The sequence below is a fragment of the Eubalaena glacialis genome, chromosome 1 (genome assembly GCF_028564815.1).
Source record: "Eubalaena glacialis isolate mEubGla1 chromosome 1, mEubGla1.1.hap2.+ XY, whole genome shotgun sequence".
Classification (NCBI taxonomy): domain Eukaryota; kingdom Metazoa; phylum Chordata; class Mammalia; order Artiodactyla; family Balaenidae; genus Eubalaena; species Eubalaena glacialis.
Genome location: NC_083716.1, coordinates 34,933,268 through 35,072,605, shown reverse-complemented (window position 1 = coordinate 35,072,605; position 139,338 = coordinate 34,933,268). Strand labels below are relative to the sequence as shown.

At 39.4% G+C, this 139,338-nt stretch overlaps 1 protein-coding gene across 2 annotated transcripts; it reads right to left on the bottom strand.

The window, feature by feature from the left end:
• Positions 1 to 28,553: 28,553 nt before the first annotated feature.
• IDE (insulin degrading enzyme) lies at positions 28,554 to 135,527 on the bottom strand. Of its 2 annotated transcripts, none has more exons than XM_061195151.1 (25): positions 135,377 to 135,527; positions 92,451 to 92,635; positions 90,872 to 91,079; positions 87,611 to 87,780; positions 75,125 to 75,247; positions 70,510 to 70,622; positions 69,777 to 69,939; positions 68,973 to 69,065; positions 68,445 to 68,536; positions 67,538 to 67,618; positions 65,917 to 66,020; positions 57,300 to 57,402; positions 55,256 to 55,378; positions 52,954 to 53,036; positions 49,094 to 49,238; positions 47,127 to 47,237; positions 44,983 to 45,103; positions 42,065 to 42,156; positions 40,955 to 41,066; positions 38,588 to 38,755; positions 36,977 to 37,249; positions 35,829 to 35,890; positions 30,606 to 30,678; positions 29,831 to 29,898; positions 28,554 to 29,177 (listed from the first exon to the last, which is right to left on the bottom strand). In XM_061195151.1, exons 1-25 carry the CDS (start codon positions 135,472 to 135,474, stop codon positions 29,082 to 29,084), a joined length of 3,060 nt encoding a protein of 1,019 aa, XP_061051134.1. In that variant the 5' UTR covers positions 135,475 to 135,527; the 3' UTR covers positions 28,554 to 29,081. The 2 variants fall into 2 exon arrangements, with proteins under 2 accessions (XP_061051134.1, XP_061051126.1); XM_061195143.1 differs by lacking the exon at positions 49,094 to 49,238 and adding an exon at positions 49,725 to 49,869 and having other exon boundaries at positions 28,556 to 29,177.
• Between the last annotated feature and the right edge of the window lie 3,811 nt (positions 135,528 to 139,338).

The following is a 139,338-nucleotide window of genomic DNA, read 5'->3' as shown; positions in this document are numbered from 1 at the left end:
TACAAAGGGTAGAGTATGGGAGGTTCCCAAATGCAAAGCTTCGATTGTCCTCAGAACGTATGACCCTCCAGATGTTGATATTGACATATGGCAATAGGCAGGGAGTGTGGTCAACCTGGGAAGTTCACCCAAGCTTCAGTGTCTAGAGGTTTTATGGGGGCTTCATTCCATAAGCATGAGTGATTGATTTATTGTCCATAGGTTTGAACTTAGACTCCAGCCCCACTCTACCCCCTGGAGGTGAGGCTGATATCACCTGGCCTGAGCAGACCAAGAGTCACCTCATTAGCATAAACTATCAGGTGTGAGCTAAGGGGCCCAACATGAATAACAAAGACACTCCCATCACCTGGGAAATTCCAGGGGTTTAAAAGTTATCTCCCAGGAACCAGGGACAAAGGTCAGACCAATCTGGGCAGGGCCAAGTTCTTTACTACATACCTTCCATCTGCTTATGCCTTATAAAGGCAGTTACAAAGAAAAATAAAGATAGCTATACTGAGCATGTGCTAGATGTCAGACATTGTACACGTATTTTGTCTAATTCTCACAACAACCCTGGAAAATTGGTGTTATTTAGTCCTATTTTACTGATAAGAAAATTGAAGCTCAGAAAGTTACCTGAAGTTTTAGAGCTGGAAAATAAACAGATTTGACTATGTTGACATACTCCTTGGGCCATTAGATTCATGTTGCCAACTTCATTCTTTCATTCATTCAACAAACATTTATTCAAGCCTACTACATGCCAGTAACAGTTTTAGGTGATGAAGATACAGCAAAGAACAGACAAAAAACCCACTTGCTGGGCTTCCCTGGTGGCGCAGTGGTTGAGAGTCTGCCTGCCAATGCAGAGGACACGGGTTCGAGCCCTGGTCTGGGAAGATCCCACATGCCGCGGAGAAACTGGGCCCGTGAGCCACAATTACTGAGTCCGCACGTCTGGAGCTGGTGCTCCGCAGCAAGAGAGGCCGCGATAGTGAGAGGCCCGCGCACCGCGATGAAGAGTGGCCCCCACTTGCCGCAACTAGAGAAAGCCCTAGCACAGAAACGAAGACCCAACACAGCCATAAATATATAAATAAAAAAAATAAAAAAAATAAATTTTATAAAAAAAAAAAAAAAAAACCCACTTGCACAGAGTTGATATTCAAATGGGAGAGACAGACAACAGGCACTAAATATGCAAAATAAATAACATTTTGAATAATTTAAAGCATTGTGTATACTTTGTATGGACCTTGATCTGGATGCTGGTTAAGTACGTGAATTCAATTTGCAAGCAGCCACCAAGCAGCACACTGATGATCTGTGCCCTTTTCAGTATCTACAGTATAGTTAATGAAACATCTATAAAAAGTCATGCAGGGGTGTCTTGGTTCCCTCCTCTTAACTATCGGTGATGACACCCAGCCATCCCTACTCGCATCTCATGGTGAATAAGAGGGGAACAGAACACAGTGGATTGTTGGTTTAAAAAGAGTAGATGTCATGCTTTCTCAACTCACAACAGCAACCTCTACATTTAAAGCTGCTAAAACTGACACAGTGAGTTCTCTGGCTCGTGGAAGGGAGGAATCTACTAAGAACTGGGCGAAACTGTAAATAAAATCTGAGAACTGTCTTCCCATAATAGATGTTAATAATGTACCTTATTCTGTCTTATGCAACAGAACATTTTCACACAGTATCATGATGCCAGTTAAGCTGTGGCATCATTTTGAGAGCAATCAATTTGAGTTTAAAGAAAAAGGAATTGAATATTTTAAGTGTAGACATTATGAGCTCTTAAAAAGCCAAAATTACAGCTTTTCAAACTAGAAATGAAAAGGCACTGAAGCATCCTACAGGTTTTAATTTCTAACAAGATATTGATAGGCATAACCCATATAAACAAAAAGCCCTTTGGGGTCCTCAATTTTTTTTTTTTTTTTGGGCTGCTCTGCTCGCGGCATGTGGAACTTCCCTAACCAGGGATCGAACCTGTGCCCCATGCAGTGGAAGTGCAGAGTCTTAACCACTTGACCATCAGGGAAGTCCCTAATTTTTTTTAAAGAGTAATGGGTCTCACTTGAGATCAAAAAGTGAGAAAATCACTGTGGTTATCCCCAACTTTGTTGATAGGTCTGTTTCTTCCTATGACCTCATAAGGAGCTATTGTTTTAGAATTCCAAGAACCAAATAAGCTCCCGGTTAGGACTAGTTTATTAGTCCTTCTGGCTCAGTAAGCTGCTTTTCAGTGACCTGAGGGACTTTGACGAAAGTCAGCTTGTTTCCTCTTTGGCATTTTGGTCTATTTTAGTTGTTGGGGCTTATTTTTTTCCCCCTATATTATTTTTTCCTCACTTCTTTTCTTTATTCTTTAATTTTAATTTTATCATTTTTCTTTTCCCTCAATTTTTTCTTTTTAAATTTAGTTTGTTAGTATTTGCTTTTGTTTCTTTTTAGTTTTGTTTGGCATTGTGTTTTGATTCAGTCATAAAGACCAGTTCATGGGGTGAACTTTGAACTGATTTTCTTTTGATTTGGACCAAGCTTCTCACCAGCTCTTCCCAGATGTAAGCCGACCTTAGGACGCCTCGACTCCAAGCACAGCAGTGAGTCCAGCGTGCTGCGGGGCCTCTGAGCCGTCTCTGTTGAGGAGAGACCCAGATTCACAAGGCCTCCTCCAGACCCTCGAGACCGTCGGCAAGGGAGACTGGGCTACGGTGAAGCTGGCCGGCATATCCTGGCTGGGAAAGCGAGAGCCGTGAAGATCGTTGATGAGACTCAGCGGAACTCCTCCACCCTCCGGAGACTGTCCCGCAAAGCAGGAATCATGAAGGCTTGGATCATCCCAACATAGTGAAGCATTTGAAGTGGCGGAGGCTGAGGAAACTCTCTGCCTTGTTAGGAGGATGCTAGTGGAGGAGAGGTGTTTGAGTACCTCGTGGCTCATGGCAGTACGAAAGCAAAGCAGCTGAAAGCAGAGTCCACCAGGAGGGTACTGTCCACAAAGATTTAAAGGCAGAAAACCTGCTCTTGCATGTGAACATCACACTTTGGCTTCAGCAACAAATGCACCTTTTACAACAAGCTGGACACCTTCTGGGGTGGTCCCCCTCATGCTGCCCAGAACTCTTCCAGGGAAGAACCACAGGAAGTCATCCCGTCTACACTGGCCAATGGATTCCTGCCTTTTGAAGGATGGAAACTCAAGGAGCCGTGGGAGCGAGTTCTGAGCAGAATATATCACATTCCATTCTTGTCAATGGAATGTGAATATCTGCTAGAGAAATTTCTCATTCTCGATCCCAACAAGAGAGGCCCTTTAGAGCAAATTGTGAAGGATCCGTGGATTACTGTGGGTCATGGCTATGAGGAACTAAAGCTCTACATGGAGCCACTCTCTGACTACCAGGACCCCGGGCAGACTGAATTCATGGCGTCCATGGTTACACGTGGAGACAGAGATCCAGGACTCACTGAGAGGCCGGAAAGACAAGGTAGTGTTCCAATATCTGCTCCTGGGTTATAAGAGATCTGAGCCAGAGGGCTACCGAGTCACCCTGAAGCCTCAGCCTTCAGCGGATCTAACAGCAGCACTCCTTCCCCCGACCCCAGGAATGGCACAGGGTCCCCGCCAGCTGCAAGCAGCACATTCCCACCTCTAACTGCTGCTCTGAGAACACTCCGAGGAGGAACGCAGATGCGGAGGAGGATCAGGGCACAGGGCGGAGGGCCACAGCGCAGCCAGCGAGCCGGCAGGGGAAGAAGACCGCCGCTGCCGCCCACCCCCCAGCGCCCTCTCCACCCGCACAAATCAGAGCAGGAATCCCCCGCGCTGGGAGAGAGCCAGCCTCGGCCAGGCCTCAGTGCAGAACGGCCAAGGCAGCCTAACCGTGAGGGTCCGGGGCCCCCTTGGCTTCGGCTTCTGCCACAGTCTAACCCGGCCCCGCCTGCACCAGGAATCCAAGTGCAGCCCAAGCCGGCCTCCGGGCCCCGCCCCACGGAGAGTACCTGTGAGGAGCCCAAGCCCAGCACAGCCCCCAGCCTGTCCCCGAGTCCACCCGTCTACCTGCAAGGTCAGTAGGGAGTGGAGCCCCGGGTCCGTCCAAAGGGAACTCCGCCCACAGGGGCAGCCCGACAGGTGCCAGACCCAGACATTCTGCCCTGAGGTGAGACCCCAGCCTCTGCCAGTGGCAGAAGTCACAATCGGCTCCACTGGGAGCTTCTTCAGGAAGTTCAAGTCCAAATCGACAGGAAGAAATCGAGGTTTGCCAGAGGAACCTGAATGAACCTGAAAGCAAAGACAGAGGGAAGACACTCCTCCCTCACGTGGTGAGCAGCTGAGGCAGTGATAAAACAGTGAGCCGCGCTCACTACACTTGAGATGGACGATGGAGACCACGAGTTCCGTGGAGCGGGAGGAGATGATGCGGAGACAGGAGAGGATGCAGGGGCAGGAGAGGGTGCGGGGGCAGGAGAGGGTGCGGGGGCAGGCGGTGCTCCACGCGAGCAGCTGCCGGTGCAGCAGAAGCAGGACCAGCCGCTGTGCGGGCAGCCGGGACTCGCGAGCAGGGAGGGCGGCCTTCCGACCCGGGGGATCGAAACGCGGACCCTCGTCCCCACGGCTTCCAGAAGCATCGCCTCTAGAACCACCGCCCGGGGACCAGAGGAGGCGCCGCCCCGAGCTGAGGCCGAGCTCGCCCACCTGGTCCAAATCGCAACCAGGCCGGGCGCCTCCCTGGAACCCTGCTCCCGCCGCGGCCTCCTCCTCTTCTCTTCCACCCAGTGGGGAGGCGCGATGCCCTGTAAGATAAACACAGGCGACTCCAGTGAGAACACACAGCTGTTTACTCAGAGTCAGCGGAGTGGCCACCATCACTTGCGTCTGGCAGGGACCCCAGGCAGGCAGGGCAGTGGGAAGCTCCCAGGTGGAAAGGGGAGGCTCGGGGTGCGTTGATGGAAGTTGCTGGCCAGCGGCCCCCTCTCCTCCCCGCTCCACTGGGACACCGAGACTGGATCTCTGGAGTTCCCCGGGAGGGGCTCGGGCCCCTAGCAGGGCCCACTTCTACTCTACCCGCTCCGCCCCACTTTCCCCTCCAAGCAAACCACCAGCACAGCCTGCCCTGACCTCGGCCCCTGGGCTGCAGAGGTGGGGGGGGGGCCCTCTGGTCTCCTTCCACCGTGAGCCCTGAGCCCTCCCTCCTTCCCCAGAGCTGGCGTTTCTCCACAGGGCGCTGTGCAAGGGGTGGCTGTCCTCCTTGCCAGCTCTGTGCCATCCCTCCCCCACGCACTCTGGGGCTGGGAGTGTGGAGGGGCTGCAGGGACATTAGGCTCCCCCTGGGGCCCCTGGGTCGTTAGTCTCCCTGGTGACAGGGACACAGCAATCTCCGTTCTAGGAGAGCCTTTGTCTGAAAGCACCACTACACCACCACCCACCATCCTCTTCCCCATCGCTTCCCTGGATTGCACTGATCTGGGCCACATCTAGTTCCTCTGCAGTGAGCTCCTCCCACCGGACCCTGCTGCCTCATCTTTCTGTCTCCCAGCCATCCCTTCCTGACAATGTCACCTGTCCATGGGCTGGGGGACAGATTGGGCAGAGTGGCTCCCTGCCTGCTAACCTCCCAGCTGGTGTGGAGATGGATGGTTATGGGCGCTGGCCAGTGATGGCGCTGCATCCCTCACTTAGACCAAGGGCTCCCCTTCCCTCCACTCCCTATTCCTGCCCTGTGGAACAGCCTGGATGCTCTGAGGGGTCCAGGAAAACATGGCTTTGCTCCCAAATGGGGTGGGGGCCAGGGGGACCCCAGCAAGTGGCCCCTCCCCTCACAGCATCCCCTCCTGCACTTAGTTTCTCCTGGGATCAAATGCAGAGTAATGAGAATGTTTTGAGGGGAAAAACTTTAGTCCTCTATAAAAGACTTTTAATCTGAGAAGAATGGGGAGACATTGGGGAGTTTTCACAAAGAACTGACATTGGCTGATGCTATGTTTTCTCAGGATCCTTGTGTTTGATAAAGCATTTAGGGGGACAAGGGCAGAAGCAGATGGATGCCAGGAAACAGTGCCACATTCCAGACGAGTGGTGATGGCAGACTGGACTGGGTCATGGATGCAGAGGTGGGAAGAGGAGTGTGTCCCTGTGGCTGGCAGCTTGCACCTGCTGAATTAGCAATCAGATGGCCTGATTTCTGATGGCCTCCAGCAGGGCTTGCTCCACCTCCCAGACCCAGTATGGCCTCCCATCCTCTTCTCCTGATCTCTTCTCCAAGACCCCCTCTTCCAGCTAATATCCAAAGATTCAAGTAGCATAGGCCAGGGGAGTGCTATAAGATGTAAGTAGAGAGTAAAGGAATAAAGGAGAGATGACACAGAGAAAGACAAGGCTATCGGTTCATGGGTCTCAGCTGCAAGCAACGGAAACCAACTCAGGTTGAGTTTGACAAGAAAGGAATTTATAATGTTGGGTAGATCACAAAATTGCCAATATGGATGGGGAGCCAGGTTCTATGAAACACAGGATCAATGCCCACTACTACGTGGCACAACTCGTCAAGTGTGGACATCCCTACCACCACCAGCAAGCAAAAAGTCTACATCTTGCACCACCAACCCCTCTAGCACTGCACCCTGCATACCATTTGCTGCCACTGCTGCCCTAGGAACTCAATCCATGTGGAGGCACCCAGTCCCTACCCCTTTGAGTCACTGGTTCCTACTTCCAAGTCACTGTAAGTCACTGGACCATGCCCTAGCTGCAAGGGAGTCTAGGAAAGCAAGAGTTTGGCATTTTCATCTCCCATTGAGTGAGGCAACCTCTGCATCCCACTATGGCTAATAAGGGTGGGAAAAGACCAAACATCCAAGGGATTGCAGATGCAATACACAAGTGTCCACAAGAGAAAGTATATCAGCTGGGGACCAGTGAATGAACTATGATTATAAAATTACCAGACCAATTTCACTCTGTGGCTCTAATCCACACTACCTGAAGGAAAACCCAAGAGAAAAATTACTCTCCTGAGGAAACCACCTGAAATGAAACACTTGTTTGGATATTTGTTTAAATATTATTGTCAACAGCCTGATAAAATTTTTATGAAACAATGTTTCTGATAGATAGATAAATAGATAGACACACATTACACTCAAATCCGGACAATATCATTTGACACCCCTTCTGATCCAGCTGTAACTAGAGCTGAATAAACCCTTGGAACTCCCAGGTATTCAAACAAATAAATTACCTTTTCAACCAGTTAGTTTGAGATGAGTTTCTGTCACTTGCACCCAAGACAACTGAAATATTTGAATAAAATTGGCACTTAACATTTGTTGATGCTATTTGTTTGTACTACAGACATAAATGGACTTATATGAGAGTACTTTTAATTCATATCAGAAGGAAATGGAAAATAAAAACAGAAATGATTGTAGATTTATTTTTATAACCCTTCATCTGTGAGAGCTGTGATAAATTTTATTTTCTTTACAATTTTTTCTTAGTTTTTAATGTTTAGTTTTTCTTAATATTTGTAAGTGGGACAAAAGCATGTTTAACAAAAAGATGAGGTCCTACTGTATTTTGAAAAATTTATACATTTCAGGCAAGGCAGGTTCTACTTGTTCCTGGAAAGGAACAAATATTGACATAGATTTAAGGCCAATTTGTGAAAGAATAGATGTTAAAACTTAAGCTATTTATAAAATATGAGGGGAAAGGAACAAAGAAGATTACATTTGTGATTAAATATAGTAATAGTATAAAATTAGGGTCAATTAAACATTTGAGTCTAGCACTGATGCCCCCTTATCCTCAATATACACACACACACAGAGCAGTTACTTTGCTCTAAGGGTTCTAGGACACTAGATTAAACTTAAATAGCACATAAAACGTGTATAAGAATTTTATGAGATAGTTCCCACTAATCATCAAAAAATGAACAAGGGCATTTACCTCCCCGCCCCTCCTATAACTCCTAAAATGACAGTAGAGGGAATAATTTACAAGGTCAAACCACAAGGATAAGCAGAAGTGGCAGGAAGACAGTAGCAATGAAAGTTTGGAAGCAAGAATGCGTGTGTATAAGTAGTAACTTTTCTGCAAACATGAGGAAGCCAAACCCTAACCAGCAGTAACAGAGTGTGAGCAAGCTCTTCCCTGCTGCAGCTCCTGGGAAGCTCTGGACCGGAGGCGTCAGGGACCCTGTGGAGGATCAGGTGGGTGAAAACTCAGGGGAGTCAATGCGAGTCTGAACACAGTGGCTGGAAGCCCATATCCACTCCACTGGTTGAAGACTGGAGGTTTACTCCCTAGAGATGCTCATTCAACAAAGCTCTGGACTCTAGGGCCCCAGCCTACCCTGTAGGCAGTAAGGCTGTGCTGAAAACACGGGAACTAGTGAGAATTTACACACCAAACAGTGAGCCTCTTGTCCACTAGGGTCCCCGAATATTGGGGGTTAATTTAGGGTGCAGCTTTCAGGCTACCTTTACTCTCTTCTGTTTATATTTATATGTTTTGAATTCTTTACAATAATGTGTATCATTTATGTATGTAAACAAAATTCAGGAGGTAAATTACTTCCAACTTAGACATACCAGGCGCCAAAGAATGTGTTGCTTTGCTCCAACACAGAAATGACATCTTGAAGAGCAGCTAAGTTGGAGTGACCATCTGAGTAAGTTGATAATTCACTGTTATTCACCAAGATCCACCTGCCCTTTGCATAGACATAATTGAGCAATCCTTTAAAGAGAGAGAAATTGGGGTTAAGATTGCACAACTGATAAGTGACTGACCAGAATTCAAACCCATTTGTCGGGCTCCAAAGTCTAAGCGGACGTCCCACACCGTAAGACCTCAGAGGCTCTGTAATCACATCAAGCTGCCACCCACAAATCTGGACTTGCAGATGCATCACTAGGAATTAGTTAGTCTCACTTTTTGGTGAAGAATACATTTTTTAAAAAATCACCCTCTCCCAAACATTAAATAAATTGCAAGGTGGGTACCAAAGTAAGATCCAATCCTTCTCCCACGGTAATTGAATGATCTCTGATGGAAGTTTAAATCATGGCTGGCTTTCTAGATGGTCGTTTGGTAACGAATCAACATCCTTAACAGCCGCGATGGGCGCGAGCGGCGGGACTGCCGGGGGACCGAGTTGTCCGTCGCCCTCCAGCCTTGCGCCCGTGTCCCCGCTTGGAGCCCCAGCTCCTGGGACTCGGGACGCCGAGTCCGCCAGAGCTCCGGGAGGCGCTGAAGCGCGAGGCGAGGCTTTGACAACGACAAAGTCACTTGCAAGTTGCCCACCCAGGGTGAAAAGAGCTTCGACTCTGTGGCCAAACTGCACAACGTGAGGAGCTTGGAGGAAACGCGAACAGTTTCAGCCCATAGATCGTGCACCAAGGCGAAAAGCCACTGCGGGAGAGGATGTGGACCTGGCTAAGGCCCAGAACTCTGACAGTGATTCGCGACATTTTATGACCCGTTCCTGGCTGTTCCTCTGCAGATAACAGCAGGTCATCTAAAGCAACCTCACACAAACAGGAACTGCGCGTCCCCTTCACGAACGAGTCCGCAGCGACGAGCGCCGGCCTTCCAGCTGTAGAACCAAGACAAAGAAAATGATCAGGGATAAAGAGGGGCATTACATAATGATGGGTCGATTCCCCAAGAAGCGATAACAGTCTTTAATGTGGATGAACCTAACAACAGAGAGTCAAAATTCGTGAGGCAAAGATGGATAGAATTGAAAGGAGAAATAAACCAATCCTCTATCATTGTTGGCGACTCCAACACCCCTCTATCAGAAATGGACAGATCCAGCAGGCAGAAAATCAGTTAAGGATATAGTTGAACTGAACTGCACCATCAGCCAATTGGATCTGTTGACATCTATAGATTACTTCATCCAGCACTGCAGAGTATACATTTTTCTCAACCTCACATGGAACATTCACCAAGATAGACTACATTCTGGGGTGTAAAACGCACTTTAACAAATTCAAAACAGAAATAATACAGTGTACTCTCAGACCACAATGGAATTAAACTAGAAATCAAAAACAGAAAGATAGCTGCAAAACCCCCAAATAGCAGAAGATTAAATAACATACTTCTAAATAACACATAAGTCAAAAAACAAGTCTCAAGAGAAATTTAAAAAAATTTTTTGAACTAAATGAAAATACAACTTATAAAAATTTGTAGTATCCAACAAAAGTGATGCTAAAGGAAAATATATATAGCATTGAATGCATGTATTAGAAAAGAAGGAAGATCTAATATCTGTAAGCCTCCACCTTAGTAAACTAGAAAACAGCAAACTAAATCCAAAATAAATAGAAGAAAAAAAAAAAATTAGAGCAGAAATCAATGAAATTGAATATAGGAAATCAATAGAGAAAATCAAAGAAACCAAAAACTGGTTCTCTGAAAGATCAGTAAAATCGATAAGCCTCCAGTCAAGCTAACCAAGAAAGAGAAGACACAAATTGCTAATATCAGACATGAAAAAGAGGCCAGCACTACTGACCCCACAGACATTAAAACAATAATAGAGGAATGTTATGAACAACTCCATGTGCACAAATTCTGTTGATCTTTTTAAAGAACCAAATTTAGGTTTTGTTGATTTTCTCTATGGTTTTTTCTATTCTTTATTTCATTTATCATTTCTCTAATCTTTATTATTTCCTTTCTTCTGTGACATTTGGGTTTAGTTTTCTCCTCTTTTTCCAGTTATTTAATGTAAACAATTAGGTGATTGATTTGAGAAATTTCTTCTTCATTAATATATGTATTTACAGCTATAAATTTCCCTCCTAGCACTGCTTTGGCTGTATCTCATATCTTTTAGTATGTTGTATTTTTTTTTTAACATTTTTATTGGAGTATAATTGCTTTACAATGGTATGTTAGTTTCTGCTGTATAACAAAGCAAATCAGCTATACATATAGTATGTTGTATTTTTATTTTCATTTTTCTCATGCTATTCTCATTTCCCTTGTGATTTCTTCCTTGACCCATTGGTTCTTTAAGTGTATGTTGTTTAATTTCCACATATTTGTGAGTTTTCTATTTTTTTCCTTCTGTTATTGATTTCTAGTTTTATTCCATTGAAATAAGAAAGGTACTTTGTATGATACCAATCTTTTAAAATTTATTAAGTTTTGGTTGTGGATTAACATATAGTCTATCCTAGAGAATATTCTATTTGTGCTTGAGAACAATGTATTCTGCTGTTGTTCAGTGAAGTGTTCCGTATGTGTGTTTTAGGTCTAACTGGTTTATAGTGTTGTCAAAGTCCTCTGTTTCCTTATTGAGCTTCTGTCTGGCTGTTCTATCCATTATTGGAAGTGGGGTATTGAAATAGTCAACTGTTACTGTAGAATAGTCCACTTTTCCCTTCATTTCTGTCAATTTTTACTCCATATAACTTGGGGCTATGTTATTAGATAGGTATTTGTTTATAATTCTTATATATTCTTGATGAACTGAAACTTTTATCAATATATAATATCCTTTCTTATCTCATAACCTTTTTTGACAATCTATTTTGTCTGATAATAATATAACAAGGGCTTCCCTGGTGGCGCAGTGGTTGAGAGTCTGCCTGCCAATGCAGGGGACACGGGTTCGAGCCCTGGTCTGGGAAGATCCCACATGCCACGGAGCAACTGGGCCCATGAGCCACAATTACTGAGCCTGCGCATCTGGAGTCTGTGCTCCGCAACACGAGAGGCCGCGATGATGAGAGGCCCGCACACCGTGATGAAAAGTGGCCCCCACTTGCCGCAGCTGGAGAAAGCCCTCGCACAGAAACGAAGACCCAACACAGCCATAAATAAATAAATAAATAAATAAATAAATAAAATTTAAAATAATAATAATAATAATATAACAACCCCAGCTCTCTTTTGGTTACTATTTTCACGGACTATCTTTTCCATCCTTTTACTTTTAATCTCTTTGTGTCTTTGTATCCAAAATAAGTCTCCTTTAGACAACATGTGGTTGTATTATACATATACAATATATATATATTATCTGCATGAGGAAAACTACAAAATTCTGATGAAAGAAATCAATAAAATCTAAATAAATGGACAGATATTTCATATTCATGGACAGGAAGACTCATGTTAAGATATCAGTTCTTCCTAACTCGATCTATAGATTCAACACAATTCCAATCAAAATCCTACCAAGTTACTTTTCAAATACCAACAAACTGATTCTAAAGTTTATATCAAAGGCAAAAGACCCGGAATAGCCAAAACAATATTGAAGAACAAAGTTGGAGGACTGACACTACCGACTTCAAGACTTACTATAAAGCTACAGTAATGAAGATGGTGTGTATTAAAGAATAGACAAATAGATCAATGCAACAGAATACAGAGCCCAGAAATAGACCAATACAAATATAGCCAACCAATACTTGACAAAAAGGCAAAGGCAATTCAATGGAGAAAGGATAGTCTTTTCAACAAATGGTGCTGGAACAACTGGACATCCACATGCAAAAAAAAGAATCTAGACACAGACCTTATACTTTTCACAAAAATTAACTGAAAATGGATCTTATACCTAACAGTAAAATATAGAACTGTACTCCTAGATGATAATATAGGAGAAAACTGAGGTGACCTTGGGTTTGGCAATAGTTTTTATTTTTATTTATTTATTTTTGGCTGCACCATGTGGGATGTGGGATCTTAGTTCCCTGACCAGGGATCGAACCCATGTCATCTGCATTGGAAGCACGTAGTCTTAACCACTGGATTGCCAGGGAAGTCCCTTGGCAATAGTTTTTAGATACAACACCAAAAACACAACCCATGAAAGAAAAAATTGATAAGTTGGACTTCATTAAAATGAAAAATTTCTGCTCTGTGAAAGACAACTTTAAGAGAATAAAATGACAAGCCACAGACTGGGAGAAAATATTTGCAAAATACGAAAACAAACAACCCCATTAAAAAGTGAACCAAACATTTGAACAGACACCTTACCAAAGATGGCAAATAGCAGATGAAAAGATGCTATTTCAATATCAATTGTCATTAGGGAATTGCAAATTAAACAATGAGATACCACTATATAGCTACTAGGATGGCTAAAATCCCAAACACTGACAATGCCAAATACTGGCCTGGATGTGCAGCCACAGGAACTCTCATTTATTGCTGGTGGGAATGCAAAATAGTAGAGCCATTTTGGAAGATAGTTTGGTAGTTTCTTACAAAGGTAAACATAGTTTCACCATACAACCCAGCAGTCATGCTCCTTGGTATTTACCCAAATGAGTTGAAAACTATGTCCACTCAAAAACCTGCACACAGATGTTTATAGCAGTCTTATTCACAATTCTCCAAATGTAGATGCAATCAAGATGTCCTTCAATAGGTGAATGGATAAACTGTGGTACATCCATACAGTGGAATATTATTCAGCAATAAAAAGAAATGAGCTATCAAAAAAAAGAACTTGGGAGAAAATTAAATGCATATTGTTAAATAAAAGAAGCCATTCTGAAAAGGCTACATACTGTATTATTCCAACTATGAAATTCTGGAAAAGGCAAAACTATAGAGACAGTAAAATGGTTGGCGGAAGTTCTAAGAGGAGGGATAGATGAATAGGTGGAGTACAGGGGATTTTTAGGGCAGAGAAACTATTCTGTCTGTACTGTAATAATGGTTGACATGACATTATGTATTTGTCAAACCCTTTGTACATAGACTGTACAACACAAAGAGTGAACCCTAATGTAAACTATAGACTTTAGTTAACAATAATATATCAGTATTGATTTGTCAATTGTAACAAATGTACCACACTAAAGTAAAAAGTTAATAATAAGGGAAATTGTGTTGGGGTGGTAAAATGGGGGGAGAATGGAGTATTTTGCAATCTGTACCTTCTGCTCAATTTTTCTATAAACCTAAAACTGTTCCCCCCCCCCAGATAAAATCTATTAAGTTTTTAGGGGACTTCCCTGGTGGCGCAGTGGTTGGGAATCCGCCTGCCAATTCAAGGGACATGGGTTCAAGCCCTGGTCTGGGAAGATCCCACATGCCGCAGAGCAACTAAGCCCGTGAGCCACAACTACTGAGCCTGCGCTCTAGAGCCTGCGAGCCACAACTACTGAGCCCACGTGCCACAACTACTGAAGCCTGCCCGCCTAGAGCCCGTGCTCTGCAACAAGAGAAGCCACCGCAATGAGAAGCCCGCGCACTGCAAGGAAGAGTAGCCCCCGCTCCACGCAACTAGAGAAAGCCCGCGCGCAGCAACAGAGACCCAGTGCAGCCAAAAATAAATAAATAAAATAAATAAATTTATTTAAAAACAAATCAACTGACTTTAAAAAAATTAATAGATTTTAAATTATTTATTTATTTATTTATTTATTTTTGGCTGCACTGGGTCTCTGCTGCCGCACTCAGGCTTTCTCTAGTTGCATGGAGCGGAGGCTACTCTTCGTTGCAGTGCACGGGCTTCTCATTGTGGTGGCTTCTCTTGTTGCAGAGCACTGGCTCTAGGCACGCAGGCTTCAGTAGTTGTGGTACACGGGCTCCAGACAGCAGGCTCAGTAGTTGTGGCGCACGGGCTTAGCTGCTCCGCGGCATGTGGGATCTTCCTGCACCAGGGCTCGAACTCGTGTCCCCTGAATTGGCAGGCGGATTCGTAACCATTGCATCACCAGGAAGACCAGTCAGTTGATTTTTAACATAAAATGGGAAAGCACTAGAAAGACTTTAGTCAGGAAAGCGACCTGGTCAGATTAGGTGCAGGGTAAAGCTGTCTCAAGGCAGTGTGGAAAGGAATGGGGGTAGAGTGAAGACAAAGAGGGAAATATACAAAGCCTGGCTTCAAGGAGTCATGCCCGGTCCACATCGAAGATGGAGACAGTCTCAGCTAGGGTAATAAGGAAGGGAAAGAGGAGATGGGCTTGAGAAATATTTAGGAGGTCAAATAGGCAAGATGTGGTGGTTGGTTGTATGTAAATGGTAAGAGAGGGAAGGGAGAGGATGACGCCCTGGTGACCAGGTGGGTAATATTCTGCCTGATTAGACAGCAGTCCCCCTGTTGACTCTCAGATACCCTCTGGTGTCCATTCCTTTGTCATCACAGATTGAAATATGTACTCATTTGTGTGCTTATTTGCTTAGTAGCAGTCTGCCCCTCCAGACTGAAAACGCAGTGGGGTAGAATCATGTCTGGTTTTGCTCATCCTTGTACCACCAGCACTAGCAAAGTGAGTGGCACATAGTCAGCACTGAATAAAAGCTGTCCAAAAAATATACAGAATGGGAAACGGAATATACAGGAAGAAAAGACACTTCAACGAGTTCTTTTTCGGACATGGTGAGTTTGAAATGACTGTGCAAAAATCCAGGTGGCAGTTGGAAATGAGCCTGAAAACTCACAGAGAGGTTAGGTTTGGAGATAAAGACTTGAGTGTTACCAGAGTGTAATAAAAGCCTGAAAGTGAGAAGCGCATCAGGAACAGACCTGATGAAGTTCAACAATTAAAGGGATTTACTTCCTCCTGCTTCTTAGTCAACTACTTTTGCTTTCCATAAGTACACCATCACTGTCCCCTGGGCAGCTCACAGAGGCGGCTTACGACAGCTCCAGGGTGCACAATTCTATGTTGTGCTCCAGGGAGGACCCACCCAAACCTTTAGGACCTTTCCAAGGAGACCTCATATGCCTATAATATCTTCCCCCTATTTTGCCAACTCAATTCTCCCAAGTTCTTTAAACAACCCCTGATTTCCGAGAAATCCTATTCCATGAAATTCTCCTGCACTAGACCATAGAACAGCAATTATCCTGAATATCCTAGCCATCAAATAGCAAATTGCCCACTCTGCTTAATCAAAATGTAGAAATCTTACTCTTTCCCAGTTCATTTTCCAATTAGATACCTTTGTCGTCTGTCCACCCTAAAGACGAAATTAGGCCTGCGTTGATACAAATACCTGTTTTTTATTACTATTTGGTTTATTATTTCTATTCTGTTGACTGTGTGTTCAGTCACAGCAGGGGTCTGTGTACTTTAACCTGGTGCCAACCCTGAAGAAATCACAGGCTATATCAGGTAGGGTGACAGGACTTCCTGGCTTTTCTAGTACCATTGTGTTGAAAATGTTCACCCTAACCAAGTGGTATGTCGAACTATGGATTTTGGCTCAGATAACGTTCATCAGGGAAGGATCCAGGCTCCTCCTGCCTGTCCTCTCTGACATCCTTAATTATACTGGCTTTTATCCTCACACTTGTCATCTCATGGACAGTGATGGTTATTCCACCTCCAAGTTTTGTGTCCCCAGGAATATGGGGCAGGAGGAGGGGGGAACAAGGGAGAAAAGGAATTTTTTTTGTACTAAGTCTTATCATTTCATTCTGGAGGGGAAGCCTCCCTAGCGTTTTTTTTTTTTTTTTAATAAATTTATTTTTATTTATTTATTTTTGGCTGCACTGGGTCCTCGCCACTGTGTGCGGGCCTTCTCTAGTTGTGGAGAGTGGGGGCTGCTCAGCAGTTGTGGAGCAGGGGCCCAGGTGCTCCGCAACATGTGGGACCCTCCCGGGCCAGGGCGCGAACCCGCGTCCCCCGCACCAGCAGGCAGACTCCCAACCACTGCGCCACCAGGGAAGTCCCCTCCCTAGCGTTTTTTACCTACATCTCATTGACCATCTGCAGCTAAAAGGGGACAGAGATTAAGATTGTAGCTTTTATAGCTTCTATGAGCTTCTATGATAGAGCTTGGCAAGAGATGGGAGAAACTGAGAGTTGAGAATTGCCAATCAAGTATTTCAGATTTAGAAATAAACATAAAGGGGAATTCCCTGGCAGTCTAGTGGTTAGGACTCTGCACTTTTTTTGCTGAGGGCGAGGGTCTGATTCCTGGTGAGACAACTAATATCCCACAAGCCGCACGGCCAAAAATAAAAAAATTTTAAAAAAGAAATAAACGTAAGGTTCATTATTATGTCTGCATTTTTCCTAAAATCCTGTGAGCATATCTTAAGCTAATCTACTCATGCTGATGTTGATTTCTATTTGCATAATTCTTAGAGTAATTTTATTTCAAAAATTTCCACTCTATATCAACAACGCTACCCATCCTTTTTTATTTTCAGTTTTGATGTCAGTTTATATGGTCTATTTTATCAAAGTGAGCTAGAAAAGGAATTGAAAATATTTCCAGATGCTAGTTCTGGGTGAATAAGATATATTTTTCTCCACATGTTATTCCTTAAGTTAGTTCCTGGAACTTTTGCCAGTGGTGGCAAGAACAGTACCAAAGATAATTTTACCTATCTTCTCACATTTGTGCTGCTTGGCACATTACATAAATCGGAGTTGACGCAGCTGTGACGTCGTAGAATGGGTTTTATGTGGGGCCTTTTTCATGGAGAAGTGCTTTGTCTCCCTCTGGTGGACAAACTCATCTTTGCAACGCCAGCGGTAATTCTCAGGCCCGGGTGCACTTTAGGATCACCAGGGGTGCCACAATCCCAATATGTGTTAAGCAGACACACAGACACACAGACACACACACACACACACAATTAGACTGGTCCCTGGGCAAAACTGTCAAATAATTTCAACCCAATTTTGATACCCTATGTATTTACCAAAAACTTTCTCACATACTTTCTCATTTAATCCTCTCAAGAACTTGTTAAAATGAGTTTTCCCTCTTCTCATGAGTACAAACACTCACCTAAGAACATAGAGCCCTTGCATATCTTAGGTGCACATTCAGACCCTGCTTTTCCCTGCATCTTTGTGTTCACTAAATCTTACAGTGCCAGAACTGGCTTCCTTCTCAGTTTGCTTTCTTTTCAAAAAGCTTCTCAAGTTAATTCCCACTGACAATGGATCAATTTTAGTTATTAAAAAGGAGATCAAGTTCTGCTTCTGGCAATGGTTGACCAGATGGTTCTGTGCCCTCTCACTGAAAACAACTAGGAAAGTACATACTATTAAAAGAGTGAAAAGGCAAGCCAGAGAGTGAGAAATAGTATTTGCAATGCATATAACTGACAAAAGAGCTCAGATCCAGCATACATACAACTCTTATGACTCACTAAGAAAAAGACTGGCAACACAATAAAAAAAAGGGGGGGGGCATGAGACTTCACAAAAGGGAATATTCAAATAGTCAATAAATACATGAAAAGGCTCTCATCTTCATTAGTGTACAAAGAAATACAAATTAAAACTACAAAGTATTCAGCTACCACACCCATTAGAATGGTCAAAATTGAAAAGACTAACAATACCAAGTGATGGGGAGCAACTGCAACTCTCATACCCTGCTGGTGAGGGTGTAAGTTGGTACAACCACTTTGGAAAATTGTTTGATGGCATCTCCTAAAGTTGAACATACATGGTTATCTATGACATAGCAATTTCACTCCTAGGTACACCCACAGAAATGCATGTGTGTGTACCCTAAGACATGCTTAAGAATGTTTATAGCATTATTTATAAATAACCAAAAACTGGAAACCTAAATGTCCTTTAATAGTATAATGGATAAATTGTGATATATTCATACAATGGAATTCTATAGAACAATAAAAGTGGAAAAAACTATAGCTACACACACAATAAATGGGTAATCTAACATGAAATTTTGTACAAAGTCAGGCACAGGCAGTGCAAATTTTTAAAATTTCATTTGTATAAAGTTCAAAGCAGGTAAAACTAATCTATGTTGTAAGAAGTCAAGATAGTGGTTACCTTTAGGTAAGAGGGAGAGGTAGAAAGTGTAAAGGGGAAAGGGATAATGATACAATTCTTCTCCTGAGTTGTCAGTACACAGATGTGTTCACTTTGGGATAATTCACTGAGCTGTAAACCATTTTGTGCACTTGAGTAAAAGAAATTTCTAAAGTAAAACAGAATATTCAAAAATAGTTTTGTAAAACTAACTAAAAGTCTTCCTTGTGTTTTTCACCATAAGTGAGGAGAGTTTTAATTGATGGGATGTTATCATCAGTGTTCCCCAAACTTTACTGTACATATGACTCATCTGAGAATCTTGTTAAAAGGCAGCTTTGATCCACTATTATGGTGTGGGGCTCACAATTCTTGCATTTCTAGTATTAACTTAAAGAAAAATGCACAACATGAGAGTTGTGGGTTTGAGTTTGACTCGGGGTCTTACTGAGGACTCCCGCCCGGGAGACAGACACTCAGTAGCTCTGAGGAACTGCTCTGAAGAGGTGGGCGAGGAGCCAGGATACACATGACTTTTTTGGGGCTAGGAAATACGTGTAGTCAGGCACGCATCTTGGTAAAAGATCACTGCTAATCACAAAGAACAGACGTCTCAAGTTAATGATTTTAGGTTTTTCTGTGTGTGGGAAGATGCAAGAATCTGGGGTCATTGAAATTCTTCCTGAGATTTCCCTTGTGGCACAGTGCCTAAGAATCTGCCTGCCAATGCAGGGGACACGGGTTCAAGCCCTGGTCCTGGAAGATCCCATATGCTGCGGAGCAACTAAGCCCGTGCACCACAACTACTGAGCCTGCGCTCTAGAGCCCGCGAGCCACAACTACTGAGCCCATGTGCCACAACTACTGAAGCCCGCACATCCTGGAGCCTGCGTGCCGCAACAAGAGAAGCCACCGCAATGAGAAGCCCGCGCACCGCAATGAAGAGTAGCCCCCACTCGCTGCAACTAGAGAAAGCCCGTGCGCAGCAACGAAGACCCAACACAGGCAAAAAGAAAAAAAATAAACATAAAAGAAATTCTTCCTGAGATATGCACCTAATTATCTAGGGGCCAAAGCACAGAATGCCTCATCCTGTTTTTTCATCCTGAATTCCCCTCAGGGTGCACTGTTGGTGGGTTGTGATTTAACCCACTTGTATAACTGGGTGATGAGTGACGCTGTTCATTCTTTTTTGTTCACAGTCTCTCCCCTTTTGGTCATAAATTCGATTAAGGTTTGAGAGGCATTTTATGACAAATTTGTCCCATGGTGCTAGGAAGTCTCATTCCTAGGTTTAGTGAGGATTTCACTGAGAGGCCATTCAAGTGCTATATCTGGATTAGGTCCTGTTAATAACCTAAAAATTCTCTGGATCATCTGTCTTACTAGTCTATTATGATCCAGGAAATGTTTCTCCCTTGTTGCTTCTTCCTATATCTATTAAAGTTAATTTTATACAGAGCTATATATGTGATCAATTGCCTCAAGATGTTTAGCTGTCATCAATTTTGTCAGAGCTGGTTACACAGCAGGTGATGCAAGAAACAACAATCATAAAATAACAGGATATCACTAGTAACATTAATAAGATTATAGTACAGCAGCAAGAGACACAAAGCATAAACAGTTTAAAAACTACAAAGAGAGATCAATTAGAACAATGATTAGTATAACTAGTTGCAACCTGGATCATAATAAACCACCAAGTCCAGAGGGGAGCCAGCCAAAGAAGCCAAATTCTGGATGGATCAGGTAGAGAGAAATAGATGTTAACTAACTATAACTTAAGAAGGCTTATCATCACTTATTTGACAATGCTTCCCATGTAATTTAACACACCAAATAAGTCTAATTAGTTTAATACCTCTCTTTGAGATGTTTCAGGGGCCCTCTGAAACATCCCAAAGTTAGCTAGAGGTCAAAAGAACTCTATTTAGAATCTGATTTGGGGAAGTTTGTCAAAAATATCAAAAGTTTTAAAAACACTTGATCAATTAGGATCGTAGCATAGATCACTGTGAAACAGTACTTATTCATTTAACCAAAGTGATAAAAAAGATTTCAAAGGCAAATATAGAAAGTTACAACAGATTACTTAAGAGGTAAAGAAACTGTTATCAAAAGCAGATATTCCAAAAAAACTTTGTCTTCTTAACAGAAAGAATCAAATTCTAGTTTTGTACAACCTTACTTTTAAGATTCATTTATTTAATTTGTTCTAATCCTAGCCAGTCCTAACCATACACAAAACTCTTTTCTCAGGGTTCTTTTTCTATAACCTTTCTGTAACTTCCTTTTTTTATCTTTAACCTTAGCCTCCATTAGGACCCCATCAACAAGTCTTGGTCTTATAAGGAGTTCCAGAAACTTTTCCTTTTTATCCGCCAGCTGTTTTATCCTTTCCTGTATAAAAGGCTTTGGGGTCCCCAGTGAGGGGTCCAGCCAAGGAACCCAGGCCCTTTTGTCAATGTTTAACTTGATTAATTGGCCTAACTGTTGCTCTAAGCAATTGCTGATCGGGTCTCTCAGTGTAAATTTTCCCTTCCAGCCCCTTAATTTTTTCCAAACTGGGGTAAATAGAGCAAACTTGTTTGGGGCCCTTTAATATTGGGTGGACCCACAGAGGGTCCCTTTGGCTCATCCAACCTTAAATAGTGCTGTTTCAAAGCCTTTGTTTTAATCCCATGAATATCCAAGCCACAGGACTTTCCCCTTAATAACCCTTTCTATTCCCTTGTTAACCTAATTAACATTAATTAACCTAATGTTTTATTAGCATCTGTAAGACCCAGTGAGGGAAGCTGAGATCACAAATTCAAATAGGCTTCCGAACAGATTTTTTTTTTTTTTTAAACTAAGGGACTTCTTAAGGTTAGTCATTACATTACTTTGTGTCCACCTTTTAATTTGGTCTTTCCATAGCTACCAATAAAATAGCTGTTTACAAGGAGAGTTCTCTAAAAATTTACCAGTTTAGAAGTTTTTCCAATTTAAAGGATCCATCATTTGGCCATTGATGAGTAGGATCTGAATAGGGATTCAAATGAGTAAGACACAAGAGGTGTCCCCATAGGATCGTGCAAAGGATGCAGCCCTCACAAGATCCAGAAAGTTTATTTGCAAAAATAGTCTAAGAAAGTAAGGGCCTTTATTGTACAGGTGGATCCAATGAAAGTTGACATGATGAAGGCTCCTTATGGATTGGGAACCCTTATGACAAACTCTCCTGAGAGCTGGCAGGGCCAAAGGGACTGCTCGGAATCCTAGTCTCTTCAACTGGCTTCCAAATGTACACTGTATGAGTACCTTCCAGATGGCAGAGATCAGAAAGAGTTTTCACACTGATCAACAAACCAAGCTCTCAAGACATAGGACAAGATGCCTAAGAAGATCAGGTACATTTACATCTCAAAGGCACAGGGAGATAATGCAAGTTCCTCCTAGAAGGGTGTCTGGGTTTCTCCCTCCAGCCGACCAAAACCACCATGCGTGCTCAAGCACTGGATGGCCAGTTCTAATGTGTACAACCCCAGATGAGCGTATCTTTAATTAACGAGTGGGTTTCTCTACGGGACCGCTGCATGGTATGAGGACTTGCCTCCACCAGTCCTGTAAATTTCTCAGTTGCCTGAGAAAGCTGTAACCAGCTGGGAGGAGCTTTTTGTCTCTTATTTTGGAGCTAAAAGCTCTCATATGGTGTCTTCATTTTTATTCTAACAAACTCTGTTAAAGTAGCCCATTCAAGGAAAGACACCAGGTTAGCCCTTACCTAATCACGCAGTCCAAACCTTTCCAGTGTCTTTCAGCTAGACAATTTTCTCAGTGCATTTGAACTGAGCAACCTTCCCAGTGTCTTTCAACTGAGAATTCGGGTACCTCTTCTTGAACTGCCTTAAGTTCAAGGCAAACCTACTCCTCGTAACAAGTTTACCAACCACTGAATAAAACTCAGAATCGTCAACCAAGACGGGAGATCCAAGACCAAGACAGACTTACCCAGTCACTGAGGAGGTGGATGGGCCTTCTCTAAAAAAGTTTCCTTATGTCCTTTGATCCCATCTGCTGACCTCAGTCTCCAATCACCGATCTTCCTTCTCACTGTAGCTTAGCTCTCCTGTTGGCTTAAATTTGCATTTCCCCATGACTCATGATGTTATCTTTTCAGGTACATATTGACCATTACTTACATCTCCTTTGGTGAAGCATCTATTGAACTCTTTTCCAACATTTTTGTCTTATGAGTTTCTTGTATATTCTTATATGTAAGTCCTTTGTCTGATTTATGTATTGTAAATATTTCCTCCCAGTCAGCAGCTTGCCATTTTCTTTTCTTAATGGTGTCTTTTAAAGAGAAGACAGTTTCAAACTTGAAAAACTTCAATATGTCCATTTTTTCTTTGATGGTTAGTGACTTTTGCATCCTAAGAAATTTTTGCCTAACAAACTTCGAAGAGATTTTCTCCTATGTTTCCCTGTAGAACTTTTACAGTTCTAGTTTTTATGTTTAAATCTGTAGGCCTTTTTGAGTTAATTCTGTATATACTGTGAGATAAGGGTTAAGGTTCTTTTTTTTTTTTCCCCATAAGGATATCCAGTCGTTCTTGAACCATTCATAGAAAAGACTACTTTACCCCCATCAAATTACCGTGACACTTCAGTCAAAAATTAATTGAAAGTAAGGTGGGGCTCTATTTCTGGACTCTATTCCCTTCCATTGATCCATATGTCAATCCTTAGGCCAATACTCACTAGCTTGATTATAGTTTCATATAAGCCCTGCTATCAGGAAGGATAAATTTGTTCTTCTTCAGAATTATTTTAGCTATTCAAGATTCTTTGCATGTTCATGTAAAATTTTAAATCAGCTTGTCTGATTTTAACGTCTGCCCAAAAAGCCTGCAGGAATTCTGACAAGCATTGCTATAGAATCTATAGCTCAGTGGGGAAAAACAGATATCTTAAAAGCACTGTCCTACAATCCATGAATATGGATTTTGTCCTTTTATTTGGGTCTTTAAAAACTTTCCTTCAGTAACGTTTTGAAGTTTTCAGTGTACGGGTTTTTCACATTTAAAAATATTTTGCCCCTAAATACTTAATTTTTTGGTGCTATTATAAATTATTTGAATTTTGTGGACAGTATAATTTGTTGACATAAAATTGATTTGTTAATGTTATTTCCTGCAACCTTGTTAATTCAATTATTATTAGTACCATTTTTGTAGTCCTTAGAGTTTTTCTGGTATGTGCTCATGCCATCTGTGAACAGTTTTACCTCATTCTTCCCAATCTTTATTGTACTGACCAGGACCTCATATACAAGTTTGAAAAAAGTAGCGAGAATACACATCCTCATCTTGGTGCATCTCTTAGCGTCAAAGTATTCAATATTTTATCCTTACTTATGATGTGACCAGTAGGTATTTTTTAAATTCCCTTTATTAGGTTGAGGAAGTTCCCTTCCATTCCTTGTTTGCTGAGAGCTGTTAGTATGAACTTTGTAAAATGCTCTTACTCTACCTATTGAAATGACTATGTGGTTTTTCCTCCTTAATTCTGTTACTATGGTAAACAATACTAATTGATTTTCAAATATTATACCAACCTTGCATTCCTCCCACTCTGTCTTCATGTAAAGTTGGTATAATATTTGAAAATCAACTGTTTAAAAAAATTCTTTTTTATACATCGCTGGATTCAAATTGCCAACATTTTGTTAAAGACTTTCAGGACTTTTAAAAGGGTAATTGATTTAAAGCTTTCTTTACTTGAAATACCTTTGTCTGAGTTTGGTAAAAGGGTAATGCTGACCTCATAAAAGGGTTCCCTCCTGCTTTCTAAAATGTAAGATTGGTATAATTTCATCCTTAAATGTCTGATAGAATTCACCAATGAAGCCATCTGGGTTTGGGATCTTCTTTGTGGAAAGGGCATTAATTCAATTTCTTAAAACAAATTAAGGGAATATTCATATTTTCTATTTCCTTTCATGTCTGTTTTGGTAATTTGTGTCTTTCAGGAAATGTACCTCTTTCATCTAAGTTGTCAAAATTACTTGTCTATAATGTCTAAACAAAAACAAAGGGGACACAGGCCAGACCTACCTTTGGGTGAGACCCAATTCCTGACTACACATCGACCATGTTATTAGGAGATACTTGATGAAGTATTTAGGGGTGAGGAGTCACGACATCTACGGAGAGAGAGGGAGGGAGGGAGCAATGCACAGCAAACATTATTAAACTGGTGAATACAGGGTGAAGGCTATATGGGCATTCACTGTACTATTTCTACAACTTCTGTAGATTTAAAACTTTTCCAAAAAGAAGTTAAATGATATATTCATATTCTACAACCCAGTGATTTAAAGAAATAATCAGAAAACCACACACATACTCTGTCTGCACAAGGAGTTTTATCATGGATCAGAGTTTGGAAACACCCTAAATATCCCACTCTTAAGAGGACTGGATAAACAAACTACAGTATGACACCAAAAACTCAACAACAATGACAACAACAACAAATACCACAAATTTCCCAAGAGTATCCACGTGGAAAAGTCTCAATATAGACAGACTATGGAAGGAAAAAGTTGTAACACTGAATATATGACCCCATTCTACATGCACGGGAAAAAGACTGCAAAATAACAATGCAAAAAATGTGGTTGTCTTGGAGTGGTGGGGTTACAGGTGAACTTGACTCTTCTTCACACTCTTGTTCAGAATCACTTGAAGGATTCCAGATCATCTCATCACTCCAGGGGCGACAGCAAGGAGAGCTTGCATTGATTTAAGGGCCTAGCAGGCCAGGAGGCATGGCTCTGGATTGACTCCAAGAAGGAGGGAGATCCCAGTGGTGATAACTGGCCACAAGGGAGTCCAGCAGAGGGGAAACAACAGAGGACTAGAGGAGAGGCACATAGACTCTGAGACTTGGTCTCACTCCCTCCAAAATAGGCAAAGGTTGGGAGACTGAGTAAGGTGGTATCTGTGAAAAAAGTTAAGTTTCATACACATGTAAAAGCAACTGCCCTTCTACTTTGTTCCACAAGTACCTTTGTAGACTTGGTACCCATTATTACAGGAAATCCACATGGAACAATGAGAATTAGAGTTTAAAGATCTGAGTGGAGGTTTGAATCCGTGCTTCTTGCATGGTCTGGTGCAAACTGTTTAGCCTTTCTGAGCCTATTTTCACTTCCGAAAACCTGGGATGATGATGATTTTAATCATCGTCCTCCCATGTCAAAAGATTGGGTGAGAAAAGTAGCAATTCAGTACTACCAATAAGCTTTGCCACAAGAAACCATGGAGTGGTCAACGTTCAGGTTGATAAGGACAGTGAATGAACTTCATTGGATGGGCAGCACAGAATACTAGGGATCTAGAAGCCTACCGGTCAGAGGCCCTTCCAGGGAAGGGTTAGGAGGGCAGGAACCATCCTTACAAAGGGAGATGAGTATGTGAGAATCCTTGGTTTTCACCATAAACATGCTGCGAATAAGAGAAGGGGACCAGATGATTCCCCTCACACACCATGAGAGAGGGGGAAACTGCACCAAGCCCTAAAACCTGGGGTGGCTCCAGGCCTCCGAATGGGGCAGCTGTGTCCTCCTTGAGCACAGAGCTGACCATGTGCCCTGCACTACTGTCCTAGGTTGGAAGCTGAAGAACAACCAGATTCCCTCTTGAAATGCTTGGTCAAACCAGCTGGTAACCTCATGAGTAGAAAGATTATTTTGACAGGGAGTAAGAAGCCAGGGATCGGACAAGATATCTGCCTAACCTGCTGCTGGAGACATGCGAGGAAGATGAGGAGAGAAATATTTTTTCTACCTTCTGAATTCTCCTCCCTGTAACTCACAGGACAAACCTTTCTGGGTTTGGGGTCAGCAAGGAGTTCAGCCTCTCACACTGAGATTCCTGTTTTACAAAAGTGATCTACTCTTAAGACTGTGAAATTGACCCATTTATTTGACTAAATCACTGTTACCCAGATTCACTTAAAAAAAAAAAAATCCACTGCTTTCTACATTAGGAACAATGAAAGCAAGAAAGATCGTCAAATCGGGATGTTGAGAGGTAGGTTGAGGACTGGCCACTGAAACTGTAAAAATAATACAAACGCAAACTCCAGAGGTGAAATTCAGGCAATTTATTGTAAACAGGATTACCCTAGCACTCTACCACATACTGGCTGTGTCACATGCTCTCTCTTCCACATCAAGTAGTGAAAAAGAAGACTTTTCAAAAAGTCACGGGGAACTAACACCTTAGTGTGTTTCACAAATCTCATTTACTAAGCGCTGAGTGAAGAGCAGTATCCAGGTTGTCTGTTACTGCTCAGGGACTGCAGTTTGGACCCATGTAGCTGAATCCATAAGTATGCCTGAGTGACCCCACAGTAGCTCTGGATCCAAAGTGGAAACCAGATAATGCTAGAGCACGCTCAGGAGCAACCAGATTCCTGTAAGACTACATGAGATGCCTTTCAGATTTCTTCACGTGACTTTCTCATAAAAATGACACGGTTAAATTTCACCCCCTCCCTTTTTTTTTTTAAAGAGCTAAAAGCACATAATTTTCCACAGAAAAGATATAAGTGGATTATTTACTTTTCCAGTGGTGGATTTATGCACTCAGGACTAGTTTTTGATCCCTCTCGTATATATTTGCAGTTTGATGAAAAGCTGCATAGTCTACAAATGCATAAAACCAGAAGGAAGTGATGATGACTCACGTACCTTCTGATGGACAAAGACAGGCTTCATACAAGGAAGCTCTTGAAGGTAGGGATAAAAAGACGGTTACAGCACCACATATATCTGACAGTAGAAAGGGAGCCCCGCTTTCAAAAGCAGCCTCCACAGTTGTAATTATCATTCTTGCCCCAAATTCAGATTATTCAGAAAAATAGCAAATGTGAAAACTTAAGATGTGAAACGACATGACTCTACAGAAAGAAGTCCTGGCAAATCAAGTCATATGGAGGTAAAATGTCATTTGAAAATGCCATTCTTTACTTTGCCTGAGTTAGTGAACTACAGGGCCACTTACTGTTACTAGTGTCTGTAGGTTTCCAATTTCTCTTTAAGTTTTAATAACAGTAAATATTTCAAAACAGCTGTTAAATCTACAGTAACAATTTCATCCAAAATTGTATCTCATGAAAAAAAAAATTTTTTAAAAGTTCACTCCAGTCATCATCTGTGTGTTTGAATTTATATATTCAAAAAATAACTTTACACTTAAGGCAGTATTAGACTGGTAGCAAAACAGGATTTAGAGTCTCTATGGAGGGCACGCTATTTAAGAATCCAAGGCTTTCCTTTTTATACCTCCAAAAAGGTGTCTTTGCACGTGTTGCCTTTTATATTCATAATGGGGCAAATATTTTGGTTCGTATACTGACTGCAATTTCGTGGTAGTAAAAAGTTACAGGTGTTTAGAATAGATGATGTTGGAAAAGCATGTCACACACTCAGTGGGATCTGAAGTTGACCCTGTTTGTTTTTGTTAAATAAATACAGCAACGTGTTGATGGGAAAAAGTGACACTGATGGAACACTGCAAACCAACTATGAACAACAAGAATGTCAATATAATTCAATCAGGAAAGAACAAATCACAGTAATCCTGAGAAATTCAGTTTGGGACAAAATTGATGTAAGGTAAGTCTGTATTTCTAGCACTGTAAATAAGTAGGGTGTTCTAGAGTTTTCCAGCATTTTACTAGTTTGAATAAAAAACATGTTCAAATTCTATAAAAAGATTAAAACCATGCCTTATATATCAGCAATTTCACTAATAAAAGAAAATTACATTGCTTTGTTCATTATCTGCCAAATGTAATGTTCTCCATTATTTACATGAAACCATTAAGTAGAAAGCAAAATTGAGGATCCATTTTTAAAAAGGTATTATCTTTCTATATGTTTTGAAGTCTTTTCTGTCAACCTAGGAGGCTTTTAGAAAAAAGCTAACATATTTTCCTTCTGACAAGTGACTATTTTACAGAATAAGGAAGAAAGTTTCTATAGGAATATCATCCATCATTTTAAGTATTGTTATAAGGGACATTTCTCTTAGTAATGAAAACTTTTAAAATATTAAGAGGCATGTATTTTAAAAATATTCTACATCTATAAGATTTTGTAATTTAATTACTTTGGATTTTTAATATTTCTACATAATGACATTTGACAACTTTTTTTTTTCTGTTTGTCTCTCTAATAGTGAACCATAAAATATTAAAGTGGCCAAGATTGTTTTCCTAGCCCTTGGAAGACTCAGGAATGCATCCACTTGCACTTTCCCGCCCGTGAGGAATCTTCAGAGTTTTGCAGCCATGAAGTTAATATGTGGTTTCACAAGGGGAAACAGTGGCAAACCACGCTTGAACTCAGTCATGTTCTGAATCACTTCAGGCTGCAAAGAAAAAAGTTTTAGTGTATTTAGCCTAAAAAGCAGACTGAACAGGACATAAACTTTATTTTTACATATACATACTAGTTTCTACACTATATATTACATATTATATCTACTGACCTCTCTTCCTGGATCAGTAAGGTCAGAGAGTCTATGCAAACCTATGGTGAACGTCCCCAGTGGGACTCTGGGCCAGAGGGAAGAATCTTGGCTTTCCTCCGGGCACTCAAGGGCAGGCCCACTGAGGGCTCAGGACCACCGCTTTGGCGGAGTGGTAGAGGCCAGTGTGCCCACCCGGCAAGAGCCTGCTAACACTGCCAGCTTCCTCTTCTTGCAAGTGAATCCCAACCTTTCCAGATGACTAAAATGCACAAGCACCATGGAAAAGGCTGGGACAAAGGTGGCTGGAGATGACTCATTGCAGAGTAACACAACTGTTCAAGCTAGAGGACAAGGCGGACAAGGGCAAAGGCTGAGTCTCTGCAGCTGAAAAAGGAAAGAACGGCAACCTGGTCTTCACGGGAGACCTAAAGTAGATGCCCGAATACCTCGTAACCTGAAATCTCTAGGTCTTATGTGCCCTGGTGAACAAGCTCCTTCTAAGTAGAAAGTCCTCTAACAGGGCAAGCTAACAAGAAATCTATATTTCTTACTTGTGGCAAGGCTGGTGCTTGTGACAAATTTATATCATTTTGACATGGGAACTCTCCAACCACAGGACCTATAAAAAACAAAAGGTTTAATGCTTCGTACTTATTGATACTTGTACACAAGAGCAAACAAACAAACAAACACAAACCAGACTCAGCTCACTAAAAATCTGCACCAGGCCCCGTTCATGTACCTTTCAGATCCTTTTAGGGTGTGTGCTCCCAAGGCCTTGTTCACTTGTCCTGCCTCCTATCCAGAGTGTCCCTAATGATGGTTCATGATGTTACTGTGCTTAAATAGCCTTGGCCGCAGCTGCTTTAATGCCCAGCTCTGACCTCACTGGATCCTGAGGCTCTGGCCACCCGGAAGGACCCAGTAAAACAACCTGGAAGGCTGGGGGAGTAAATGGTCATGGGGCAAACCCTGGCCAGTCAGAGACAGGAGATGGGAAGGACAGATAAACTGCTCACCCTTCCCCCGCCACATGCAGTTGTTCCATACAGATTCTTTGGAGATGTCCTACCAGCACCTGGCCTTGTTTTCTTATGGAGCTGTGGCCAGCTCGGCACTGTGTCATCTGCTGTTGGCTCCCTCCTTCACTGCCTCATTTCCTTTTTCCCCTTATTTTTGCTTTGACAGAGCAGACCCTGTCTCCAGTTAGTTCCCCTTCTGTGCCCCTTTACTTCCTGGTGCTCTATAAAGGATGTGGCTATGGCATGGTACAGCTATCGTGTGCCTAAAAACACACTTTTGAAAAAGTCAATACTCAATACTTACAAGAATCCATTTCTCTGGCAAGAACATGGACGGATACCTTATGTCTTCTCGGGGCATCTACCGCCAACATTTCCTGGGTGGAAAGAATAGCAAGGTCACCCTTTTGCCCCACTAAGGAACTTAAAACGAGGTTTTCTCTTACGACCATGAACAATCAGCTCTCACGCAGTCAAACAGTAAAGACGCCTCCCTTTCTTTCCCCTTACCTACAGCATTTCATTTGAACTCCACAAAGATTAGGAGGGTAGGCAAGAATTTTCTTTTTTTAAAAAAATTAATTAATTTATTTATTTTTGGCTGCGTTGGGTCTTCACTGCTGTGCGCGGGCCCTCTACGGTTGCTGCGAGTGGGGGCTACTCTTCATTGCGGTGCGCTGGCTTCTCATTGTGGTGGCTTCTTGTTGCGGAGCACGGGCTCTAGGCGCGCGGGCTTCATTAGTTGTGGCATGCGGGCTCAGTAGTTGTGGCTCGTGGGCTCTAGAGCACAGGCTCAGCAGTTGTGGCGAACGGGCACAGTTGCTCCGCGGCATGTGGGATCTTCCCGGACCAGGGCTCGAACCCACATCCACTGCATTGGCAGGTGGATTCTTAACCACTGCGCCACTAGGGAAGCCCGGCAAGAATTATTCTTAACCCCATCTTACGATGAGAAAACTGAGTCCAAGGAGATTAAGTGCTCAAGCTCCTACGGCTAGTAAGTACCTGGGCTGGGATTAAAACCTTAGCTTAGTTCTCACTGGGGTGTGACGCAGGGCTGCACCTAGTGATCTGCAGTGTCTGCAGAGACAATGGCCTGAGCTTAGTTAAGGGATGACCACAATGCTTGCCCCCCTAAGAAAAGAAGAAAACTAACATCTCTTGAGTGTCATCTTGTATCAGCCTCTCTCCTATGTTAGCTCACTTGATTCTCTGTAAGCTAAACATCATGATGATTCCTATTTTAGAGACTCTGACTCTAAAACAAAGAGTCACACAGCTGGAGTCACACAGCTTGGAAGGGATGGTGCCAGAAGTGAGGTTTGCTTGTTCTCTCCATTCCACCACGTTGCTTTGAGGGACTCCCCTTAGTTACTACCAAGAAAGCCAGGAGTGGTATGTTGGCAGAAGGATCCTGTGGGGAAGTGTCTCCTCACATTTTCCTTGATGCTGGACCTGTATCTGTCTTTTCCAAAGGGAAAACACGAGTTGCGATGAAGTTTCCCCTGATGCCTCAGCCAGCAGCAATGTTTTGTAACCTCAGAGGAAGAGATCATCAGCAAAGCCAGACTGACTCACGGTTATTTACGGAACAGTTATTGCAAGCCTGGCCCTGTGCAGCTGCAATGGAAGCCCTGCTGAGGTTGCACAGCAAGCTTGCCCACGGCTCTGCCAGCTGGCAGAACAGCCTCTTTCAGGAGCTCAGCCCAGGTCGGCCTCCAGTAACATGCAGTGCCTCATCTCAGAGCATCTTACTTACTGGAGTAAAACGTTTGCTTCCAAAGATCTATTCTTGATCCCTTTTCACGCAAACCTTCATTGCCCTCTTAACCTGTATTGGTTACAGCAGAACATCCTGTTCAATTTCCTGACCAACTCTGGATAATCCCCATTTTCCTAAAAACCAACCAATTGCATTTTCTTGCAAACTCTATTCTAAGGAACACTAGAGTCCTAAGAGATATTTATAGGTATTCTGTGCAAAAAAAAAAAAAAAAGTGTCCATAGTGATAGCAGCTTAGGAAGTATTTTGTTAATCAAAACTAAACAAATGCTGGGCTAAAGAAATCTTAACTATGGGGTTCTTAGAACTTTTCAAAAGCTAACATGCTCTGTGATTCTCCAAGAATGAGAATAGAGTAGTCATTCCCAAACGTACATGGTCACGAAACCCTTTTTTCTAGGTACCCCCTATTAGTATCTTGTACCATGGAACATAGCTAGGGAAAGCCTGTTCTAGATTTAGCGTAAGCTTGGTAATAAATACTCTCATTTTTTAAGACAAGAAAGTCAGTCTTATAACTGCTATTTTCACAAATTCAATAATCGGGTACCACCTGTAACTTCAAATAAATAACAGAATTTGTGGAAGGAAAGAGAAATCTTCATTTCTTCTGGAAACATCACAGTAAGTCATATTAAGTCATCATTCTTTTTGAACACACATAACTAATAATGTCTTAAAATAAATGTCTCAGGAACCAAAAAGAGCTGAACACGAGCACCCTCTTTTGTAGGCAGTTGAGAACAAGTAACTAACCTCACAAAGTGTAACAGTCTTAAGCAGTAAATCAACACAACTAAAACCCACTTTATAACACCAAGGAGGAAAACATATTCTGATCTAAAACATTCTGATTAAAATATTTAAAAATCCTAAGATTGAGTATTACTAATAAAGAGATAACAATAGAGACTGTTTAATAAATGCTACTAAGTGTCAATCACTTTACATACCTCATTTCAATGAATACCCCATAATCTCTATTTTGTAAATTAGGAAGCTTAAGTAATTTGGTCAAGGTCACAGAGCTAGCTAGTTGGTGATACGGCTGAGCCCCGAGTCTGTGCTCAGGGGCCATATGTGCTCCTGCTGCTGCCCCACAGACCACCGAGGGAGGCCAGCAGCTCTGAGCAGGGCTCTGGACGGCTGAACAGCCTGGCAGCGGACACGTGTCCTGGAGCCCTGCTCTCACACCCAACTCTGCCCCTCACGGTCCTACTGCAGCTCTCTCTCCACAGACACAAAGACTACCTGGGGTTATACTTCAGAACAGAATCTTATTTTATATATTGTTTTATTTAAAAAATATGTATGTGTTGGGAGTTCCCTGGTGGTCCAGTGGTTAGGACTCTGTGCTTCCACTGCAGGGGATATGGGTTTGATCCCTGGTCAGGGAGTTAAGATCCCACATGCTGCATGGTGCGGCCAAAAAAATAAAAGAAAAAATTTTTTAAATTAAAAAAAAAAAAAAAGTATGTGTTTTTGTTACATACATACACACACATTTTTTAAAAATAGATTTTATTTTTTAAAGCAGTTTGGGTTCACAGCAAAACTGAGTGGAAGGTGCACAGATTTTCCATATACCCACTGCCCCTTCACAGGCCTAGCCTCCCCCTTGTGAAAATATATATTTTTTAAAAGACTATCACTGCAAAAAAGCACAATTCCTCTACACAATGCAAGGGAGCCATGAGGTAAAGAAAACGGTAAATTGCCCAGCCAGCCATGTCCATAGCCAAAATGGTTCAAATCCCATTGCTGAGAAAGGAACATTCAAAATACTGTCTTTTACTGTCAAATTTTGAACCTAAAATTGCTACTGTCTCTCTTTTCTTATTGCTCAGGTGTTACTGGCTATATGAATACTTGTTTGCACATACAGAGACCAGAAACCTTGTCGTCCTGCAGAGGATCTGGGGGGAAGTGTAAGTAACTGGTAGACAGTGCTAAATCACCCTTTTCTTCTATGAAACTATCAGCACCTCCAACTCAGGGCTATTTCCTTTTCCTCACTCTCCCACAAAGCACCAACCGTGGTGAATTAGATCTGATTAGCCTTCACTGTACAACTAATTTCACAAAATCATTCCAATGAGAACTGCAAGCACCACTCCTGTTACGGCAGTTACGATAGATCCCTGAAAAATGACCTTGAAAAGCAGATGACATCCCTCCTAGAGATGTTAGCATGAGGCAGGACCTGAGCTCCCAACGAAAAACCTGGTGTCTGATAAATCAGATGTGAACCAGGAGAAGTGGCTAAGGATACTAGATAGGGTATAATTCTAAGGTACTATGGTAATTATGGAGTAGAATTTTGTTCCTTGTCCTAAAAAACAGACATAAAAGTATTTTACACAAATTAGAGGTCCCAATACATTACAAAGAATATATATAACACTTTAGGTACAACTCTATTGCAGCATAAATTTTTAATTTCTGCACTTAGCATGGTTACTACACACTATATGCCCACTTAAAATTTTTGCTACCCTTCTATGAATTCTGTTACAGGTGGGGAAAATTTAGATGGTGTAAACCTCTTCAAGCTGTACTGGGAAAACTTTAATGGTGGTGCCTCTCTTTTCTCTTGATGAACTTTCTCAGTGAGCTCAGGCATTTAAAGCTCACAAACCTGGGACTTCCCTGGTGGCGCAGTGGTTAAGAATCCACCTGCCAATGCCGGGGACACAGGTTCTAGCGCTGGCCTGGGAAAATCCCACAGGCCGCAGAGCAGCTAAGCCCGTACGCCACAACTGCTGAGTCTGCGCTCTAGAGCCCACGAGCCACAACTACTGAGCCCGCATGCCACAACTACTGGAGTCTGCGCTCCGCAACGAGAAGCCACCGCAATGCGAAGCCCGCGCACTGCAGCAAAGAGTAGCCCCCGCTCACTGCAACTAGAGAAAGCCTGCGCGCAGCAACGAAGACCCAACACAGCCAAAAATAAATAAATAAATAAATAAAAATAATTAGTATAAAAATTTTAAAAAAAGAAGTCTTTCATTCTACTTTAAAAAAATAAAACTAAAACTCACAAATCTCTAGTTTGGGATTAGCAGATATAACTACTATATATAAAATAGACAAACAATAAGATCCTACTGTATAGCACAGGGAACTATATTCAATATCTTATAATAACCTATAATGGAAAAGAATATGAAAAAGAATATATATATATAAAAAACTGAATCACTTTGCTGTACACCTGAAACTAACACAACATTGTAAATCAACTATACTTCAATGAACACAATTTAAAAAAAAAACAACTCAGAAGATCTCTGAACAAAATTCAAAGGTGAGTAATCATTTTTAAAAGGAGCCATAGTGGCACCTAAATTAGTGAAGATGATTTATAGTTGTCAGAGACTGGAAAATAATCTGATTCCCAAGTTCTATTTGTTTTCTTTGCTCTTTCTTCCCACCAAAAGCTCAGCGATGTTCTTTGTGGGCTGGGGCGAGGAACAGAGAGAAGAAACAAAAGGGTAACCTAAACAGGTGGATCTGGAAGCCAGGAAGGGCCACCACGGTCCTCGGTCCAGATGGAGAGAAAAACAGTACTGGGTTCAACAGGGACTATCTCTTCTTCCTAACAGTAATATGTGTCAAAAATACTTAGGTCCATAAAAATGCCTTCATAAATCCTGCCTGAATGGGTTCAAAGCAGCAACATACAACACAGTGCATACAATATTTCCTTATCAGTCAAAATCTAAACATGCAAATTGAACTTACCTTATAGAATTTGATAATATCTTCCTTGGTAAGTGTTTTTAAATAGGCAACTTCTATATTATCTGAAAAAGTAATCAAACAAGAATTTACAATATTTTCATTTTAAGTATCCCAGAATACTACACTAAATGACAATATACTTCACTCCAACACTCTTAAGAATCCATCTTTTTGAGTGATCATCTGCTCCTGCAAGTAGTAAGGGAATAAATTTCAAGTAAGAAGTAAGAGGATATTATGTCTCTCTAGTTATGAGCTGTTGGGTCTTGGGCTAGTCACTTCAACTTTTCTGAGCCTCAGTTTCCTCATCTAGAAATTGGGGATAACAACTACTTAACTGACAATAACACAATACCAGGGGCACAGGGCAAATGCTCAATAAGTGGTAGGTATTGGGTTGGCCAAGAAGTTCGCACGGGTTTTTCTGTAACATCTTACGGAAAAACCCGAACGAACTTCTTGGCCAACTCAGTACTATTAACAGTGAATCCAACTGCTAGAAAAATTACAGGTAAGGAAACAGAGGCCCAAAAAATGTGACTTGGCCGAGATCTTTGGCTGGTTGGTGTCACAATGAGAACACAACCCAACTCTTTCCGACTTCTGGCGTAGCTGAGCGCACTCCATTGTTAAGCTCTGTTCTAAGAAAGGCAAAAGGAAGCTGATAAGCAGGACCCTTTGGGGAGCACAGCTCTCCCAAATCTAAAAGCACTGACAAATTTTGGGAGATCCCTAAAGGCAAACGTTTGAACCCCTGTGCCTCCAGGGCAGCACCTGTCTCAAGAGAGTTCAATTTGCACATTTTCCGTTTAGAGTTATGAGAAATACCTACATATCTGTGCTCAGAGCCTCAGGGGCGTACTGAATGAACACAAAAAGTGAAATCAGATTTATTATTAGTGCATTATTATGAGATACAGATAGACCCAGCTCTAGTTCAGAGAAGGAAAAAAAAAAAGATAAAGTTTCTACTAGGAAATCGTTGTTACATTAAATAAAGGTTCTTTAGAAGTGGTATGCCTCCACCCCCACCCCAAACCGTACTGGAACATCACCTACAAAACAAATGCCATTTTGTAGAATGGCATCAATGTCCTCAAATGTTTTACTTACATGCCATGAATGTTGGGGCCCTAATTTTGCCTTACCTCTGTCAAAATTGTATTGCTGGGAGATGATTTCCCCCCAGTATTTAGCACACTCTGCAGACAGTTTCTTTGGTTTGTCTAGTCGACGAATCGCTAATGCTTGGATGTGTTTTTGGAAGGCTTCTTCTGTCATGTCCTCTATGGACTTTTCCATGGTAATTAAGAAAGCTTCCACTCGGCTTTCTAGGTAGTGAGGTGGCTTTTCCGACTGGATGATGAACCGTAAGCCCTGTATGCCGTTGGCTCGGCGTGGCCCGCTGAAGACAATATAGCCTGAAATGCAAACACCAGCCAGTGAGGATCTTGGCATTTGAGACATGGGTCACTTTTAATCTTTCAAAAATTATCCTGTCAGAGCAAATAAAATCTACTTTAGGGCTTTATATTATTCACCTCTGAAGAAATGAGCAATTAAAATATCTTCAGTTCCTAAGGACAGGGCAGAAGAGCTCTCTGAAGAATAGTTAGAAATTTGGAGAGAAAACCCTTGTTCATCTTTCAAACTCAATATTCCCAAGCTCCTCCCTGTCTGCTAGTTAATCCCGTTCAATCCATGTTAAAGTTATTCTCATCCCTATGAAATGCTGGACTCATTTTCATCCCCTAACCATTGTCCTAGCTCGGCTTCCTTTCACATCCAAGCTCCTTATGTGAACTTGCCTCCACTATTGCGTTTCTTGCTAGATAACCCATTCCTGGACCAACTCCATTCAGACTGCAAATCTTTAGACCAAGTAACTGAAGGTCATACTTCCATTGTCACCTTGTGAGCTCATACACTACCTACCGTCTACATCTTTCCTAAACAGCGTTCGTGGCTTGCCTTCTCCAGCTGCTCTGCCCCAAAGCACATCTCCCTACCTTCAGCATAGCCTTTAGAGTTTGAACACTCTTAGTAGCATTTGCCAAACTGTACTAAAATTATTCCCTACAGGTCTGCATTCCTGACTGGATTGTGAGCTCCATGAAGGGAAAGACCATCCATAACTTATCCATTTTTTCTGTCCAGCATCTACCACTGTGGTTATTTAAAAAAAGATTGTTACTTGGGGACACTCACCCAAATCCTTTTTCATTGGTTATTCAAAGTACATTACTGGGGCTTGTTTCTTTCCTTAATTGATCAAACCTGCCAGGATCTCCAAGGCTTTTAACAGTGCCTAGAACTCTGCCGAAACAATTCCTCAACAGACACTTACTGAGTACCTTTTATGTGCCCCAGGCTTGGGAAACAAAGATGAATAAAAGAAAATACCTGCCCCCTCAATGAACCCAAAATTCAGTAAATCTAAGCTTCTGTGGATGGCTTGCTTCCCACCTTGTCACCCATAACAGACTTCCCTTAGCATCCCACCCAAAATGACCTTTTTATAGACTCGTATGTAATGTAAACACAGTATCATCTCCTTAAGAACTGCTCTAATGTCCATGAGATGTTAATTGCTTATCTTCTAGAAGTGGATTCCCCACAAACAAGGCTTTCACAGTCTTTCTGAGTAGAGCATGCCTGAAGCATCATGCTAGGGGACTGTACATGTGGATAATGCTCTCGAGGACAATGGCTGTTCCTCAAGGACTGAGGTATCCTGCCATCCCCTGCTTCCCCCTCACCCAGCTGTTCCTTGGTGCGCAGGGTGTTGAAGCACGGCTCGGAGATGATCTGACAGAAGAGCTCCAGAAACATGTTCTCCGAGGTGCTCTGCATGTCTGTTTGGTAGTATATCTCGATGCCACAGTTATTGTGAACTTCATTCCTCTGCTGATAGACAAACCATCCTCCTAGGAAGTTTCAAGAAGACAGCAACACGTTCAAAAATTTATTTAGGGTTTAATAAAGTTACTGTTTTGTTTGGCTGTTATGAAGTTGTTCAGTTTGGTTGGTGTCTTTTGGCAGTTCCAAACTATTACAATTAATTCATTAAGAATGTGAAACTCAACTTACCCAAGGGAATCCTAATACAGTGATCTGTACTTGGTAGGCCCTCGATAAACACTCACTGACTTTAAAGGGCAAAACACTTATGAAAAACCCATTTTATGACTAAGTATTAATGCTAAATGAGATCCATAGTTAATGAAATCTACAATGTAGTGTACATACTAGATTAGAACTAGCTAATATCTACAAGAACTTCAACAGAAATACTACCTATGTTTTAATAACCATACAAAACAATTTTTAAATTACTAGTTGTGCCATTATCTATTTAGCATTCTATTCCTAATATTGTTTACCAACACCCACACTGAAGGTCAATTCACAAATTTACACAAATGTGCACAATGCTTAGAGATGACTTAGCCTAACACCTTACTTTAGAGATGAGGAAACTAAGACCCTGAGAAGCGGGGTGACTTGTCCAAGGACACAAAGTTGGATGGTGGAGAGCTAAGACAAAAACTCAGATATGCTGATCAAGTATTCATCAAAGTTATAAACAGATGGCCATGGTTTATGATCTGATAACTATTTCATGAGCAGTAAATGTGACTAAGCAAATACACAGTGTTTAGTCATTGCCTGATGACCATGTGCTATGGTTTTTGAATGGTAGTTTGTTCATTCATTCAATCATTTGTTCTTTCAGCTGTACCGAGCGGCTTGTGGGATATTAGTTTCCCAACCAGGAATCAAACCAGGGCCCTAGGCAGTGAAAGTGCGGAGTTCTAACCACTGGACCACCAGGGAATTCCCTTGAATGGCAGTTCCTGATTCTCCCTCTCTGCCATGCTGCGGTGACTGAGGAACAAACTAAGTGAAGTTTGAAAGTAACCATTACCAGGTCTGTAATCACTGGCCATGCAGAATAGCAGTGCTGTGCTCAAAGTGTCTTTGAGCATTCAACCAAGAGATCCTGAGGTAATGCTTTAGTAGCTACTCAAGTGAGCCAGACACAGACCCCAGCCTTAAGAAATGTATAGCCTAACAGGGGAGATGGAGATGCACTTCAATCCCAATACAAGAGAAGAAGTGCTGAGTAGGTTAAACAAGGAAAGGTTCAGAAAACCTGTGCTGGGGGGTCAGAAGAGGAAGTGATTACTTTTAGAAAAAGTTTAAAGAAAAAAATCAATGCTTCTCATCCCTGGTCTAACATACTTCCCACCATACAATTCTGAACAATATTGAAAATAATGCTTAATGAGTTCTATATCAAAGGAAACCACTGGGGCTTCCCTGGTGGCGCAGTGGTTGAGAATCTGCCTGCCAATGCAGGGGACACGGGTTCGAGCCCTGGTCTGGGAAGATCCCACATGTCGCGGAGCAACTAGGCCCGTGAGCCACAACTACTGAGCCTGCGCGTCTGGAGCCTGTGCTCTGCAACAAGAGAGGCCGCGACGGTGAGAGGCCCGCGCACCGCGATGAAGAGTGGCCCCTGCTCGCCGCAACTAGAGAAAGCCCTCGCACAGAAACGGGGACCCAACACAGCCATAAATAAATAAATAAATAAATAAATAAAAATTAAAAAAAAAAAAAAAAAGGAAACCACTGTTAATGTAAAAGTAACCCAACATTGCAAACTCCAATATATTATTATCAATTCTTTATATTAATTCCTTATCAAATATGCATGCAATGAATACATGGTGTTATCTGCACCTGTGAGTCTTCTGCCAAAGACTCCTATGCACTTCTAATTCTAATTTACATTTTTTATAAATAAATTTTATTTCATGCTTCACAGTCAACATTTCTTTAGTTTTGTGATTTTTTTCCTAACTCCTCTACACTCAATTACCAGTCAATTCCAGTATCATTCTCTTCAAAATAATTGCCTACCTCCAATTTTACCTCTCTGGCACTCCTACAGATAATTTTCCTGCAGAATTATCTACCTTTAGCTATACATAGTAGAGGATCCCAGTAGATCTTTACCATAAAACTACATATTATCATCCAAGTGACTTCAACCCATCTGTAATCACACACAATATCATGTCAAAGTAGTCCATTACCGAAGATATAACATTTCCACTTACTGTCAGGGAGCTGAACTTCTCTATACCGAACCAGCTGACTTGGAAGGAGAGGTTTTGTATGAGCATGTTCAATAAGGGTGTCTTCAACCATCTGCATAATTCCTAATGCAGCCTGTGGAAGAAGATAGGTCATAGCACATTACAAATCACAAATGTATCTTGATTAGACAGTAGTCCATGCAATATGAAACAACATGCTTGTGAAACAAACTAACCTAGTTTATCATAAAAGTGGATTTTAAAATCTTAAATACATTTGATCCTGTTCAAATGGATAAAAACTGAACTCATCAATTTGCAACAGAGTCAGTATGGTAGTAGTGAAGAGAAACAGAGACCCAGACAATCATTGGCACTGATCTCGATTCTGGGGAAAAGGCACTGCCAAAGCTGGAGAGGTTATTGCTGATGGAAAGGTGGTCCCAAGTCAATGACCCACACCACAGACACCTGGGGTTATAGCAAAGCAAAGGAGGTAAGCATGAGGCTTTATTCTGAATAAAACTGACCTGGGGAAGAATACTGTCTCAGACACTTATTAGCACCTGACCTTGGCATACTGTTTTGGAGGCAATATAACAGAGTGGTAGAGAGTGTGGGCTCTTAAGACAGACTACCAAGGGAATCTGGAATGCTTTCCACGTGCTAAACACTTGGAATGTACTATTTAATTTAATCCTTATAAGTAATTTTACCGATAAGGAAACTGAGCATAGAGAGATTAAGACGTTTTCAGAAGATTACATAACTTGTAAGCGGAAGAGTCAAGGTTTGAATCCAGGCTGATTCTACACCATGTGCTCTTATCCACTACACAGTCCTGCTGTCCTACAGAGTAGGGATAATTATTCCCATTTCCTTCAATGACTGCACGAGGCAGGCAAAAACAGAGGAGACAGCTGTGAAAGTAGGTCCACAGTTAACCATGATCATTCTGCTCCCCCTATACCCTCCCCTACCTTCCTGCATAGGGCAGGGAAGCCTGAGTCAACACTAATGTGCTTATACAGCCACACTGTGGTGGTTAGTTAGTAATCTTAGACCAACTAGGGTAAAATTTTCTCTTGCAATGATGCATAAAAGATTATTGCTAAAACCTCAATCCCCCACCTGCTTTGTTATGTTTCCATGGAGAAGGGCTTCAATGTGCAGCCGTGACAGGAGCTGAGGTATGAAGGCCTTAAGGCGAGGAAGGGTAACATCTGTAAACAAGCGTAAGAAATAGTAAGCTCTACCTATAAGGTTTTTTTAAAAAAAACTCGGAGATAATTTGAGACTTACAGAAGAGTTGCAAAAATATTACAGCGAGTTCCTATATACCCTTCACCCAGCTTTCTCTTACGTTAACATCTTTAACAACCATAGGATGATGATCAAAACTAAGAAGTTAACACTGGGACAATACTATTAACTAAAATACAGACTTTATTTGGATTTCAGGTTTTCCACTAACATCCCTTTTCTGTTCCAGGATCTAATCCACAATCCCACCTTGCATTTAGTTGTCATGTGTCCTTAGTTTCCTCCAATCTGTAACAGTTCCTTGGTCTTTCCTTGCCTTTCCATGACCTTAAGATTTTTAAGCAGTACTGCTCAGTTATTTTATAGAATGCCCTTTACTTGGGCTTGTCTAGTGTTTTCTCATGCTTAAATTGAGCTTCTGTATTCTTAGAAAGAATACCCCAGAGGTAATATGTCTTTCTCAGGGCATCACATCGGGGGCACATGATGCTGTTACGCTGTAATACTGGTGATGTAAACACTGACCACGTGGTTATAGTGCTGTCTGCCAAGGGACTGTTTTAATCTTTTGGTTATAATTAAGTAACTCATGTATGCTCTACAAGCAATTAGGAAAAGCCACCCCACCAAAGCCTTCTTTTCCCATTATAATTTTTAAATATTTACTTTGGAGGAAATACTTTGAGACTACACAAATATCTTGTCCTTGCTTAACTTTTACCCACTAATTTAGCATCCAGTGGTGGATACTGCCTGTATCAATTATTATTATGGAATCCTAATAGTGAATTTTCTATTTCTCTCATTACTTTTACATGTACTGATTTAATTCTTCAGTAAAGAAGAGTTGTCTCTTCTCCATTAGGACACCATACTAATAAATGCTACAATGGATGCTAAAATTAGTGAATAAAATTTAAAGAGAGACATAGGAAGGGAATTAACAAGTGCTTACTATGCATCAGGCATTTTATAGATGTTATCTTACAAACTATAAATTATGTGCTATTATCCCCATTTTAAAGGTGAGAAAACTGAAGTTAAGAAAATTTAAGTTTCTTGTCCAAAGTCATCAAGCTAGTAAGTGGCAGAGCTGCATTTGAATCTTAGTCTAATTCCAAAATGCATACCCATCCCACTCCACTGCACTGCCCTAGAAGTCCCCTTCACTAGACCCCCTCAGCTCTCTCTGCAGACTTCTGTAACAATACTCAGTCTCTTTGCCTCTACAAAAAACAATCTGTTTTACATTTATGCTTTGCCACTAGACTGGAGCTCCTTGATCCAACAAACCCCACCTAATTGATCATTTTTTAATCTCAAGCACCTGCAGTCTGGCGCCTGGTGCATAGCAGGCAGTCAGTAAATGCTGTTGGACCACACTGAATTCTGAGGTTCTTGCTACCCTGGCACCTGGATAGCTGACAGACGTAGAGTCACGGGGGAGCCAGCCTCTCATATTGAGTTGTCTCCAGATTAAGCCATGTTGGCATTACCAGATTATTGATGAATATATATATCAAAACAGAATGATTATTAGAGCAGAAAATTTCAAACGAAAAAGTGCTAACTTTCTCTTTATAAAACACATTTTAGGAAGGCATCACATGCTTATGTGAAACTTTAGAACTAATTCTGCTTACAATTCATATACCATCTGACCCAGAATCTAACAAAGGGGGTGGGAATCCCCAAATCTCCGCTCTTGGATCATGCTGAATGCAGGTTCGGTTTCTTGAAAATGTATTTAAAATCAATTTGTGGTATTTTTTTAAAAAGGTAAAATTCCTGCTGTTAGAACCAGATGTGACTCATAATCATTTTGCAAAGAAAGGTGTATTAACTGTCCAGATTAAAAACGTATCTGTTCTAGTTAATGAATTTTATAATCTATACGCCTACTCAACCAATAAAATAATGACCTTCAATACTTTGCTCTTGATTTGTCACTAAAGTCATCAAAGGCGTAGTGATACATAATAAGTAAGGACTTGTCATAAAAGATCATTAAAAATTCAACACTTCTTTTTTCTTATTGCTGAGCATGTAGGAAGAAAGATTAATTGGTAAAGTAATGCTCAGAAGTGGAAAGATAAAACAATAATAAAGGGTAATATTGGTCTATATTCTTTCCAATGAAACAACCCTGAAAGTAATTTCATTCCACTGAATAGACATTCATTAGACACACACTGAGGGCATAATATACTAGATACTAAATAAAGAGGATAAAAGGAAGGCATAATTCACTGCCCTTGAGGAATTTAGGACTTTAAAGCAAAACCTCTGAAAACTAGATTTAAGATTTTAGGAAAAAAGCAACAAAAGATGACTCTTTAGGCTTTACATATTTTCCATTTTTTAACCAAACTGAATAGATCTAAAAATGCCTAAGCATTCTTTCTGTGTGATAAGACTTTCAAGCTCAGCCCTTTTTTCCTTTTCTGAAAACTTCAATATTAACAAGGTAAGTGCTTGGGTCAAAACACTGTCATCTGCAGAAATCTATGAACAGTAATAAGTGACTGTTGTGGGTCCAGGTTGAAAACAGCAAATGTGGTTAAACTGCCTAAATACAAGAGCCACTTCAAAGGCCACCACTGCTTTTGTAAAACAAAAACAAAAACAAAAACAAAAACAAAAAAACCCAAAAAACAGTATGCACAGCTGGCTTTAATGGAACGACAAGTTATTAGAAAGCATAAACACTAGGTAATAGGATAAACCAAAATGATTTTAGAAAAAAAATGAAGAAAGCATTAGGCTATAAGTAGAAAGAGTCTCACCATCCAGGGCTTCTTTCAATTCATCTTTAGTCCAGGCCACTTCAGTCATCAGCAAGCGGAGGTAGTACATGGCGTGCTGGTGTGGCTGCTCAGCTCGGAAATTGTTAAGAGATCGCATATACTAGTGAAGGGAGACGTGGGTTTGTTAATTTTATCGATCTTTTTAAAATCATTTCAAAAGGTCAGCTATAATCAAACTTCATTTTGCATAAATGATGTGTTAAATGGGACGCAGGGATATCTGCTTCATCCTCCTTTTCGAAGTTATGTAATTTAGAATGGGACTTACTCCTCTCTCCCTTCTGATACTTAAACTAAAGAGCATGCTTTCTCTTTTTTCTTTCTTTTTTTTTGAAGTCTTATTTTTTTTTAAAGTAATTTTTTTGTTTTTTGGCCCCATAATTAAGAAATGTAAAGTTAAAGTTAAGAAATGTAAAATGTAAAATTCTGAGAACTTCAATTAAATTCAATTAACATATATGTTCCTTATAACACCAGAAATAGTATCAGGAGTGAGGTGTGTACACTGAGTCTTAAAAATGATTGCGGACTTCCCTGGTGGCGCAGTGGTTAAGAATCCGCCTGCCAATGCAGGGAACACGGGTTCAAGCCCTGGTCCGGGAAGATCCCACATGCTGCGGAGCAACTATGCCCGTGCGCCACAACTACTGAGCCTGCGCTCTAGAGCCCGTGAGCCACAACTACTGAGCCCGTGTGCCACAACTACTGAAGCCCACGTGCCTAAAGCCCATGCTCTGCAACAAGAGAAGCCATCACAATGAGAAGCCCACACACCACAACGAAGAATAGCCCCCGTTCACCGCAACTAGAGAAAAGCCCACGTGCAACGACGAAAACCCAACGCAGCCAAAAATAAATAAAATAAATAAATTTTTAAAAAAACGATTGCATGTTGTATTTTCAAAAGGTTTTTTTTTTTTGCCATACTGCATGGCATGAAGGGTCTTACTTCCCCGACCAGGGATCAAACCTGTGCCCTCCGCAGTGGAAGCTTGGAGTCTTAACCACTGGACCACCAGAGAAGTCCTGAGCATACTTTTTCTTTGTCCAGGCTGCTGCTTTACCCCCAGCATCTGACATGTACTCTAAGTACCTTCACTACGGGATCTCTTTCATCCCTCAGAAAGTTATCCCCAGTTTTCAAGGCCTCCATCTCTTGGCATCCTTTAATTCTTCACCATAAGGTCATCCCAAAAGTCTCTCTAAGCAAGCAACATGGATATGTATATATATAAAATACTGAATCTTAATTTGAAAACTGATGATAATTTCTTTGGGTGTACAATGAAGGTCATAGTTTGGCTTTTAAAGTAGGTATCCATCCCATATTTCCATTACTGGACCAACCATGAGTTGAATTTAAGTGGAAGATACATCAAGCCTAAATAGTCTGCCCTAATGTGACAAGGCTGTCATGGAAGGCTGAGGTTCCTACCTGCAGAATAGAGTGTTCTTTTTTTTCCCCCTTTATAAAATTAATTAATTAATTAATTAATTTATGGCTGTGTTGGGTCTTCGTTGCTGCACGTGGGCTTTCTTTAGTTGCAGCGAGCGAGGGCTACTCGTCGTCGCAGTTCACGGGCTTCTCACTGCGGTGGCTTCTCTTGTTGCAGAGCACAGGAGCTAGGCACGTGGGCTTCAGTAGTTGTGGCTCACAGGCTCTAGAGTGCAGGCTCAGTAGTTGTGGCGCATGGGCTTAGTTGCTCTGCGGCATGTGGGATCTTCCCGGACCAGGGCTCGAACCTGTGTCCCCTGCACTGGAAGGCGGATTCTTAACCACTGAGCCACCAGGGAAGCCCTAGAGTGTTCTTCTTAAATGGAGGCTGGATGAAACCTTCAAGGAGTCCCTGAAAGCCACTAGGTCTACCTCAGGCTCCTCTCTGAAAGTCAGTGCTATCCTAGCTCTTAGGGCCTACAGAGAAGGGGGCCACGTGTCCACCAGAGTCTCCCAGGCTTTCCTTCTGGACAGAGTATAGGATTTAGCAAAGATAGGATAAAATGACTGCCACAGCTTTATGAATGCTTCTTTTCCTCCTCGCCTCTTTTTCAAAAATGTTCATAATGTGGCAATATCACCTTATGAATAAAAAAATAAATTTTAAAAATAAGTTGAGAAAACTTACTGCCTCCTTGATAATTTCAAATCTTTTTTCATCAATCTCAAAGGTAGCCATTTTCTCAATGATCTTCTTTAGCAAAATTGGCTGCTTGTCATTATAACCTTTCACTGAGAGCTACGGAAAGAGTTCAGGATATTAAAAGTCTAAAATTAACAAGAAACACCTTCAATTTGACTGTAAAACATGTAGAAAATCCCCAAACCAGGTGTATCAAAATAAAAATAAAATAAGAAATTAAATGAATTTCATTTCTCATAAATATAGTTCAACACTTAGGAAGATAACATTGACCATCTTTATTTACTAATATCCTAAAGCATATGCTTTTCCTAAACAAAAACAATAGCAGGAAAACTTACCTGGTGCCAAACTATGGCAGTACACACTATATATCATCAAAATTCAAGTTCTCATTAAATCAAAATTAATTATAGAATGTGTTTTACATTTAACCTTCAAAAAGAATTTCTAAAGAATGGCAAGCTTAAGATTTTTATAGTTGTGTTAAGAAGGTAAAAATCAGAGGGGAGGGTTACCTAGCCAACTACTGGATATGTCCCCAAATTGTTTATATAAATATTTTAAAAAATCATCTTTTAAGAAATCAGGAAACCCTAATTTTGTATTATATGGCATTTTGCCACTTTTCTTGTTCAATGTTGCCCAATAATGGTCCATAGGTCTCACTACTTGCTTGTTTGATGAGTTCTGCTGATGTACCAAAAGCCAGTGGCAAAACAGATGTGAAGTAAGGATACACTCTATGTACTGTCTGGATTTTGCCTTAGGACAATTGACTTTAATAGTTTCTGAAAGCATAACATTTTGAAAAGCAGGGGAAGCCTATTATCACATTTCCTACTATTATATTGCCACATGGTGGCACCCACAGAAGTAGAGGATACACTGCAACTAGAATATCTCTGGACGCCTCTACCTTATGAAAATTGATAGGCAAGAATCTCAGCAGGCGTGAAGGTCACTGCCCATGGAAAGCACATCATGTACTGTGGGAACTAGACTGACAACTAGCAGAAAGCCCATTTTGTCACAAATTAAAAATTATTTATTTTAATGGTGATATGCTACTAAAGCTCAACAGCAAAAAATAAACCATAGATTATTACATTTCTATTTGGATTTTATTTTGATCTCTGAGCTTCAAATTTCCCTGGACTCTGAGAATGGTTAGGTTATATACATTCTTATACGTGAAACAAAAACTACCAGAAAAGTTACTTGTATGAAGAAAAAAAGTCACTGCAAAATCAATAAAATTTAAAAACCCTAAAACCTTTTGTATAGAAAGAGTACACAGTGCATGCTCTCATTTTAGTTGTTGTGAAAACATACAATATATTTTTAAGAAAAGTGAAGATGAATGTGTGCCAGAAGAGGGATGTTAATTTGGAAATGAGATATAAGTTTGGAAACATAATAGAAGCGGTTTCAAGAGAAAGGATCTAGTTATTTCTTGGGATGCATTTAATAATGTTTATCTTAAAACACACTTAAAAGTAGTTAATGATACATGCTACAAAATAAATTAAATGAAAATGTCAGACGTGTTTGAACACAGGAACTTTCTACTACTGTCAGCAGAAATAAAGAAGCTCATAAGTAAAATTCAGCACCACAACAGTAACTATGGGTATCTTTCACTTACAGATGTTAATATATTCAAATACATGGAAAGAACAACATGCTTTCAGGATTAATATGTTAAACATTTCAAGCAGAGGAACATGCAAATAAATGTAGCACAAATACATGTTCACAAGATGCACTAAACTCTACTAAATCATTTGTTAGTGGAACTAATACTAACTTGAGTTCTTCAATCATTAAAAAGGTGCAAGGAAAAAACCATCAATCTTCTTGTTTTAAAATGCAGAAGTTAATAGTTTTCCCAAGCTCAACATAATGCTTAAACGGTGTGACGCCTTTTCTTTCGTGTTCATTTTACTTACAAGTATTGCATTCATTCCTGATGCAATGCCATAGCTCAAACCTGAGAGGCGTGCTGCATATGTATACTCTTTTAAATCATCCTTCAATAACCTGATAAACAGGTATGTCATGTTGCAATGGAGAGGATCAGCATAAATGTAGCGACTAACAAAAAGAAAAACAAAAGAAATGCTTTGATACCTCAAGCAGTGGCATGGTAATGAAGAAACATGACCGAAGAGTATGAATATGCAGCCTCATGATCTGAATTTCTAGGGAAATAGTATAGGCCAACCTTCTGTTTTACAATGGCAGGAAGACTTCATTCTCTGTTGTCAAAGACCAAGACTTCAGATACAGAATGGGAGAGATCTAAACCTAAATCAGGGTCCAATTTTGTTTTGAGGAGAAAAATATGACAGTCTGATGAAAGATGTTTAAAAAAAAAAGAAATCAAGGAAAATTTGCATAATATGAATGGTATATTGCTGAATACTTAAGAGTAAGAGCTAACTTAAAAATTAAATGATGCGAAAATATGATTAGTCACAAAAAAAAGAAATTAAACTCACACCCTCAATCAAAAATGCTTCCAGCAAATCAATATAAAAAATGTTGATGAGTGGAAGGCTCTAAGACGTGGGTACTTACATACATCCCATAGATGGTATTTTGGAGGTCATAGCTCAAGCCTGCTAGCTCTGCTGCATATGCATACTCGTTGAGTGAGTCTTTGAGGAGCTCAAGGTACAAATAGGCCATGTTACAGTGCAAGGGGTCCACATAAGCAAATGGGCTGGAAGAAAATGTTGACAGTAAAATAGCTGATTTATTACTTCCCAATGTGACATGGCCTCTCGAGATGGATCAAGGAACTGAACAGGGGTTAAAATAACTTCCTGAAGATACCCTTTTAATTCCTGAATCTGACTCTTCTCATGAGGAAAAAACCAAGATGTTTAAAAAAGAAGCTTGAAATATGCCATGTGTGCTGGTAGTGGTGAAGAGGGAGAAGGAATTGCTTACCCCAGATGGTGTGGTAGAACTGACAAGTTGGAAACACTGGGTAGGTAAGGAGGAGGAACAGGCCAAAACGCATGCCTACATTTAGGCTAACAGGACAAGGCATGGCTGATAGAGCTGATACAGCATGTGCATGTCCTCTTTCCCCCTCTAAGCAAGCCATACGCTTGGGGGACAGGAGGATGAGATTGAGAAGTTTGTGTGCTATGATTATATAAACTTAAAAGGGAAAAACTGAGACTTGAAAGAGAAAAACTAAGACCTGTGAAAATGTTAGCTTATCTCTGAGTTTCCTCCCAAGCCAAGAGACTGGAACACTTTCAGTAAAGTAATTGATAATATCCATCATACAACTACAGCCAGAACTAGGAAAAAATATTAAAACAGGAAAATTTTTAAGTGAGAAAGAGCAACAAAAGAGAGGAAATAATTACAGAGTGCAAGAGCTAAAGAGGACCACAGAGATGACCTAACTTAAATCTTCATTTCCCAAATAAGAAGCATCATTTTCCTCATGTCACCTGGGCTAGTAGCAGCAGAGTTAGGATTCAGATTTAAGTCAAATGACCTATTCATCTGACTATGTGACACTGCTTACCTTTATGAGAAGTAAAAGATTCCTTCATTCAACAAATATGTACTACATTCTCACTACAGTGCTAGGCACTTCTCTAGGTACTGGGAATAAAGAAGGAACAAATCAGGCAGAGTCCCTGACTTCACAGAGTTTAGAGCCTAGTTGGAAGAGACAAATAATAAATTTAAATATGATACATCAGGTGGTGATAGTGTCATGGAGAAAAATTATGCAGGGTAAGAGGAATAGGAGTGATGGGTAGTGGTGGTGGGACAGAACATTGCTAATTTACACAAAATTATTATTAATAAATTAAATTGTTATTATTAAAATTCTTATTAATTATTAATCAAGGCCACTCTGAAAGGTGACATCTGGGTCCAGACCTGAAGGAAGCAAAGGAGCAAGCCCTGGGGATATCTGGGTGGAGAACTTTCCAGGCTGAGGAAACAGCCAGTACAAAGGACCTGAGGTAGCCTCGTGGCTTGGTTTGTTTGGCAGCAAATTAGAAGTTTCACTCTATCTATAGCACAGTAAATATAACCAATGCACTGACATCAGAGCCAGAAATTTTATCAAAAACTGATAATTAAGTAAAAATAGGGGTAAAATGCTTAGCTACAGAGAATTAAAATCAAAGAGAAAATTCTAAAGCTACATATTCTCTACCTGGCAAATCTAAATAACACTCTGTCATTTAATTTTTTAAGTATTATACATGATGAAGACTTCCTTCTTTAGTCAAATAGAAGGAAGCAGTTCAGAAACTTACTGGCACAACTCACAAAAGCAGCAAAACAAAAGGGAGTCCTTGAAAGGGCTCATCCCCACAGGCACCCTTAGGTGGAAGTGAAAAGCTAGAAAAAAACAAATCTGGGAGTTCAAAGTCATATGGATCAAGCTCAGAACGCAATTCCAAGAAGTGTCCTAAAATGCTGCATCCACAGCAGCTATGCTGGTGAATTGGAGAGGGTCCTAAACTAACTTTTAAAAGAGAACATGATTCAAGTGGAATGCTTAAATCCTGGTTCACTTGTTAATTTAAAACATATTATTTTGTAACCAGATGTTATATGCTTAAATATGGATCACAGAGTTTTAAAAACTGTACATATGCATAATATTATCCTATTTCTGAAAAGATTAAAAGGATATACACAAACAGAAAATTTATTTAAGAACGTACAAGAAACCTAATAGTGTTTGCCTCCAGAGAGACCAGAACACGGAGAGGGATTGGTGGGAAGCAGACATTTTAAATTCTGAGAACTATGCTAGGCAGTTTAGAGAACGCAAACATGTCAAATGGTCTCTCAAAAGGTATTCTGAAGCCAAATCATAGAAGCCAGATGGGAAAGTGTGACAAGCTGCTTAGAGTGTTAAAAATATCACTCTGAACTATCAAAAAATAAAACCAGCTTTGTAATGCTCTCTACCAACAGTAAGCCATAATCAGAAAGCCCATGTTTGATGTAAACAAACAAACAAACAAAAAACAACACCAACAATCTCAGTGCAGCTCTAGATAATTTATGAATCTCATGCTATAAATAATGTTTACATCCCTACAATCTCAACGTACTTGTTCGTGAACTATTAACTTCCTACTTAAGAGATTCTTTTTCTCTTTTCTAAAACATTTAAAACACATCCAGCTTTAATTTCATGCCAAGCAAATCAAATAAAAATTAATGAAAAAGTTGATCATTATATTGAACATTATTAAAAAATGATAGGTTTATTTTATAAACACAGTCCACTGAATTTTAGAAATATAAAATTATAGAGTGCAAACTCACAAAGTAAAATTTGAATTGAGTGATAACATTATCACACAAATAAAATGAGACAGAGATAAACTAAAGATTTATACTGAGAAATCATTGCAACAGTAGCATTATTCATAAATTTTATTAAACATCTTCTACCAAGCCAGGAATAGAGAAAGCAATATCTGAGGGCTCCAGACAATTAAAGGGCTGGAAGGGATTCAAGATCATTTAGTAACTACTACCTCCTCTTCTGGGCAAGTTCCAGGAATACAAAACCAAAACCACAACAAAAAAAACCACCCCAAATTATTTAATCTTTCTTCAGTGAAACTTCTGGTGAGTCTACAGCCTTCCCTTAACAGGAAGGAGCAGCCTTCCTTTGTCTAAGCTAAAAAACTCTAATTCCTTTTATTTCCAGACATAGGTCCTTAAGGAAGCAAAGAAAACTTTCAGAAATGTAATTGTTGATTTTCATAGGAAGCTTTGTAGCTAGATTCATTTTACGTACCTGAAAAATTCAAAGTTGAGACAGGCCTTGGGCAAGAAAAACTTATCATCTTGTTTGAACCAGAGTTTGCTCATAGCTGTATCCTGTGATGGAGAAACAGTATGTTTAGGGAAATACAGGCACATTCGGCAAAAATGTTCAATCAAATCACTCTTCAAGAGGAGGAGGACAGAGGCAATAGCTGAGCTTTGTTCTGGAGAGACTGCTGTCCCATGGCCTTGAAGCATACTCAGAGGGTCAGCTGGTGGGAAGCTGGAGAGATGATTGGTGATTCCAGTAGTAGAGAGAAATCACCCTCTTATCAGCACCCTGGGTCAAAGAGATGGGGAGACAGTGGAGGAAGAGACAGACAGGTGAAGCCAATACCAACTGTCCTGTCCCTGTCTTTCTGGATGCAGGGACACAGATGCAGGAGTCCTTGGGGGGTGGGTGTGTGGCAGCCAGCCACCAAAGTGGGCCACATGGATCCCTGCCTGCTGGAATTCACACCCTTGTGTGGTCCTCTCTCCTGCACTGGACCAGGGTTGGTCTCTGCCTGACCAACAGATTATGGCAGACGTGATGATACGACACTTCTGAGATTAGATTATAAAAGACACTGTGGCTTCCACTTTGATCACTCATTTTCCCTCTTGGATCACTCACTTTGGGGTAAGCCAGCTGCCATGTCACGCAACTCTATGGAGAGGCCCATGTACCGAAGAACTAAGGTCTGCCCAAAGCCACACAACTGAACTTGGAATAGAATCCTCCAGCCCTAGTTGAGCCTTCAGATGACCGAAGTCCCAGCCCACAGCTTGACCATAACCTGAGAGACCCTGAGCCAGAACTACCCAACTAAGCTACTTCCACATTCCTGTCCCTTGGAAACTGCATGAGATAAAATAAGTGTTTGTGGTTTTAAACTGCTGAATTTTAGAGTAATTTGTTATACCGCAACGGATAACTAACACAGCCAAGGATGAACAAATAAGCCACTCCTTTGCCTCTCCACTCAACTCATTCATATTATATTTTAAAAAGTCTTAGGGACTTCCCTGGTGGTCCAGTGGTTAAGAATTCGCCTTCCAATGCAGGGGATGCGGGTTCGATCCCTGGTTGGGGAACTAAGACCCCCCATGCTGTGGGGCAACTAAGCCTGTGTGCCGCAACTACTGAGCCTGCGCGTCACTAGAGAGCCCGTGTGCCGCAACTACAGAGTCCATGCACTCTGGAGACCGCATGCCACAACTAGAGAGAAGCCCACGCGCTGCAACAAAGAGCCCACACACCGCAACGAAAGATCCCGCATGCCGCGAAGAAGATCCCACATACCACAACTAAGACCTGACGCAGCCAAATAAATTAAAAAAAAAAGTCTTAAAGTTCACTTGAAACTACCTTGAAACTCTGACAAGAGATATAAATGGTTTAATGTTCTCCTTAGTTTATGCTAAGATGGCCTATTTAAAACAAACAAAAAATAAAAATAGGAGAATAAGCTTTCTCTTTGAATAACCTAACCTATAACTCATTAAAATGTCATTTTTAAAGAAAAATGATTGTCTCATTAATAATCTAGTTGCTTGAGATAAATTAAATTTCATAGTCCTAAACACTAATTCTCATCTCATTGAGTTAATCTGAATGTCAGGTCATTTGAAGAAAAGGGAAAGAAAGATATCCGTCTATGGTGGTAAGTTTAGAAAGAGTTAGTTTTAAAGTTTAGAAAAAAGGATGTGCTGTAATAATTTGATCCATTTTTCTACACAATCTACCCAAGGTGTGAAATAATGACATGAAAAGAACATTCTGAAAAAGAAAACCCCCTTCTCAATCATTCTTCCCACTGGCTTATAACTCCATTAACTTCATATAGCGCTCTGTCAAAATGAGAAAGAATTGTTTTTAAGGGCAGGAAATCCAACAGCTTCCCCTGGATATGCTCTCTTCCAGGCTTTAGAGATTCTTTCTTATCTCTAACTTTCATGATGCAGCATAAATCTACTTCCTTATTGGGTCTTCAGTGAACATGGAAAAAAGTCCGCTTTCAATAGACTTGTAGTTACATTCCAGACTTACTATTTTATTGTCTGCAAAGAAAACAATTCCCTAGATTCTATGCTGTATAGTAGTTTTGTTTGTTTTAAAATGTCTAGCCTTTTAATATTTCTTGTAGTTATTCTCTCTGCAACTTTTCTGTTATCTATAGGGTGTGAGCCCCGCAAATCAACATAGTACCAAATGCAAGAAACCATCTCTCTAGTCCCTTCTATGTAATAGGTCTGTCCCCTAAATTTAATATCAATGATTAACATATTACCTTAATAAGAGAAGGGTATGGTGTTGCTTCTTTTTCTAACGATAAAATCTCAAAATTTGCAGGAATAAATTCATTCTTCGTTGGAAGTTTAAATTTCCCATTCAGATCAGCATTTTGCCATTTCTGGATGAATAGTGAAAAAACACACACACACACAAAAGCAATTAGAATCTGATTTAAGAGTTTAAAACAGTCACATTGCTTAATATCTAGGCAAATAATAAGAGAATAAATGTCACACAGCATTCTCTTCCATCATATATAAAAAGGCTACTCCCAAGATCTATCAATGACTTTTCATGAAACTTGAATTGGAGCCTCTGGAACTAATCAAGGTTTTACACTTATCTATCTTTTCTCTTTACACATGTCTAAAATGACCAGTTGAGGTGAAGGAACAATCTGAGACTGTGGAACTGAGGCTAACTGGTCCATATGAAGATCATGTTTGCTCCAGCTCTTTAAAGAATGGAGAATAATCTGCACAGAGATAAATACCCACAACTGCTAGACAACAGGTCATTTAAAAGAGTTAAACTTTCAGCTACACTAAACTACTTGCATGTATGGCTTGAAAACGAGGTTAAAGGGGGCTTCTTTGACTTCAGCACTTCTAAAGGCCTGGTCTACTTCTCTCCCAGACGACCACATGCATTTTCAAGTGGACCAATATTTCAAGCATGAGGTTAAGGACAAAGTTGAGATTTAAATCTGGATTGTGGGACAGGATCGACACAACCTGCAGGTTGGATCTGTTCCATGGGCTACTTCCAAAAGCTAAGTGAGGCAGATCAGACCACGACTGATGAACTCTGATTTATAAGATTTTTCATTATTTAAAAAAAAAAGGAACCAACTGCCAATGATTCTGGGTTCAGTAATTTGGTCTCCAGCTCATGTGGCACAGCCTTGCAGCTCCTGTAGTTCTATTTTGGTCCCTGCATTTGTGTCTTTTGGCACTGGGATGGTGGGGATGCTGGCCATATTATTTATATGTAGCAACTTAAGTCCCCAGTATGGCTGAATCGTAGGGACTGGTAAACACTTAGCAAGTAATTTCACTGCTGAGCTTCCAGATCAATTTGTTTAAATTCCCATTTGGGGCAGGTTTGTCATGGTCAGAATTTGGTGAACAGGGGTTTTCTCTTGTTTGAGGGTTAGTTCACACCCAGCACTAATTCATGGTGATCAGCTTTCCTCACAGTTTAGTAAGATGGACATTTTCACATACTAAAGGGCTTCAGTCATCTCCTTATGTGCTGTAAATATGTCAGAAAAGTACCAGTAATAATTTTTCTTTCTTAAACTACTTTTTTCTGTATCGTCATTACCCTGGTACATTTAAGAAATATCCATTACCCAAGTTTAACTAGAATTTAGTCAGAGCAAGGCTTTCTGGTGTCTCCCCATGAATAAAGGACACAGTCTCAAAGCTACACAGCCAATGAGAACCAAAAAAGAAAAAGTATCAGACAAGTAGATAAGACTCACAAACAAAATCCTGACTCCTGATGAATGGGGTAACATACTATCTATACATACCTGTTTTTAAACAAATCATAATGACCCTATGTTGACAATAAGAGCAATGATACAACATGAGGCATAAAATATAGCCCCTCCTAAAGTGAAGAAGGTATGAATCCCAGAAATTGCTCCCCACCTGTGTTCACAGCAAGATCGTGAGCTCTCAGCCCTTGCATCTGTCTTTCAGGTTCTCTATTTCCATCTCTTCCTGCCTGTCTTGGTGCCTTTGCAACCTTGTGTACTTTGGACTTCATTGATCTTTGACCGCATGAGACTTGGAGTCTGCTTTACAGCCCTGCTGGTCTGACAGACAGACGAGAAGGTGGCTACAGTACCATTTCTTCACGCAAAACCTAAGCTCCAGCTCTCCACCTCCCTGTTCACTCCTCTTGGGATGGTACAGACAGTGCTGGGCCATCACTCTCCACACTTTGGGCCGTGAATTGGTTGATCTAGGGAGCTCATATTCTCGTGTGTCCCTCACACATCAGCTTATTCACAGATGGGTTAACCCTACCTTAATGACTTCATCTGGTATAGCTTCTTGTTTGTACTGGGTTCCGTACCACTCTTCTGTGTGATCAGTTTTTCCTTCAAAAGATTTGGAAACTATTGCAACCCTAGAGACAGATGAAAAAAACCCCTATAAACTCATGTTGTATACATAAATTTATAGAATCTGACTCACGAAAATATAAGTAATATCCAAGAATGTGTTGGGCCTCTACAACCCTGTAAGTCCTATGAGGCCTAGCTGAAACGGCAATGTATGTATAGAAGTCTTTGATCATACTCTCTTTTATCCTTTGGTTATAGCCCATCGTTTTTGGTATGAAAAGCTGCTTGCAAGAAAGATTCTTGTTATGAATGCTATTGACTAAAATCGTAAAAGAAGAGCAGCTAGGGAAAAAAGTGGAACCAGGTCAGTTGAAAAACTGTCCTTAAAAAGGCACAACAAAGTACTCCTTCCCAGGAACAGCTCAGGCCCCATTGTTACAAGAATGGATAAGAAAATTTGTTGGCTCATTCAGAGATCCAAAAAAAATTAAAAACACACTTTCATTATAACTTGCTAAGTTTGTACTCTGTTATTTTTTTTTCCTGCCAGACACCACCATCAACCGTATGTACTACATGTACACTGGCCTTCCTGCTGCTAGGGGAGACAGAAACAAGGCCAAGAAAACATCTCTATCTTTCTCTGCTGGGGTAGTAGAAAGAGCACAGAAGAGAAGTCAGAAGGAAAAAAAGTTCAGGGAGGGAAGGCAGAGGTAAAATAATGTCAAAAGATTACAAGTAGAGGAGCGAAAGAAGCTCTATACCAGTGGAGCTTCTGTCCCTGTGTGGATCATCATGGACAGTTCTGCCTCTGCTGCCTTTTAACTATCGAAGTTGGAATCATTTCACTCTGACTAGCAGGCTCAACCCCAGGCTGGGACCAATCCTACTTTGAATCTTGCAGATAGAGTGCTAGGCCAATAGCTTGGAAGGCTTGCCATGCAGTCAGTCCTGTTATTGGTTTCACTTCTTCTTTATGTCCCAATTCAAATAACTAGGTTCATGTCTGTTCCTGATTGTTCTCACTTGTCCTCCCAGAGGTTAGGTTCTAGCCTCTGAATGTCGGTCTCACGGCTGAAAGCCCACTACTTGCAGTCAAAACTCCCCTCTACTGAACACCCATTACTTTTCAGAATCCTGATCTCTGTGTTCCAAACACCTGCCCATTGTTGGACCTTCTCAATTTCAATGCCTGACTGTCTGAACCACCATCTATTCCTTATTCATTCTAGATAAAATACTCTACCTGGCTAGCTAGACTTGGCTTTCTCACTTGCTTCAGGGTAGATATCATAAGCAATCTGACTCACCTATCTGTTAGAATGACGGACTAATCTTCCAGTTTAAGGTGTTCCTGATCTGGCCTAGCTGCCACTGACCACTATCAGTTCTAGAAAACATGCTAAATAAGAATATGTTCGACAGAAACATACAGAAGAATCATAGGGTTTAACAGAGGAAAGAGTTCTGTTATTGTATCTAGAAGAAGTGATACATGTTGGCTATTTGAAAATCCCTTATGAGGGGTATGTGCAGTGTATACAGAACGCACATGGCCACATGAACGATACGTGATGTTTCTTAAGGGCATTCATTCAATATACGACAGAGCCAGCTAAGAGTCAGTCATAGAAATTGCTTCTATTCCTGTTGATTTTTCAAAGAATGAATGGATTGATTCTCAGGGAGACCTCTGAAAAACACGTTAGGAAGTAGAATTCCGTGGTAGAGAGGTGGTATTCCATCTTCTCTTCCATGAGATGCTTGATTTTGGAAGTTTATTACATAGATGGCTCTGGTTTCCCTGAATGACAGCCCATGAATCAGAATAATGAACAAGGGATTGATTACAACTTGTGAAGACTGGAGCATTCATTTGGCAGTGGACTTGCCCTCTGGAACAAGAAAACTTTAAACTCAGTTCTGAGAGAGAAAGTGAAAAAACTCGGGAAAAGCTATCAAATGCTCTGGAGGATGACTATATGACACAGAAGGAAGCAGACCCTGGAGGCTGTCCAGTAATGCTCAGGTTGAAAAAGGAGGAGAAGGGAGATTTATTAGTTACAATCCTAAGGGATCTAGATAGTTAGAGACCAAAGTAAAGTCTATGGGGTAACAGTTGACATGTTACCATAAGAAGTAAATATGAAGTAGATAAGCGTAGCTCCTCAAACTAGGGAAATACCAAATATTGGCCTAACAAAAAGAGATACCTTTGTAGACCAAGAGTTAGTGTACCATCGAGGAATTCAAAACTGAAATACAATGGAAGAGTATGTATTTTCAAATAAATTATCAAGGGCGAATAACAGAAGAGACAGAGTAGACACATGTCAAATGTATACAGAAATCTATGAACCAGAGTGTGGAACAGCAAGAGCACCTGAATTAGGAGAAAAGGAGAAAAGAGTCACAATAATTGAGGTACACCACAGAGAGCTGCAGTATATTTAACTGCAGACAATTGAGAAAAACTGGCACAGACACTGCAGCATCTTAGACTACCTGCTGAAAACCTAATTATACTAAAAAATAATCTCCATGAGTTTTTTTCTTAAATATGTGTGTGTGTTGTGGGGTGAGGGGGGAATGCTACTCTTCAATTCCATCCACAAAGAATTGGCTACTGACATGGTCCTTAGAAATGTGAGAGGAAATGCCCTCTTATTTTCATACTGAAGCTTACAACAGTAAGAAAAGGAAACAGTGGGCTAGAATGAATGCTGACTGTTGACTTCAAGTCAGCCATTTAGAAGTGTTCAGTGGGAATGAATAGCTGTTACTGCTGATGGAATCCATTCAGAAATAATCTTGACTACAGACATTAAAAGGCAATATGGTTCCCCAGGAATGAATTCTCATGAGACCTTTGCAAATAATCCTGGAGAGAGAAAAGAGGGAAGACAGCCAAGAATGAGAAGAGGCTTCACAGGTAACCGTGATAAATTAAAAAAGAATTAGTAGAAAGTGCACAGACCTGGCCATGAGAAACTTGGATTCTGGTAGATACCGTGACTCACTTTCTTTGAGATCTTGCCAAAATCACAGTTAAGATCTAAATTAAGCAAGTCTCTGGGCTTCGGTTTCAATACTTTTTAAACAGGGATTCAAACTAGATGAACTCTGTCCTTCTACTAGTAGATTTCCACAATACCATGATATCAAATCATATTTTTAAAAGATACACAACAGAGGAAGAAAGAAGGCACAAAAAAAATCTACTAATGACAGACTCTAAATCAAACGTAAAAAACAGTGACAGGAAGGCTAAAGTGCTAAGAAATTGAAGTTTATGAAAAGTGCTCAAAAATTTTTTTTAAAAAGGGTTTCTTAAAGTAAGAAGGAATCAAGAAAGGTTAGGCTAAAAGTTTAGAGAATTCAATCAGCTTGAATTCTGGGCAAGATGTTTTAAAACATAGTTCCTACCTGGCAGGAACTCATAATCCAATGAGACACATGACCTAAAGCAAAATGTGATATGCTGGGACTTCCCTGGTGGTGCAGTGGTTAAGAACCCGCCTGCCAATGCAGAAGACACGGGATTGATCCCACGTCCAGGAAGATCCCACATGCCTCAGAGCAACTAAGCCCATGTGCCACAACTACTGAAGCCCGTGCGCTTAGAGCCAGTGCTCTGCAACAAGAGAAACCACTGCAATGAGAAGCCTGCGCATCGCAACGAAGAGTAGCCCCCGCTCGCCACAGAGAAAGCCTACGCGCAGCAACGAAGACCCAACGCAGCCGAAAAATTAATTTATTAATTTTAAAAAAATGTGATATGCTGATCCCATGTTAGCAGATACAGGACTTCATGGATCTTTAAAGTGCAAAGGTGGACCAAACAACAGAAAAAACGAGTTGAAGCTCAGGATCGGTGAGTGAGCCAGCCGGGTGACTCAAATGAACTCACATCTCCAACACAGATGAGTCACATTCTCTGATGCTTAGGCAACTAACAAATCCTAGCAGGATCATTGCCTATCACCTTTTATAATTAATGGATGACAGGAGAAGAGGCAGAAGACTGAAGATGGGCAAATGCTCTGATTTTCAGAAAGGAAAAGGAGTGTGGCCTAAAAACCATAAACCAGTGGATTAGGCACTGACCTCCTGACAAAATTCTACAGTCAACTGTCAGACTGTCAAACATCTGGACAAGAAGACAGTTATCACTGGGACCTACATGGATTTACCAAGAATAACTCCTCCCAAACGAATGGATTTATTTATGACCTAAGCAAGGCATGTGGCAAAAACCCTATAGCTGTATTTGTAGGTTTAAAATGGTAAAATGGGCACCAAATGATAGGATCAAAGAAGGTGGGTGATGATGATGATGAAATAGTGACAGGTAAACATCTTTGAAAAGGTAAATCAAGTCTCAACATTGAAAAGAACTCTCTAACAATTAGAACTGGCAAAAATGGAACTGGCTACCTTGGTATTTAATGAGTTCCCCATCCTTGAAGGAATTTAAGCTGAGGCTGGTAACTACTTGTTAGAGATATTGCAGAAGAGATATATACTTGACAGAGGTTGGATTAAATGACCTTTAAGGTTCCTTTTATTCTGAAGGATTTTCCTATTAATTTTCCTACCTGGTTGCAATGCTAAACTTGTCTCAGTGGGTATTAAAGAAAATAATCTTACCCTCCAGCAACCCCAATCTGGCTTGGCAGTTGGCATTATTATCCCAGGCTGTTCTGCACTATGTCACTGACTGCAGTTATAATTGTAACAGCCACAGAGATCAATCCTATAGAGAAAAAGTGCTTTTTCGTTAAAAGTGAAGGTAGAGAGAAAAACAGGTTCTCAACTCTAACTGTATAAGATATGGAATTTAGAAACAGGCAATTTAACAGAAGTAAAATGTATGCTCCGGCAAATTCACTCCTGTAAAATGTTTCAGGGTCTGGGAATTCCCCGGCAGTCCAGTGGGTAAGACTCCACACTTTCACTGCCGAGGGTGCAGGTTCCATCCCTGGTCAGGGAACTAAGATCCCACTAGCTGCGCAGTGAGGCCAAAAAAAAAAAGAGAAAGAAAGTGTTGCAGGGTCAAATAACTGGATCTAGGGCTGCAAAAATTATACGAACATAATTAAATCATGATTTTTCTTGCCAAAAAAAGCACATCTTTGTTATATGATATAATCTTAAATAGGACTACCTCGTATTTGTACAACAGTTTTCAACTTTGCTAAATCATTTTGCATCACATAGAAAGATAAAGCACTATTGCATTTTTCAGGTGGGCAATTTTCCAGGAAATTAAATGAGAGTAAGTGTTCATGATGTTATATAACTTTTCATATGTCCCCTTTGCAGAATAACGAACTCTGAGGTTTCACATTAGTTATTCAGTAAACACTGGTTGAAGGAAAAAAGTGACCTCTCCAAGATAGCATGACTAGTAGGTGAAGAAACCTTAAAAAGTGTTTATTGAGTTTTATAATTAAGTTTAAAGCCCTTTCTGCTCATTTTGATAGGAGGTTTTGTTTTTAGAAGGTATAAAATAAAATTCAACAGAAGTTAGGTTTTTTTTTTTTTTCAGAATATATAAGCTACATTGAGGAAAACAGAAATAGGTAAACTGTTTTACTTACTTAAAATGATTTAGCGTGTGTTCTGAGTATTTTTCTTCCTTGTATTTTAATCATCTAAGCAAATGCATAAATAACCTTATGAACAGAAGTTCTTAATCTTGATGAAGTCCAATTTATCAGTGTCTTTTCTTTAATGGTTACTGCTTTTTATGTTCTAAAAAATCTTTGCTTATCGCAAGGTTTTAAAGATATTTTCAAAGTGTATTTTGTCCTAGAAGTTTTCTAGTTTTAGCTTTTATACTGAGGTCTATGATCTATCTCAAATTAATTTCTTGTGAATGTTGTGAGGTAAAGGTCACATTTAACCTTTTTTCCATGTGGCTATGCAGCATGTGGAAGAGCACCATTTGTTGAAAAGACTTTCCTTTCCCATTTTAATTATGTTGGTGCTTTTGTCAAAAAAATCAACTGACCAATGATGAATGGATAAAGAAAATGTGGTGTATACATACTATGGAATACTATTTAGCATTAAAAAGGAAGGAAATCCTGTCACATGCTACAACATAGATGAACCTTAAGGATGTTATGCTAAAGTGAAATAAAGACATGTTTCACAAGTCCATCTATATTAGGTATCTAAGTAGTCAAATTCACACAAAGAGAAAGTAGAACGGTTGTGAACAGGAGATGGTGGGGTTGGGAAGGGGTAAGAGGAGTTGTTGTTTAATGGGTATAGATTGAGTTTTGCAAGATAAAAAAGTTCTGGAGACGTTTCACAACAATACAAATACACTTAACACTACTGAATTGTACACTTAAAAATAGTTAAGATGGGGACCTCCCTGGTGGTCCAGTGGTTAAGACTCCGGGCTTACACTGCAGGGGGCACGGATTCAATCTCTGGTCTGGGAAGTAAGATCCCACATGCTGTGTGGCGTGGCCAAAAAAAGGTTAAGGTGATAAATTTTATGTTATATGGGTTTTTTTTACCACAATAAAAAAGAAATCAAAAAAAAAATTAAAAAAAAAAAAGAAATCAATTGATCATATATGTGTGGGCTTATTTCTAGACTCTGTTCCGTACTAATGATTTCTTTGCCTATCTTTATGCCTATACTACAATATCTTAAGTACTGTAGCTTTACAGTAAGATTTCAAATCTGGCAGTTTTAGTCCTCCAACTTTTGTTTTTTTGTGCAAGAGTGTTATGGGTAATCTAGGTCTTTTGTACATCCTTATGAATTTTGGAATCAGCTTACCAATTTCTAAAAGAAAAAAAGCCTACTAGGATTTTGATTGTGATTACACTGAGTCTGTGAATCAAATGTGAGAGAATGGACATTTTAATAAAATCAAGTCTCCTAATCTACAAACAAGGTCTTTAATATCTCTGGGCACTGTTTTGTAGTTTTTTGTGTAGAGGTCTTGTTTATCTTTGGTTAAATTCATTCCTAAATATTTTATGTTTCTGTTGCTATTGTAAATAATTTTTTTAACTTAAAAAGTTTTTGTATTGATATAATAATAAATTCCTACAGTTAGGAAGTTGCAAAAAATAGTACAGGGTGGTCCTGTGTACTCTTCACCTAGTTTCCCTCAATGGTTACATTTTACATAATTATAATACAGTACAATATCAAAAGTATTATAAATTGGATTATAAATTGGTGTTGGTGTTGGTACAATGTGTACAAACAAAATTGGTGCTGGTACAATGTGTGTGTATAGTTCTATGTCATTTTATCACATATACAGATTTGTGTAACCAGCAATAATATTCCTTTTAACTTAATTTTCCTACTGTTTGTTGCTAGGATTAATCTGAAAAAGTTCAAACAACGGTAACTGGGAAAGCGACTTTGATAGAATAGTTCTATCAGAGGATTTTTTCTTCAAAAAGTTCTACCAGATTGTTGATTTTATTCATAAAATGACTATTCCAAAAAACATATTTACTCAATCACTAAGTTCCCAGAAGAATTTTGGAAATATGTGCTCAAAAGAGGAGAAAAAGAAAAAATGCAAAGTATGTGCCAGTCAAGTGTATTCCTTTTATTCTTGACTTCAGAAAATATAGACGAAATTAAATTTTAAGGCAGAAATATCATGTGGTTGTTCATAAGCTCTTTAGGGCTGACCCTCCTCTAACAGGAATACTTCTGTTACTGTAAGAGCTCCTCCAACTTTTGATCTCCTGGTTAACCACTGGTCAGTCAGAAGCATTCTGAGATTGTAAACCTTACTTCTACTTAAAAAAAAAGAGGGTGTCCTCACTTGCTTTTTAAACCAGATAAGTGAGCTGACACTTCCGGTATTTGAGTAAGGATGAAGCCAGGTTAAGACGATCTATTACTACATTTTATTCATAACGAAATTATGATTATGTTAAAAAAAAAGAATCTTCATGTGTTCGAGATATTGATTTAAAAAAATCTACAGTGGAGGGAGGGGTCTTCCCTAGTGGCACAGTGGTTAAGAATCCGCCTGCCAATGCAGGGGACACGGGTTCGATCCCTGGTCCAGGAAGATCCCACATGCCGTGGAGCAACTAAGCCTGTGTGCCACAACTACAGAGCCTGTGCTCTAGGGCCTGCAAGCAACAACTACTGAGCCCATGTGCCACAACTACTGAAGCCCGTGCACCTAGAGCCTGTGCTCCACAACAAAAGAAGCCATTGCAATGAGAAGTCCGCGCACCACAACGAAGACTAGCCCCCGTTCACCGCAACTAGAGAAAGCTCGGGCACAGTAACAAAGACCCAACGCAGCCACACATACGTAAATAAATAAATACATTTAAATAAATAGAGTGGAGGGAGGATGAGTGAACAAGTGCGGGTAAAGATAAAAAAGACCGGCCGTGTACTGACTATTGAAGTTTGGTACTGTTTCATTATACTTATTCTCTCTACTTTTGTAATCATGCTTGATAAAAACTTTAAAAGCACTTTATTCACAATTTCAAATTTTCAGATTCCAATCATTATTGAAAATTTAGTATGTAACAGTAGAATCTCTAGAGCAACTCACCGGACATTTTCTGGTCTGAGTTTATCGAGAACCATCTCTATTAAATCGGGTCTAAATTCTTCCAGTAAATATTCAGCTGTGAGCACTTCTTCTAGGGGATAATACTTTTTAAAAGGAAAATAAATAAATAAAATTTGCAAGGCTACAATAGAGTCTAACTTATTAAAGCAAACAGATCTCTAACATGTTAAATTCTCTATTTTACACCCCCTTCTTCCCTTCAATTAAATTTTACTCCACTGGAAAAATTTCTGAATCTTTTCTCTTTCCTACCACACTTTAAGCAATTTCATATTGTGGGATGATTCTGCAGTTAATCCCTAAACACACTTACATTATAGAGAACAAAATCACATTTTTTCAGGGAAAAATGTGAGTAATACCTCTAGCTAAAACTGAGTACTTGTTAATAAAGAAAATTTGATGATTAAATGCTGACACCTGTAGGATTCTTAATATAAAGTACATACATTTTAATAAACAGAATTTCTACTCAAATTTCTATGAATGAAATCAGACAAGCATTTAGAAAGTTGTTGTGTAGGAAAAATGGCTTATATTTTCAGTTAGTAAAGAAAAATAATGTAGAAGATGCTTTTAAGTATGAGCAACTTACTGAGATAGACTGATTCATTCATTCAACAAGTATGTAATGAACACCTACTCTGTGCCAGGCACTGTTCTAGGTGCTGCTGAGGATACAATGGTCGATAAGACAGATGATGTCCCTGCTCTCTAAGGAGCTTATATTCTAATTGGGAGGGAGGCGGACAACAAACAAACAAGTACTGTCATTATAGTGATAGGTGCTATGAAGAAAATTTTAAAAGGGGCGGGGTCATGATTGGGAGGTCAGGGAAGGTCTCTCTGAGGGAGAGACATCTGAGTGGAGACCCAAATGATAAGAAGAACCTAGTCATGGAAAAACCAGAAGTGTTCCAGGCAGAGAAAACAGCAAATGTCAGGGCCCTGAGAGGGAGGAGTAAACTTAATGCTTGAAGATTAGGCACATAGCCAGTGTAGCTGGAGTGGAATGCGAGTGGTATGGAATTCAGTCAGAGAGAGGCTGGGACCAGACTGCCATGCAGGTCAAGGTAAAAATTTAGATCTGTTCCAACTCTGATGGGAAACTTACTTGACACAGAGGAGTGGAACAATCTGATTTGGGTCTTCAAAAGATCACTGAGGCTGGAAAAATAAACTAAGGTGGGGCAGAAGAAGGCAAACAGGGAACCCAGGCAAGAGACTATGATGGTAGTCCAGGCAAGAAATGCTGGTAGCTCATATGAGGGTGGTAGCAATGGAAATGGAGAAAAGTGGATGATTTATAGCTTTCACGTAAGTAGCACCTGACACATTGTAGAATTGAAAAATATTTAAAGCCAACAAGCAAAATGTCTATGAAATGAAAATACTACAGATGATGATTTTTAGGATGATGAAAATTAAGATTTAAAGAATGTCTTCACATCAAATTTTACCTGGTTGCTACGAAGTCTAAAGTTTTAGACTATACCTTCAATTTTTATCATTTGTGTAGTAATGAAAGTAATATTATTTATACAAGATCACTGAAATACTCTACATGCCAATGTATAGAGTAAAATAACAATAAACTTACATGCAATATTCCTGCAATCTTAGAGGTATAACCCCGTGGCCTCTCTTTATCTTTAAACCTAAAAGCAACAGCATTCAAGTCCTAAATGAAAAATTAAATCAATTAGACATAAGTCACCTATTATTTAGAAATACTTTTTTTGGGGGGGGATTGGTTTGCACTATAGACTTTCTACTCCATATTTAACTATCACACTTTCTGAAAAAATGGCTATGCTTGATTTAGGAATGTACAGAACATGAATGAAAATAACAAACACAGAATACGATTTTGTTGAAACTATTAGTCAAAGAATTAGGAAAACTGTGGAGGAAGCTTGTGAGATCCAACAGTTGCATACATGATGATTTTGCTGACCCTTTCAGAGAACTGCAGCCTGATTATAAGTTATTGTCGTAAGTTTCACAAGCAGAGATTATACCTTTAAACTTTTATCTATGTAAAGAGGTTATCTCTTATCCTCAAATACATTTCAGAGTCTGGATAGTCCTTAATTATATAGTAGATATTTTAAAAAACTCTTAAAAGAAGGCTTTAAACATTTAAAAGACAAATACCTTTTGTTTTATGCAAAAAAAAAAAAAAAAAAAAAGGCCAGGCTTTTCCATACATATGACAATAAAATCACTTTTAAGAACACAATCATATATATAACAATTCACTGTTTCTTTGAGAGTATGCTACAAATTTTTATCACGAGATCTGAAAATGACACAGCTCATGCAACTTCAGGCCGGCAGAGGATAGAGTAAGCCCTGATAGATAAAAGCTCAAGAAACTGCTGACTTTCTTCTGAGGGATAGAAAAGCAATCTGATTTCTTTCCTTTTCCTTATATTTAAATTAATTCACATATATGTGTTTCTTGAAAAATTTCCTTAGGAAAAATTTTGGTGAAACAAAAGTACCTTGCACTCTTGGAAAACCCATTCTTGAGGTCCTTCCGCACGTAACTTCTGAATGTATTGAAACATGTGCAAAATTATATCTTCAACATGTACTGGAAAAAAGGGGCACACTTAAAAACCATTCAGTCCTCGAATCCTTCAAAGCAGTGAGTTCACTCTTAAGGTAAAGTCAGGTAAGTAGAAGATGGTCCCTCTTAGAGATGGAGTTCTCACCTCCCTGAGACTGGTTTTAGGGTCCCACATACATGGCCCTCCAGGATTTGGTATATGTGACTGAAGGGGCTTTGGGGTAGTAAATGAGCAAATAAAAAGTCAAGTACACATTTCACAAGTGCAACATAATGATCAGTTGTTAAGGAGGGAAAATCATCCATGAAATGAAGTTACACATGAAAAATACAATGGATAAAATGGTATGAATTAAAGTGTTTATAGCTTTACAGCAAAAAACAGATCCACAGCATAAGTTAATAAAAGTAAATCATAAGAAATAAATTTTCATTCAAAAACAAAAAGGTCAATACTTACATAATCCTTCCTCAGTCAAGTCCACATTAATGATAAAAAACATAAAACCTCGGGCTCCTTCCTTTTGCCCACCAACAAGAGTATTTACCCAGCCTGTAACATTCAAAGGAAATCAACATGATTGCATGTGTGTCTTCTTTTAAGACAGGAATTTTTTTAAAAAATTCATTCTGTGTGTTCCCAATGGAACATATAGAATGGCCCTCTTGCAGAAAAGACCGGAAAAAAGATCAGTTCAGAAAAGCACTGAAAAGCAGTTCAGACACTGCAAAAGATGCAAGTGATTTTTTTAGTTTGGGAGCTTTCCTTGGGACGCTTCAAATCATTTCCCAAATCAAGAGTAGACGACTGTGCTTAAGTGTTATATAAAAAGAGTCTGAGTGGAGAGGAACCTTGGAAATCTACTGACTGATCCTAGTATACCCTTTGGTTTGATGGATAAGAGCAGGCAAATAAATATTTCAGCACATTTCATAGAGATGGTAAAGAATACCCAATGTGAGCTTTTACTTTTTTTAACCTCTATCTTATTTAAAACATGCACTACAATACCTTTTGAAATATGTAAACTTCACAGCTCAATACTGAAGGATACAACAAATTATGTAAAAAGACAAAAACAAAAACCCCAAAGCAAAAAACAAAAGCGTACTAACAACCAACACCTCACTCTCATCAACCCTAAACGGTATCATCTGAAAATGTTCCTTCACAGGAAAATATTTAGGAGAAATGAGAGTCAGAGTAAAAAAATATGGTGGAGGTGGGGTACTACCCTCAGAAGCTGGTGTCCAAGAGACTCACCCTTTGATTTAAGTTCTGATAACAGACTCCCAGGACCTTCATGCCCAATGAGATGACCAAGATAATGACCAGGATTTGATTTGTAGTATTTCTGAAGGTCAGGTATGGGAAATGTCACGTAAAGATTCCTAATGTCCTTAATGGGTACTATTTTGTAAAGTTGCTGGGGAAAAAATAAAACAAACAAATCACAAAAGGTTAACTATGTACAACTCCTACTGAATAAAATACTTACAAACTACGAAGAATAGTGATTTTCAAAAAAAAAAAGAATACCGATTTTCATGGAAAAATCCCAAATTCAGGAGAGAATCAACTGCCAGAGAAAACCATACTGACCACACAGAAATAAATAACCTGGGCTCTTTCTTAGTGGGATTTCATTACAGTTGGTATGCAGTCCATGTTTGGTCCCCTTGACCATGCAGCTCAATACTTTTGGATACTTGCCTTCTGGCACTGGATTACAGCTTCTACAGTCTGCCAAGGTTATAGCTACCAAAACTACTTTTAACATGCAAAGATCAGAACATATTGTTATCTTTTTGGTGATACACGTCCCTAATAAATGTGAAATTGATTTGATTTGATTTTAATATAAACTAGACAAATATTAAAAACTATATAAATAATGGAACCTCCAAAAATGTTCATGTACTCTTTGGGTAAACCAGGCATATATTATGTCCATAAATTTAAAAAAGAAAAAAATACTAGAAATACATGCACTTACTTTAAGATGTTCTTCTTGGAAAGGATGTTCAGGAAATTCTGGCAATGGGACATTTTTGTTCTCCACTTCAGAAAATAACTTCACCACCAGATCAGTCAAGTCATCTAAAGATTCTACAAGAAAACAGACAATGGAAACAGAACTTAAACTAATCATAACACATGATGGGTAGTATTTAAAAATCTTAGGATTATATACACATATATAAAATCACTATGTTGTACACCTTAAGTTTTTTTTAAAAATAAATTTATTTATTTTTGGCTGCGTTGGGTCTTCATTACTGCGCACGGGCTTTCTCTACTTGAGGCGAGCGGGGGCTACTCTTCATTGCGGTGGCTTCTCTTTGTTGCGGAGCATGGGCTCTAGGTGTTCGGGCTTCAGCAGTTGTGGCACACGGGCTCAGTAGTTGTGGCTTGCAGGCTCTAGAGCCCAGGCTCAGTAGTTGTGGCACATGGGCTTAGCTGCTCCGCGGCATGTGGGATCTTCCCGGAGCAGGGATCGAACCCGTGTCCCCTGCATTGGCAGGCGGATTCTTAACCACTGCGCCACCAGGGAAGTCCCTGTATACCTTAAATTTATACGATGTTATATTTTAATTATATCTCAATAAAGCTGGCGGGGGGGAAGAAAACACCTTACGATCGCCTGAAAAATCGCAGGACTATTAAAAGGAAAACCTAGGAATTTTTTAAAAACTCCATCTGATAAAGTTGAAGCGTTCAGTAAAATCCCACCAGTGCCTATATAACTTCTGAAGCTATGCAGTACTGATATTGATTATACCTCACACATATCTGCCTCTTTATAGTTTAAAAAACTGTTTTACAAATATTATCTTGCAATAAATTTCAAACAAATATTGGAAACAATAATAGAATAATGAGTGGCATTTGGAAACTATTTTATCTACGATTCCCAAAAGGCACATACGAAACCACTAGCTGACAGATTATAACATTAACTTTATAAATAGACACAGTCTAAACCCATTGTTAAAAGTCAAATATTAGAGTTTGTAAGTAATTGATTTTGTGGGGGAATAGTATAAAATGGTGAGAAGAATCCTGGGTCTTCAATCCTAACCCCAAATTCACCAACCAATTATGTCAAGAGACTATTTGGACAAACTGTTTAAACCACTCCAGGTTCTATAAAACATGAAAGCTGGGTAGGATGATCACAAGGCTCTTCAAGGTCTAACACTATATGATTCTGTACCATACTGTGTCAAACTCATGCCAAGATTTGTAATTGTTGATAAGAGTATTTAGCCACTTATGTGAAGTTCTTCTATGTTATCATCTATCTATATTTTTAATAGAGAGTTGTATTTGCAAAAGTATGAGATGTTCACTGCAACACCATTTATAACAACAATAAAAACTGGAAATGACCTAAACATCTATCAACGTGTGCATGTTACAAAAAGTCTGTATATTGGAATATTATGTAGCCATTAATGAGGGAGAGGTCTGTATGTGCTGACATGAAAATATCTCAAAGCTCTATTAAGTGAAAACCGCAGACTTCAGTGCCATGTAGCATAATCTCATTTAATTTCTTAACAGACACACATAAATCCAAGTATATTAACAAAATCCTACTTTTGCAAGTATAACAAAAAATGATATAAAGTGACTATCTTTGAGGAGAGGGCATAGTGGTCATAAGGTGGGATAAGGAAGAAGAACGTGATTTCCATTTTATATCTTTCTGTACGGGATAAATTTTTTTCTGTGCACACATATTACTATTATTCTAAAAAGAAAAAAGTGGAAAAGGTTATCTTTTTATAAACAAGATAACCACTCACCTTGATTCTGCCTCCTCAAAAATAGGTTATTTATAAATGGTATAAACATTCATTACTTGTTACTGTCAGGAAGCATTTGAATCGAATAAGAAATTTCCCTTGATATTCTAGGACCCATTTTGAACTTTTCCATGAACTCTCTAAAAAGCACTTACTCACTATATGAGAATTGCCTATAGATAGTATGAAGTTCTCTTTTAGGCCTATGAATGTGGGCATGTGCACTTTATTTATAAAACATATGTATTTTTACTTTGATTTTTTTGACATGTATGAAGGACTGTAAAATGTCCAGAGCCAAATAAAAGGCCAACCCGTGGCTGTCTGTTATATGACAAGTGAACTCGGGAATGAATCGGGTGTATTTGGAGCAAGAGATGTCAGAGACACCTGACATAAAGACATAAAGAGACACACAGATGGGACACGTAACTGGAAACAAGATGGGCAGTCAACAATGATTTGTCAACCTGAAGTGCTGATGACAGTGAGGCCCTTTAGAGCAAGGTTCTACTAGGGTATGCCTTTCCTTTTAGAAGCACAAATTCACCATGTAGCTTTTTAAAGGTAAGGCAGCTGTACAATAATGCACCATCTGTCTTCACTGTGAGCTACCAGAGATCAGGGAACTGAGTCCCATTCATCTTTACATTACCAGGACTTGGCAATCCTAGGGTCTCTACTTGACAGTTACCTATTTGTCAAGTGTCCAGGTAATTGGTGCTGCCACAACTAGAGGGAGGACCCCGTGGGAGAAGAGAGAAAAACTTTTTTGTCCCTTTGTGACAGAGATCCTTCCACATGGTTACTCTTCCTCTCCCCTCCTCCTAGAAGAAGGAGCGGATTATCTATTAATCCTTTAAGAGATCCTGTTTCCTCCACACACCACTGTACTGTAAGGACACTTCTCCCAGACATGTCATCAAATCCACTGAGCTGAGCACAGGAGGTCAGTCACACTGGGAGAGGGAACTGGAACAAAGAAACTCTTTGTCTCTTTCAGATGCTTATTCTGTCATTTCCACTAAACCAAGAACACTGAGGGCAGGGCTTATGTATGTGTCATCTGTTGTCATTATTACTTGCCTAATAAGTGCGTAATGAAATCATGTGTTTTATCTCAAGATGACATGGACAAAAATACAGCTTAGAAACCTACTCCCAGGACTAGGCTCTAAATACCAAGTGATATTTTTTAACACTCTATAGATCTACCTACCTTTAGAAAGCACACAGGATTATAATATACATTTTTTATTAGCCTTACTCCTTGGATCCATTTTATATCCTTGTTCCTATTACCAAGTTAAAATATATATAGTTGTTTATTTTCTACCCACAAAAGTAACATTTGTCAATAGCAGAATACTTTGAAAAACAAAAGCAAAAAAACAAAACCAAAAACAAAAGAAGAAAACAAAAGTCGCCCATAAGCTCATGATTATGGAATGCTGAAAGTAGCTACCATTTATGGAGCATTTTACTGTGTTGCCAGGCACTATGCACTTTTTCTGCATTATCTCTATTAAACCTCACAACAGGTATGAGGTACCACCTCCATTTTACAAATGCAAAAACTGAAGTGCAGAGAACTGAAGTAACTTTGTTAGCTCATAGCCACTATATACTGAGTAGGTGGTGAATTAGGAATTCAAACCCAAGCTCTCAGACTCTAGAGCATGAGTTCTTAACTACTATACCACATTATTAAATTTCTGGTATGTTTTTCTACTTTGTCTTATGTCTCCCATTTATGTCTATTAGAATTTTTTAGAAATCCCCAAATGGGATCAGATAGCACACAGTGCTTTTATAGAGTGCTTTTGTTTTCTATTGAATACAATAAGAATATTTTCCCAAGTTATGGAAACACTGTCATGAAACTATTTATTCATTCAATATTTACTTACTGAGTACTTATGATGTGTCAAGCACTAACCCAGACAAAGCAGTGAACAAACAGTTTCTATTCTCAAGTAACTTACATTCTGGTACAGCAGACAACAATAAAGAATATTTAATATTTCAGGTGGTGATAAATGTTTTAAAGAAAAATAAAGCAGGTGAGAGGAGAGGAAGTGGGAGAAGGGATGCTATTTTCTATAAGATGCTCTATTATATACCTATAACATCATTATTTAACCAATCTTCTGTTAATGAACATTTAGCTTGCATCTAACTTTTCACTAATAAATACTATACTGAAACATCCTCGTACATCACCTGTTTGAACAACTCTGATTATTTCCTTAGATTGCACTTCTAGAAGTAAAAATGTACTTTATAGGGTGATGCATCTTGTTAAACTGTCCTCCAGAAAGTGTGGAGGAATTGCATAAATTGTATACACCACAAATACAAAAGAGCACCTCTCCTCATGATGGGTATTAGTTAAAACAAAACCCAAACCAAAATTATGGTAATTTAATAGGGGAAACAATATCAAACTTTGTTGCTTTCTCATAGTTTTCCTAGTTTATAATCATCTGTCTTTTAATTTTTTTTAGTTTTTTTGAATTTTATAAGGTCAAATCTCTCAATCTTGTCCTTTATACTTCCTTTCCTTGCTATTAATTTATATTTTCTTCAGGTCTCCATTTAAAATCACCTAAGCTTCTTTTTAGAACACAGTGAGTTAAAAACAAAATTCCCCTCCACATATTCTCCAACAAGATCATTTTCAAAAGCCTCTGAACAGATAAAAGGAAGTGTCTTATATCCTTCTTCCAATACTTTGAAAAAGCCAAAGTGGAAAACTAAGATTATCCAACACCATGAAAAAATTTTAACGATTCTTACCTCGACCTAAAACACAAATAGCCATTAAGTTGGATGAATAATAAGTAGAATGGAATTTCAGTAGCTCTTGTCTTACATCAATGCCTTCTTGGTTTGGTCTAGTCTCTAGAGTATGTTTGTTACCTGAAAGGAAGGAAAAACATTTCTAAGAAAAAGCAAAATATGCAAATTTTAATGTCTTATAATTATTACTGACATTGCTATAAGGTAAACTTAAAAAATAGAGTCCAAACAAACACATATAATGATTAGTCAAATATGTTTGACCATAACCTGGATAAACAGGATAGTATAGTACAAACTAGTAACATTTTAATCTACAGAGAGTCTTCCCTCAAGAGCTTAAAGTGCCTTATAAAAATTATACTTCTTAAAATTCCTAAGAGATTGTAGGTATTATGAGCACTTATAAGACAAAATGAGATCCACATGGCCTCCATTCACACTTACTTTAACTTCCAGTTCCCTAGGTGCTCCGTAATTAATTGAACATAGTCACTGAGGGATCTTTTTGGAATTTGCCAAGTTACTTGTGGAAAGAAATGTACTATTCTTGGCTGAAGCATTAAATTTGTGATGTGAATTCTCATGAATTTGACCTACACTGGTAAAAATAGGATGCAATGCTATTTTGGTAAGTCTCAAGCGATGTACACAGCGTACCACTATGAGATCTCTTATGAAATTTAATAACTAATTCAATTAGGATAAAATATGCATGTCAAAAGCAAATAGTCAAACTCTCTAAGTAGTACATTTCTAATAAAGATCTTGCCATTTAAAGGCTGGGAGGTGGAATTTCAATGATTGGTATCTTTCTAAAAATGGCATCTTGACTAGAAATACCCTAAGATCTAGTATAATAACTTTTATTATTGTTCCTGCTTATACTATTAAATGGGCTACTCTTTTTCACCTGCATAGATGAAACTATGGCAGAACATATTCTTGATGTGTTTTTTCCCCTTGGGTTATTATAATGGCTGATGAACTGGCATTGGGAGAGTGCCCTTCACTAAACTGGGTATCTAGAGAGAGCCATCAGATGGCGTTCTCAGACCCAGTCTTTAGCCACGTAGAGCTGAAGATTCTGAGCCAAGATTCATGCCCCAGAATGCTTCAATCAACAGATCTAGTGGAGTGTGCAAGAAACAGCCCAGCAAGTACTTGTTAACCTTTCTCTAGTCAGAAAGCAATCAAATGTACTCATATTCACTAGCATAGCCTGCTAATCAAGTCTCCAGGTTCTTTATCAGTCCTCTCAGTTTCACTAAAGATCCAGTTCAACTCCAGATCTGCTCTGCTAGGGGTCCTAAAATACCCCCTCATTCTACCTGAGGAATCCAGGTGACCTAAAAAGTATCCAGGGTCCTAACTCCTCAGAAAAAAAAAAAGGAAAAGGAAAAAAAAAAGCTTTTTGTTGGGTAATGGTTTGAAGTTCTCTCATATTAAGGTAAAGCTTGAGTATTGATGGTACCTCCCTTTTCTACTAAATGAAGGTTATAAAAGCCTCAGTTCCAGAGAGACTAGTCCTTAGAGCTTCCTTACTCATTTATGCTGCCAAGCTCAGAGTCCCACAATATATGCATCAAGATCCACACACTGGGACACCCAAGTCTGGAGAAATTACGTTTTATTTCAACAGACTATAAATGTGACGGTGTTAGATAGAAATCAGATTTTCGGTCTAAGTGTGATATGCCTATTCACAATCTGGTCAATGTTCTGGTTAAAAAAAAATCTCAAATCAGAGTATACAAAAACCAAGATCATGGCCTCCATCTAGAACTTAAAATTCTTTCAGTTTGACTAGTTCTAGCTCATTCTGCTTTGATTTTAATGTACCTGAATATCTTACCATTCTAATCCTTACCCTTTATCTTTAGGTTCATTTAAAAACACAGAGATAAAGCAAGAACATACCCCAAATACACTAAGACATGTATCACTGGCAAAATACTGACAATGCTAGAGTGAAAAGATCCAGAGGACCACAACAGAATAGTATGCCACAAAAAAAAACGAAGAATCCACTGTTCATATGCAACAGCATGGCGGAATTTCACAACTTTAAGGTTGAACAAGAGAAGCCAGACAGACACAGAAGAGTATACACTGCATCATTTCATTTATATAAAGCATAAAAACAGGCTAAACTAATCTGAGTCATGAAAAGTCAGAACAGAGGTTATCCTGCTGGTAATCTGCTTCTTGACTGGGTGCTGGGTCCATGGTGTACTGAGGTTTTGAAAATTCAGTGAGTTGTACATAAATAATAGCAGTATATTCATTCATCTGATTCTTCAAATAGCAGCAGAGTAAAAACAACAACAACAACAATTTATCAGAGACACACACTTTTCGGTACATTTATTATATTTCAACAAAAAGTTAAAAGTAAAACGAGCCAAAGGAGCCACTCTGTCAACAGCAACCTGACCTACCTAAGGTACAAAAATCTAGTGATTCTGTATCTCTGGCCAAACTTCTAAACAGAGGTCCAATCACGTTTGTTCTGAAAAGTGGCTTTTAGCCACAAATAGATACCATTCTGTGAATCTACATATTCATTTATTTGCTACCTAGATGCTTTTAGGTTTTCTAATGTATGATGACACAAGGAAACTGTGGTCTGTTTGGGAACACAGCCCAGAATGGCAGTGCTGTATCCTTAGAAGCTCCTGAATCAGAAAGAGGAAAAAGTTCTCCACTATTACTCTCTTGGGGTCAGGATAGTCAGCTCTTAATACACTGACAGAAAAACATGAATATTAGGTAAAAATGGGCCAAAGAGTCAGGCTTGTTATTAAGTTTATTAGCCCTTTTATAACAATTTTTTTAAAAAAGTTTTTTAAAAACAAGAAGGCTAGCTATAGTGGAAGTTCTCAAGAAAGTTAGTTGAGGAAATGGAAGGAAAAGCAGGACATAATGCACAGAATTCCATAATTAGTCCTTAAATTACTGAGTAGACTCTGTTACTATCAGTGCCATCATCCCCAGGTAGGGAGGTGCAGAGGAACAAGCACTGGCTTTGGTGTTGGCAGAGCTATCATCAAATCCAGGGTCAAATGTCTTCTGGCTGCATGACCTTGAACAAGTCACCCTACTTCTCTTAAGCTCAATCTGCTGTCCTGACATTGGTAGACTTATATAACACCAAATTAAAAAAAGAAAAAAGATGTAAAAAAGCATAAGACTAATATTTAACAACCAATAAATAGAACAGAAAGTCTGATGACACCAAGTGTTGTGGTGATGGTGAAATGAGAACTCAGACGCTGCATGAGGGAGTGCAAACTGGATCAACCACTATAGGAAACAACTTGGCAATATCTGTTTAATCTAAAAGATGTACATATCCTAATATACAGTAATTCCACTCCCAGAATTTCACTCCCAGAACCCTAGAGAACTGTGTACAAGGAAACATGTATAAGAATGCTTATAGCAGCAATGTTTCATCAACAGGAAAATGGATAAAGAATAGTATATGCATTTAATAAATTTTTCAGATAGCAACAAAAAATAAAAATAAAAAACTTATCAGAGCGGGCTTCCCTGGTGGCGCAGTGGTTAAGAATCCACCTGCCAATGCAGGGGACACGGGTTTGAGCCCTGGTCCAGGAAGATCCCACATGCCACGGAGCAACTAAGCCTGTGAGCCACCACTACTGAGCCTGCACTAGAGCCTGCGTGCCACAACTACTGAGCCCGCATGCCACAGCTACTGAAGCCCACATGCCTGGAGCCCGTGCTCCGCAACAAGAGAAGACACCTCAATGAGAAGCCTACACACCACAACGAAGAGTAGCCTCCGCTCGACACAACTAAAGAAAGCCTGCGTGCAGCAACGAAGACCCAACGCAGCCATAAATAAATAAATAAATAAATAAATAAATTAATTAATTAATATATTTAAAAAACTTATCAGAGGCACACTCTCTAATATGGATAATCCTTACAAATATACCACTGAATGAAAAAATACAAGTGGTAGAGATTACTCACAATAAAATACCATTTTTATAAAACTAAAAAAACTATACAACATATTGCTTAGAAATAAATGCATGACAGCAATGTTTTATTAAAAAAAGCATGGGAGTGACAATCACTAAACTTAAGATAGTGGTTATCTCTCGGGAGCAGGGAGAAAAATGCAATTGGAGAAGTGTACAACAGATGCTCAAACTGTATTAGTAATGTTCTGTTTCTTTAAGTAGTGTGTAAAGAATGATCTGGCAAATGCTTTTATACTGATCTCTTTTATGACAAATAATAAATCTGTAAAAATGTTACAGAATTTAATATAATACTTGAAGTACAGCAGAAAATAGGCAATAAACAGTATCTACTTCTGTTACGATTTGAATTGTAGGAGGGATTCCTGGCTTCTGAGTACAGCACAGAAACCGTTCCACCAAAGTAGGGAAGATAGCTCAGTAAATGGTCCAGATGACTTTCCTCTACCTAAGAATCCATATGTGGAGAACAATGTGAATATGGCTGGGATAACAAATACCAGTTCAGTCTCTAGACATATACTGTCCTAATTTAACACTAATTCAGCTGGGTCATTTATATCAAATTAAAATGCTGCTACAAAAATCTTGAATCCTACTTTTCTGGCTCTCTCACCATAAGAGTGAGCTCCAGCAGAGGCTTGAGGATGTCAGGATTGCTGACCCACTGGGACCTTCCGCTCTGGGCCTGCCAGGAGACAGCACTGGCTTGGCAGTTGGGAGATTCAGGGTTTCCCATCCTGACTCCATCCTTGACTAATTAAGCAACCTTGGAAAAGTCTACAAATATCTCCAAGGGGTCATTTATTTTATCTGTAAAATGGGGGTAATATGGGTACATGCCCAATTGTTAAAAGCAAGGGTCAATCCCTGACCCCTTCGTTTACTAGCTGTGAGACAAGTTTCTTAACTTCTCTAAGCCCCAGTTTCCTTATTGGTAAATACGAATAATAAGAGAACCAGCCTCACAGGATTGCCATGAGGATTAAATGAATAATCTGTGTTAAGGCTCAGCATAGCATCTGTCAGACAATAATTACTTAATAGGAACTTGGGTTGCTGTGAAGTTTACGGAAAGTGATAACGGATATGAAGACGGTTTTGTAAATTGTAAGCTCAGTAAATTTTATTTTATATTTTCATTATAAGAACTATAAATACTATTTTAAAAAAAGCTTACAAACTCAGTACTAATGTATATGAGTGCTGATTTTCAAGTAAATAGAATGTATTTTCCTGGAAAATTCTAAAGCCAGCCAAATATTTCTTATACTCTGTGGGAAGGACTGAGTTTGAAGTTTTAGAAATGTGTTTTAGAAATCAAAGCTGGCTCCAACTGTATGTCTCATAAGGTTCTCAGGGAAAAGTCATTTGATAGTTATAACCATGAAACTCTTAATTGTTCTCTGAAAATCCGAGATTCTGAAGGTTAGGTTAATATATCTACAGTTAGTTACTTGGAATTATTATAACCTCTTTTTTCTTTTTAAGCTCTTTCTTCTTGCTATAGCAATCTTCTAAAAATCCTGGAAGAGACCAAAGCCTTTGGAGATACATAAATTTTCCTAAAAAATTAAGAAGGACAATTCTCCTGCAGCTGGGTAAGTACATGTAAGTACAAGATGTGAGTTACAAAAGAAAAGGGGACTTGAAGTGAAAGCCTCTTAAATGCCATAATAAAGCACCTGTACACTTGTAGTTTTCAGTCAATTTCTAGTTTTCCATAGACACATTTCCTAGCAAGGAAAAAAAAAAAAAGATACTAACAAAAGCCAGGGGAAAATTTGGAGAATAATACATGACTAAGCGGGCTGAAACATATCAAATATTTTTATATCTATGAGTTTATCATGATACTAAAAAAACAAATTAGTCATCATTCAAGGATGCTAGGGAACCAACTCAATATTTTGAAAACTGGTAAATAAAGGGAATGAATCAAACATTTGTCTTGCCTTTCCTATAATAATTGTACCACTGGGTAGGCAAAAGTAGAAAAAGAGATCTTCTTTTTATAGTAGTATTCAAGCAAATCAATATGAGAAAAAAACAACAGAATTAGAATTAGAGAGATGATGCATCGAGGATGGTTGCAACATCATAAACAGAAAACTAGACATTATATGCCCCTGATGAAAGAACACATCACCACCTATGAAGCCCTTCCACAAAAAAGACAAAAATGAATCTGACCAAGCCTCTATATCCAACTGCCAATTTGTGGAAATACAGAAGACAGAGGAATATGTTAAACTACACTGTTGGGAATGCAATCAGCAAAAGCTAGGCTATGAAAAGTTCTACACAATAAATATCCTGATTCTTCAATAAATAAATTCCAGGGGGTCAAAGGGAGGGAGCAGAGGAGAGAGATGAAGAATGAACCTATAGACTAAAAATTTAAAAGACACATTAATCACTAACAATTGACACTTAAGTAGATCTTTATTCAAATAAACCTTTAAAAATTATGACTTTTATGAGACAACTAGAAATTTGAACACTACCTGCATAGTTGATATTAATGATAATGGTACTTTTACCTTGTTTTTTAAAAGTCATTATCTTTAGAGACATATATTGAAATATATGTGAGTGAAATGATATGATGTCTGGGATCTTTTCAAAATAATACAAGGGGGTGACTGGGAATGCAGATCAGACAGGACTGGCCAGGGGCAAAGTGATGTATACACAGGGTTCGTTAGAGTACTTTGTCTACTTTCGTACATTTTAAATTCTTCAGTTAAGAAGAGGAAGGGTTGGAGGGAGGAAAGGGAGAAAAAAGTAAATGATTAACTTTTATTGGGGTCTAATTTTTTGTGTCATTATCATCATCCCAGGGTCAAGAGATGTTCAACTACCTTCTGGTTCATATTTCACAATATTTTTTTTGGTCCTAATCCATTTTCCTACTCCTTCCTACAGAAGCATCCTTTATTATGGCCAATAACAGCCAAGGGCTCACTCCTTGGTCTTTGCTTCTTGTCATGGTTTTGGGGGTCAACCTAACATTATCACAAAGAACACAGGCTTAAGAGTTCAGACTGATTTGATACTGAATCCCATAACCCACACAGACACTTCTGCTACCACCCTCCCCTTCTCCCTCCTCCCTGTATTCCCCACAAGGCTATGAAACTTTGGTCTAATTATTCTGTCAGTATTAGTTTCGGCATCTGTCAAATGGGATGATGAAAATTTCAGTATTGTGGTTAAAGTTAAGTGAAATCATATTAGGTAAAACACCTACCCAGTGTGTGGCACTTAATACTCATACAATAAATATTGTTCCTTTTCTTCTTGAGTGGCTCTTCCTCTACTTAAGAAAATCCTACCCAACCTTCAAGAAAATTCAATTTGCATCTCCTCTGAGATCCTGGAGAATTTAATTCTAGGCAAACCTAAAGCAGGTAGAATAGTAGTTAAAAGCACCAGACCTGGCTCCAGCATTCAAAAAGCTGAGTGACCCTAAGCAATTTAATTACCTTCTCTGAAGTCTTAGTTCACTCATCTATAAGACAGAAATAATAAGAGCACGTACCTACTGGGGATATTGTGAGAACTGAGTTAAATAATTCAGGCAAAGTGCTTAGTACAGCACTCAGTAAAAATTAGCAAGGAGGAAAAAAGAGAGAAGAGATTATGTTCCTGGAAAATCAAATCTGAGATTATACTCCAGTGAAATCCTGGGTTTGACTTGCTCTCCAACTAAACCAGAAACATCTTGAGCGCAAAGACACTGATTATACTTCTTTGCATTTTCTAATGCACTTTACATGTAGAGGACCTTTAAAAAATTACTTGTCAACTGAGAGAGAAAGAGAGATAATCTGAGCGCACTTATAACACCCTATTCAGATTCTTATGATCCTGTGGTACGTGCTACAAAACATAATTGCCACATAACAATTAAGAAAGAAAAACATCACCCATATCTAAATACAGCTCCACCCTCTATTTCCAGGCACTCTCCCACTTTGCCTTTCATTCTATCAACGAGTGCCTGTTTTGTTTCCCTCACCCACATCCTGACTTCCTTCTTTTATTTCCTTCTCAGCTGACTAAACCCAGTTGCTCCCACAGTGTCTGTAGGGTTATGATTAGAGAAACAGATCACTAAAGAATAACCAGAACTAAGTTTTCCCTTTCCTGTTCCAAACTACTTTTAAAAATTCAAGTGCTTCTGCTTTTATTCCATGGAGACGCAGAGAAAAAAATTTTTAAAGGCAACAGGGCAGAGAAAAGACATATAATTTATCAGGAACTATGGAACTAAAACTAAAGGCATATGTGAGTGATAAATGAAGGGGCAAAGGGAATGTGGTCACCAACCACTGGTTCAGCCTAAAAAGAGAACAGGAGAACAACACTTCTCTAATAACACTGCCCAACAGTCAGTTCATCAAACCCACTGACTCTTCAACCAGCCCTGGCTGCCCCTCAAGACTTCATGGCAAAGACCTTTTCAAAGTTTTGTTGTCTTTCACAGCTACTGATCCTCTATTACATTGTTATTATGGAGGCTACTATCATTTACTGAGCACCTTTATGGCCAGACTTTTGGCTAACCACTTCACATGCACAACCTCTTCTTTTAAAATTTATTTTATTTATTTATTTTTGGCTGCATTGGGTCTTCGTTGTTGTGTGTGGGCTTTTCTCTATTTGTGGCGAGCGGGGGTAACTCTTCGTTGTGGTGTGCGGGCTTCTCATTGCAGTGGCTTCTCTTGTTGTGGAGCACGGGCTCTAGGCGCCCAGGCTTCAGTTGTTGTGGCACGTGGGCTCAGTAGCTGTGGCTCACGGGCTCTAGAGTGCAGGCTCAGTAGTTGTGGCACACGGGCTTAGTTGCTCCACGGCATGTGGGATGCTCCTGGACGAGGGCTCAAACCTGTGTCCCCTGCATTGGCAGGCGGATTCTTAACCACTGCACCACCAGGGAAGCCCTACTCAGGCATTCTTTTATATCCATTATATATTTCTTGCTCTTCTGTTAGAGCTATTTCTAAATACCTTATAGCTATTTTTATATTGTAAATGAAATAATTTTTCCTGTAGCATTTTTCTAATTGATTACTATTGATACAAAAATGCACTGTTAGTGTTTCTCTTCTTTTGGCAATGCTAGTGAATAATCTTATTTTTAATGACTGATCTGAAGAGTTCTTGAATTTTTTATGCAATCATATCATATGGAAATAAGGAAAGTTTTCTTTTGCTTCCTTTCAACCTCTTACTTATCATGTTTTTTTCCCTTAACTTCCTGCAATGACTAGTACCTACGGCACAACTGAACAAAAAAGTGATTAGAGGGTATTCTTGTTTTGTTTTTGCCTTTCAACAGAAATCCCTTTGAAACTTCAGAATTAATCATGATGTCTGGCATAGGTTGTTATCAACTCAAGAGTTTTTTGTTGTTTTGTTCATGAATGAGTGCTTTTTTGTTGTTTTGTTCATGAAGGAGTTTTATCAAATGCTTTTCCTGGGTCTACTGAAATGACTGCCTATCACTCTGAATTACTTAAACTGTAGGTTGGGACCCACTCGATTGTGATGAAATAAATTTAATGTATTGGCAGACCAGAATTTTTTTAAAAGAAACAGAATATAACAGAGGGTACCAGACTACATCTGAAAATATAAGAAAGATATTGTTTGGTAAAACTTTTGTTTCAGTTGCTTACACAAACACGCATACATGTGCTCTGAGTAAAATATGCTTCTTACTGTGGGTTGTATAAAGAAAAAGTACTGTTAAGGACAAACATTTTACTGTAAGGTTTTCTTAAAAATATAGAACACAATGCTTGGTTTTTGTTCATTTAAAAACACCCAGCTTTTCCTGATATTAAATAATAATAATATTATTAAAATAATACTTTAATATTTTAAATATTAATGTTAAAATAATAAATCATAATCCCTTGATGGACAAAATGGCCCACATTCACAGAAACATCTGAAGTTACTAAAAAATAACAGAAGTAAATTAAGTATGAATTTCTGACAAGGATTCTTCTGCAAGAATAACTTTTGCAAAATTTTATACGTGTGTAATTTCTAAGGTAAGGGTATACAGCTTTCATCATACTTTCAAACTTGTCTGTGACCTTAACAATTGACAGAACCTCTACTCCAAAAAGTTCAATGTTAGTTTATATTTCTAAAATCAGTAGGTAACTTGGTATTTGCATTACTTATATCACATTTTCTGTACTTTTGTACTGAGTCTGGCTAACTCACCTCTTAGCTGTTTATATTACCTCATATTTTGCTAACTGCCCAGCCTTGTCAGTGGTTAAAAAACAAATATGCTCTTAAACTCCACCTCCACGTAACTGACCATTCAATGTTTTTCTTTGCCCATCACTCCTGAAACCTTCTTCTAGGACATTTTAAGATTGTTTCTTGTTTGTGACCAGAGGTAATACTGCTCACCTTATTCACTGGATTTATTTCTGGAAGATTTGTGGCTGCTTCCTGATTATGCTGATTGTGATTTATCACCAGTGAGACTATTTAAAAGAAGGCAACTCGCAAAGAGGAGCTCTAACACGTTCTGCACAATAGCAGCATTGTTGGTGGAGGTATCTAACCTGCCAAAGGGACTACTTAAAGGACAACACTCATTGGATGTAGTGATTTTGAAATTTGGTTTTTAAAACTCAGTCCCTCTTGATATACCATGTATGTTGATGTCCTCTACGAAAGCCACTTTTCAGATAATCATTACATAGACATTTTAGAGACCACAATATTCACCTTAGCAATGATGCTGTCACAGGGTGCCAAATATTATAAGTCTAAAGAATACAGTATCACTGCTTCTAATTACAATTTTTAAAAATTCCTATTTCTATAAAGCTATGCTAATTCCCTGGCTGCTGCTAGATATATTAGAATGGTATCCAAACTGAAAGAAAGCTGTCTTTATAGTCTTTTTTTAAAGTCCCCCAAATTAACTTATGTAATAAGCATAAATTTTAAGTACACTAAACAATCTATTATTTTTATGCTATTTCATAATCCCCAAAGCAGTATTTTAAAATCACAGCAACCTTTAACAATGATTACATCTGGTGAAGTGGTAATGGCAAGAGTAGATGAAGAAAAGGGCAACTTTTTGTTTTTGCTTTTTAAAAAAAATACTTTTGTATCATTTAAACATTTAAATTAAATGTACTTTTTAATGAAAAACTGAATAAAGAAAAAGGGTACAATTGTAAAATCAAGAATCTCTACATTTATTTTATTCTACTCCCTGTTATCCCCACCTCTAATCTCCTACCAGCATGTTGTAGCACTTTGAGAGCAGGGACCTTGTGTGTCTTCTATAGTCATGCCTGGAGCAGATGCTATGCATCTACCTGTAGATAGTAGAGGTGGAGGTGATGGGAGCAGGGGGGTTCAACAAGCCTTGAAGTGAGCATTCTATTTATTCAGAATAAAGAGATCTATTATCGCCTCCCTTTGAAATGCTGGTTAATATCTACTCACAGGGACTTCCCTGGTGGTCCAGTGGCTAAGACTCCAAGCTCCCAATGCAGGGGGCCCGGGTTCAATCCCTGGTCAGTGAACTAGATCCCACATGCCGCAACTAAGAGTTTGCATGCTGCAACTAAAAGATCCTGCATGACGCAACTAAAGATCCCACATGCCACAACTAAAAGATCCCACGTGCTACAACTAAGACCCGACGCAGCCAAATAAATAAATAAATAATTTTAAAAAATATTTATTCACAACTCTAACTGCTCTGTTCCTTAAACAGTCAGACCCCTATTTGTATGGGATGGCCAGAGTAACCTCTAGAGGGCTAAATAACTGCTTAGGTCACTGTTACTACAATTTTGAGAATATCATTCCACGTATTACGTACAAAGTCCAATGCCAGAATCACTCTGTTGTACACCTGAAAATTACACAATATTGTTCATCAACTACACCTCAATTAAAAAAAATATCCAATGCCAAGGGCCCAACTCCTGTTGACATCCTTCTTTTTGAACTACTAGCCAAAATGTTACTCATCTGTTAAAGGGATTATTACCACTTCATTCTTACTATTTCTAAAATCTAAATTCAATTCTATCACCTTGTTATCCAACAAACTTGCTTCATATTTGGTCACTCTTCTTCTCAATAAACTATCACCTTCTCCATGAAGCTCACATACCTAAGCTTTAACCTCTTTTTAGGTCACGAATCACAAATACAGGTGTCTACATAGGGACCTGCCAGATAACATATGTGTAGGGGCATGGTTTAAGAAATACCAAGGAGTAACAATGATATAACAACCATTTATCAGCTCCAGACTCTGAGTTTATGAACAACAGGGTAGGTAGGAACAAGGAGTTCTGCAATCTTCTATCCTGAACTGTAAAATACAATACTGGGCAAAGGGGCCATGGTTTAAATGAGGTCAAGGAGAACAGATGCATTAGAGCCGCAGCTGACAAACCTGTTCCAAATTTGCTGAAGGGGTGTTTGGGATTCCCTGTAGCTTTTTCCAACTGAAAGAGTCTCCAAGCATCATTCATCACATTCTTCTCATGTTCTGAATCAACTGCATTTACCTCTCTGTCTTTGCAACTCTCATCAAACAAGGGGCACAGGAAAAACTGTGCAAACCTAAGGGTATGAAACATAATGAACAATTTGAAAGCTGTTATTTTAAGTGGCCTTTTAAAAATATGTTTAAAAAAATATGTTTGAAACTTAGATAGGAAATATGAATTCTACAGAATAAGAAAAAACTACCATTGCTACTAAGAAAAAAGGAATATAAGTTCTAAGTAACAGAAGAAAAATATAATATCATACATATGTAAATTCAGAGAACTCTACCCCAGATATGTTAAATAATTAGTGAAAATATAAAAAGATTAACAACTCTGATTCTGACAATTCCCATGTGTTGTTACCACACCACCAATCAATTCTCCAACACCAGCTGGGTGGCCTAAAATTCAACTCAATACTGATATCATCAGATCTCACAGGTCCTACAAGACTGCCCACAACTTCAAACACCAATTGCAAGTCCAGGTTGTCACCTGGGCTTCTGACCAACTGGCTGTAGATCAGAGGTTCCCACGACCTCATCCTCGGGTTCGATTAATTTCCTAGATCAGCTTACAGGACTCAGAGAAATGTTTTACTTACTAAATTATTGGATTTATTATAGGATATGGATATGGATATGATTTATATATTTATATAAATATTATATATTTATATTATAGGATATAGATAAGGATATGATTCAGGAACAGCCAGATGAAAGAGATGCATAAGGTAAGATATGTGGGAAGGGTATGGAGCTTCCATGCCCTCCAGGCAGGCCACCCTCCCCAAATCTCCATGTGTTCACCAACCTGTAAGTTCTCCAAACTTTGTCAGGATTGGGTAAATCACTGACCACTGGTGACTGAAGTCAATCTCCAGCCCCTGGACTGAAAGTTCCAACCCTTAATCACAGGGCTGGCTCCCCTGGCAACCAGCCCCCAAACTCAGATTATCAAGGGACCTCCCCAACGTCACTGCATTAAAATAACAAAAAGCAACCTTTGGCTCTCATCACTTAGGAAATTCCAAGGGTTTTAGGAGCTATGGGCCAGGACCAGGGACAAAGACCAAATATATATTTCTTATTATAAACCACAATACAACAACAACAAAAAGTCAGGGCAGACTTATGAGACAGCAGCAATGTACTTAAGATTTACAATTCGGCATGTCTATGAAAATCCCTGTTGTATATGGCTAATTCTCCAAGAAAGGAAAAGGCAGGTGATGGTTCTTAGGCAATAAATCTTACATTTACAGTTTTAAGTGCAATTTCACTAAGACTCAGGCATTTTAGGACAAAATAAGTGACCTATTTTTAAAAGGCTCTATCTGAATATTTTTCCTTCTTATAAAGAAAAGGAAACAAACTTTAATTAGTGGAAAAAATAATGGAGTGAAAAACCTATGACACAGTAGTTTCACTAAGACATAATTATGGGCTTTTATGAAATATTAAGAGAATTTAAAAAATTTAATAAGCAGTGGTTCAACAAATAACATGGCATGTAACTTTAACATAAGTAACCAATATGCTTTTCTTGAGGCTATTCTTTAATAGTAGTACCAAAGCTGAACTAAGATTCCTTTAGTTAATAAATTAACTCTCCTATATCAGGTTGTAATTTAAATCATGATTTCATATAGTAATAAGTCTTCTTAAGAAACTTTAGACCCCATCTTATAAAAAACAACGTCCAGAATTCAGATGAAGCCAAGAGAAGAGGCTCTGTCTGAATGCGACTACTATTCAGTGGGCCTAAGAGACTCCTGGGTTTATAAACATCTCAGCAACTGCACCTCAGTCCAGCTGTCAAAAAGACTGTTATCATTACTTGATATTATTTTAAGCACATAGTGAATACAATCCTGTGCGTAGTACTTTACGCATACCAATCCGAAGGGAAACTCCATCTATCTGGAGCCTATATTCAAAGATATATGGAAACATAATTCTAGACATATAACCACTTTTATCTACCTCAATTCAGGCTGGGAAAAGTGCCTAATAGCTACATACCGTAGCTGGACAAGTTCACATAAAGGGTAATGATTCTGACACAGTATAATCAATATTTTTGAAAGATGCTCTATATAAGTGGTTTTTTCACTCTGATCCAAGTAACAGACATCCACCATCAAACAGAGATCTATTATATGAACATCTGCTGAGGCATTTGTAAAGCAGGAAATTAAATTCAGTGTATGATCCCAGGGAACTCATTAAAGGAAGTCTTCTGGGAATACATACAAAAGATGATTACACCTCAAAGCTGCTGCCTGAAGACTGAAACATAAGCTAGAATAAATAAGAAACAGGCTACTCCGACCCAGTCCTGTATCCTGAACCCATGACCTTGTTCTGTTAATGTTATTTGCACTACAGAATAAATTCAAACTATTAGGTTTGAAAAAAAAATGACTATTAATATAAGTAAGCAATTAAAGCTGAGAATTACTAAAACTGTGAAATCAAACTTCATTATAGACCCATCAACAGGCTGCAGAATTACACCTTCTTGGTAACACAGAAAACTAAAAATTCACCATGGGAAAAATTACACTTTGAACAATGAATCAAATCACTGATATGATAAAAAATTATATATTGTTAGCTGTATAGAAAATTGACCAAGAAATTAAAATAGCCTAATGGAGTTTGCTCCAGAAAATACTTTCACAAAATGTCCCCAGGGTTGAAACAGCAGGTCAAAACATTCTGTATCCACTAAGTATCCTTGAGGATTGAGGAACTAAAGGAGAACAGAATATTTAAGTTCTAGCATTCTGGAACAGGAGTATGGTTGAAAGGAGATCCATGACACTATTACAGTTTATTCTTCATCACATGCTTCATATGTAATACCAGTTACAATGGGAAGGCCTGGTGAGAATTTTATAAGTCAATAAAATATTTTTGTAGGCTTAAAGGCTGGTTTAAAGTCATGCCATTATTTTTCCTCTACCACAAAGTAAATATATGACATCATTCATTATTTTCTTTTTTATAAAATCCAGAGGGGGAAAATACTGGTTAAAATATCTTTTGTTAAGCTATAAAGCTGTGAAGACATCTTTGTAAAAATATTAATTATTATTATTAACATGATAAGTGAACAAAGGTGGATAATTCATAGGGTATTTTCAGCATTACCTGTCTAGGGCACCTTCTAGGTGTTCATGAGAAACATCAAAATAGTAATTGGTATGCTCTCCACTAGTAAAGGCATTTGAACTTCCTGCATGCTCACTGAGAAACTGGCTGTATTCATTTTCTTTAGGGTATTTCTTTGTTCCTAAAAATAGCATATGTTCACAAAAATGACTTAAGCCAGCAATATTTGCAGGATCTGACAAGGAACCTGAAAGAGAAGAGAAAATATACATATATAATAAATCATTTTTTTAAATGTTGAAAGCTATGGAGTACAGATGAATCACAGATGATTTGGAACTTCTGTTAGCATGATAACTCCAACCACAGTCAGAGAAAGTGAAGCATAGGCTACTCTAAATGGTGCAGTTTAGATTCAAGCCCCAGCTTTTGACATCAGTTAGTTGGTGGCCTTGGGCAGATACTTATCTCCTCTGGACATTAGTTTCCTCACATATCACACTAAGAGGAAGAGTTGAATTCACTGTTTTATAAGAGCTAGAAACTTTCTAGCTCTTATATTTTATTGCAGGAGACAATATAGCATAGTGCTAAGAGCATAAGTTTGGGGGTTAGCAGCTCTACTAGCTGTAAAACTTTGAGCAAAATATTTTGCTTCAGTCACTTTTTTTTTAAACATTTTATTTATTTATTTATTTTATTTTTGGCTGCACTGGGTCTTCGTTGCTGCGCCCAGGCTTTCTCTAGTTGCGGTGAGTGGGGGCTACTCTTTGTTGTGGTGCATGGGCTTCTCATTGTGGTGGTTTCTCTTGTTGCAGAGCACAGGCTCTAGGCACGCGGGCTTCAGTAGTTGTGGCACACGGGCTCAGTAGTTGTGGCTCGTGGGCTCTACAGTGCAGGCTCAGTAGCTGTGGCGCAAGGGCTTTGCTGCTCCGCGTCATGTGGGATCTTCCCGGACCAGGTCTTAAACCCATGTCCTCTGCATTGGCAGGCATATTCTTAACCACTGCACCAACAGGGAAGCCCTCAGTCACTTTTTGTATACATACCTTACTTAGAGAGTTGGGCAATACAAATTAGATGATAATTTGCAAAGCACACTGAGCTGTGCTTGGCAATAATTATTTGTTCAACTTATGATGGTTATTATCTTATTTTCCTAATTCTAAAATGCCATTGAGTTAAATAAAAGCTTTTCAGAGAGGGAAAAAAAGAAACTAAATGTACATATAAATAAGAAATAACTTGATTAAAGCAGCATTAAATGTGGAAGAAATGTGCACACAAGAATTTAGGAAATATGGTATTCCCTAGTATATCAAAAGTTTATAAAAGTAAAGGCATTAGAACTGTTACTGTCTTAAAGGATGGGAATGAATTTCCTTGTTTCTAGGTCACCTTAGCTGGGAACCTAACAAGATACTTTTGGTAAATGTAAGGTGATTTAACTTAGACAACTGTAGATTATCTGTAGCTGTACAGGGCTACTGTACAAAGTAAGGTACATCGAACTGGTAACTACCAGGTCTCCATTCGCACAAATATGGAGAGTTCTAATAATTGTCAACATTAGGTCAATGAAACTGAACAAAGCTTAATTCATAATTTTAAACTGTACCTATGTGTACATCAAGTGCTGCTGATGATTTATCTGTTGTGGGATCACTGATGAGAAGTACTTTGATCCCATTGGCCAGCTCTAGTCCACGGTATTCTCGCTTGTCTTCAGGAGATTTGATGATATGATTTCCTATTCTCTTGATAACTGGATTATTCATTTTGCTGTAAGTCTTTTTTTGGAAACTGAAAAGAAAAAAATTATTAATTGTTGGATTGTGCTTTTTTCTTTTAATGAACAAAGAGTAACAAGCAAACCCATATAATATATCATCAGATTAAAAAATGTGTACAATGAAGTACAACTAACATACAATATTAGTTTCAGGTGTACAACATAGTGATTCATCACAAACTGATCACCACAATAAGTCTAGTAACCATCTGTCACCATACAAAGTTCTTAAAATATTACTGACTACATTCCCTACATCCCCATTGACTTATTTATTTTATAACTGGAAATTTATACCTCTTAATCACCTTCACCTATTTTGCCCAAACCCCCCTCCATCCTCCCCTCTAGCAATCAAGAATTTTTCCTCTGTATCTATGAGTCTGTTTCTGTTTTGTTTGTTCACTTATTTTGTTTTTTAGATTCCACATATAAGTGAAATCATACGGTATTTGTCTTTCCCTGTCTGACTTATTTCACTTAGCATAATACCCCTCTAGGTCCATCCGTGCTGTTGCAAATGGCAAGATTTCATTATTTTCATGGCTGAGTAATATTCCTGTGTGTGTATATATGTGTGTGTGTGTGTGTGTGTGTGTGTGAGGTATGGTACACAGACACACACACAAACACACACACACACACACACACACACACACACTGGAATATTACTCAGCCATGAGAAATAATGAAATCTTGCTATTTGCCATTCATCCATATCTTGGCTACTATAAATAATGCTGCAATGAACATAGGTCTGCCTATATTTTTCAAATTAGTGTTCTCATACTTTCTGGATAAATATCCAGAAGTGGAATTGCTGGATTGTATGGTAGTTCTATTTTTAATTTTTTGAGGAAACTTCATACAATTGGGGCATTGCATGAAGTCCACCAATAGTACGCAAGGGTTCCCTTTTCTCCATGTCCTTGCCAACACTTAATTTGTTCTTTTTTTTTTTCTTCACATTTCTTTGTACCTGTCTTGTGATGATTGGCAATTGGCACTTCTTGCTTACATTGATTTGTTAATATTTCTGATTTCATGGCTTCACATCTCAATATTCAATTATAAATTCATATTCCAAAAGTTACACTAAGAAAAGATTCAGAAGGATCCAAATATAAAACGAATAATTCAAGCTTTCAATACAGAAAAAATCATGTTCAAATTGGTTTTTTTTTTTTTAATTTAAAGTAACAATGGTTCTTAATTGTTGTCTTTTTCATGACAGCCATTCTGACAGGTGTGAGGCGGTTTTGATTTGCATTTCCCTGATGTAGTGATGTTGAGCATCTGTTCATGTGTCTGCCGGCCACGTGTATGTCTTCCATGGATAAATGTATATTCAGTTTTTAAATGCCCATTTTTTAAATCAGATTTTTTTGATATTGAGTTGTGTGAGTTCTCTATATATTTTGGATATTAACCCTTTATCAAATATGTCATTTGCAAATATCTTCTACCATTCAGTAGATTGTCTTTTCATTTTGTTGATGGTTTCCTTAGCTGTGCAACAGCTTTTTAGTTTGATGTAGTCCCATTTGTTTATTTTTGCCTGAGGAGATACATCCAAAAAAATATTGCTAAGAACGATGTCAAAGAGCATACTGCCTATGTTTTCTTCTAGGAGTTTTATGGTTTCAGGCCTTACATTTAAGTCTTTAATCCATTTTGAGTTTATTTTTGTATATGGGATAGGAAAGTGATTCAGTTTTCCCAGCATCACTTGCTGATGAGAATGTCTTTTCCCCAATGTATGGTCTTGGCTCCTGTGTTGTAAATTAACTGACCCACATGTGAGTGGGTTTATTTCTAGGCTCTCTATTCTGTCCAATTGATCTACGCATCTGTTTTTGTGCCATATAGTTTTGATTATTATAGCTTTCTAGTATAGTTTGAAATCAGGAAGCATGATCACTCCAACTTTGTTTTTCTTTCTTAAGACTACTTTGGTTATTAAGGGCCTTTTGCAGTTCCATATGAATTTTAGGATTATCTGTCCCGTTCTGTGAAAAATGCCGTTAGTATTTTCATAGGGATTGCACTGAATCTGTAGATTGTTTTGGGTAACATGTACATTTTACCAATATTAATTCTCCTATCCATGAGCATAATATAATCTTTCCATTTATTTGTGTCATCTTCAATTTCTTTCATCAACGTCTTATAGTTTTCAGAGTTCAGGTCTTTCACCTCCTTGATTAAATTTATTCCTAGGTATTTTATTCTCTTTGATGCAAATGTAAATGGGATTATTTCCTTCATTTCTCTTTCTGAAAGTTTGTTATTACTATACAGAAACACAACAGATTTCTGTATACTGATTTTGAATCCTGCATATTCACTGAATTCATTTATTAGTTCTAACAGTTATTTTGGTGGAGTCTTTAAGGTTTTCTATATACAGTAGCATGTCATCTGAAAATAGTAATCCACTACTATGTTGAATAAAAGTGGTGAGAGTAGGCATTCCTGTCCTGTTCCTGATCTTAGAGGAATAGTGTTCAGCTTTTCACCATTGAGTATTATGTTAGTTGTGGGTCTGTCATATATGGCCTTTATTATGTTGAGGTTATATTCCCTCTATACTCACTTTGTTGACAGTTTTTCTCATAAATGGATGTTGAATTTTGTCAAATGTTATTTCTGCATCTGTTGGGATGATCATATGATTTTTATTCTTCGTTTTGTTAATATGATGTTTCATGTTGACTGATTTGCAGATGTGGAACCATCCTTGAATTGCTGGAACAAATCCCACTTCATTGTGGTATATGACCCTTTTAATGTACTGTTGAATTTGGTTTCCTAATATTTCGCTGAGGATTTTTGCATCTTTGTTCATCAGGAACACTGTCATGTGATTTTCTTTTTTTTATAGTGTCTTTATCTGGTTTTGGTATCAGGGTAACACTGCCCTTGTAGAATGATTTTTGAAGCATTCCTTTTCCTCTTTTTTAGAATAGTTTGAGAAAGACAGATTGATATTAAGTCTTTTTTAAATGTTTGGTAGAGTTCACCTGTGAAGCTGTGTGGTTCTGGACTTTTGTTTGGAACTTTTTGATTACTGATTCAACTTCATTTCTAGTGATCTGTCTGTTCAGATTTTCTAGTTCTTCGTGATTCAGTCTCAGAAGACTGTATGTTTCTAGGAATTTATCCATTTCTTCTAGGTTGTCCAATTTGTTGGCAAGTAATTGTTCATCACAGACTCTTATGGTCCTTTGCATTTCTGTGGTATCAGTTATAACTTCTCTTTCATTTGTTTTTATTTATTTGGGTCCTCTCTTTATGAGTTTGGCTAAAGGTTTATCAATTTTGTTTATCTCTTCACAGAATCAGCTTTTAGTCTCATCGTATTTTCTATTGTTTTTTTAGTCTCTATTTCATTTATTTCTGCTCTGATTTTTTTTAAAATTTTTATTTATTTATTTATTTTTATTTATGACTGTGTTGGGTCTTCGTTTCTCTGCGAGGGCTTTCTCTAGTTGCGGCAAGCGGGGGCCACTCTTCATCGCGGTGCGCGGGCCTCTCACTACCGCGGCCTCTCTTGTTGCGGAGCACAGGCTGCAGACGCGCAGGCTCAGTAATTGTGGCTCACAGGCCTAGTTGCTCCGCGGCATGTGGGATCTTCCCAGACCAGGGCTCGAACCCGTGTCCCCTGCATTGGCAGGCAGATTCTCAACTACTGCGCCACCAGGGAAGCCCTGCTCTGATATTTTTTATTTCCTTCCTTCTACTAACTTTGGGCTCTATTTGTTCTTCTTTTTCTAGTTCCTTTAGGTGTAAGGTTAGATTATTTATTTGAGTTTTTTGTTTCCTGAGGTAGGCCTGGATTGCTATAAACTTCTTAAAACTGCTTTTGTTCTGTTTCACTGATTTTGGAACACTGTATTTCCATTTTCATTTGTCTCAAGGTATTTTGTGATTTCCTCTTTGCTTTCTTCACTGGCCCACTGGTTGCTTAGCATCATGTTGTTTAGCCTCCATGTGTTTGCGTTTTTTCCATTTTTCCTGTAACTGATTTCTATTTTCATACCATTGTGGTCCAAAAAGATGCTTATTTAATATAATTTCAGTGTTCTTAAATTTTCTGAGACTTGTTTTGTGGCCCAGATGTGATCTATCTGGGAGAATGTTCCATGTGCACTGGAAAAGAAGGTATATTCTGCTAGTTTTGGGTGAAATGTTCTGTAGATATCTATTGAGTCCATTTGATATAATGTGTCATTTAAGGTCAATGTCTCCTTATTGATTTTCTCTCTGAGTGATCTATCCATTGATGTAAGTGAGGCTTTAAAGTCCCCTACTATTATTGTATTACTGTCAATATCTCACTTTACATCTATTAATATTTGGTTTATGTATTTAGGTGCTCCTGAGTTGGATGCACATTTACAAGTGTTATATCTTCTTGTTGGATTGATACCTTTATCATTATGTAATGCCTTTTTTTTGTCTTCTCTGACAGTCTTTGTTTCAAAGTCTATTTTGTCTGATGTAAATATTGCTAACCCAGCTTTCCTTTCATTTCTATTTGCATAAAATATCTTTTTCCATCCCTTCACTTTCAGTCTGTGTGCATCTTTAAATCTGAAGTGAGTCTCTTACAGGCAGCATATAAATGGGTCTTTTTTAAATCCATTCAGCCACCCTGTCTTTTGATTGGAGCACTTAGTTCATTTACATTTAATTACTTACAGGGATATACTTATTGCTATTTTGTTAATTGTTTTATGGTTGTTTTTACAATTCTTCTCTGTTCCTTTCTTATTCTCTTGTTCCTTCCCCTGTGCTCTGATGACTTTCTTTAGTGTTATGTTTGTATTCCTTTCTCTTTATTTTTTGTGTATCTGTTATAGGTTTTTGTTTGTGGTTATCATGAGGTTCATATATAACAAATCTGAAAATCTGTTTTGCTAGTCCTCAGGTCATTCTCAGAGATAGTTGTCTATATGTAGTTGTAGATTTGGTGTGTCCAGGGGAGGAGGTGAGCTCAGGATCTTCGTAATCCACCATTTTGATCCAGACTCTAGAGGAAACTTTTTATAGCCTATCTATAGGGTATAATCATTCCTCTCCTCCCTCTTAACCATCATTCTTTCACAGAATGATAACAATATTGTTTCTGAGGAGCCATATTTGTACCTAGGAGAACACATCGATGGGGATTTGCAACAGGACTGGTTGTGCCATGAGTTGGTCAGTGTGCTGACCTAGAAGAGTTTTCAATTACCAATAACTGCTTTCCCACATATTTCAGAGGTATCTACTAGAGTAAGTGAGGTGAGAAGTTGTGAAAGTATTATTATTGGGTTAACCAAAACACTGCTCAAACTTATGATATTCAGAGATAGGGCAGATCTGGAACTGATGGGTCTGATATTCACATGCTCAAAACCTAGGAAACAACACCATTGAGGAAAAATCCTGTGAAGTCCTAACAAAAATAAGAGACCTGTGTTGTCCTATGAAGGCAGCAAAAGCAAACACATAAAAACAAACAAACAAAAAGTTGGAAGGACCCCAAGAAACTTTTGTAATCTGGTGAAGACTTGAATGTCAGAGTAGGAACAGTCCAATGATCTTAACAGAGATGTTTGATAATTTCTCTTACAAAGGACTTCACTTCCTCTGACAATCCTCTCCTTTCGTCTCTAGGAAGGCTGGAGTTACACTGATGGGAAGGGACCTATCCCTTCACTGCGGCCGTAAGTTGGTATGAGTGCAGTGAAGGGATTTTCCAGATCTGCAGCATGTATGTTTTTGAGACTAAGAGTGAACGCTATTTTTGTCTATGTTGGGGACTGCTTAAGAGACAAAAACTGAACCTGGTCAATATACTAATCAGGTAAAGCCAAAAACTTACCCGAAACTACAGAGAAAAAAAATGATCCTGTGCTAACACATATGCTTTTTACCTGGAACACAAAAGAAGTGGATCTAACTGCTCTTTAAAGACTGACAGACATCCAGATTTAATGGTAAATCGGAGGTGACATAAATAGGCATGCAATTAATTTTGGATAAAATTTTTTTCTGTGTTAAAATCTCTGGAGATTGGGACTTCCCTGGTGGCGCAGTGGTTAAGAATCAGTCTGCCAAAGGAGGGGACATGAGTTCGCGCCCTGGTCCGGGAAGATCCCGCATGCCAAGGAGCAACTAAGCCCGTGCGCCACAACTACTGAGCCTGCACCCTAGAGCCCGCGAGCCACAACTACTGAGCCTACACGCCTAGAGCCCGCACTCCACAACAAGAGAAGACACCGCAATGAGAAGCCTGCACACCGCAATGAAGAGTAGCCCCTGCTCGCTGCAACTAAAGAAAGTCCGCGCACAGCAACGAAGACCCAACGCAGCCAAAAATTAATTAATTAATTAATTTTAAAAATTGGTACTGGAATGTGCCTATGTTTAAAAAAAAAAGTCTCTGGAGATTAAGAGAGGGAAAAATCCAGTTTGCTTCTATCAGAATATCTTTCTCTATGAAATCACCTGTAACTAGTCTTCTGGGTAACAACTGATTAAATAAAGAGGTTCACTCTTATTAAGAATGTCCCCTAAAAAAAAAAAAAAAAAAAGAATGTCCCCTAATCTACTGTATAGCACAGGGACCTATACTCAGTGTTTTGTAATAACCTATATGGGAAAAGAATCTGAAAAAGAATAGATATATGTATATGTATAACTGAATCACTTTGCTGTATACCTGAAACTAACATAACATTGTAAATCAACTATACTCCAATATAAAATAAAAATTATAAAAAAAAAAATATCCCCTAGATCTTCTTTTGAGGAGAGTATTTGGAATTCTGGAGATCAACACTATAGGTCATACTAAATGTGTAATACTGATTTTTTAAAAAAACACATAGTACTTTATAGTATTAATAATCTTGCCCTCTTCATAGTAAAAACTAATTTCTTTAAAAATAAAGCATAAAATATAATATTAACATTTTGGAGCTATAAGGCCACCATGGACAATTCAAAAGCAATTTGAAAGTGAAAAGGTATTATTATTATTAAGAACTCCTTTCTATTTCATTAGCTATAAGCTACTTAAGTTCAATATCGAAGACAAATTAAAATGTCTAAGTGGAAAGTCTTTAAATAGTGTTCTGTTGTTAAAAAAAAATTCTCAGGGTAATAAAAAATGGTCTATCTAAGCCTCCAAAGAGGGTCACAACAATAATAATCCTGGTTAAGGTATTTCCCAAAAGACAACCTGTTTGGACTGCAGCAAATGCCTTTGATACACAGCTGGCTTCAAAAACTTTAATTTGGGTTCAACATACATTACTATTTTAAAAATGAGTTCCAACCTAGCAGCAAGATTAAGATTAAATAAGCCACTAGGTAGCCTCCATTAAGACCCTCAGCAAGAAGGACAGCATTAAAAGGCAACATTAGGGACTTCCCTGGTGGCACAGTGGTTAACAATATGCCTCCCAATACAGGGGACACGGGTTTGAGCCCTAGTCGAGGAAGACCCCACGTGCCTTGGAGCAACTAAGCCCAGGCGCCACAACTACTGAGCCTGTGTTCTAGAGCCCGCGAGCCACAACTGCTAAGCCCACGTGCCACAGCTACTGAAGCCCGCGTGTCTAGAGCCCGTGCTCTGCAACGAGAAGCCACCGCAATGAGAAGCCCATGCACCACAACGAAGAGTAACTCCTGCTCGCCGCAACTAGAGAAAGCCCGCACGCAGCAACGAAGACCCAACACAGCCAAAAATAAATAAATAAATTTATTTAAAAAAAAATAAAAGGCAACAGTAAAAAAAAGCTCCATGTGCACCACAGAGGATGCCTAAGCTCCCTCCTGTAAGGCTCTACCAGGAGGGAGGGAGAAGGTTGGAATTCTAGTGATGGATTCCACTAAGTGGGAGCAAAAACCAAAGGCTATTTATTTTGGTTCCATTGCCATTGCTTATACCCAACTCCCTCTACTGTGTTTGTCCCAGCTAGTTTGATCTAGGGGAACCAAGGGTTACAAATGATTAAAATGCAATGATGATGATGATGACGAAGCAAGCTCTAAAACTTCTGTTCAATCCACAACCATAGTCAGGACATGAAATACAGCTCACTTTGGTAGGACAAACTGTCTTATTCTGTGGGAGGTGAAAATTTCATTATAATTAAGATAACCACCCTCAACTATATGCTACATTCTGTACTTTTTTCAGGGTTTAATTTCCCTTGTCCAGATTTTCATTTTCTTAGAGGAAAAAAAAATGATCAGAGTCCATCACAGGCATGTATATAACTCACTTGGACACTGAAGCTATGTCCGTTTAATATTCCTGGTGTGGTTAAGAGTAAAGAGATGGATTTTTTTTTCTATGAATCAAACATAAAAATTAACCCAACTACTTTTAGACATCTGTACACCAGATCAAGGACAACTATAAATCTCTAAGCTGGCAATGCTCCCAAATCAAATATCATGACTTCTTGAGGAAGTAAAAGCTAGAAGAAACAGTAGCGACGTTTTCAAACAAGACCCATCCCCAGCAATCCATATTCAATAGGTACAGTCTGCCTTTACCTACAGCATATTTATCAATATGTCATATGACAATTTGATTCTCACCTTCTGGAGAACTGAAGGAAATTATCAGGAACTCCTCTGATGATGATGAATTTCTCAACAGCTTGCCTGTCTGTATTTATACTGATGAGATCACATGTCCACCCATCTCAGCTCCCTCATTAGCACTTTATTTATTGCAAATGTTCTCCAATATGCACCAAAGAGCAAGCAAGCAAGTACTGACTTTTAGATGACAAGCTAGTGCTAACTCAAATGCTTTTCCGGACATCTATTTGATATTTTTAACCTGTCGAAGTCAAAATCTTGGAAGTAATACAGGGACATTATCATACAACTTCATAATAAGGCACAGAATTGTCAGTGTTTCACATTCTGATAAACTGGAGAGATGTTTACCAATTACAGCATATCTTGTGATTTTGTTCAGCATTTAAAACAGTGACTAAAATCACAGAGGGTAAAAGCTGGAAAAGCTATTAGATGTTATCTAGTCCTTTGTAGTTCTTGAACCGGCAGCACTAGCTCTTCTTGTAAGCTTGTTAAAAATGCAAAATATCAGAAACCACTAGAGACCTACTAAGCCAGAATCTGCATTTTTAACAAGATCCCCAGGTGAGCCAGTCCCCTCATCTTACAAGAAAACTGAAGATCACTTGTCCAAGATGATACAGCAAAAAGTTACAATTAGGACTTAGCTCTTAACTCCCAGTCCTTGTCCACCTCAGCACCCTGATAGCCAAACAAACAGTTAAGGTCCAGACACCACACCATACACGCTGGCTACAAAGATGAATACACCAGAGCCCTTGCTCTGAAGGAACCCAGACTTATGACAGAGATGAAAACAAGACATTTTTTAAGTGTGGTGACAAAGTTATCCCCAGGGAACTATGGGAGTAATAAAAGGGGCATCTAACTCAGTCCAGGAGGGGAGACAGGAAAGAGAGCAGGTGAGTAGAAGCATGCCAAATAAAAGGAAGGGGAGACCTGAGCAAATGAATGGTGGTGAAGAAAAAAATGTGAGGCATTCAGCGGAAAAACAAGAGCTTGATGTTAACAGAACTACAACCAGAACTTCCACTGAAAGATCATGGACTTTTATCTAGGCCTAAATTGCAGGTCTGCAAAAACAAATTCCCAAATAGATCAATTATAAATTCCTGTACCAAGTGGAAAACTTTTACGCAAATAATCTTTTATTCAGATGACCCTTTACAGTCTTTTTTCTCATGTCTCTAAGTGTTTCACAGCTGATTTAATAGAAGATTGAGCAAGTTTACTCTGCCGTTTGCTCCCTACCCACCCCCATAGCCTGAGACATATTTAAAGTTAGACCTGATCCATTTCTAATTTCTAAATGGATGACCTATAAACCTGAACACGTAAATGACTGGGCTAATAGTCAAATTATAAATCAAAACCTCCCTTCTGTGGAATCCATCCATCCACTCCCAAAACCATAGGCGGAAGTGAAGCTTACCTATGGCACTCCTGAATGTGGAGAAGGTACCCAGAGAGAAAATGCCTTGAATCAGAACCAGTCCACAAACACCCTTTCTTCCCTGTACAAGGCAGAGGTTAGTAAAACAGAATATCAAGGCAGTGGTGATATGAGCCCTCGGATGTCTCACTATAAGACCACATATTCCCCAATACTATTCATGTTACTTGACCTAAAAAATGACATGTCTCAGGGAACCATCTACCCCAGCGGTCCCCAACCTTTTTGGCACCAGGGACCAGTTTCGTGGAAAACAATTTTCTACAGACGGGGGTGGGGATTGTGGGGGTGGGAATGGTTCAGGCAGTAATTCAAGCGATGGGGAGCGCTGGGGAGTACTGGGGAGCGATGGGGAGCGGCAGATGAAGCTTCGCCTGCTGGCCCGCTGCTCACCTCCTGCTGTGCGGCCCGGGTCCTAACAGGCCTCGGGCTGGTACCGGTCCCCTGATCTACCCCATGGCTCTTCAGTTACAGGACCAGTGTATCTCACTTCATGCGCCAGATAGATCATAAAGGTGGGTATAAACTAAAACCCTGTCAATTAAGTCTTACTTTCCCACGATGTGATGCTCTGCCTTTGTTCCAGGCAGCATGTCAGCTGTTTTAACTCTGTGCCCTCTGGAAAGGAGTTTACAATGAAAAAACAAACCCTTAAATGAACAAGGGTTATTTTAATTTAAAGGAATCCTACAGCAGTATCACTTTAGAGAAAAGAGCTTTTGCAATTTTTGTTTTAGCTTTGATACATACATATCAATGGTTGTTCATTCCAAAAGTGACAAGCTTAGCTATGAACAATTTATAGAGACTTTATAAAGGTTTAAACAAATTAACAAAACCTCCATTTTATACCTCTTGCCACAGTTAACTACAGGTTTCTTACAGTCGTAGTTTGCGGGCTGAGGGTGTTTCACAAGTATCCTTCTTCCACAGGTAACTTTCAGGCTGTTAGAAAATATGAGATAGATGCCACTGTAGAAAACTAATCCTAACAACCACTCGTGGAGTGGATATGGGGATACGTGTATACATATAGCTGATTCTCTCTGCTGTACAGCAGAAACTAACAGAACATTGTAAAGCAATTATATTCCAATAAAGATATTTTTTAAAAAATCGCTCGCATTTTAAAAGCGTCATATGCTTTATAAACTGCTCATTGAATCTTTCCATTTTCCGTAAGTGGCAGGTCACAGCAGCTGTTCATGGCCATTCTCCTCAATCTCAGATGAGGAAACAAAAGCTCAGTGATTAAGTGACTTGTCCAAGGTCATTCACACAATTGATTTGTGGCAAAGGTGGAACTATAAAGAGGAAGCGTGGGAAGGGGAGGGGCAGAAGGTGAGGCTTAAGGAAATCACATATGGCTTTCTTCCCCAGCTCCCCGTCATCACCCCCTCAGCCCTTCCCTGACCCCATTCCCCTCCCTTACAATCCCAAATAATAAAAACAAGGAAATAAAAATTAAAATAGGTCAAAATCATGCTCTAAGGAGATTTTTCAGTTTTTCACTCATTCCTCCCTATATAAAATAGAGAGAGGTAGTGGTAGGAGCCTGGAAGAATGTTTCCAATCTGCCAAAGTAGTCCCTGGGCTGAGAACTATATTATCTACTTTGCTAATAAAAAATAAAAAGGAAAATGTATGGTAGGTTTAAATGTACAGCAGGTTTAAAGAGAGAATTGTCTCTCTGTACAGAGTTGTCTCATGGATGAAAGGGAATATGAAAATAATATTACAGTAGACATGGTAAGATTATACGTGATTTTTCAGAAGCATACATTAAGCCGTAGGAATAGGGGAAAAAAAGAGAAAGTCATATAATCATCTTGGTACGTGCAGAAAAAGTATTTAAATTCAATAACCATTCATGTCTTTAAAAAAATGTCAGCAAACTAGAAATAGAAGAGAATTCCTTCATCTAAAAAAAACTACAAAAACCACAGCAATTGTCATACACAATGATAAAATAATGCATTCATTCTCCATCCCTACAAAAAAGATGCCACTATCACCTCTTCTATTAAACACTATACTGGTAATTATGACCAGTCTGATAATGCAAGAAAAAAAAAAAGATGAGAAAGGAAGAGGGAAAAAAACTAACATTACTCACAGGTGACATCGCTGGGCACATAGAAAATCCCAAGAATCTACTGACAACTTCCACTTCTGCATAGGATACAATAGGTCGTGGCAACCTGATTCAGCTTCAATAACTAGAAAAAGCCACAAAAAATTAAAAAATCACATTTTCATAGATGTTGGAGAGTTGTGGAAGCAATGAGGATTGGATAAACTGGAATTCCAGAGGGGGAGCCCTCTGAGGTGAGTGGATGATCATCACCTATTCTCTTCTCTGGAGGTATCTGCCAATTCTGGGTGCAGACTAAAGATCATACTTGGCCCAAGAAGAAGGACTCTACTAAGGCAAGAGAAACAAATGAGGCTCTGGTGGGTGCATGAGCTTGGTTTGACAGATTAAAGCCCTAAGATGCCCCAAATTGACAGCTGATTTTTGCCACAGGAGGTTTTCTGAGATACCACTACATACCAACCAGAATGGCTAAAATGAAAAGAATAAAAAACACCAGTGATAGAGAAGTCAGAGGGCAACCCAAACTCTCATACACTGCCAATGGGGATGCAAACTGCCACAACTATTTTCAAAAACTGGCAGTATATACTAAAGCTGACAATATGACCTAACAGTTCATGTATTAGCTATATACCCCAAATAAATGCATTTATATGTTCATAGCAATACTATTCATAATAGCCAAAACTAGAAAAGATCAAATGTCCATCAGCAATGAAAAGGTAAATACACTGTGATATATTCACACAATGGAATAGTATACAGCAATGAAAATGAATAATCTAGAACAAAGAACAAAAATAAGGATGAATCTCACTAATGTAAGGTTGAGTGAAAGAAGTTAGATGCTAAAGAGTAAATGTTTTTTTCTCCCATTTAAATAAAGTGCAAGAATAAGTAAAATCAAGCTATGCTTTACGTCAGGATGGTGGTTACCCTTGGGGGTAGTGGGTAGTGAACAGAAGAAAACATGAGGGGGGCTTCTGAGATGCTGACCATGTGCTGGTTATACAGGTATGTTCACAGAGGTATGGTCAGTTTGTGAAAATTCATCAAGCTGAACACTTTTGATATATTTCGATTAAAAGTTTTTTTAAAATAGAGTTTTTGAAAATATAAAACATAGTAAAATAAAAGAGGAGGGAGATAAATGAATTACTCAAGGCTGTAAAGATCATCCATCAAAATTCATCCTGGAGGGACTTCCCTGGTGGCGCAGTGGTTAAGAATCCACCTGCCGGGCTTCCCTGGTGGCACAGTGGTTGAGAATTTGCCTGCCAATGCAGGGGACACGGGTTCGAGCCCTGGTCTGGGAAGATCCCACATGCCGCGGAGCAACTAGGCCCGTGAGCCACAACTACTGAGCCTGCGCGTCTGGAGCCTGTGCTCTGCAACAAGAGAAGCCGCGATAGTGAGAGGCCCGCGCACTGCGATGAAGAGTGGCCCCCACTTGCCACAACTAGAGAAAGCCCTAGCACAGAAACGAAGACCCAACACAGCCAAAAATAAAATTAATTAATTAATTAATTAAAATACTTCTTGGAAAAAAAAAAAAGAATCCACCTGCCAATGCAGGGGACACGGGTTCGAGCCCTGGTCCCGGAAGATCCCACATGCTGCGGGAGCAACTAAGCCCGTGCTCCACAACTACTGAGCCTGCTCTCTAGAGCCTGTGAGCCACAACTACTGAGCCTGTGCGCCTAGAGCCCATGCTCCGCAACAAGAGAAGCCACCGCAACGAGAAGCCCGAGCACCGCAAGGAAGAGTAGCCCCTGTTCACCGCAACTAAAGAAAAGGCCACGCGCAGCAATGAAGACCCAACACAGCCAAAAATAAATAAATAAAATAAATAAATAAAATAAATAATTTATTTTTTAAAAAAGTCATCCTGGAAATAGTACCACTTAGATGTTGAGAAGTAGCTATCCATATCAAACAGGTGCTAAACTAAGAAGGCTCAGAAGAAATAATAGTCCAATTAACATAATAATTATCTAAACCTTCTCAGGTGTGTCCTGAGACAATTATTTCTGTTGATGTCCTCTTGGCCACAACAACTAGGAGACCCATGTAATAAGCACAGCATGAGTCAACTGAGTCAATAATATGTTAAATCATTTAACAAGTCTTTACTCATTATGTATGATTTGAAGGTTAGCTTTTAGTAATTACTTTAGACCCCAGTTAAGATATAAAGATAAAACTTGACACTCCCAGCAACCAATTAAGAGTGACAAGCAATAAATGTGATCCAAATAAAAGCAAAATAATTAAACTTAAATAAATTCTCCCATCAATTTTCAACATTTACATTAAACAACTTCTAACCCAGGATTTTTTTTTTATTTAACATCTTTATTGGAGTATAATTGCTTTACAATGGTGTGTTAGTTTCTGCTGTATAAGAAAGTGAATCAGCTATATGTATACATATATCCCCATATCCCCTCCCTCTTGCGTCTCCCTCGCACCCTCCCTATCCCACCCCTCTAGGTGGTCACAAAGCACCAAGTTGATCTCCCTGTGCTATGCAGCTATCTATTCCCACTAGCTATCTATTTTACATTTGGTAGTATATATATGTCCATGCCACTCTCTCACTTCGTCCCAGCTTACCCTTCCCCATCCCGTGTCCTCAAGTCCATTCTCTACATGTGTCTTTATTCCTGTCCTGCCCCTAAGTTCTTCAGAACCTTTTTTTTTTTTTTTTAAGATTCCATATATATGTGTTAGCATACGGTATTTTTCTATTTTTAACTTACTTCACTTTGTATGACAGACTCTAGGTCCATCCACTTCACTACAAATAACTCAATTTTGTTTCTTTTTATGGCTGAGTAATATTCCATTGTATATATGAGCCACATCTTCTTTATCCATTCATCAGTCAATGGACACTTAGGTTGCTTCCATGTCCTGGCTATTGTAAATAGTTCTGCAATGAACATTGTGGTACATGACTCTTTTTGAATTATGGTTTTCTCAGGGTATATGTCCAGTAGTGGGATTGCTGGGTTGTATGGTAGTTCTATCTTTAGTTTTTTAAGGAACCTCCATACTGTTCTCCATAGTGGCTGTATCAATTTACATTCCCACCACTAACCCAGGATTTGAATTAGACAGGTTCTTTCCTTTATTTTAAAACAAAAAAAGAATACTATATAAAGTGAACATTTCTTCAAACTCAGAATTAATTTTACACATGGGTCATCTTCCTCATAGATTCTCCATGACCTCAGAACAGCAAGGACAGCTCAAAGATCCCTATCATGGTCTCTAAAGATTAATTCAAATCACAGTCTAGGAAGAGTTATCAATCTGTAAATAATTCTCTCAAGACAGCCCTCCAAGGAAAGCAAACTGCAAACACTCATATTCTGTACAGAGTGGTGAATCTCCATGTGAAGGCTCAGTTCCACTGACATCTACACCCTGGTTCTGACAGAAAGAGAATCCTGCCCTCTTCAGATAACGCTGGTTCAGAAAGCTTGACCTGTACTCTGCCTCAGTATGATTCTCCATGCCAGTACTGACTCAATGACCACTTCCAGACAATGTTCAGTAATTACATATCTTCACCTTCACCAAATGACCCCTATGTTGCTCAGATCCTGGATCCTATTGAACTCTTGGTCAAACGGCTTTGGGGCCTCATCTGGTACTGCCAATCAAGAGTCACATGAAGTGTTCATATGGGTGCACTAAACTGACAGAGGTACCTAAAGTTACATCAGACTTGGACAGCCTTTACAGCTTTTCTCCCGTACAATAGGTATAAATAAACTTCACCCAGGCAGTGTCTGGTACATAGTAGGCACCCACAAATGGTAACCTTATAATCATCACCATTATTATGTTCCTAGGGTGGTGAGAAGCAAATAGACCACCTCAACAGCCACCATGTTATTACTGGCATTCTTAACATATACTCATGCAAATTCCAGTTGTATATTGTCATCTCCAGGACAGTCTGGTAATAGGATGGTACTTTATAACACTATCAGAAAAACAGGCAAATAATTATCCCTTTATAATCGCTATAGGCAAGCCACTGTTTATAGTCAGTGGTTCTCAACAGAACCACTCGCTTCCCAAGGGGACATTTGGCAATGTGTCACAAATGAATTGTCACAACTGAAAGGTACAACTGGCAACTAGCGAGTAGAAGCCAGGGATGCTGTTAAGCATCCTACAATGCACAGGATAACGTTCATGACAAAATTATCTGGCCCAAAATGTCAACAGTGCTCAGGCTGAAAGACCCTAGTTTATAGTTCTGACTTCATCATCTAAAAATAATGGATAACTGCAACCAATTTAATCCACTTAAAATAAAACCAGGAGATAGACTCATCAAAACACAGAAAGCTGTTATCTATTAAACGCCCACCTATTTATTTTTATTTTTTAAAATTTATTTATTTTTGGCTGCATTGTGTCTTTGTTGCTGTGCGCGGGCTTTCTCTAGTTGCGGCGAGCGGGGGCTACTCTTCCTTGCAGTGCGCGTGCTTCTCATTTGGTGGCTTCTCTTGTTGCAGAGCATGGGCTCTAGGCGCAGGCCTCAGTAGTTGTGGCATGAGGGCTCAGTAGCTGTGGCTCACGGGCTCTGGAGCGCAGGCTCAGTAGTTGTGGCGCACGGGCTTAGTTATTCCGTGGCATGTGGGATCTTCCCGGACCAGGGCTCGAACCCGTGTCCCCTGCATTGGCAGGCAGATTCTTAACCGCTGAGCCACCAGGGAAGTCCTACCTATTTATTTTTAAAAATCTGAACCAGAAAAGGCTTAAATGAAGAGAGGGGGAAAACTGATAATGAAGGAGAAAGAGAGAGGTTTGTAGAAACCTTGTCCTTGAGTAAGCAATCTAGTACACAAGTACAGGGATCTGCCTTAGAAGGAGCACAGCCAGGGTACTGGGACAGACTCTTACTGAATGCTCAGTCAGTATTTTACACAGCATAAACTCTTCGTAGGGATTATACCTTCAACAAACCCCTTAGGTAGATCCTATTATTCCTGTTTTTCCTGGATGGGGAAATTAAACCTCATAAAGTTATTTGGCTAGGGCCACAAAAGCATTAAATAAAAGGACTAAGATTTAAACCCAAGTCTTTAGACACCAAAGCACCATGCTCTTCTTAATCACTCCATCAAGTTAAAAAGCTTATCTTATGTACAGAGACTAAATCCCTGGAAGGATACTCACAGAAATGTTCAGTATGGTTATCTATGGATAGTAAACTATTGGGTGGTCTTTATTCTTTGTACTTTTCAGGTCAGTACAGAAAGAATCTTTGAAAAGATAAAACTTAATGGACTTGAACTTGAACATACTAGTCTCTGCTTAGCAAATTTATAAGCCCAAAGTGAACTTTTTGTTACTGTCGTTAACTTGCATCAGCAACATCACAATACATCAAGCTGATTAATAAAGAAAAAACCTGAGCTCCATTTCCATTCACTGTTGCTGCTGACAACTTGGTTCCCTTAAGAAACTAGTTTGTTGGCTCACAACTTGGGCAATTTCCAAACAAATTTTTTTGAACGGTTTGTGATGTGAGGTAAAAGCTTTAAGCAGACAATGGAACAGAACCCACAGCCTAATTCCGGAACCTACTTTCTCAATTGCTGACCTAATGTGGTTTGGCCCAATGTTGCTGTCAATTTTAGGATTCATTTTGTTTCTTTCTACAAATAGGATAAGAATTTTAAGTAGTTTTGTAGGTAAGAGCCTAGATTCTGACGACTTTTTTTTTTTTTAATTGCAGATGCTATTCTATTTAGATACAGACTTTAAAAAAACTTACCCCTCAAGCCCCATCTAGGTGGCTGCCTACAACTTTGAAATTACACCCCTGTTGTTGCATCCAAAAATAAAATACATAACACTTTCTTCTCCTCTTCATAGCAATGGTGGCATTGTTACTGTTATTAGTCCACATTTATTGAACACTTAACTATATGATGCAGACATACACATTACATGCATTTCCTCATTTCATTCTCACCACAAACTTGTAAGGTAGATACTATTATTGCCCCCATTTTGCTGATGAGGGAAAAGGCTTGAACAGGGCAGTAACGATTACCAGGCCACATGAGGTGAATGGCAGAGTCCAGGTGTTGTGGCTCCGGGATCCCAATAGCAATGTGAGCCAAAGAATAATTATCTACATTCTCGTCTAGTCCCAAAAGGATCTGTATCAGGATGGACTCTTCCACAATACTATACCAATCCATAAAAGCAACGTTCAAATATCCAAGACTATTAGGTAAAAGAGCAAACCCACTTTGTGTTGCCTCAGCAGGCAAAACTAAGTGTAATGGTGGAAGGTGGAAGGAGAGCTACTGATGCTTATGTAACCAACGAACAGTTAGAATAGTCTTCACTGACTAGGTCGTGTCAGAAGCACCTGACCACCTAGTATTAAAGTAGAGGCTTGAATACTATTCATAATGTGATTCCCAAACTATTTTTTTTTTAAAGAAAATATGCTTCCCTCTACTGAAATCTTATAGAAGTGTAAATCATAAAACTAAACTAGTCTGGTTCAAGAGGAGCAGAGGAAGTCAGAGTCCCCACCTCACCATCTCAGGGCCCCTCAGGGGCAGTGATACTGTCAAGCATTCCCAAGACTCTGACAGTACAGTTCAAAAGTTAATACAGAATCCCAACATGGATGAATCTTGAAGACGTTATGTTAAGTGAAGTAAACTAGTCACAAAAGGACAAAGACTGTTTGATTCCACTTATATGTGATATCTAGAGTAGTCAAATTCAGAGACAGAAAGTAGAATGGTAGTTGCCAGGGCCTGAGGGGAAGGGGGAATGGGAAGTTACTGCTTGCCGGATACAGAGTTTCAGTTTGGGAAAATGAAAAAGTTCTGGAGATGGATGGTGGTAATGGTTGCTGCAACAATGTAATTACACTGATGTGATACAGTTAGTGCCACTGAACTGTACACTTAAAAATGGCTAAAATGGTAAACCTGATGTATATTTCACAATTAAAAACAAATAAAAAAACCATTAAAATCAGTCAGGATGTTAGTGTGCAAAATAAAATAAAAATACTAACAAAAGAAACGAACTGTATTAGAAATGAACATAGTCATACTGAAGAGGGTGGGAAAGAAATGAACTAACTCGAGACTTCCCTGGTGGCACAGTGGTTAAGAATCCGCCTGCCAATGCAGGGGACACAGATTCAAGCCCTAGTCTAGGAAGATCCCACATGCCGCGGAGCAACTAAGCCCGTGCGCCACAACTACTGAGCCTGAGCTCTAGAGCTCGCGAGCCATAACTACTGAGCCCGTGTGATGCAACTACTGAGGCCCGCGCACCTAGAGCCTGTGCTCCGCAACAAGAGAAGCCACCGCAATGAGAAGCCCGCGCACCGCAATGATGAGTAGCCCACGCTCGCTGCACCTAGAGAAAGCCCTCATGCAGCAATGGAGACCCAATGCAGCCAAAAATAAATAAAGTAATTTTAAAAAAAGACAGAAATGAACTAACTTTAACTGGAAAATAGTATTTTGACTCGATACAATAAAGACAGAAAGAACTGTACATAAATGTTATGATATAGTTATCAAAAGTGTTTCTTACAGAGGTGTGGGCTAGCAATTATGAAAGCACTTTATATGTATACCAGAACTGATCAAATAAGTAAATAAATTGTAGATAATGAAATCCAGTGTACTCGTTGTTAGAGAAAGAAACTATTAATAGGGAAAAAGAAAAGACTAAAATAAGCTTTGTAATACTAAATTGGAATCAGAGATATCAGTACAAACTCATGATTTGGAATATATCTATCCAGATTTAGAAACATAAATATGTTTATGTGTGGGGGTAGCTAGACTATCCAGTAAACACAATGACACCTCAGTGACAGTAAGTACATCTAGTGTCCAGACTGTGATCCCTAAACATCACTTTCCAATAAAAAGAATCAAGAAGTTGATTTCAGGGCTAGGGCAAAGAAAATACAAAATGAGTCTGAAACACCTTATAGTGCCAGAAGTAAAGAAGTTCTCTAAAAAAGATGGGGGCTTATTGAAAGTACACAGGAGCCAACCCAAAGGCGCTCCTAATGGCCAAAGCTAGAACAATTTGTTCAACACATAAATAATGATAGCAATGAATTTTAACCCGTAGAGTAAAATAAATATCTGTGAATCCATACTGAAAGAAATAAGTAAATAAGTAAACAAATGAGGGAGAAAAACAGTTCTCTCTCACAGAATTTCAATTAATAAATAAAGAGGGAAATAATCATCAAGTGCAGTACTAACTGTTGCAGAGATCTACTGGTGGATGCTAAAAAGTAAGGTAAAAAAGGATTTTCACAGTCCCAAAGTATCTCCTCCAAGATATTTATCAACTACAAAGGTAAAGATATTAATTTCTTGTTCTTGATAATTATACAATGATTAAGTATAGGGGAAGTGTATTATTTCTGGAACTTTTCTGTAAGTCTAAAATTAGTTCAAAATAAAAAGCTTTTTAAAAATTAAAAATACATCTGTATCCAGACCCTCTGTCTCCACCAAAAAAAAAAAAAAGTTAATGCATTGGGATGTCTACACTACATTACAGAAGACGTTAAGAGCCAGGATTCTATGCTACTAGAAGGCCAAAGGTAGAAAAAAACAAAACTAAATTAAACTAAATGTTTATCAAAGGCTTTCCTAAGAATATGGGCACATACGTTTTTCGTTTTTCTTCTCCCGTATCCCAGGACCATCAAGCAAAAGTTCTCAGTACTGGGCATTTAAAGCACTTGTTTTATTTTTATTACTTTTATTTCATAATTACTCATATAATAAAAGAAACAAAGTTATCTATGCTAGTTGTATATCGTTTTTTTTAAGTATGAGGAAATACAAATTACCTAGATTCCACCATCTAAAGATAAACACATTTTTAATGTATCTCCTTCTAGAAAATGTGCTTATATACTTTTCCCACATAAATGGTTACAAATTTAAGTCCAACAACCCACTCTGCACCTACGGCTTCCTATTCAAACAGCACCTGTTTTACAGCCACCAACCAGAAAACCCCTAGGAAAAAAGACAAGACAGTGTTGTTTTTGAGGACATGGTTACCCAACCCTTTTCCATCACTTTCTATTCCCTGAATTTTATAGACAACTTACAAAGTTAGGCCTTGTACTCGGCTCTATTTACAAACTTTGAGGTATTTAAAATAAAGGCTAATGCAAATTTCAAAATATCCCCATTCCTGAGTGGGGTGAGGAGAGTAGAATTGCTCTTGGTGGCCCAGCATGGTAGTTGAGGCCCAAGCAGGGTTAAGGAGGCATGCATACTTTTGAAAAAACAGCCTCAAGCGGGGTGTCAAAGCGCTCACAGAATAAAAAGGGCAACCACTCCTGGGGCAGCCCAACACAGGGCGACAGTGCCCAAGAAGCACCTCAAAGGGAAGGGGGCAGCGGCAATGATGAGATGTTGGTTACATCTAGCGGGATGGATTAAATAAGTGTATTTAATAAGAATAATAAGAACCAGGGTCCTCACTATCAGGGCAAAGAATTACAAACACGGAAAGGAAAAAAGCTAAAATGAACTTTGTAGTCTTTGATTGGAATTGGAGGTTATCTGTATGGCTCATGGTTTTCAATATACACATATAGACAGACAGGAAATAAATACAGATGTTAACATGGGTCTGTGTACAGAATATCTGTCTATATCTATGTATCTGTATCTATATCAAATACCTATTTTTGTATATACATGTATCTCTGGCTCAGTCTAATAAGAGGGCCTGGAAGTAGCTATCTTCCTCCTCTTCCTCCCCAAACAGCAGATGTACATTTAGCACCTAGAACTTGGTTTCTAAATTTTATTCTCCACTAAAAGGAACCAGGGTTCCTTGGAGAAATGGTTGATTCCAGGACTGGGACAGGGAAATGAGACAATGAGCCTGGTACATCTCATTGTGCCAAAAAATACAAAAATACCAAAAGAAAGATGGATGTTAAATGGATACAGGAGCCAGCCTGAAAGGGTCCCCACTGCCCATGTGTGGGACAATCTGAGCATCAGATTAAATCACAACAGTAGCAGAGTAAAACTCTTTAAGTAAAACAGGACAACACAAGTCTATACTGATATAAATAAATAAAATGAATAAGTTGAAAGTTTGATAAGGAACATTATAGTTACATAGTTTTAAAGTATCTCCCCTGAAGATATTTATAGCAAAGGGAAAAGAGTAATTTTACCGTGGAGAAGCCTGGGAGGAACTATCTTAAAGTGATCAAAGTAAATATAACCAATAAAGGACAAAACTGAGTGTCAACTGATAGGATGCAATGAAAACATACACTGCATCAATTTTGTGATATTTCTGCCAAAGCTGGGTAACCTGAATTCGATCATGAGGAATAATCAGAAAAACCCAAATTAGGGACATTCTAAAAGTAACCAGTCTGTAAATTCTAAAAGAGTCAAGGTCATGAAATGCTTTGGCTGTGGAACTTCCCTTCTGAAGAGGCTAAAGAAACACGACAACTAAAGACGACGTTAATTCTGAAATGAATCCTTTCATTAAGGTATCCTTCAGTAAAGGATAAAACTGGACAACTGGTGACATCTGAATGGGATCTAAGATTTAAATGGCAGTAATGAATCGATGTTAATTTTCTGATTTTAACGATCATATTGCGGTTATATAGGAGAATGTCCTTGTTTACAGGAAATCACAGTAAAGAATTAGGTGGTGACAGGGCATCAAATTGGCAGCTTACTGTCAAATGGTTCAGGAAAAAACTTTGTTTAATATATTTGCAATATTTTCAATGGCAAGTATGAGGCTTTTTAAAATACATCTTTTTTTTTAAAATTAATTAATTTATTTTTAGCTGCATTGGGTCTTCGTTGCTGTGAGCGGGCTTTCTCTCTAGTTGCGGTGAGCGGGGCTGCTCTTCCTTGTGGCGCGCGGGCTTCTCATTGCAGTGGCTTCTCTTGTTGCAGCGCACATGCTCTAGGTGCACGGGCTTCAGTAGCTGTGGCGTGTGGGCTCTAGAGCGCAGGCTCAGTAGTTGTGGCGCACGGGCTTAGCTGCTCCACGGCATGTGGGATCTTCCCGGACCAGGGTTCGAACCCGTGTCCCCTGCATTGGCAGGCGGATTCTTAACCACTGTGCCACCAGGGAAGCCCAAAATACATCTCTTCATACCTATTTGTAATGAAGTCAAAAAACCAGGCACAGAAGGGAACTTCCTCAACCTGATAAAGGGTGTCTATGAAAGAGCCACAGCTGGCAACATAATTAAAGGGGAAAGACTGTTTTCATCCTAAGATCAAGAACAAGACAAGGATGTCCACTCTTGCCATTTCTATTCAACACTGTACTTGAAGGTTCTAGCCAGGCCAATTAGGCAAGAAAATGAAATAAAAGGAATCCAGATTGGAAAGGAAGAAGTAAAGCTAGCTCTTTTCACAGAAGACATAATCTTGTATATAGAAAACAAAAAATCAACAGTACTTCTCTATAATAGCAATGAACAAACTAAAATTGAAATAAGAAAACAAGTCCATTTACAATAGCATCAAAAAGTGAAACAGAAATAAATTTAACAAGGAAGTAGAAAACGTATACAGTGAAAACTGCAAAACTCTGTTGTAAGTAATTAAAGAAGATCTAAATAAATGGAAAGAACTCCATATTCATGGATTAGAAGATTTAATACCTTTAAGATAGCAATACTCCCCACATAGATCAAAATCCCATCTGGTTGCTTCTTTGCAGATATTGACAAGCTCATCCTAAAATTTGTATGGAAATGCAAGGGACCCAGGATAGTCAAAACAATCTTGAAAAATAAGAACGAAGATGGAGGACTCACACTTCCTGACTTCAAAACTTACAATAAAGCTATAGTAATCAAAGTACTGTGGTCTGGATAAGGACAGACTTACATATTAATAGAATAGATTGAAACCCTCACCCTTACAATCAACTGATTTCTGACAAGGATACCAAAACAATTCAATGGGGGAAAGAATAGTCTTTCCAACAAATGGTGCTGGGACAATCAGACAACCACATGCAAAAAGATGAAGCTGGACTCCTACCTTACACCATATACAAAAATTAACTCAAAACTGATCAAAGACCTAAATGTAAAAACTAAAACAATAAAACTCTTAGAAGGAAACATAAGGGTAAATCTTTATGACCTTGTATTAGGCAGTGGTTTCTTAGGTATGACCTCAAAAGCGTAAGCAGTTTAAAAAATGATAAACTAAACTTGATCCAAATTTAAAACTTTGTGCTTCACGGACTTCCCTGGTGGTCCAGTGTTAAAGAATCCGCATTCCAATGCAGGGGACAAGGGTTCGATCCCTGGTCAGGGCACTAAGATCCCCCATGCCATGGGGCAACGAAGCCCGCGTGCCCCATCTACTGAGCCCGCGCATCTCAACTAGAGAGCCCATGTGCCGCAAAATATAGAGCCCACGTGCTCTGGAGCCCGCACGCCACAACTAGAGAGAGAAAACCCGCACACCACAACTAGAGAGAAGCCTGCGTGCCGCAACAAAGATCCTGCGTGCCACAGCTAAGACCCGACGCAGCCAAAACTAAAAAATATATAACTAAAACTTTGATTCTTCAGTATGCGCAAATCAATCAATGTGTGATACATCATATTAACAAACTGAAGAATAAAAAACCATATGATCATCTCAATAGATGCAGAAAAAGCTTTTGACAAAATTCAACACCCATTTATGATAAAAACTCTCCAGAAAGTGGGCATAGAGGGAATCTACCTCAACATAATAAAGGCCATATACAACAAACCCACAGCAAACATCATTCTCAATGGTGAAAAACTGAAAGCATTTCCTCTAAGATCAGGAACAAGACAAGGATATCCACTCTCACCACTATTATTCAACATAGTTTTGGAAGTCCTAGCCACGGCAATCAGAGAAGAAAAAGAAATAAAAGAAATCCAAATTGGAAAAGAAGAAGTAACACTGTCACTGTTTGCAGATGATATGATACTATACATAGAGAATTCTAAAGATGCCAGCAGGAAACTACTAGAGCTAATCAATCAATTTGGTAAAGTTGCAGGATACAAACTTAATGCACAGAAATCTCTGGCATTCCTATAAAAATGAAAGATCAGAAAGAGAAATTAAGGAAACATTCACCACTGCAACAAAAAGAATAAAATACCTAGGAATAAAACCTACCCAAGGAGGTAAAAGACCTGTACTCAGAAAACTATAAGACACTGAAGAAAGAAATCAAAGATGACACAAACAGATGGAGAAATATACCATGTTCTTGGACTGGAAGAATCAATATTGTGAAAATGACTATACTACCCAAAGCCATTTACAGATGCAATGCAATCCCTATCAAATTACCAATGGCATTTTTTACAGAACTAGAACCAAAAATCTTAAAATTTGTATGGACACAAAAGACCCCGAATAGCCAAAGCAATCTTGAGGGAAAAAAGCGGAGCTGGAGGAATCAGACTCCCTGACTTCAGACTATACTACAAAGCTACAGTAATCAAGACAATATGGTACTGGCACAAAAACAGAAACACAGATCAATGGAACAGGATAGAAAGCCCAGAGATAAACCCACGCACCTATGGTCAACTAATCTATGACAAAGGAGGCAAGGATATACTATGGAGAAAAGACAGTCTCTTCAATAAGTGGTGCTGGGAAAACTGGACAGCTACATGTAAAAGAATGAAATTAGAACACTCCCTAACACCATACACAAAAATAAACTCCAAATGGATTAGAGACCTAAATGTAAGACCGGACACTATAAAACTCTTAGAGGAAAACATAGGAAGAGCACCCTTTGACATAAATCACAGCAAGATCTTTTTTGACCCACCTCCTAGAGTAATGGAAATAAGAACAAAAATAAACAAATGGGACCTAATGAAACTTAAAAGCTTTTGCACAGCAAAGGAAACCATAAACAAGACGAAAAGACAACCTTCAGAATGGGAGAAAATATTTGCAAATGAATCAACAGAGAAAGGATTAATCTCCAAAGTATATAAACAGCTCATGCAGCTCAATATTAAAAAAAAAAAAAACCCAATCAAAAAATGGTCAGAAGACCTAAATAGACGTTTCTCCAAAGTAGACATAAGATGGCCAAGAGGCACATGAAAAGCTGCTCAACATCACTAATTATTAGAGAAATGCAAATCAAAACTACAATGAGGTATCACTTCACACCGGTTAGAATGGGCATCATCAGAAGATCTACAAACAACAAATGCTGGAGAGGGTGTGGAGAAAAGGGAACCCTCTTGCACTGTCAGTGGGAATGTAAATTGATACAGCCTCTATGGAGAACAGTATGGAGGTTCCTTAAAAAACTAAAAATAGAATTACCATATGACCCAGCAATCCCACTACTGGGCATATACCCAGAGAAAACCAGAATTCAAAAAGACACATGCACCCCAATGTTCATTGCAGCACTATTTACAATAGCCAGGACATGGAAGCTACCTAAATGCCCATCGACAGACAGAATGGATAAAGAAGATGTGGTACATATATACAATGGAATATTACCCAGCCATAAAAAGGAACTAAATTGAGTCATTTGTAGAGACATGGAAGGACCTAGAGACTCTCATACAGAGTGAAGTAAGTCAGAAAGAGAAAAACAAATATCGCATATTAACGCATACATGTGGAATCTAGAAAAATGGTACAGATGAACCAGTTTGCAAGGCAGAAAGAGAGACACAGATGCAGAGAACAAACGTATGAACACCAAGGGGGGAAAGCGGTGGGGGGTGGGGTGGCGGTGGGATGAATTGGGAGATTGGGATTGACATGTATACACTGATGTGTATAAAACGGATGACTAATAAGAACCTGCTATATAAAAAATAAATAAATAAAATTCAAAAAAAAAAAAAAAGACCTCCCCCTACTCGACCCCAGACAAATGGGAAGGATGGATTTCTCATGTTCATAGTGCTGAGGGGACTCAAAGGGTCACACTGTGCGGCCCTTGATCTCAAGGAGCGTACAATCCACTATGTGCCAGGCATAGTTCCAGGCACTATGGATAGATACAGTAAGGCAGGGAGGGGGCTCATGGTCCAGATGGTAACATAAATATCAATTCAAGAGATATCACTAGGTAGTGAATAATGGCGGCCAAAAGAATGATAGAGATTGAGTTTTCAATCCATGGTCCTTGACTCATTGGTGGATCATGAAAGCAAACTTAGTGAGTGGTGGATGTGATCAGCATCTTCTTTTTAAACAGTAGAATAGAATGAAAAATAATGAAGCTTATGACACATATTTCAAATACTGCTTTGTGAAACTTTTCTTTTTCAGTTATATATCAAGCTGCATGTGTTTCAGTCATGATATAAAATATATTTATTACTGTGGATTACAGACATAAAGTTGAAAACAACTGACTTCACAGGAAAGAGTGATCAATGTACTTATGAGTAGCCAGGGAAAAATACCCCAGAAATACAGGACCCACCACTGAGTAGGTGCTCCAAAAATGTTTACTGGCTATGCATGCTATAGGACTTTAAGGGAAGGCAAATAAAGCAAACTCAAAGGCCCTAACAAGCGAGGGGAAATTCATGGGATCAAATGTGGAGGCTGCTCAGGCAATGTATCTTGTATCTGGGACCCATCCACTTTGCTCCAAGGCCATTGCTACCATTCTAATGCAGGTCCCTGTCATCTCTGGTCTGGACTCTGACAAAGGCCTCTAAACTGGTATTCCTTCTCCTCTAGCCCTCTGTACCAGGAAGTAGTGTGTTCAGCTGTAACAGGAATCCCTACCTCAGTGGTTTAAATAAGTAGGGATTTATTATTCACATGTAACAAAAAGTCTGGATGTAGACTGACCAGAGCTTATATAGCAGCTCAAGGGTGTGATCTGAAAACCAAGCTCTTCCTATCTGCCTGCTCTATATCCTTAGCATGAAACCTTCATCCTCATGGTTTCAAGATGACTGCTGTACCTCCAAGCATTGTATCCTTTTCCCAGATAGGAAAAAGAAAGAGTGTAGGATAAAGGAACATACCTTTTTTCAGTAAAACAACAGCCTCCCCTGAGACTATTGAAGTCCACTCAGTAGACCTCCAAATTATATCTCATTAGCCACTTATACTGTCACATGGCCTCCCAAGAGGTTCCTTGTGCCAAGGGAACCAGTTTGCATTTTTGACTGAACACACTGAAGCCTTGACCAAAAAACAGGGTTTTGTTAGTAAAAAGAAATGACGTCTAGAAGCATCGGCTACGTCCCCTTTAACATAGCCTTTGCTTCTAATCTTTCGATGGTTTTCCATTGCTCTTAAGAGCAAATCTGAAATCCTTAATGTTGCTGTTATGGACTGAATTGTGCTCCTCCCCCCCCAATTCATAAGTTCATATGACTAAAAGATAAACTAAGGCATATTAAAGATTTTAAGAGTTTATTTGAGCAAAAATCAATTAGAATTGGGCAGCAGCCAATGCAGCAGATAGAAAGGAGCTCCAATTATACTAGGCAAAAAAGCGGGTTGGTTATTGTAAGGTCACTTTCCTTTAGGGGATGACAGAGGTCTCTCGGGCAGATTATCTAACTAGTGCAGATCAGACAATTCCTGATTGACTGGTTTAAGATTCCATTTCTGGGAGAGCCAAAACTGTAATTAAGTCTCAGTTTGATGACATGGGGCTTATAAGCAACTCCAAGTTGTATAAGCAACTCCATTTTGGGCCTGTTGTCTTGTTTTTTAACATCCCACTACTTCAGAATGTAACTGTATTTGGAGATAGGGCCTTTAAAGAGGTAATTAAGTTAAAATGCCTTTAGGGTGGGCCGTAATCAAATCTGACTAGTGTCCTTATAAGAAGAGATTAGGACATACAGAGACACCAGGGATGCATGGGCACAGAGGAAAAGCCATGTAAGGACACAGAAAAGGCAGCCACCTGCAAACCAAGGAGAGAAGCCTCAGGAGAAAGCAAACTGCCAACACCTCAATCTCAGTCTTCCAGCCTCCATTTCTCCACTGTGAGAAAATAAATTTCTGTTGTTTAAGCCAAAAAAACCCCACAAAACTTTGTGCTTCAGAGAACACCATTAAGACAACTTACAGAATAGGACAAAATACTTGCAGATCATATATCTGATAAGAGACATATCTAGAATATATAAAGAACACTTACAACTCAATAACAAGACAACCCAGTTGAAAAAAATAGGCAAAGGATCTGAATACACATTTCTCCAAAGAAGATATATAATAATGGATAATAAGCACATGAAAAGATACTCAAAATCATTAGCCAGCAGGGAAATGCAAATCAAAACTGCAATGAAATACCATCACACACAGCAGGACGGCTATAACAAAACACATATATAATAACAAGTGTCAGCAAGGATGTGAGGAAATTGGAACTCTCGTACAGTGTTGGTAAGAATGTAAAGTGGTACAACTACTTTAAAAAAGTCTGGCAGTCCCTGAAAAGGTTAAACACAGTTTCCATATGACCTAGCATTTCCATTCCTAGGTACACACCAAGAGAAATGAGAACATATATCCACACAGAACTTGTACCTGAATGTTCATAGCTGTCTTATTCATAATATTTCAAGACTGTAAACAACCCAGATGTCCATCAACTGATTAATGGATAAAATGTGGCATATCCATACAATGGAATATTAATCAGCAATAAAAAGGCATGAAGCACTGACACATGCTACAACATGGATAAACTTTGAAAACATTATGCTAAGTGAAAGAAGCCAAACACAAAAGACCACATATTGCATGATTCCATTTATATGAAATATTCAGAATAGGCAAATCCTTAGAGACAGAAAGCAAATTAATTGTTGCCAGGGGCTAGAGGAAGAGGGAAATGAGAAGTCAATGCTAAAGGGTAAGGGATTTCTTTTTGAGTGGATAAAGATGTTTAAAATTGCCTGTGGTCATGGCTGCAAAACTCTATGAATATACTAAAAGCCACTTAATGGCATACATTAAATGAGTGAATTGTATGGTATCAATAAAGCTATTATAAATATATACAGCATTTATATTATTACAACCCCTAATTTGTCCATTACTCTAATATTTGTGGAAAGATGCTTTGTATTTTGCTGAGTCATGATAACATTAGTACCAGTTTGGCTGGTCGATTTATAACTTTAAGTACAAACAAATACCCATTTTACCTTAGGAAAAAAAAAGTCTATTTTTTTTTTTTAAAGAGCTCCTGACTTATTTATTTATTTATTTATTTAATTTTTTTTGGCTGTGTTGGGTCTTCATTTCTGTGCAAGGGCTTTCTCTAGTTGTGGCAAGCGGGGGCCACTCTTCATCGCGGTGCGCGGGCCTTTCACTGTCGCAGCCTCTCTCGTTGCGGGGCACAGGCTCCAGACGCGCAGGCTCAGTGGTTGTGGCTCATGGGCTTAGTTGCTCCGTGGCATGTGGGATCTTCCCAGACCAGGGCTCGAATCCGTGTCCCCTGCACTGGCAGGCAGATTCTCAACCACTGCGCCACCAGGGAAGCCCAAAAAGTCTATTGTTTTAACCATGTATCCAACTGACCAGACAGCCTTGTCTACTCAGCTTCTAAGAATGGTATCTTCCCAGTGTCAGTGTGCACATCTGCCTTATTTATCCGACCTGATCTACCAGAGACCCTAATGTAGTCATCCTGTTTCTCTTGGCCTTCCCCACTCTGCTACATTATACTTATCATCTTCTTGACATGCTGTACACTAATTTTTTCACTTTTCCCGCTCTCTTCTTGTTGGGCATCTCTGGAGATGCCTCACAGATTGGGAGAAGAGACTTGCTACTCCTTTTATGTTTGCCCATCTAGCCCAGGTTGACGGCTCTACCTACTTTCCTAGAAACAAGCTTAATGCTCTTCTACACCCACCCACTCTCACTCCTTCAGCCTTGCCCAGGTTCTAGACTATAAGGTGAATTCAGAGGCAGCAGAGCCACCCGAATTGAATTCAACTTCTTAAGAGATGTAGGATTCTTTTATTTCTCTGTCAACTACATTCAGTTGCCATAAGGATCAAATAACATGATGTGATAATTCTTTGTAAACCATAAACAAAGCAGGGGGTAGTCCTGATTACACAATCATTTCTGTAGCTTCAGAGCAATTTATATGCGTATTTTGCTTCATTTTTACTATTACTAAAAACTATGACTAAAAACTAATAAGACTGATTTCTTCTAATCACTTCATAGCAAGGCTCATGAATCTACATGCTTACAAGGCCAAACAGGTAACATAAATGAGCAAATTGTGGTGAGAAGGAATACATGTCCCACCTGAAAGGGAAGTAAATCTCAGCTCAGGCCAACTGCTGCCAGAGAGTAATGTGGGCCCAGTATCACACATCATGCCACTTTCCCTAAAGGGACTGAACTCTTGGGATTTTTAAGTGTTTATACACATTTAAAAAATAACAACTGCAGAGACTTCCCTGGTGGCACAGTGGTTAAGAATCCGCCTGTCAATGCAGGGGACACAGGTTCGATCCCTGGTCCAGGAAGATCCCACATGCCGCAGAGCAGCTAAGCCTGTGTGCCACAACTACTGAGACTGCGCTCTAGAGCCCACGAGCGACAACTACTTAGCCTGTGTGCCACAACTACTGAAGCCCACACGCCTAGAGCCCACGTTCCTCAACAAGAGAAGCCACTGCAATGAGAAGCCCACGCACCACAACGGAGACCCAACGCAGCCTAAAATAAATTCAAATAAATAAATAATAAAATAAAAAATAACAACTGCAAAACATATTTGCATGCCACATCCCAGCCTACTGGTCCACAGCCACATACTTTATAGTTGGCCAGAATAACTCTCTAAAATAAAAACAACACAAAGTGAGGAGACAGCAACATTTTAGCACAAGAAAACAAAAGGGACTATACATCAGTAGAAGCCAATGCTGTTCAGAAATCAAAACTTATTGGACTCAGGGATTTTGAAGCTACTTAGTCCAATGCCTAGTAAAAAAAAAAAAAAAAAGGCCCATGCAAAGTAACCCGTTCAAGATAACAAAACCAACCCACGCCAAAGAGGGCTTTAACTCAGGTCTGACTACTAGACAGTGACTTTTCCACTGTATCACACTGGCTCCCAAGGGAATAGACTTATAGAGAATAAGACATTTTGTCACGGGATGGCAGTTTGGAATACAAACTCAGAACCAGGAGTCCAGTTCACTGATATCTTCTTGGAACAGACTCTGAGCTCAAGAATATTTTACCCTAAATTAAATGGTGCCCAATACCTAGCCCCTTCAGATAGTGGCTAATGATGTGTACATGATGACTTGTATTAGCCATCAGCAGAGCACACAAAAACCACCGAGTAGCCCTAGGGAAGAAGGGAAGGTGGGAAAACTTTCACCAACCAAATAAAGAAGGAAAAAAGAAAGCTAATGTTTGTTTTCATTTCTTCTTGTTTGAAAAGCAAAATCTCAAATGCACTTGCTCCATAAAAACAAATCTTTTAAGTTCAATTAAAAACAAAGGATTTCATTCTTTTTTATGGCTGAGTAATACTACATTGTGTGTGTGTGTGTGTGTGTGTGTGTGTGTGTGTACACCACATCATCTTTATCCACTCATCTACTGATGGGCACTTAGATTACTTCCACATCTTGGCTATTGTAAATAATGCTGCAATGATCACAGGACTCCATATATCTTTATGAATTAATGTTTTCATTTTCTTCAGATACATACCCAGGAGTGGAATTGCTGGATCATATGGTAGTTCTATTTTCAATATTTTGAGGAACCTCCATACTGTTTTCCACAGTGGCTGCACCAATTTACATTCCCACCAGCAGTGCACAAGGGTTCTCTTTTCTCCACATCCTCACTAACACTTCTTGTTGTCTTTTTGATAATAGCCATCCTGACAGATGTGAGATGAGATCTCTTTGTGGTTTTGATTTATTTCCCTGATGATTAGTGATGAGCATCTTTTCATGTGCCTGTTGGCCATCTTTATGTCTTCTTTGGAAAATATCTATTAGATTCTCTGCCCATTTTTTTTCTTTTAGATTTTTTTTTTTTTTGATGTGGACCATTTTTAAACTCTTTATTGATTTTGTTACAATATTGCTTCTCTTTTATGTTTTGGTTTTTTGGCCCCGAGGCATGTGGGATCTTAGCTCCCCGACCAGGGATCGAACTCACACCCCCTGCACTGGACAGCGAAGTCTTAACCACTGGACTGCCAGGGAAGTCCCTCTCTGCCCATTTTTTGATTGGGTTGTTTATTTTGATGTTGAGTTGTATGAGTTCTTTGAATATTTTGGATATTAACCCCTTATTGGATATATCATTTCATTGTAGCATGATTTACAATAGCCAAATTATAAAATAATCCAAGTGCACATCAATAGATGAATAAAGGTGGGAGAGATACATGTGTGTATGTGTGTGTGTGTGTGTGTGTGTGTGTGTGTGTGTGTATATATATATATATATCTCAAACAATGGAATATTACTCAACCATAAAAAAGAATGGAATCTTGTCATTTGCAACAACATGGATGGACCTAGAGGGTATTATGTTAAGTGAAATAAGTCAGAGAGACAAATACTGTATGATTTCACTTGTATGTGGAATCTAAAAAACAGAACAAATGAACAAACAGAATCACAGATACAAACAGGTGGTTGCCAGAGGGGAGGGGGCTAGGGGAGGAGAGAAATAGGTGAGGGAGATTAAGAAGTACAAACTTCCAGTTACAAAATAAATGAGTGATGGATATAAAGTTTACAGTGTGGGGAATATATTCAATAATTATGTAATATCTTTGTATGATGAGAAACGGTAACTAAACTTATCATGGTGATCATTTTGAAATGTACAGAAATATCAAATTGCTATATTGTGTAACAGGAACTAACATAGTGTTGTAGGTCAATTATACTTCAAGAACAAACAGGGACTTCCCTGGTGGTCCAGTGGTTAAGACTCCGCACTCCCAACACAGGGGGCCCAGGTTCGATCCCTGGTTAGGGAACTAGATCCTGCATGCCACAACCAAAGATTCCACATACTGCAACTAAAGATCCCGCACGCGGCAACGAAGATCCCGCACGCTGCAACTCAAGACCCGGCACAGCCAAATAATAAATAAAATATTAAAAAAAAAAAAAAAAAAAAAACTCCTAGAAAAAGAGGTCAGATTTGTGGTTACCAGAGGTGGAGGGATAGGGGAAGGGGGAACTGGATGAAGGCAGTCAAAAGGTACAAACTTCCAGTTATGAGATAAATAAGTACCGGGAATGTGATGTACAACATGATAAATATAATTAACACTGTTCTATGCTATATATGAAAGTTGTTAAGAGAGTAAATCCAAGAGTTCACATCATGAGGAAAAATATTTTTTTCTATTTCTTTAATTTTGTATCTATATAGATGATGGATGTTCAGTAAACTTACTGTAGTAATCATTTCAGGATGTATGTAAGTCAAATCATTATGTTGTACACCTAAGACTTACACCACACTGTATGCCAATTAGATCTCAATAAAACTGCAAGAAAAGAATAAATAAAATGGAAATACGCAAAGAACAATCAAAAGAAAGGGGAGCAAAAGAAAAGTTATATGTCTTTTTTTTGTCACAGTTCTGCAAAGGGCCTCTTCAAAAGTTTGTTGCTTTAACCATTTGCTAAATAATCTGTAAAATCATTTAATTCTCAAGTATTTAGAATCCTTCAACTCTAGAGCTGGATGGAAGAGTGGAGGCCATTCAGATCATCTTTCTCAATTTTGTAGATGTATTCTACAAATATGTAGATTCTTACGAAAACCCAAATCTACACTTTTCTGTTTAGGAAATCATTAGAAGATCTTTAAAAAGTTATCTCCATGTGCTCTCTTTCTCAAGAAGTTACTGGAATACATGTTTCAAATATACCACGTATCTTTTGAATGAAGGAGCAAACCAAGATAGAACAAAATATGAAATTCAGGAAATTCATTATTAGAGAGAAACAAAGGGAAATTCCAGGCAACCACTTTACAGCAGGCCTGGAGCAAAACTAGTCCAGACTGCAGCTCAGGGGAAAGTGTCTGGAGGGAAAGTCTCCAAGGAAAAAATATGGAATCAGTAGATCATTTAATAAGTTTGGTCATGTGAGAAATTGTACTAAGCAGCTGTGGAAGCAACTGGGAAGAAGCAGAAATAAGTAAACAGAAAATGACAAAAGGCAAAAACAAAAATATGAACAAGAAAAAGAATGTAATCGGGCTTCCCTGGTGGCGCAGTGGTTGAGAATCTGCCTGCCAATGCAGGGGACACGGGTTCGAGTCCTGGTCTGGGAAGATCCCACATGCCACGGAGCAACTGGGCCCGTGAGCCACAATTACTGAGCCTGCGCGTCTGGAGCCTGTGCTTTGCAACAAGAGAGGCCGCGATAGTGAGAGGCCCGCGCACCGCGATGAAGAGTGGCCCCCGCTTGCCACAACTAGAGAAAGCCCTAGCACAGAAAGGAAGACCCAACACAGCCATAAATAAATAAATTAATTAAAAAAAAAAAAAAGAATGTAATCAGATTACACTACTTAGCCTGGCAGTAAATAATATTTGCAAAGGCATAATAATATAAATACTGAAGACTGCTATATCCAAAATCTGTGATATAACTAGTTTGGTAAGATGGAGCAAGAAGGAAGGATAAGGGAGGAGAATTAAATCTTTATCTACCGTAAAAACAAATCAACAGATAATTCCTAAAATTAAGAAATCAAGGAATAACAGTATTAGCATATTATTTGGAAATATTAAAATAAATTTCAAAATAAATAGCTTAAAAAGTTGAATGTGGGGACTTCCCTGGCAGTCCAGTGGTTAAGACTCTGCCCTTCCACTGACGGGGACGCAGGTTCCATCCCTGGTTGGGGAACTAAGATCCCTGCACACAGCGCAGTGCAGCCCAAAAAAAAAAAAAAGTTGAATGTGGTTGCCTCTGGGAGCAGGGAACTGCTGTTTTTGCTGTAAACCTTTTAGTACTATTTAACTCTTAAAACTCTGCCTGTATTACTTTGGTAAATATAAAAATTAAATTTTAAAATCAGCCATGTATTAAATAGATTCATTTAAGTTTTCCCTTAAAAGGCAGAATGTTTGATTTTTAGCATATATGTAGTAGGTCATGTGTACTTCAGAAAAAAAATCACCAGTGCAAGTACTGAATTCAGAATCTCATTCCTTAAGAAAGTCAATTACGCATTAGGTTTGCCCCACAAGCCATTTTTTTTGTATTTAATAGACAGAAGAAAACAAAAACAAAAACAAATGAGTTGCAGGGCCCATTATGCTAGTCATTGAATTGTTGGATATTTTTTATCCAGTTACTATTGCAAGTGAACTTGGATCCTTTGTGACAAAAAGCTCCATAATAAGCAGTATTATCTTCCTCATAAACTGATCTTGAGTGAGACTTTGTTGCTATACTACAAAGGCAACTATACAGCTATTTAAAAAATTAAAACTATTAAGAGCACCGATTACAAACATTGATATGTATCAGATGAGCTGTCAAAGGAATATTCTTTATTATTATAATGGTTAGAATGGCAAGTGCAGAAGCGAGGAAACTGGTTAAGAGGCTATTATAGTAATCTGGGTAAAAGGGTGATTAGAACCAGGGTGGTGGCAGTGAGAAGAGTCTGAATCTGGATGTGTATGCTGACTGGATGAGGGCTATGAGAACAATAAAGGAGTTAAGGATGATTCCAAGTTTTTAGCCTCAACAAGTGGAAGAGCAGAGGTGTCATTACCTGAGATAAGGGAGAAGACGGTGGCAGGAGTAGGTTTTGAGGTAGAAGATTTGGTGACAGGTTTTGGACATGATCAGTTTAAGATGTATATCAGGGGCTTCCCTGGTGGCGCAGTGGTTGAGAATCCGCCTGCCAATGAAGGGGACATGGGTTCGAGCCCTGGTCCGGGAAGATCCCACATGCCACGGAGCAACTAAGCCCGTGTGCCACAACTACTGAAGCCCGTGTGCCACAACTATTGAAGCCCGCACACCTAGAGCCTGTGCTCCACAACAAAGGGGAGCCCCCCACTTGCCGCTAAAGAAAGCTCGTGCCCAGCAACGAAGACCCAAAAAAGGCGCAAAAAAAAAAAAAAAAAAAAAAAAGGATGTATATCAGACATACAAAGGAAAATGCTGAGTAGGAAGTTTATTACCTAAATCTGAAATTCAGGGGAGAGGTTCTGGCTAGCGATACACATTTGGGAATTGCCCGAATACAGATCAAGCCAGTTTCATAAAACTTCTGTGATGATGGATATATTCTATATCTGCACTGCCCCATTTGGCAGCCACAAGCCACATATGACTTGAAATGTGGACAGGGTGACTGAGGAACTGAACTGTTAATTTTAGTTAATTTACATTTAAATAAGCACATGTGGTAAGTGGCTACAAATTGGACGAAACACATATATGTGATTGGATGAGAACCCTGGTGAGTGTAGATAGAGAAGATTGGGTACTGGGGCAAGCCTACCACATGGATTATTTGTGATAGGAAAAAAAAAAAAAGAAACAACTCAAATCTCCATCAACAACAGAATAAAAAAATAGTGACATTTTCACATAAGATTGTCTTTCAACAGTGAACACATACATCTATGTGAATGAATCTCAAAAATACTGTTAAATGAAAAAAAGTAACTCAGAGAAGAAAATTTTCCATAAAGGTCAACAACAGACAAAACTAAACAATGTACTGTTTAGGAATATATTAAGATTGATAAAGTAATAAAGAAAAATCAAGGGAATTAATATCCAAATTTAGGATAACATCATCTCTCCAGGGGAGGTGAGCACAAAGGGCTTCAAAGTTACCAGAAATTTCCTAAACTAGATGGTGGGTACACAGGTGTTCATTTTGTTATTCTTCTTTGTCCTATACACTCTGGCATGTATAATATTAAATAATTAAAAGAGTCAAAAATTTTGAGGCAGTATATGGTTAAATGTAAAATGGGTATTTCAAAATAACTTAAAATCATTAAGTTCAGAAAAAGGAAAGATAACTGTGTGACCTGTATAAGGTCTAAAAAGGACAGGTTGAGTCATATAAAGAAAAGAGGGAAGGGCATTCTAAAATGGGAATCAACAGGTCATGTACAAGAATCAGTAAATTAGTGAGTCTGACCGGAGAAGAGTGAAGTTAGGTTGAAAAGTTGGGCCAAGACCAGCTTATGAGATGCTTAAATGCTGGGTCAAGAAGTTTGGACTTGATCTTGAAATAGTGCATAACCACTGGTGGTGTCTAAACAAGACAACAGCAATGATAAGCATCAACTAATAGGAAAATAGGAGGCTGGAAAAATCAGTTATAAAACTTGAAGATGTGAGATGTCAGGGAAGATTTATTATGGCCTGAACAAGGATCCTGATGGATAATCAAGTTTACTCCAAGAAACTTTAAGATGAAAGATTGAAGAGAGTTTGGTCTTGGGAATAGGCAGTGAAGGGAAAAGAGAGATTCATAGATTACTCCAATTTTCAAGCTAAACTGAGAAAATGATAACACCAACATATGCAAAACTAGGAAAATCAACAGAGAAAACCAGTGTTGAAGGAAGACCATTAATTCATTCATGGGATAAATATGTCAAGCAGTGTGATATCTTCCCCTCAGGGAACAGCCTGTGAGTCCTACTTTTTTCTTTCTTTCTTTTTTTTTTAGTTACATACTTTTAATAGGCAAAGAGAAAGTATACAGTTCTTTGGGAAGAATAAAAGCTTTTATAGCTTTTAACTCTATAAGAATTTTATAAGTACCATTTTATTTTATTTATTTATTTTAAAATTTATTTATTTATTTTTGGCTGCATCGGGTCTTCATTGCTGTGCGTGGGCTTTCTCTAATTGTGGCGAGCGGGGACTACTCTTCATTGTGGTGTGCGGGCTTCTCACTGTGGTGGCTTCTCTTGCCGCGGAGCACAGGCTCTAGGCGCGTGGGCTTCATTAGTTGTGGCACGCGGGCTCAGTAGTTGTGGCTCACGGGCTCTAGAGCGCAGGCTCAGTAGTTGTGGTGCATGGGCTTAGTTGCTCCATGGCATGTGGGATCTTCCCGGACCAGGGCTCGAACCCGTGTCCACTGCATTAGCAGGCGGATTCTTAACCACTGCGCCACCAGGGAGGCCCAGTACCATTTTAAAAGAAGAGTACTGTGGGGACTTCCCTGGTGGTCCAGTGGCTAAGACTCCATGGTCCCAATGAAGGGGGCCTGGGTTCCATGCCTGGTCAGGGAACTAGATCCCACACGCATGCTGCAACTGAAGATCCCGCGTGCCTCAACGAAGACCTGGCCCAGCCAAATAAATAAATAAATTTTTTTTTTTTTTTTAAAAGAGGAAAACATGATCTACTAATTTAAAAACAAAAGAGTACTGTGATAATACTGAGTTGCTTTTCAAAATAAACTGAAAGAAGGAACAGAACACAAAAATGGAGATGTTCAGTGAAAGGTCAGAGGTGAAGGAATGGACGAGTCACTACATGACTGAACACTCCTTGAGGACAGAATTTATAACTGACTGTCTGCATCCCCCACAGCACTGAGCACAGTGAGTGATCACCACAGAACAGACATTCAAGTAAGGCTGAATGAACAGACAGAAGAGTGAGGGCAGACTGAAGACAAGCCAGTTAGGAAGACCCTACCCAAGCCTTCAGAACCCAACATACCCTAGAGGATCTAACCCTATGGAAAGAGAGTTTAGCCTTATCACCCTGGCTGAAAGGTAGGCTGAGCCTCTGGTACCTGTTTAGGAGATCTAAAATACCAACAGGAAAATGGAAAGGAAACCCATTCTCAAGGAAACATACACTGAACTTCTGCTCCCCACATTACTCTCTAATGAGACCGTGCCCAACTCTAACCTTTAAGGCAGATAGGCAGAATGTAACTTTTTATGTGTGTGGCTAATGCTAAAGATATTCAAGGGCATCCGGTCCTTTTAAATTGTTAAAAGACATTGTTCTGGTTAAAAGTGGTTTAAAAGCCTGAATCTTAATAGGTAGCCCCACCTGGCAAACCACTGTTTCTTAAGCCTGTAGAACAGAGAAATGCAAAGTAAAGCTACCTGCAAAGTGAGATGACTGATGCTCAAGTGTTTCAAGTGGTTGCCAGGAACTGGGCTATTACCTCCAGGTTCCCCTAGGTTCAGATGATTCTGCAGAGCTCCCGTTTATCGAATATGGCTGAACAGAGAACAATGAGGCTGCTTTTTAAATGAATTGATTTTATACAAATGCTGTAAGACCACTTCTTCCTCAAGAGGTTAGAACAGGAAACGAATGCCCAAACACTGGCAAAGGCAGTATAAAATAACAGTTAGGAGCTCATGCTCTGGCACCAGACAGACACAGGTTAAATCCCAGCTCTTCCAGTAAATAGCTACGTAACCATCTCTGTTAACGCATTCTTCCTACTATGTAGAGTAGAATTGAGTGCCTTCCTTAAGATTGGAATATATGGTCACTTCCGGTGTTAGTATGTTCCTTCCTAAAACTACACCCTGATCCCTTTGATTGGACCTGCATTTTCCTTACTAGCCTCAGCCACTAATTTTTAGTGTAGAGCTTTCTAAATGGTTGATCTCATTTATTACACTTTGAATCTCGAATTTCCCTCTCTGAGAACCACCATATTTTGAAGCTCTGGTTGTTCAACCCATGCCCTGGACTTCATCAATGAAAGTGAAGAACAGTGGCAGAAAACCATAGAGAAAAGTGAACTGTAAGTAGAACATATAAACCTTTTAGTTGTATAAAACTTAAAATTGATGCTTTCTTTAAAATCAAATTCTGTACACTGGAGATAAGGTGGAGCGAAACACAGCCTATTAGCAACAATTTTAAAAAGTGTTCTGACATGAAGGAGGCCCAGGGAGGTACCCCGCCTATGCTCAGCACCTCCACTTCCCTTTCTAAACTCAGGGATCTTTTTGCATGTTGTAGTGGATTCTGGGATGTAGAATCACAAGAGGGAAAACAAGTTCCACAGATTCTTCATTTGCATTAGGCCTCCTTTAGTACCATTACTACTATCCTAGTTCAGGCAGTAAAGACTAAGGCCCAACCAGTTTCTCTGCCTCAGGCCTCTCCACTCCCTTACAATCCTGCACACAGCTACCAAACTAATTTCCTAAACAACCAGTTTCATTAGATCACTTCCCACCTCAAAAACTCCTAATGGCTCCCTACCTATTATTCACCAGAAAAAGCCCAACTAAAATCCAAAGGTCAAGCTGGCATTATCCTACTTTTATAACACAGGACTTGTTTCCTCCTAATTCCCCTAAGGAAATTCTCTAAGGCTCCGACTAATCTGCTCACCGTCCTCCCATCACAGACAGGCTAACCTGCACACCTAGGTAGGATTACACCCACCTTCTGCCTTTCCTTCAAAGGCCAGCCCAGACCCCCTCCTCTGTCTCTGTCCCGCACCATTCTCCTAAAACACATCCTGCCCAGCTTCTGACCCTCTCAGCTGGCTATGGTCTCGTGGCATCTCAATCCGCTCCAGCAATTATGAAGGCAGACCATATTACACAGGGGGTCATCACTGTACCCTGCACTTATTAGGTCCCAGATATTTGTTAAACCAGACGAAGAGTTCAAATAATGTACCTAAGTAGAGCAAGACAATACTGCCCATCTTTGCCAATTCCTCTTTATTCACAGTAAAGGGTATTCAGCGTTCGCTACAACGCTGACAATTTCTAGTACACACAGAGCAGCCAAGTGGAGAGAGCACGCCACCGAATGGCAAAAACCTGCGTCCCAATCCTGGTTTCTGCCACAATCTCTCCTGGGCCTCGGTTGTCCCGGGTGTAAAACAAGGGAGCTGCGGTGAAGGATCCCAGGGTATCTTTCGGCTCCCAAATTCCCTCCCACAGTAAAGCCAACATTCGGCTACTCGCTAAGGCGGAGGCAGGCAAACTTTTACACTTCCCAAGGCTGGCATTTCCATAGAGGAGTGGAAACTCAGTCCGCAGAGGAAAAAGCGGAGCTGAAAGGAAGGTGAGAAGCGGTCTCCCTGGACTCGGATCCTCTACCCCATGGCAAGGGACAGTCCGCCTCGGCTTCCCAGTCCCTCACAGGAAGACTCTCTCGAGAGTGGCGCGGCCCGGCGCGGCTCCCGGGAGCGGGCCGGGGTGACTGTCCGCGCCCGCGCCCCGCGCCCCCCGCACTTGTGACACACGCCCGCTGACCCCGGGTCACAGCCTCCTTCCGCCCTCACCGCCCGAGGGAAACCCTCCTCTCCGGGCAAGGGCCCTAGCTCCCGCCCCGTGAGCAGCCCTTCCGGGCCCCGGGCGGCCTCAGTGCGGCCGTCCGGGCCCCAGGCCGGCGGGACAGGCGGCGTGAGGGGAGGCGGCGGCGGCTTTAAGTGCTGAATCACCACTTTGCAACCCGAGCTCCAAACCACCGTGACCCAAGGGCCCCGAGGGCCCAGGCGCTCCGCTCGGCTTACCCACAGAGGCGCTCCGGAGGGGGCAGGCGGGCGCCGAGGACCGAGCGGAAGGTGCTGGACAGCGCGGGGTGCAGCAGCCACGTTAGCCGGTACTGCATACCCCAGCGCAGCCGCCGGGACCACAGCGAACGCTTCCTCCTTGCGCCGGAGCCGGCCTTGCTCACTGCGCATGCTCAGTCCGCCGCGCCGCGCCGCGCCGCGCCGCGCCGCCTCCCGGGGGCCTCCGAGCGGCCGCCTCCCCGGGTTTTGCCTGGAGCCAGACAGGGCGGGGACGGAGGGCGGCCAGGGCCGGAGCTAGCGGGCGGGCCGGAGTCCGGCCGGGGAGCTGTGGGAACCCAGCCACCAGGCTTCCCGGGGAGGGGCCCGGCCGGCTCACGCCAGGCGCACGCGTGAGGGCGGCGATGTGTATCTGGCTCTGTGTTAGCAGGAGTCAGGGGGCTCACGAATACTGTGAGGACACAAGGGACCACGTTTGCGGAGGCGCCCTCATTGGCTGTCGGCCCCGGCAGTGCAGGTGTTGGAACAAGGTCCGCGGATTAGGCGGCCTCGCATAAAACCAGTCGGCGGCGGGCGCGCGGCCCGCGGGCTCCCTCTAGAGCGCGGTGGGGACGTGGACCGCGGGGTAGGGGACCGGGGAGAAGTTAGACTCGAGGGCCCCCCCAGATGGAGGCCGGGACCCTGGGAGGAGTTTCCATCCCGGGAAACTAGCAGCCCTTCAAAGAGCAAGGTGGAGATGGGACAGGCCACAGCAAAACAAGGCTTTCGGGGGTTTACAAATCTAGAATAGAAACTACCACTCTGTACTACTACTACTGTATTTTTTTAAAAAACATTTATATGTAGTACTACTACTATTGTCAGTGTACTTCAGTCACTATTTGTAAGACAAGACTTTTTTCCTCCCGATGGCTTTCTGCTGTTTTGCATCGGAAAATAATTTAATAGTTGTTATGAATCTGACTTTCCGTTACATTATTTTACAGGGGTCTTTAAAGAAAAGCGAAATTAGGGTCAGCAACTCTCTAGCTTAAGTGCTTTTAGGTTCTTGATGTGGCATACCGGAGACTACAGCCAAAGACAGTGCTCTGAATCCTGTTATAACTTCAAATGGGAATTCAGGAGGATTCCTTAATCAAGTGGTTGCTTCATCAAAGAGGTACTCGGGGATCTTTTTTACCAGTTTCTGCTAAAGGCAAACCTTTTATGGATGAAAACTGAGATAGCAGAGAGAAGGAAGCATTCCTAGTACAGTGTAAGGTAAAATTTCACAATGTTACTTTCTAGTTCCAGCCCATCTGTATTAGTTTCCTGTGGCTACCATAACAAATTACCACAAACTTAGTGGCTTAAAACAACAGAAATTTATTCTCTCACAGTCTGGATGCCAGAAGTCCAAATCAAGATGTTGACAGGGCTGCACTCCCTGCAGAAGGTCTTAGGGGAGAATCCCTTTTTTGCCTCTTTCAGCTTCCGTGGCTTGAGGCCATATCACTCCAATGTCTGCCTCCGTCTTTACATTGCCTTCTCTTCTGTGTCTTTCTTCTTTTGTCTCTTATTAGGACATTTGTCATTGGATTTAGGGCACAATCAGGTAATCCAGGATGATCTCATCTCATCCTTAACTTAATTACATCTGCAAAGACACTTTTTCCAAATAATGTAACACAGGCTACTGGGTTTAGGATATAGACATATCTTTTGGGGGGCCCTTACCCCACCTTTCTAGCCTCTACACCTGCCATCCACCAACGCCAATTCACACAGCTGTCACAGCTAATTGATGCTTACAACAATACTAACTTGTCAGTGCTCTTTTAAGCCCTGTTGAAAAGGCATTGCCTTTACAAAACTTTCCTTCAATTCCATTCCTCACATACCCCATTGGAAGTAACACTCTCTGATCTGAGCCGCCACTCTCTAAAGGCATTTATTTGACTCTTAACCTTCCATATGGGTAAGAAGCAGTAGATTAGGAATGATGTCTTTATCATTTTTGTATATCATCTGGCAGCAAGCACAATGCTTAGGCAATGCTTGTCAAGTGCATGTTTGCTGAATCTTATTAAGCTTCTAGAAGTAACTACCATTTATAGGAAATACAGGGGACAAATGTGTTAACTTACACCATAAGGATACAATCAGCAAAGTTTAGAATGTTTGGAACATTACACAACAAATGACTCTATTACTTTGACAAATAAATTGCAAAATAAAAAAGAGGAAGGAGAAGCCTATGGATTAAAAGGGACTTAGAATTGTCAGGCTATGACAAGCTGTTATAAAATTTGAACGAAAATGCAAAGGGCCAGGAAGACCCAAGCCAATCTTGAAGCAGAATCTGAAACACTTAACGCTACCAAATTTTTTTCTTTTTTCTTCTTTCTTTTTTTGCCACACCACAAGGCTTGTGGGATCTTAGTTCCCTGACCAGGGATTGAACCCGTGCCCTTGGCAGTGAGAGCACAGAGTCCTAACCACTGGACTGCCAGGAAATTCCCACCACCAAATATTAAAAGTTACTATTAAGCTATAGTAATTGAGATAATATGTTAATGGCATGAGGGCAGACAAATAGGCCATGGAAAACTATTTAGTAGTATCTACTAAAGCTGCACACATGCGTATGTTATGACCCAGCAATTCCACCTTTAGCTGTATACTCAGAAATGTGAACATACATCCACAAAAATACATGTACTAGAATGTTCATAGCAGCATAATTATTAATAGTCCCAAACTGGAAACAGTTCAAATGCCATCAAGAGTAAAATGCACAGGAAAAGTAAACTGGGGAATAGTCACACAATGGAATACTACACTGTGATGAAAATGAACATACACAAATTACACTGGACAATATGAATGAATCTCACAAACGTGATGAAAGAAGCCAGACCCAAAAGAGTATATGCTATATGAGTCCATGCTCTTTCAAGCCCTACTGAAACCAGACCAAACTAATCTATAGTACTAGAAGTCAGGTTAATGAGTACTCTGGGGTCTGCAGTGACTGAAAGAGAATGCAGGGAGCTTGTTTTACATGGGTGTGTTCAGTTTTTGAAAATTAATTGAGCTTATGATTTATATACTTCGCTTTTTGCAATACTTCAATAAAATCTTCAAAAACAGATCATCTTCAAAAATGTAAAGCAGGGCTTCCCTGGTGGCGCAGTGGTTGAGAGTCTGCCTGCCAATGCAGGGGACACAGGTTCGAGCCCTGGTCTGGGAGGATCCCACATGCCGCGGAGAGACTAGGTCCATGGGCCACAATTGCTGAGCCTGCGCGTCTGGAGCCTGTGCTCCGCAGTGGGAGAGGCCGCAATAATGAGAGGCCCGTGCACCGCGATGAAGAGTGGCCCCCACTTGCCACAACTAGAGGGAAAGCCCTCGCACAGAAACGAAGACCCAACACAGCCATAAATTAATTAATTAATTTAAAAAAAAATGTAAAGCAAGAAAAGAGACATTAACCAAATGAAATGCTTGGTTCTTGTTTAAATCCTGGTTTGAACAAACCCGTTGTGGAAAAGAAATGTTTATGAGACAATTAGAAAAATAAGAACACTGACTAGAATTTTGATGATATTAAATAATCAATTTGTGGGTTATGTTAGTGGCTGTTCACAGCAGCTTTTTTTTTTTATAGAGTCCTTTGAAATAACATGATGCCTAGGATTTGGTTCAGAATAATTCCATCTTCGGTGGAAGATGAGGTAAGAGGGGGAATATTGGTCATTAACCGATAATTACTGAAACTGGATAATGGATGTCTGGGGGATTTATAATACTATTCCCTTTGATTTTGTATATGTTTGAAATTTTCCATGATAAAAAGTTTTATAATGTATATTAGTTTTAAGTACAGTACTATGGTAATAAAATACCTAAAAGCAACTTTAATTTTTTCAAATGTTTATAGATAAGTGATTTATTAATTATAAATTTGTTTAAAGTTTTCCTAA

Coding starts and splice junctions, on each gene's coding strand:
- IDE (XM_061195151.1), bottom strand. CDS start 135,474: ATGCAGTACCGGCTAACGTGGCTGCTGCACCCCGCGCTGTCCAGCACC. Junction 75,248..87,610: donor CTTCAGCAAATTTGGAACAG/GTTTGTCAGCTG, acceptor CCTTCCTTTCAG/GTAACAAACATACTCTAGAG. Junction 29,178..29,830: donor AAGCACCAGCCTTGCCACAA/GTAAGAAATATA, acceptor TTTTCTTTGCAG/CCTGAAGTGATTCAGAACAT.